The sequence below is a fragment of the Tachyglossus aculeatus genome, chromosome 8 (genome assembly GCF_015852505.1).
Source record: "Tachyglossus aculeatus isolate mTacAcu1 chromosome 8, mTacAcu1.pri, whole genome shotgun sequence".
Classification (NCBI taxonomy): domain Eukaryota; kingdom Metazoa; phylum Chordata; class Mammalia; order Monotremata; family Tachyglossidae; genus Tachyglossus; species Tachyglossus aculeatus.
Window position 1 is genome coordinate 6,884,719 of NC_052073.1, and position 126,149 is coordinate 7,010,867.

Below are 126,149 nucleotides of genomic sequence, written 5' to 3' on the forward strand. Positions count from 1 at the left end.
TAGTTGATATGATCCCTGCCCTTAAGAAACTTACGATCCAGCAGGGGAAGCATACACAAAATATATCCCAGCTAGGAGGAATAATTGTGGTATTGGTTAAGCACTTAACATGGTGTCAATCCCTGTTCTAAATGCTGGAGAAGAAGAAACACACTCAGGTCAGACACTGTCCCTGGCCCACATGGGGCTCAAAAATAAATAGGAGGGAGGACAGATATTTAATCCCCAATTTACAGATGAGAAAACTGAGACACTTTTAGACTGTGAGCCCTTTTAGACTGTGAGCCCACTGTTGGGTAGGGACTGTCTCTATATGTTGCCAGTTTGTACTTCCCAAGCGCTTAGTACAGTGCTCTGCACATAGTAAGCACTCAATAAATATGATTGATGATGAAGTGACTTGCTCAAGGTCACGCAGCAGATAAGTGGCGGAGCCAGGATTAGAACCCAGACCCCTAGCCCCCCAGGCCTGTGCTCTTTCCAATAGGCTATGGGAATTCCTTCTCTCTGTCCCCCCTTCTGGGGATCTGGCTAATCCCTCCTGCTTGAGCTATGTGCTAAAGATGGTATTTGTTAATAATAATGTTGGCATTATTTATTTATTTATTTATTTATTTATTTATTTATTTATTTATTTATTTTATTTGTACATATCTGTTCTATTTATTTTATTTTGTTAGTATGTTTGGTTTTGTTCTCTGTCTCCCCCTTTTAGACTGTGAGCCCACGGTTGGGTAGGGACTGTCTCTATAGGTTGCCAATTTGTACTTCCCAAGCGCTTAGTCCAGGGCTCTGCACATAGTAAGCGCTCAATAAATATGATTGATGATGATGATGATGATGGTATTTGTTAAGCACTTACTATGTACCAAGCACTGCTCTAAGCGGTGGGGCAGATACAAGGTCATCAGGTTGTCCCACGTGGGGCTCACAGTCTTCATCCCCATTTTACAAATAAGGTAACTGAGGCTCAGAGAAGTGAAATGACTTGCCCAAGGTCACCCAGCTGGCAAGTGGCGGAGCCGGGATTAGAACCCACAACCTCTGGCTCCCCAGCCCGTGCTCTTCCCACTGAGCCATGCTGCTTCCCTGTTAAGCGCTTACTATGTGCCAGGCACCATACTAAGCGCTAGGGTGGTTACAAGCAAATCGTATGGGACACAGTTCCTGTCCCATGTTCCCATGTGGGTCTTGCAGTCTTAACCCCCATTTTACAGATGAGGTAACTGAGGCCCAGAGAAGTGAAGTGACTAGCCCAAGGTCGCAAAGCAGAGAAATGGCAGACTCGAACTCATGACCTTCTAACGCCCAGGCCCGTGCTCTATCCACTAGGCCTTGCTGCTTCGTTTCTAGGTTTAACTCTAGGCTCTGCATGGGTTGTCCCAAATTTGAGAGAGGGGGTTTTGCCTGAATCCTTTAATAATAATAATAATAATAATAATAATGGCATTTATTAAGCGCTTACTATGTGCAGAGCACTGTTCTTAATGATAGACTCAGAAGGGGAGGGAGGTGATAATCAATCATTTGCTTTTCTTGAGCACTGTACTGAGGTTTGGGAGAGCTGCTTGACAAGCAGCTTGGCACGGCCCTGGGAGTCGTGGGTCATGGGTTCTAATCCCAGCTCGGCCTCTTGTCTGCTGTGGGACCTTGGACAAGTCGCTTCACCTCTCTGGGCCTCGGTGACCTCCTCTGGAAAATGGGGATTGAGACCGTGAGCCCCACGTGGGACGGGACTGTGTCCAACCCGATTTGCTTGTATCCACCCCAGCGCTTAGTACAGTGCCTGGCACATAGTTAAGCGCTTAACAAATACCATAATAATAATATAATACAACAGAGTTGGTAGACAAGGTTCCCTGCCCACAAGGAGCTTACGGTCTAGAAGGGGCAGGGAACCGCTCAGCTAGAGCGTCAATGGTTGTGGCTCAACACCAGCACGGGAGAGAGGTGAAGAGGAGCAGCGTGGCTCAGTGGAAAGAGCCCAGGCTTTGGAGTCAGAGGTCATGGGTTCAAATCCCGGCTCTGCCACTTGTCAGCTGTGTGACTTTGGGCAAGTCACTTCACTTCTCTGGGCCTCAGTGACCTCACCTGGAAAATGGGGATGAAGACTGTGAGCCCCAGGCGGGACAACCTGATCACCTTGTGTCCCCCAGTGCTTAGAACAGTGCTTGGCACATAGTAAGTGCTTAATAAATGCCATCATTATTAAGAGGAAAGGGAAGAGTAGGAAGAGGAGGAGGAGAGGAGGAGGAGGAGGAGGAGAAAGAGGAGGAAGACAAAGCTAGGACGCTTCAGTCAGTGCTTCTCTACTGCTCTGCCCCACTTAGCCACTAAACTGCAAGCTCACTGTGGGCAGGGAAAGCATCTGTTACAGAACAGTGCTTTGCACATAGTAAGCGCTTAATAAATGCCATTATTATTATTACTCTCTTTTACATTGTTATATCTTACTCTCCCAAGCGCTTAGTACAGTTCTCTGCACACAGTAAGTGCTCAGTAAATACAACTTTTAGACTGTGAGCCCACTGTTGGGTAGGGACTGTCTCTATGTGTTGCCAATTTGTACTTCCCAAGCGCTTAGTACAGTGCTCTGCACATAGTAAGCGCTCAATAAATACGATTGATTGATTGATTGAACTGACTGTCAGACTTGGCCTGCTTAACTGGGTCCCTGAAAAATAAGGTGTAAACAGAAAGAGTGCTAAAACAAAACAGTCTTCCTGAAGGAAATAATGTAAAACGCATTAATGCATTCCAGAGATTTTAGAAACAAAATCTACCCAAACAATATAAATATTTTTTTTTGTCTGATAAAACCACAACAAATATAGTTAACTCTATTCCCAGGCATGATCAAATAGCAATGTAAATATGTACCGATAATAAAAAATTATGCATTTAAACCATTAAATGTTAACATAAGTACTGTATACATAAAAAACAACCGTCGTCATCCCTGACAATTGCATGGAAGATGGGGTTTAATTCCCCGATGGGGCATTTTGAATTTTGGGGAGGGGGGTAGAGCAGAGAAAGGGAATAGGAGCGATAATAATAATAATGATGGCATTTGTTAAGCGCTTACTATGTGCAAAGCACTGTTCTAAGCGCTGAGGGGGATACAAGGCAATCAGGTTGTCCCATGCAGGGCTCACAGTCTTAATCCCCATTTTTCAGATGAGGTCACTGAGGCTCAGAGAAGTTAAGTGACTTGTCCAAGGTCACACAGCGGACATGTGGCGGGGCGATGGGGAGGGGAGGAGGAGCAGAGGAAAACGGGGGGCTCAGTCTGGGAAGGCCTCCTGGAGGAGGTGAGCTTTCAGGAGGGCTTTGAAGGGAAGAAGAGAGCTAGTTTGGCGGATGTGTGGAGGGAGGGCATGTGAGCCCGCTGTTGGGTAGGGACCGTCTCTATATGTTGCCAACTTGTACTTTCCAAGCGCTTAGTACAGCGCTCTGCACACAGTAAGCGCTCAATAAATACAATTGAATGAATGAATGAATTCCAGGCCAGAGGTAGGACGTGGGCCAGGGGTCGACGGAGGGACAGGCGGGAGCGAGTTGTTGGTGACTGTGAGCCTGTTGTTGGGTAGGGACCGTCTCTATGTGTTGCCAACTTGGACTTCCCAAGCGCTTAGTCCAGTGCTCTGCACACAGTAAGCGCTCAATAAATACGATTGAATGAATGGATGAATTCCAGGCCAGAGGTAGGACGTGGGCCAGGGGTCGATGGAGGGACAGGCGGGAGCGAGTTGTTGGTGACTGTGAGCCCGTTGTTGGGTAGGTACCGTCTCTATATGTTGCCAACTTGGACTTCCCAAGCGCTTAGTCCAGTGCTCTGCACACAGTAAGCGCTCAATAAATACGACTGAATGAATGACCCCAGATTAGTGTAAACGCTCAGAAAGACCACAAGCCCACAACAGTCCTCCTAGCCCCCTCGTCCCTCTCCTCCTTCTCCCCCACCGCCTAGGATAAGTCATGAAATAAATGAATACTACAAAAACTTCTGGGTTGTTGGTAGAGAAACGACCTGAGGAAACCGCCCTGGGGTTTCCAAACCGAGATGAAACATTGGTGTGTTTTTCCGGTCACTTATTGACTCGGTCATCTTGCAAGTCAGCACGCTCTCCAAGGGGGGACAGGGTGTGCTCACCTCCCCCAGGACATCCTGGAAGCGGTACAAGGAAGGCCCCAAGCCTTCTGGAACATGCCGGGAGGGAACATTCCCTGCCGGGCTGACCCATCACAAAATCGGGCCACGGAGCGGGCAGGAGGAGCCGGGTTATAAATGGGAATTACGCGGCCTAGACAGAAGATCCCTGGGGCTCGGCGGGGGGCCTGGCTTCTCATCAAATTCGACTTCTCATCTAATTAGATCATCATCATCAATCGTCTTTATTGAGCGCTTACTGTGTGCAGAGCACTGGACTAAGCGCTTGGGAAGTCCAAGTTGGCACCATCTAGAGACAGTCCCTACCCAACAGTGGGCTCACAGTCTAGAAGGGGGAGACAGAGAACAAAACCAAACGTATCAACAAAATAAAATAGAATAGATATGTACAAGTAAAATAAATAAATAGAGTTATAAATACGTACAAATGTATATCCATATATACAGGTGCTGTGGGGAAGGGAAGGAGGCAAGACGGAGGGGATGGAGAGGGGATGAGGGGGAGAGGAAGGAGGGGGCTCAGTGTGGGAAGGCCTCCTGGAGGAGGTGAGCTCTCAGCAGGGCCTTGAAGGGAGGAAATTAGATGGGAGAGAGATGAGATGAGGCCTCCACCCGCCTACTCTGTCACTTTGGGAGACTCACCTGGGCGAATCAAGCGCTTAGCATGCTCACTCAATACGATCGAATGAATCAAATGGACTTTGGGAGACTCACTTGGGCAAGTCAAGCGTTTAACCCGTAGTAAGTGCTCAGTCAATGAGCCCACTTCTGGGTAGGGACTGTCTCTATATGTTGCCAACTTGTACTTCCCAAGCGCTTAGTACAGTGCTCGGCACACAGTAAGCGCCCAATAAATACGATTGATTGATTGATTGATTGATCAATACGATTGAATGAATCGAATGGACGTTGGGAGACTCACTTGGGCAAATCAAACAGCACGCTCAATCAATATGATTGAATGAATCGAATGGACTTTGGGAGACTCACTTGGGCAAGTCAAGTGCTTAGCACACAATAAGTGCTCAATCAATATGATTGAATGAATCGAATGGACTTTGGGAGACTCACTTGGGCAAGTCAAGCGCTTAGCATATAGTAAGCGCTCAATCAATACGACTGGATGAATCGAATGGACTTTGTGAGACTCACTTGGGCAAGTCAAGCGCTTAGCACACAATAAGTGCTCAATCAATACGATCGAATGAATTGAATGGACTTTGGGAGACTCGCTTGGGCAAGTCAAGCGCTTAGCATATAGTAAGCGCTCAATCAATACGATTGAATGAATCGAATGGACTTTGGGAGACTCACTTGGGCAAGTCAAGCGCTTAACTCACAGTAAGCGCTCAACCAATACGATCGAATGAATCGAATGGACTTTGGGAGACTCACTTGGGCAAGTCAAGCACTTAGCACATAGTAAGCGCTCAATAAATACGGTTGAATGAATCGAATGGACTTTGGGAGGCTCACTTGGGCAAGTCAAGTGCTTAGCACACAGTAAGCGCTCAATCAATACGATTGAATGAATCGAATGGACTTGACCTCTCCATGCCTCAGTTCCCTCATCTGTAAAATGGGAATGAAATACCTGCTCTCCCTCGTTCTACCATAATTTGTAAAAAAAAACCAAAACCCAGTGCTTAGAACAGTGCTTGGTGCAAATTGCTTAATAAATAATTATAATAATAATAACAATGGTATTTGTTAAGCGCTTATTATCAATCAATCGTATTTATTGAGGGCTTACTGTGTGCAGAGCACTGTACTAAGCGCTTGGGAAGTACAAGTTGGCAACATATAGAGACAGTCCCTACCCAACAGTGGGCTCACAGTCTAAAAGGGGGAGACAGACAGCAAAACCAAACATATTAACAAGATAAAATAAATAGAATAAATATCATCATCATCAATCGTATTTATTGAGCGCTTACTGTGTGCAGAGCACTGGACTAAGCGCTTGGGAAGTGCAAGTTGGCAACATATAGAGACAGTCCCTACCCAACAGTGGGCTCACAGTCTAAAAGGGGGAGACAGACAGCAAAACCAAACATATTAACAAGATAAAATAAATAGAATAAATATCATCATCATCAATCGTATTTATTGAGCGCTTACTGTGTGCAGAGCACTGGACTAAGCGCTTGGGAAGTACAAGTTGGCAACATATAGAGACAGTCCCTACCCAACAGTGGGCTCGCAGTCTAAAAGGGGGAGACAGACAGCAAAACAAAACATATTAACAAGATAAAATAAATAGAATAAATATCATCATCATCAATCGTATTTATTGAGCGCTTACTGTGTGCAGAGCACTGTACTAAGCGCTTGGGAAGTGCAAGTTGGCAACATTTAGAGACAGTCCCTACCCAACAGTGGGCTCGCAGTCTAAAAGGGGGAGACAGACAGCAAAACAAAACATATTAACAAGATAAAATAAATAGAATAAATATCATCATCATCATCAATCGTATTTATTGAGCGCTTACTGTGTGCAGAGCACAGTACTAAGCGCTTCGGAAGTACAAGTTGGCAACATATAGAGACAGTCCCTACCCAACAGTGGGCTCACAGCCTAAAAGGGGGAGACAGACAGCAAAATAAAACATATTAACAAGATAAAATAAATAGAATAAATACGTACAAGTACTGTTCTAAGCCCCGGGGAGATACAAGGTAGTCAGATTGGACATAGTCCCTGTCCCACATGAGGCTCACGGTCTTTAATCCCCATTTTGCAGATGAGGTAACTGAGGCCCAGAGAAGTGAAGTGACTTGCCTAAAGTCACACAGCTGACACTTGGCGGAGCCGGGACTTGAACCCATGACCTCTGACTCCAAAGCCCGGGCTCTTTCCACTGAGCCACGCTGCTTCTTTCATTCTGACCGGACGGCCACCATCTCTCTTGCCCGGCCCCGGTGGCACCTGGCTTTCTCAGGACGTGTCCCGGTTTATGGAGGGTCATATCACCTCAGGTGCCTAGAAACGGCCCGTGCCAACAGGAACCATAAATTCCCGCTATCGTTATTTAGTATCACTAAAGGACCTGCTGTTTGTACAGCTCTTTATGATGATTTTTTATCGGTCATTTCTCGCAACAGTTCCGCAAGTTAAGCTGTCCTTGCTCTCTCTGGTTTACAAAGAGGAGACACAGAGAAATCGAATTGGGATTAGAATGCCTAACCTAGCTTCCTTGGTCTGAGTGAAACCTTTATTTTATGGTGTTTGTTAAGGGCTTACTATGTGCCGGACACTGTAATAATAATAATAATAATAATGATAGCATTTATTAAGTGCTTACTATGTGCAAAGCAGTGTTCTAAGCACTTATTACTATTTATTTATCTATTACTATATTTATTTATTTATTACTCTATTCATTTATCACTCTGTTTATTTATTTATTTACTACTACTCTATTTATTTATTTATTTATTCATCATCACTCTATTTATTTATTTATTTATTTATTACTCTATTTATTTATTATTACTCTATTTATTTATTACTCTAGTTATTTATTTATTTATTTTACTTGTACCTATCTATTCTATTTATATTATTTTGTTAGTATGTTTTGTTTTGTTCTCTGTCTCCCCCTTCTAGACTGTGAGCCCGCTGTTGGGTTGGGACTGTCTCTATATGTTGCCAGCTTGTACTTCCCAAACACTTAGTACAGTGCTCTGCACACAGTAAGCGCTCAATAAATACGATTGATTGATTGGTTATTACTCTATTTATTTATTTATTTATTTATTTATTTTACTTGTACCTATCTATTCTATTTATTTTATTTTGTTGGTATGTTTGGTTTCGTTCTCTGTCTCCCCCTTCTAGACTGTGAGCCCACTGTTGGGTAGGGACTGTCTCTATATGTTGCCAGCTTGTACTTCCCAAGCGCTTAGTACAGTGCTCTGCACACAGTAAGTGCTCAATAAATACGATTGATTGATTGATTATTACTCTATTTTACTTGTACATATCTATTCTATTTTATTTTGTTAGTATGTTTGGTTTGGTTCTCTGTCTCCCCCTTCTAGACTGTGAGCCCACTGTTGGGTAGGGACCGTCTCTATATGTTGCCAACTTGTACTTCCCAAGCGCTTAGTACAGTGCTCTGCACACAGTAAGTGCTCAATAAATATGATTGATTGATTGATTGATTGGGGAGGTTACAAGGTGATCAGGTTGTTCCACGTGGGGCTCACAGTCTTAATCCCCATTTTACAGATGAGGTAACTGAGTCCCAGAGAAGTGAAGTGACTTGCCCAAAGTCACACAGCTGAGAATGGACGGAGCTGGGATTTGAACCCATGACCTCTGACTCCAAAGCCTGTGCTCTTTCCACTGAGCCATGCTGCGTCTCTTGTACTGTACTGAATGCTGGGGGAGATGTAAACAAATGACGATGATGATGATGGCATTCATTCATTCATTCATTCATTCAATCGTATTTATTGAGCGCTTACTGTGTGCAGAGCACTGTACTAAGCGCTTGGGAAGTACAAGTTGGCAACATATAGAGACGGTTCCTACCCAACAGCGGGTTCACAGTCTAGAAGGGGGAGATAGACAACAAAACAAAACATATTAACAAAATAAATAGAATAAGTATGTATAGAATAAATTTATTAAGCACTTACTATGTGCAAAGCACTGTTCTAAAGCGCCAGGGGTTTATCAGGTTGGACACTGTCCCTGCCCCACACGGGGCTCACAGTCTTAATCCCCATTTTAGAGATGAGGGAATTGAGGCACAGGAAAGTGAAGTGACTTGCCCAAGGTCTCACAGCAGACAGGTGGAGGAGCTGGGATTAGAACTCAGGTCCTACTGACACCGGGGCCCGGGCTCTATCCACCTTAACTCACCAAAGTACCCTGCCTCACTCTACTGGATTAGAGACACCCATTAAGGGTGAGACAGAACAAGGACCCCACCCAAATCTCCAGGATAATTATAAATAATTGTGGTAATTATTAAAACACTTACAATGTGCTGGGTGCTAGAGTGAATAGTTAGGATTATTTATTAAGCGCTTATTAAGTGCCAGCCACTGTACTAAGCACTGGGGGGCATTCAAGCAAATTGGGTTGGACACAATCCCTGTCCCTCCTGGGGCTCCCAGGCTCAGTGGAGAAGAGCCCGGGCTTTGGAGTCAGAGGTCATGGGTTCAAACCCCGGCTCCGCCAATTGTCAGCTGTGTGACTTTGGGCAAGTCACTTCACTTCTCTGGGCCTCAGTTCCCTCATCTGTAAATTGGGGATGAAGACTGTGAGCCCCACGTGGGACAACCTGATCACCTTGTAACCTCCCCAGCGCTTAGAACGGTGCTTTGCACATAGTAAGCGCTCAATAAATGCCATTATTATTATTATTATTATTATTAATCCCCATTTTACAGATGAGATACCAGAGGCACAGAGAAGTGAAGTGACTTGCCCAAGGCCACGCAGCTGACAAATGGCAGTCGGGATTAGAACCCGTGACCTCTGACTCCCGGGCCCGGACTCTAGACGCTACGGCAGGCTGGTTTTATACAAGGTTGTGAGAGCGGACGCAATCTATCTTATCCCCGTTTTCCAGATGAGGAAACTGAGGCCCAGTGCATCTAATAATAATAATAATGATGATGATGATGATATTTGTTAAGTGCTTACTATGTGCAAAGCACTGTTGTAAGCGCTGGGGGGATACAAGGTGATCAGGTTGTCCCACGTGGGGCTCACAGTCTTAATCCCCATTTTCCAGATGAGGGAACTGAGGCCCAGAGAAGTGAAGTGCCTTGCCCAAAGTCACACAGCTGACAGTTGGCGGAGCCGGGATTTGAACCCATGACTTCTGACTTCCAAGCCCGGGCTCTTTCCACTGAGTCACGCTACCTCTCTAAGTGACTAGCCCAAGGTCACGCAGCAAACCGACGACAGAGCTGGCTCTAGAGGTTTACGGAGAGCAACCTCCACGATTGGATTGCCTGTGGGTTGAGTGGATTTGAACCGGGGGATGATAGGATTGACGGATTGATTGATGATTGATTCATTATTCAAGTATCTATAGCTTTGGAAAGGTTCTCGTGAGGGGGCAGATTTTTCTCTACTAAGATATTTAGGACAGGAATTTTTCCAGGCACTAAAAGAGACAGGTACACCAATAAATTACAGATGGGAGGAAGCAATAATAATAATATTGATGTGAGCCCACTGTTTTTCTAAACTGTGAGCCCACTGTTGGGTAGGGACCGTCTCTCTATGTTGCCAACTTGTACTTCCCAAGCGCTTAGTCCAGTGCTCTGCACGCAATAAGCGCTCAATAAATATGATTGATTGATTGATGGCATTTGTTAAGCGCTTACTATGTACAAAGCACTGTTCTAAGCGCTGGGGAAGATACAAAGTGATCAGGTTGTCCCACGGGGGGCTCACAGTCTTCATCCTCATTTTACATGTGAGGTAACTGAGGCCCAGAGAAGTGACTTGCCCAAAGTCCCCCAGCTGACAAGTGACGGAGCTGGGATTTGAACCCGTGACCTCTGACTCCAAAGCCGAGCCGATCCATCCTACTTCTGTTCCTGGGCGTTTGGAGAGAAAAGATAATGTTTTGTCTCCTAGACCTCAAATCGGCTCCTAGTCAACATACCAAGCGCTGGAGGCTGAAGTAGTGTTGCCTAGTGGTTAGACCCCGGTCCTGGGGCTCAGAGGACCCGGAGTTCTAACCCCGGCTCTGCCATTTATCTGCTGTGAGACCTTGGCCAAGTCACTTCACTTCTCTAGACTGTGAGCCCGTTGTTGGGTAGGGATTCTCTCTATTTGTTGCCGAATTGTACTTTCCAAGCTCTTCGTACAGTACTCTGCACACAGTAAGTACCCAATAAATACAATTGAATTAATGAACGAATTCTCTGGGCCTCAGTTTCCTCCCCTGTAAAATGGGGATTGAGACTGTGAGCCCCATGTGGGACAGGGACTGTGCCCAACCTGATTTGCTTGAATCTACCCCAGTGCTTAGTACAGTGACTGGCATATAATGAGCACTTAACAAATATCACAATATTTATCATTACAGTGCCTGACAGTAAGTGTTTAAAATATACTACAATTATTATTATTGTTATTATTCTTAGTTTAGTTTCCTCCCAATGGCTCCTGCAGGAAAGCTTATATATGTATTTGGTTTCATAACTGTCTCCTTTACTTCAAAATCCATCATGCCCAGAATTTTTAGAGAACATTTTCCTACCGAGCGTGGACAAGGATGACATATGTCTGACTCCGCAGAGGGAGGGGAAGTGTGAGTGGTTGTGTGTGGTTCTTTGGTGGGGGAGAATTCCTATCATTACATACAGAAGCAGCATGGCTCACTGGAAAGAGCCCGGGCTTTGGAGTCAGAGGTCATGGGTTCAAATCCAGCCTCCACCAATTGTCAGCTGTGTGACTTTGGGCAAGCCACTTCACTTCTCTGGGCCTCAGTTACCTCATCTGTAAAATGGGGATTAAGACTGTGAGCCCCCCGTGGGACAACCTGATCACCTTGTAACCTCCCCAGCGCTTAGAACAGTGCTTTGCACACAGTAAGTGCTTAACAAATGCCATTATATTATACCCACTCTGGTAACAATAGACCAATTATCAGGAGATTGGTGATATTAAGCTTTGTCACACTGGATCTCCACTCCACTCTTAAAATGAGTAGGGGCTCCCAAATAATAATAATAATAATGGCATTTGTTAAGTGCTTACTATGTGCAAAACACTGTTCTAAGGATACAAAGTGAGCAGGTTGTCCCACGGGGGGCTCACAGTCTTCATCCCTGTTTTACAGATGAGTGAACTGAGGTACAGAGAAGTGAAGTGACTTGCCCAAAGTCACACAGCAGACACGCGGAGGAATAGGGATTTGAACCCTTGACCTCTGACTCCGAAGTCCGTGCTCTTTCCTCTAAGTCACGCTGCACACAAGAGAGTTAAGAAGTAGCCCCATCTCCGGGGCATGAGAGAGGGAGGGAGAGAATAAAATCATTGGAAGTAGCAGGTTAGAAGCACTTTCAGTGAAATAGTAATGATAATGATAATAATAATTAACAATGGTTTTTGTTAAGCCCTTACTATGTGCCAAGCACTGGTTCTAATCCCTGGGTTAGATACAAGTTCATCGGGCTGGACACTGTCCTTGTCCCCCGTGAGGCTCACAGTCTTCACCCCCATTTTACAGATGAGGTAACTGAGGCCCAGAGAAATGAAGCAACTTACCCAAGGTTACCCAGTAGACAAGAGGAAGACCCGGGGTTAGAACTCATGTCCTTCTGACTCCCGGGCCCGAGCTCCTATCCACAAGGCCGTGCTATAATAGTATTTCAATCGATCAGTGGTATTTATCGAGACTTACTATGTGCAGAGCACTGTAAAATACCACAGAGTTGTTAGATATGATCCTTGCCTCAAAGGAGCTCCCAATTCATTTCATGGCTCTAATAGTATTTCAATCAATCAGTGGTATTTATCGAGACTTACAATGTGCAGAGCACTGTACAATGCCATAGCGTTGGTAGATATGATCCCTGCCTCAAAGAAGCTCCCAGTTCATTTCACGGCTCTAATAGTATTTCAATCAATCAGTGGTATTTATCAAGACTTACGATGTGCAGAGCACTGTAAAATACCACAGAGTTGTTAGATATGATCCTTGCCTCAAAGGAGCTCCCAATTCATTTCATGGCTCTAATAGTATTTCAATAAATCAGTGGTATTTATCGAGACTTACAATGTGCAGAGCACTGTACAATGCCACAGAGTTGGTAGATACGATCCCTGCCTCAAAGGAGCTCCCAATTCATTTCACGGCTCTAATAGTATTTCAATCAATCAGTGGTATTTATCGAGACTTACAATGTGCAGAGCACTGTACAATGCCACAGAGTTGGTAGATATGATCCCTGCCTCAAAGGAGCTCCCAATTCATTTCACGGCTCTAATAGTATTTCAATCAATCAGTGGTATTTATCGAGACTTACTAAGTGCAGAGCACTGTACAATGCCACAGAGTTGGTAGATACGATCCCTGCCTCAAAGGAGCTCCCAATTCGTTTCACGGCTCTAATAGTATTTCAATCAATCAGTGGTATTTATCGAGACTTACAATGTGCTGAGCACTGTACAATGCCACAGAGTTGGTAGATATGATCCCTGCCTCAAAGGAGCTCCCAATTCATTTCACGGCTCTAATAGTATTTCAATCAATCAGTGGTATTTATCGAGACTTACTAAGAGCAGAGCACTGTACAATGCCACGGAGTTGGTAGATACGATCCCTGCCTCAAAGAAGCTCCCAATTCATTTCACAGCTCTAATAGTATTTCAATCAATCAGTGGTATTTATCGAGACTTACTAAGTGCAGAGCACTGTACAATGCCACAGAGTTGATAGATACGATCCCTGCCTCAAAGGAGCTCCCAATTCGTTTCACGGCTCTAATAGTATTTCAATCAATCAGTGGTATTTATCGAGACTTACAATGTGCTGAGCACTGTACAATGCCACAGAGTTGGTAGATATGATCCCTGCCTCAAAGGAGCTCCCAATTCATTTCACGGCTCTAATAGTATTTCAATCAATCAGTGGTATTTATCGAGACTTACTAAGAGCAGAGCACTGTACAATGCCACGGAGTTGGTAGATACGATCCCTGCCTCAAAGAAGCTCCCAATTCATTTCACAGCTCTAATAGTATTTCAATCAGTCAGTGGTATTTATCAAGATTTACGATGTGCAGAGCACTGTACAATGCCACAGAGTTGGCAGATACGATCCCTGCCTCAAAGAAGCTCCCAATTCATTTCACGGCTCTAATAGTATTTCAATCAATCAGTGGTATTTATCGAGACTTACGATGTGCAGAGCACTGTACAACACCACAGAGTTGGTAGATACGATCCCTGCCTCAAAGGAGCTCCCAGTTCGTTTCACGGCTCTAATAGTATTTCAATCAATCAGTGGCATTTATCGAGACTTACAATGTGCAGAGCACTGTACAATACCACAGAGTTGGTAATAATAATAATGATGATGGCATTTATTAAGCGCTTATTATGTGCAAAGCACTGTTATAAGTGCTGGGGAGGTTACAAGGTGATCAGGTTGTCCCATGGGGGCTCCCAGTCTTCATCCCCAATTTACAGATGAGGGAACTGAGGCACAGAGAAGTTAAGTGACTTGTCCAAAGTCACACAGCTGACAATTGGAAGATATGATCCCTGCCTCAAAGGAGTTCCCAATTCATTTCACGGACTGCCATCTGCTCGATAATCCACGTCAGCTCTTAGTTACCCTTGACTTCGGGAAACTCTTCCTATAACCTAAATCCCGCATTCTCCCATGCTACCTCTTTCTTCTTCTTCGGCATGGAGGTGAGGACTAAATAGCCCCTCTCTTCTGGCTATATCTGCTGGAGCCATCACACCTCCGGAAGGAATAGGACTGCTATTTTCAGATAGTTGATCGATTAATCAATCAGTCCATCAATGGACTCAATGGGAAGGATAGGGGTGGGGGGGGGTGGTCTCAACAAAGCACTTAACAAATATCATAATTATTATTATTAAGCCCTCCTTTCCTCTTCTCCCACTTCCTTCTGCGTCACCCTGACTTGCTCCCTTTATTCATTCCCCATCCCAGCCCCGCAGCACTTATGTTCATATATATCAGTTATTTTTTTATATTCATGATGATGATGGCATTTATTAAGCACTTACTACATGCAAAGCACTGTTCTAAGCGCTGGGGAGGTTACAAGGTGATCAGGTTGTCCCATGAGGGGCTCACAGTCTTAATCCCCATTTTATAGATAGGGTAACTGAGGCCCAGAGAAGCTAAGTGACTTGCCCAAAGTCACTCAGCTGATGAGTGGCAGAGCTGGGATTTGAACCCATGACCTCTGACTCCAAAGCCCGGGCTCTTTCCACTGAGCTACGCTGCTTCTCATAATGATGGTCTTTGTTAAGCGCTTACTATGTGCCAAGCACTGTTTTAAGTGCTGGGGAAGGTACAAGGTCATCAGGTTGTCCCACAGTGGGCTCACAGGCTTCGTCCCCATTTTACAGATGGGGTAACTGGGGCCCAGAGAAGTTAAGTGACTTGCCCAGGTCACACAGTTGACGAGCGGTAGAGCTGGGATTAGAACCCATGACCTCTGACACCAAAGCCTGGGCTCTTTCCACTGAGCCATGCTATATTCATGTCTGCCTCCCCACCACGACTGAAAGCTCACTGTGGGCAGAGAATGTGTCTGTTTATTGTCATATTGTCCTCTTCCAAGAGCTGAGTATAGTGCTCCGCACACAGTAAGCGCTCAATAAATGCTATCGACGGACTGACTGACTGACTCAGCAAGGCCCGGCCTCCCCCGGGGCTGCCCACAACCGTCTCCATTTATGGCTGCCCGCCTGATGAGCCGGGCACCAGTTTATAGCAGCAATCAGGGCTCTGGCAGACAAGAGCCCTAAACGTAATCCTCATTTATAATTTCCAGAGCCCCATCCCCAGATAGGGAGGAAAGACTCTCAAGGCCGTTCTCCCCTATCAGAGCTGGAGCCGGGGCAGGGCCGCCCAAGGAGCGAAACGGAATCCATTTTACGTCTTCTGATCTCATCTAAGACCATCGTCTTCCCACAGCCCCTGCCTGCCCTGTGTGCTGCCCTGGAACGAACTGGAACATGGGAGCAAGGGGGTAAACAGAGTCACGCAGACCCGGTTTGCTCTTTATGGAGAGCAAGCAGTCGGTCAGACAGTCAGTTGTATTTATCGAACGCTTACTGTGTGCAGAGCGCTGTACTACACGCTTGGGGGAGTACAGTATAACAGGGATGGGGCATGGCCTAATAATAATAATAGTAAGAGTAATTATGGTATTTTTTAAGCGCTTACTACAATCCCACTCCCCTCCTTCAAAACCCTACTGAAGGCTCACCTCCTCCAGGAGGCCTTCCCAGACTAAGCCCCCCCTTTCCTCTGCTCCCCCTCCCCTCCCCATCGCCCCGACTCACTCTACCCCGCCAACAGCACCTGTGTATATTTGTATTTGTAATCCTATTTATTTATAGTAATGATGTGTACATATCTATAATTCTATTTATTTATATTGATGGTATTGATGCCTGTTTATTGGTTTTAATGCCTATCTCCCCCCTTTCTAGACTGTGAGCCCGTTATGGGCAGGGATTGCCTCTACTTGTTGTGCTTCTCAAGCACTTAGTACAGTGCTCTGCACACAGTAAGCAATCAACAAATGCGGTCAAATGAATGAATGAACAAATACTACATGCCAAGCACTGTTCTAAGCGCCGGTAGATACAAGGTAATCAGGTTGTCCCACGTGGGGCTCACAGTCTCAATCTCCATTTTACAGATGAGGGAACTGAGGCCCAGAAAAGCGAAGTGACTTGTCCAAGGTCACACAGCAGACAAGCAGCAGAGCCGGGATTGCTCTGTGGCCTTGAAGGAATTATTGCCTCTTCTCTGTGTCTCATTTTCTCATTATGTATATATGTTTGTACATATTTATTACTCTATTTATTTATTTTATTTGTACATATTTATTGTATTTATTTTATTTTGTTAATATGTTTTGTTTTGTTGTCTGTCTCCCCCTTCTAGACTGTGAGCCCGCTGTTGGGTAGGGACCGTCTTTATAGGTTGCCAACTTGTACTTCCCAAGCGCTTAGTACAGTGCTCTGCGCACAGCAAGCGCTCAATAAATACGATTGAATGATTAGAGCCCATGACTCCCAGGGCCGTGCTCTAGCCGCTCGTTATCTCCCATTGCAACCCACATCAATCAATCAATCAATCAATCAATCGTATTTATTGAGCGCTTACTGTGTGCAGAGCACTGTACTAAGTGCTTGGGAAGTACAAGCTGGCGACGTATAGAGACAGTCCCTACCCAACAGTGGGCTCACAGTCTAGAAGGGGGAGACAGAGAACAAAACCAAACACACTAACAAAATAAAATAAATAGAACAGATATGTACAAGTAAAATAAATAGAGTAATAAATATGTACAAACATATACACATATACAGGTATATATGTATGTACATATTTAGTATGTATGTATGTACATATTTAGTATGTATGTTTAGTTAGTATGTTTGGTACAAACATATACACATATATACAGGTATATATGTGTATATGTTTGTACATATATATTGAGTGTGGGTGGGGAGGGAGAAGAATCCTGGATTCCTGGGGTAGCCAGGGGGAAACCCCAAGGGGAGCTGAGAGGTAATAATAGTGGTATTTTTGAGCGCTTACTATGTGCCAGGCACCGTACTAAGAGCTGGGGTGGATACAAGGAAATCGGGTTGGACACCATCCCTGTCCCGCATGGGGCTCACAATCCTCATTTTACAGATGAGGGAACTGAGGCCCAGAGGAGTGAAGTGACTTGCCCAAGGTCACCCAGCAGGCAAGTGGCGGAGACGGGATTTGGAACCCAGGTCCTTCTGATTCCCAGGCCTGGGCTCTGTTCACTAGGCTCCGTTGGCATGCCTAAGTCACCTGCTGAATTCACTGAGACTTGGCCTTGCCAGGGCCAACGACTGGGGAAAGGGAGCAATTTGCCGGCAGAGTCGGAGCAATTTGCGGACAGGGTCGGAGCAATTGATAACTCTGGAGAGTTTACGATCTTCTGGATGGATTTATTAAGCTTATACCGGGCCTAAAATAGCTCATTGATAACTTGGAGCCGTTTTAGGCCTGGTTCCCGCCTCATTAAAACCATTTCCTAGTCGAGAGGGAGGAGCAGGATTGCTGGGGAGGGGAGGGTCGAGTGGTAGGAAGGACAACAAAGACTGAGGGTCAGCAGGATGAGCTAATGGTGAGAGCCAGCCTCTAGCCCTATCTCTGGTACTATAATATATAATGATATAATAGAATAGTATTTTTTCAGCACTCACTATATGCCGAGCATTGTACTAAGCACGTCAAGGCACATTTTCAATCCATCACTAAATCCTGTCGTCCCACCTTCACGACACTGCTAAAATCCACCTTTTCCCCTCCACCCGAACTGCTGCCATGTTAATACAGTCCTCATCTTATCCTCCAGCCTCCTTGCTGACCTCCCTGCCTCCTGTCTCTCCCCACTCCAGTCCATACTTCATTCTGCTGCCCGGATCATTTTTCTACAGAAACGTTCAGGACGCGCCACCCGCTCCTCAAAAAGCTCCAGTGATTGCCCGCCCACCTCCGCATCATGCAACAACTCCTCATCTGACAATTACTCTCCCTTCCTTCCAAGCTTTACAGAAGGCCCATCTCCTCCAAGAAGCCTTCCCAGACTAAGCCCCTCCTTTCCTCTTCTCCCACTCTCTTCTGCTTCACCTTGGCTTGCTCCCTTTCTTCATACCGATCTCCCAACCCCACACCGCTTATCCATTTCGTTCTGACGACTTGACACCTGTCTACATGTTTTATTTTGTTCTCTGTCTCCCCCTTCTAGACTGTGAGCCCGTTGTTGGGTAGGGACCGTCTCTATATGTTGCCAATTTGTACTTCCCAAACGCTTAGTACAGTGATCTGCACACTGTAAGCGCTCAATAAATATGAATGAATATATCTGTAATTTCATTTATTTGTATTGATATCTGCCCCCTCCCCGACTTTGAACTCACTTTGGGCAGGGAATGTCACATTTTATTGTTGCACTATACCTTCCCAAGTGCTTAGTACAGTGCTCTGCACACGGGAAGTGCTCAATAAATATGGCTGACTGACTGAATGAATGATTATCAAATGCCATCGAGTCGTTTCTGATTCACGGCGACTCTGTGGATATATTTTCTCCAGAAAAGCAGTGGGGTAGATACAAGATAATCAGGTCCTACCTGGGGTTCACGGTCTAAGTATTAAATCCCCATTTTTCAGGCGAGGGAACTGAGGCCCGGAAAAGTGAAGTGACTGGTCCAAGGTCACACAGCAGACAAGCGGAAGAGCTGGCATGAGAACCCAGGTCCTCTGAATCCCAGGTCCAAGCTCTCTCCACTAGGCCACACTGCTTCTCTGTGACCTTTGGACAGTTGATATGCTCCCCACCCCCAACGCAACAGCGCTTATGCACATATCTTTAAATTATATATTATAAATTCTTCATTCATATTAATGTCCGTCTTCCCCTCTAGACTGTAAGCTCGATATGGGCAGGGAATTTGTCTGCTAATTAATAATAATGGCATTTATTAAGCGCTTACTATGTGCAAAGCACTGTTCTAAGCGCTGGGGGATACAAGGTGATCAGGTTGTCCCACCTGGGGTGCACAGTCTTAATCCCATTTTACAGATGAGGGAACTGAGGCACAGAGAAGTTAAGTGGCTTGCCCAAGGCCCCACAGCTGACAAGTGGCGGAGCTGGGATTTGAACCCGTGACCTCTGACTCCAAAGCCCGTGCTCTTTCCACTGAGCCACGCTGCTTCTCTCTGTTGTATTGTAGTCTCCCAAGTGCTTAGTACAGTACTCTGCACATAATAATGGCTCAATAAGTACGATTGATTAATAGTAGAAATAATACTTATTGATAATAGTACTTATTGTTAGATACAGTCCTTGGCCCTCAGGGTATCCTAAGAATACCAGTCAGGGAGAGGGAACTGGGGATAAACACATAGGGAGGGAATACAACAATAAAACACTAAACCGACATGATCTCTTCTTATCCGTGTAACCCCGGGCAAGTCATTTCACTTCCCTTTTTTTGTAAAATGACTCTATTGTACTCTCCCAAATGCTTAGTACAGCTCTCTGCTCAATAAATACCATCGATGGATCGACTGAGTCGATGGAGCGACTGACTGTGGCCACGAATTTGTGTCTTTCACCATTGTCCTCTCAATCGAGCATTTACCGAATGCTTCCGATGTGCAGGGCACTGTACTAAGCATTAGGAGCGTACAATAATGATGATAAGCATTCATTCATCCTTTCAATCGCATTTATTGAGTGCTTACCGTGTGCAGGGCACTGTACTAAGCGCTTGGGAAGTCAAGTTGGCAACATATAGGGACGGTCCCTACCCAACAGTGGTCTCACAGTCTAGAAAGCAGAGAAGCAGCGTTGCTCAATGGAAAGAGCCCGGGCTTTGGAGTCAGAGGACATGGGCTCAAAACCCGGCTCCTCCACACGTCTGCTGTGTGACTTTGGACAAGTCACTTCACTTCTCTGGGCCTCAGTTACCTCATCTGTAAAATGGGGATGAAGACTGTGAGCCCCCCGTGGGACAACCTGATCACCTTGTAACCTCCCCAGCGCTTTGAACAGTGCTTTGCACATAGTAAGCTCTTAGACTGTGAGCCCACTGTTGGGTAGGGACTGTCTCTATATGTTGCCAACTTGTACTTCCCAAGCGCTTAGTACAGTGCTCTGCACACAGTAAGCGCTCAATAAATACGATTGATGATGATGAATAAATGCCATTATTATTATTATTATTAACTGTGATATTTGTTAAGCGCTTACTACGTGCCAGGCACTGTACTAAGCATTGGGGTGGATACAAGAAATTGGGTTGGACACAGTCCCTGTCCCGCATGATGCTCACAGTCTCAATCCCCATTTTCCAGATGAGGCAACTGAGGCACAGAGAAGTGAAGTGGCTTGCCCAAGGCCACACAGCAGACAAATAAAATAGAGTTAGTAGACACAATAATCCCTGCCCTGGAGGAGATTGCAATCTCCTCCAGGTGCTTAGTCCAGTGCTCTACACACCTAGATCTGCCCTTCTCCCCCCTAGACTGCAAACTCCTTGTGGGCAGGGATTGTGTCGGTTTATTGTTCTGTTGTAGTCTCCCAAGCGCTTAGTACAGTGCTTTGCACACAGTAAGCGCTCAATAAATATGATTGAATGAATGAACGAATGCCGTCTCCCTAGTGACCGGAGCCCACTTCTGACCCGGTCACCCTCCCAGGAGGGGGATGAGCAGCTGTCACAACCCCCCTGACCCCAGTTGACTGGAAATTTCCACATCTCTTGATTTTTCTGAAAAGTTGTTTTATTTTGTGAAATCTCCTGGCGATTCCCCAGCTCCCTGACGCCTCTGCCAGGGTTCAGCCTGTGCCCACGTGATTGCTGACAGAGTTCAGAGCTGGGGATTCACCCCAATGGCCCAGATCGCTCTTTCACACCCTCCTGGAGCTTCTTAATAATAATCATTTTGGTATTTGTTAAGCGCTTTCTATGCACAAAGCCCTGTTCTAAGCGCTGGGGAGGATACAAGGTGATCAGGCTGTCCCATGTGGGGCTCACAGTCTTCATCCCCATTTTACAGATGAGGTAACTGAAGCACAGCGAAGTGAAGTGACTTGCCCAAAGTCACCCAGCTGACAAGCGGCAGAGCCGGGATTTGAACCCATGACCTCTGACTCCCAAGTCCGGGCTCTTTCCACTGAGCCACGCTGCTTCCTTTTAGACTGTGAGCCCACTGTTGGGTAGGGACCGTTTCTATATGTTGCCAACTTGTACTTCCGAAGCGCTTAGTACAGTGCTCTGCACACAGTAAGCGTTCAATAAATACGACATTGATTGATTGATTCCCACTTGCTCCAGGGAGTGAAACCAAGAAGCAGCATGGCATAGTGGCTTGAACCCGGGCCCCAGAGTCAGGAGGTCATGGGTTCTAATCCCGGCTCTGCCACTCATCTGCTGTGTGAGCTTGGCCAAGTCACTTCACTTCTCTGGGCCTCAGTTCCCTCATCTGGAAAATGGGGGTTGAGACTCTGTCCCCCACGTAGGTCAGGGTCTGTGTCCAACTCGATTTGCCTACATCCCCCCAGTGCTTAGCACAGTGCCTGGCACACAGTAAGCACTCAACAAATACCATCGTTATTGTTATTTTCTGCTTCACCGGGGGCTGAGCAGACTATAATCAATCAATCAAGCTATGGTATTTATTGAGCACTTATGGTGTGCAAAGCACGTACTAAGCGCTTGGGAAAGAGCTAGGGCCTGGAAGTGAGAGGGCTTGGATTCTAATCCAGCTTTACCACACTTGTGCTGTGCGATCTTGGGCCTCAGCTCGCTCATCTGTAAAATGGGGATTCAAAAGCTGTCTTCCCTCCGTCGTAGACTGTGAGCCCCATGTGGGACCTGATTGTCTATTAACTACCCCAGTGCTTAGTACAGTTATCAGCTGTGTGACTTTGGGCAAGTCACTTGTTTTCTCTGTGCCTCAATTCCCTCATCTGTAAAATGGGGATTAAGACCGTGAGCCCCCCGTGGGACAACCTGATCACCTTGTAACCTCCCCAGTGCTTAGAACAGTGCTTTGCACATAGTAAGCACTTAATAAATGCAATTATTATTATTGTTGTTATTATTATTATTATTATTATTATTATTATTATTATTATTATTATTATGGTGCCTGGCATCTGAGGAAGCAGTATGGCCTAGTGGAAAGAGCCCGGGCTTGGGAGTCAAAAATCATGAGTTCTAATTCCGGCTTTGCTACTTGTCAGCTGTGTGACTTTGGGCAAGTCACTTCACTTCTCTGGACCTCAGTGACATCAGCTGTAAAATGGGGATGAAGACTGTGAGGCCCCCGTGGGACAACCTGATCACCTTGTAACCTCCCCAGCGCTTAAAACAGTGCTTTGCACATAGTAAGCACTTAATAAATGCCATTATTATTATTATTATTATTCTCTGGGCCTCAGTTCCCTCATCTGGAAAGTGGTTATTGAGACTGTGAGCCCCATGTGGGACAACCTGATGACCTTGTTTCTACCCCAGCGCTTAGAACAGTGCTTGGCACAGAGTAAGCGCTTAACAAATACCATCGTACAGTTAGTGCTTAACAAATACGACAGTGATAATAACGATTATTACCATTATCATCACTACGACACAGTTGGTAGGCACGATGAAGAAAAAAAGATCCAGCCGTTGTTTAGGAAGAGTTAGAAAACATTATCTGCATTTATTTCTTTCTTTTCCACTTTTGTTAAAACCCAGAGGGCGGTTGAGAAGGCTCTTTTTCCCATCGGAAGGCCGGTGCTGGAAGGGCAGGAGCTGGCGGAGGAGGGGAGGCTGCCGGGGTACGCTGGCTGGTCTCTGGCCTCCGGCTTTTTCTGGGCTCAGCTCTGCCCTCGTGCCAGAGGGGCGGAGCGACCGCGTTTCATTTGGAAATTAGAGACAATCATGGAGAATTACAAATCATTTAGCCAAAACGATTGGTTTCATCATCGCAATCAAGTCCCCCCATCCGGACGGTCCTTCCCTAGTGCCTCTGGGGAGTGGTGGGGGAGAGGAGGACCGAAAGGGACTGGGGTGAGGGGAGGACTGGAGGAGAGGGCAGGGGAAGAGAGCTAGAGTTGAGGGGAGAGGGGTCGGTGGGCATATGGGCCCTGAGGCCTTGAGAAGTGAAAAGTGTCCTCATTCTCCGCCGTGAGCACTCCAACTCCTAAGCTTCAACTTGGCAGTGAGATCCAACCCATCCTCCCTCCACCTGTGAAACCCTTTGCCAAGCCAAGGGACAGGAGTGGGTGCCCCCCGGCCCGGGAGGTGGGCCTGGCTCCCTTTGGGACCCTCCTTGGGTTCGGACCACTCCCAGGGCCTGCCGATTCTGGTCAAAACGTCCTTCCTGGTGTGCGCCGGGGGTAGGGGCCGGGAACAGCCCAGACAGAGCGGAGGTGGAGGTGGAGGTGGAGGTGACATCAGGAGGCCCTCTCTCGCCTCCAGCCTGCAGAGCCCAGAGGTTTCTGAGAGCCCGCGGGCACCTGATCTGGACTGTTGGCAGCTGGACTCCAGGAGCACTGCAGAGGGGCCAGGAAGAGCAACTTCACGCCCAGAGAAGGGTGAAGTTCTCTCTCTTGGACCTTTCTTCCCACCTCCAGCCCAGTTCTGGCACGGGCTCCCTTCCACACCGGCGGATGGGTAAGCTCGGGCCACACTCTTGGCCTCTGGGACCCCCACCCTGCCCTCTCCCCCAGCTTCCCACCCCTCTGATGCAGCCAGTCCACACGGCAACCGTGGGATGCCCGCTGGCTCCCTCCATCCTCCACCCTCTCGTCTCATCCCTCGCCCCGGGTTGGCCTTCAGCGACCCCCGGAGATCAATGGGGACCCCCTTTCCAGATCCGGCCTTCCCCCCAGGCCTGGAGGGAACAGCAGGTTCTCAGCCTCTGAGGAGTGGTAGGAGCAGGAAAGTGGGGAGAGAAGGGCAGGGTGGGTTGAGGGGAACCTCGCCAGGCCCGAGGGATTTGTGCGAGGGGTCACCCACCCTATTGCCCAGAGCGGGTGGAGGGGGATGATCCCCCGCTTATTGCTTCAGAGGCCCGATCCGTGCCAGCTCCTGAGTGGGCTGCACCATTCTCAGCCAATGCCAACCTCTGGCCGGGCGAGAGATCAGGGCTAGGGTGGGGAGGGAACCCAACATGACCAGGCAGAGACTCCAGCCCACGTGGCCGGTCTCCTCGGCCCCGAAGCCTCCCCGGATGAGGAGGAGGAGAGAGCAAGACTCCCAAGAGCCTCTGCCAGCTGAAGACCACCTGGATGAAGGTGATAGGGGAAGTTCCCACCACCCGCAGCCCTTGGGAGTTGGGCTTAGAGGTGAGAGTTGAAGGGGCACAGTCTGTGGGGTGGCTTCAGCATTGAGAGGATCATCCGTGGGGGCAAAGGCAGGCTGCCGGGAAACCTCAGGTCCTAGTCCACCTCCGGTGCACCCTCAATCCACCCGCCACGGGTTCCCTCCGGAGCAGGCACGTAGCGCTTTCACTCTAGTTCTCGGGTGTCCAGTTCTGGCATCCTGGAGCGGACCCCTGGACCGGCAGGGTCAAGCGTGTGTCCGTGAGAGACAGGCCCCCCGACGTTTCCGGGGTCCAGAGTCAGCCCATCGGCTCCCGGCCCTGCGGTGGTCCAGTGGGCCGAGGGCTTCCTGGGGCGGGGGGCTAGATGACCTCTTGTTTGGCAATGGCGGGCTGGGGGATGGAGCTGGGTTGCTTGGCGACCGTCGCGATGGCTCCGGGAAGCAGCTTGTAGTGGTCCGGACCTGGGCCTGCCGGCGGAGAGGGCTGAGGAGTCTCTGGAGTGGCTAGGAGAAGAAGAAGAAGAAGAATTACGGTGTGGGGAAGGTGAGGAAGGCCACTACAACCCAACCCGCACACTTTGTTCCTCTAATGCAAATCTTCCCATGGTTCCTCCATCTCATCTACCTCACCACCAACCCCTCGCCCACCTCCTGGAACTCTCTCCCTCCTCAGCTCCAACAGACGATTACTCTCCCCCTCTTTAAAGCTTTATCGAAGGCCCATCTCCTCCAAGAGGCCTTCCCAGACTAAGCCCCACTTTTCTTCATCTCTCACTCCCTTCTGCTTTGCCCTGATTTGCTCCCTTTATTCATCCCCCGTCCCAGCCCCACAGCTCTTATGTAAGTAGCTATCATTTATCGATTTCTATTAATTTCTGCCTCCCCCTCTAGGCTGTAAGCTTGTTGTGAGCAGGGAATGTGTCCACTTATTGTTATACTTTTCTCTCCCAAGTGCTTAGTATGGTGCTCTGTACACAGTAAGCATTCGATAAAGATGAGGTCTGTATATTGTTATACTGTGCTCTCCCAAGCGCTTAGTACAGTGCTCTGTACACTGTAAGCAATCAATATAGACGATTGAATGAATGAATGAATAAGGAGAGAAAAGGGGAGGAAGCAATGACTGCTGCCTTCATTCAATCGTACTTATTGAGCGCTTACTGTGTGCAGAGCACTGTACTGAGCATTTGCCTTCAAGGACGTTACAGCTTACCAGGTAGAGGAAGATCCCTTCCCCACCCAAGGATCTTACCATTTACTATTTATTGAGCACCCGCATAGCCCTGTATGGAGGGAGACCGTAAGCTCATTATGGGCAGGAGTTGCGTCAGCCAATTCTGTTGTACTGTACTCTCCCAAACGCTTAGTACAGTGCTCTGCACACAGTAACCACTTGATACATATAAATAACCACCACCAAGACTCTCTTTTCTTCAAGTGCTACCCCCTCCCCTTCCTGTCCTCACCCACGCATTCAGCATTCTTCATTCATCCCAGGGAAGTGGGAAGACCTGGTGAGGACCATCTCCATAGTAATATTGTTATTATTATAGTAATTATTACTATTATCATTATTATTTTTGCTTATCATTGCTATGTGATAAGCACTGTGGTTGATACAAGTTAATCATGTTGGACACAGTCCCTGTCTTACATGGGGCTCACACTCTTATCCCCATTTTACAGATGAGATCACTCCTCTCCCCATTTTACAGATGGGATCGCTGAGTCACCGAGAAGTACTGGTACTTTCCAAGCGCTTAGTCCAGTGCTCTGCACGTGAGCGCTCAATAAATACGACTGACTGAATGAACGAATGAACGAACGCGAAGTTAAGTGACTTCCCCAAGTTCACCCAGCAGACACGTGGCGGATCCGGGATTGGAACCCAGTTCCTTCTGACTCTCGGGCCCGGGCTCTACCCACATAGCCACGCTGCTTCTCCTTAAAACAGACCCCGGGCTCCCAAGACCCCAACCCCGAGGGCGCTTTGAGTCAGGGGAGACACGAGCCCACCCAGAAGGCTCCCTCCGACGGCCCCCAGGCCCCAAGGCGGCCCCTGAAGCCGGCCGTCGCCCTCTGCCCGGCCGTCCTCCCCGTCCCCGTTGCCCTACGGTGGCACCGGTCACTCACACATCTGTCCGTTGGCGAGGTGAGCGGGCATGGTGTTGGCGACGATCACATTGGGGCCCATGTTCTCCTGCATCAGGTGGGGGTGGAGGGGGTGGTGCGTATGGGGTCCGTCATTCGACGTGCCTGGGGAGCGACATCAGCCCGTCAGGGCACCCTTCGGGCGCTTGGTATTCACCCCACCCTCAGTCCCCCAGCACTTAGGGACCAACCCATCGTTTTCGGATTTCTATTAACACCTGTCTCCCCCTCTAGCTCATTACGGGCAGGGAGCACGTCTACCAACTCTGCTGTATTGTACTCTCCCAAGCGCTTAGTACGGTCCTCTGCACACAATAAGCGCTTGATAGATACCGCTGTTGATTGATTGGTTGGCTGATTTGGGCCCTGCAAGACCAGGGCTGGTTTACAGCCCATCAGATGCTTATAATAATAATAACCATGGTGGTTGTTAGGCACTTACTATGTGCCAAGCACTGTTCTAAGACAGGGCCGGTTTACAGCCCATCAGACACTTATAATAATAATAACTACGGTGGTTGTTAGGCACTTACTATGTGCCAAGCACTGTTCTAAGACAGGGCCGGTTTACAACTGATCAGATGCTTATAATAATAACAACTGTGGTGGTTGTTAAGCACTTACTATGTGCCAAGCACTGTTCTAAGACAGGGCCGGTTTACAGCCAATCAGATGCTTATAATATAAATAACTATGGTGGTTGTTCGGCACTTACTATGTGCCAAGCACTGTTCTAAGACAGGGCCGGTTTACAGCCCATCAGACGCTTATAATAATAATAACTACGGTGGTTGTTAAGCACTTACTATGTGCCAAGCACTGTCCTAAGACAGGGCCGGTTTACAGCCCATCAGATGCTTATAATAATCAATCAATCAGTCAATCGCATTTATTGAGCGCTTACTGTCTGCAGAGCACTGGACTAAGCGCTTGGGAAGTACAAGTTGGCAACATATAGAGACAGTCCCTACCCAACAGCGGGCTCACAGTCTAGAAGGGAGAGACAGACAACAAAACAAAACATATAAACCAAATAAAATACATAGAATAAACATGTACAAGTAAAATAAATAGAGTAATCAATCAATCAATCAATCAATCATATTTATTGAGTGCTTACTGTGTGCAGAGTACTGTACTAAGTGCTTGGGAATAATAATAATAATAATGATGGCATTTATTAAGCGCTTACTATGTGCCAAGCACTGTTCTAAGACAGGGCCGGTTTACAGCCCATCAGATGCTTATAATAATAATAACTATGGTGGTTGTTAAGCACTTACTATGTGCCAAGCACTGTTCTAAGACAGGGCCGGTTTACAGCCCATCAGACGCTTATAATAATAATGACTATGGTGGTTGTTAGGCACTTACTATGTGCCAAGCACTGCTCAAAGACAAGGCCGGTTTACAGCCCCTCAGACGCTTATAATAATAATAACTATTGTAGTTGTTAAGCACTTACTATGTACCAAGCACTGTTCTAAGCACTGGGATAGTTACAAGTCCCTGTCCCACATGGGGCTCACAGTCTTACTCCTCATTTTTCAGATGAGGGAACTGAGCCACAGAGACGTGAAGTGACTTGTCCAAGGTCACACAACAGACCCGTGGAGGAGCTGGGATTAGAACCCAGGTCCTTCTGACTAAGTTCACTGTGGGCAGGGAATGTGTCTGTTTATTGTTCTATTGTCCTCTCCCAAGCATGGTGTAGTGGATAGAGCACGGGCTCGGGAGTCAGAGGACCTGGGTTCTAATCCCAGCTCCACCACTTGTCTGTTTTATGACCTTGGGCAAGTCGCTTCACTTCTCTGGGCCTCGTTACCTCATCTGTAAAATGGGGACTGAGAGACTGTGAATCCTACATGGAACAGGGACTGTGTCCAGTGCGACTTGCTTGTATAGTGCTTTGCACATAGTAAGCGCTTAATAAATGCCATCATTATTATTATTATTGTATACCCCCCAGCGCTTAGTACAGAGCCTGGCCCGTAGTAAGGGCTTAACAAATACCACAATCATTATTATTATTATCATTAGTGCTCGGCACACGGTAAGCGCTCGATAAATACGACTGAATGAACGAACGAATGAATCCCAGGCCTGGGCCCGGCCCCCTCCCTCCTCAGAGCAGCCCAGAAGCCGGGCCCGGCATGGACCCTTTTATTTGATTTTTTTATTTATCTGTCTTGATGTCTGTCTCCCCCCCCCCACCACAACTCTAGACCGTAAGCTCCCTGTGGGCAGGGAATGCGACCGGTTATTCAAGCACTCAGGACGGTGCTGGGCACACAGTGAGCGCTCAGTAAATTCGATGGACTGACTGCACGAACGGACCTCCCAGCAGCATCTCCTGCAGCAGGTTGTCGACCTTGGCCACGCCGAAGAGCTTGACGAACTGGATCTGCTCTATCATCTGCCAAGTGATGCTCTGCAGGGCCGGCAGCAGCAGCAGCAGCTCCCCGAAACGGCCCCGGGAGTCGTGCTGCCGGTCACTGATGTAGTCCTCCAGGCTCACCTGCACCTGGTAGCGCATCCTCTTGATCTTGCTCGGGTCGCTCAGCCCCTTGGCGTCTGCGAGATGGAAGGTGGGGCGTGGGGAGGGCCGGACGGGAGATTCCGGGGGCCGGGACCACCCTGTCCGCCCCTCCTTCGGCCCAGGACCGGGGCCCGGGGCCCACGGCGAGGGGCACTGACCTCACCACCCCGATCCCGCAATGCTCTGGGGCAAGTCCCAACTTATATGTTATAACAAGTTATAACAAGTTATATGTTGCCAACTTGTACTTCCCAAGCGCTTAGTACAGTGCTCTGCACACAGTAAGCGCTCAATAAATACGACTGATTGATTGATTGAAGTCCTGCTCAGCCCCGGGATTGCAGAAGGAGAGGGGACCCTAAGCTCCTCTAGACTGTAATGCATCCGCTTACTGTTCTATTGTCCTCTCCCAACCGCAGCGTGGCTCAGTGGAAATAATAATAATAATGGTATTTGTTAAGCGCTTACTATGTGCAGAGCACTGTTCTAAGAGCTTGGGGAGGTTACAAGGTGATCAGGTTGTCCCACGGGGGGCTCCCGGTTTTAATCCCCATTTTACAGATGAGGGAACTGAGGCCCAGAGAAGTGAAGTGACTTGCCCAAAGTCACACAGCTGACAGTTGGAGGAGCTGGGATATGAACCCGTGACCTCCGACTCCAAAGCCCGGGCTCTTTCCGCTGAGCCACGTGGGCTTGGGAGTCAGAGGTCACGGATTCAAATCCCGGCTCCAAGTCAGAGGTCACGGGTTCAAATCCCGGCTCCGCCAATTGTCAGCTGTGTGACTTTGGGCAAGTCACTTTGGGCAAGCGCCTAGAACAGTGCTTTGCACGTAGGAAGTGCTTAATAAATGCCATTATTATTTATTATTATTATTACTTCACTTCTCTGTGGCTTAGTTCCCTCATTTATAAAATGGGGATGAAGACTGTGAGCCCCAAGTGGGACAACCTGATCACCTTGTATTCTCCCCAGCGCTTAGAACCGTGCTTTGCACATAGTAAGTGCTTAATAAATGCCATTATTATTTATTATTATTATTACTTCACTTCTCTGTGCCTCAGTTCCCTCATCTGTAAAACGGGGATGAAGACTGTGAGCCCCAAGTGGGACAACCTGATCACCTTGTATCATCCCCAGCCCTTAGAACAGTGCTTTACACATAGTAAGCACATAATAAATGCCATTATTATTTATTATTATTATTACTTCACTTCTCTTTGCCTCAGTTCCCTCATCTGTAAAACAGGGATGAAGACTGTGAGCCCCAAGTGGGACAACCTGATCACCTTGTATCCTCCCCAGCCCTTAGAATGGTGCTTTGCACATAGTAAGCGCTTCATAAATGCCACTACTATTTATTATTATTATTACTTCACTTCTCTGTGCCTCAGTTCCCTCATCTGTAAAATGGAAATGAAGATTGTGAGCCCCACGTGGGACAACCTGATCACCTTGTATCCTCCCCAGCGCTTAGAACAGTGCTTTGAACACAGTAAGCGATTAACAAATGCCATCATTATTATTATCACTTAGTCCAGTGCTCTGCACACAGTAAGCACTCCGTAAATATAATCGAATGAATGAACGACGCAAGCCTCGGCCTGGGCACGGGCCTTCCCCCAGGAGATCTGAGCCTTTCTGGAGGTCGGGGTCGCCTCTCCGAGATGGCGTGGGGGCTGCCTCATGGAGACCGTGATACTCCTCAATCGTCATGAAGGCCTCCCATCCTGGTCCCATCCTGTCAGGGTGTTTTCCATCCGCCCCGAATACCTGGGTCAAAGAAGATGATGGCTTTGAGGCAGGCGTATTCGTTGTCATCGATCTGCAGCTCTTGAAAGGGCAACACCAGTTCATCCAGGATGCGCATGGCCACGCGGTTCATCTCCACTAGCTCCGGGCAGTGCCGCGGGACGATGTGGTCGTTTCCTGGAGGAGGGAAGGGAGAGGGACGGAGCCGGACTTTACCGCCCTGGCCCGTCCGGGGAACTCATTCCCGGGAGACCGACAGCCATGTCACTCAGGAATGAGGTTCTGGGATGGATGGGGAGGGGGGGGGGTCCACCTGGATTCATTCATTCATTCATTCAATCGTATTTATTGAGCGCTTACTGTGTGCAGAGCACTGGACTAAACGCTTGGGAAATACAAGTCGGCAACCTATAGAGCCGGTCCCTACTCAACAACGGGCTCACAGTCTAGAAGGGGGAGACAGATGACAAAACAAAACATGTGGACAGGTGTCAAAACCGTCAGAATAAATGGAATTGTAGCTACATGCACATCATTAATGAAATAAATAGAATAGTATGTACTAGTAAAATAAATAGAGTAATAAATCTGTACAAACATATATACAGGTGCTGCGGGGAGGGGAAGGAGGAGAGAAAAAAGGGGGCTCAGTCTGGGATTCCCGGGTCCCGGCCTTTGGAGAGTTGGGGGTGAGGAACCCAGTCCAAAGTCCCATCCCTGGGATCCAGCCCCACGTAACCCAGCCCTTCCCCAGCCCCCACCCCTTCCCGCTCCCTGATTCTGGAGCGAGAAGCTGGGGGAGGGAAGGAGGTCGACCAAAATTATAGGAAGCCAGCTTATGGGAGATTGGAAGTTCTTCTCTCCATCCACCCATTTATCCCCCAGTTCCCTCCTCTCCCAGTCCAGCCCAGCCGAGCTAGGCAAAGGACCTGTTTATTGTTCTACTGTCTTCTCCCAAGCGCTTAGTACAGTGCTCTGCACACAGTACGTGCTCAATAAATATGATTGACCGACTGATTGGGTTGAGACCTCAAAACCCCTATGCCCCCGGTGCAGGCATGCTGGGCCCGGGCTTGGTTACCCCCTCCGGAGATGGCTGGAGGTTGGGCCACAGAGGTGGAATTCGAACCCAGCACTCCTGGCTCCTCCAGCCACCCGGCATCTCACCTAGGAGCAGCACGTCTTTGAAGACCATGGACCTCTTCGTGGCTCCCAACAACAGGTGTTCCCCGGCATGGGCCCGCAGCAGTGCCACCTGGGAGATGATAATAATAATAATAATAATAATAATAATAATAATAATAATTGTTGTATTTGTTAAGCACTTACTATATTCCAGGCACTATACTAAGCGCTGGGGTATATACAAGGTAATCAGGTTGGAGACAGTCCTTGTCCCATGTGGGGCTCAGAATCGTAACCCCCATTTTACAGATGAGGTCACAAAGACACAGAGCAGTGAAGTGACTTGCCCAAAGCCACACAGCAGACACGTGGCAAAGCCGGGATTAGAACCCAGGTCCTTCTGACTCCCGGGCCCGTGCTCTACCCATTATTCATTCATTCATTCATTCAATTGTATTTATTGAGCGCTTACTGTGTGCAGAGCACTGGACTAAGCGCTTGGGAAGTACAAGTTGGCAACATCTAGAGACGGTCCCTACCCAACAGTGGGCTCACAGTCTAGAAGGGGGAGACAGAGAACAAAGCAAAACATATTAACAAAATAAAATAAATAGGATAGATATGTACAAATAAAATAAATAAATAGAGTAATAAATCCGTACAAACATATATACATATATACAGGTGCTGTGGGGAGGGGAAGGAGGGAAGGCAGAGGGATGGGGAGGGGGATGCTGTGGGGGATGCATTAGACCATGCTGTGACAGAAAGGCGCTTGTGAGAGGGGGTGAGATGGATGGTCTGACCCCGTCAGGTTGCCCCTTGGGGAAGAATCTGAACCCACAACCCTGGGAGCCCCTGAAGTCTCCGGCTCAAGCATCCCTGGATGAGAAGCAAGCGTGGCCCAGTGAAAAGACCACGAATCTGAGAGCCGGACAACCTGAGTTCTAATCCCCATTCCGCCACCTGCCTGAGTGACCTCGGGTGAACCATTTGGTGTCTTTGAGCCTCAGTTTCCTTATCTGTAAAATGGGATTCGTTATCTGTTCTGTTTCCACCTGGAAGCCCCACGTGGGACAGGGACTGAGTCTGAGCTGATTGCTTCGCATCGAACTCAATGCTTAACAGGATTCATTCATTCGTTCACTCAATCATATTTATTGAGTGCTTACTGTGTGCAGAGCACTGGACTAAGCGCTTAGGAAGTACAAGTCGGCAACATATAGAGACGGTCCCTACCCAACAACGGGATCACAGCCGCTTGGCCTAGTGGAAAGAGCATGGGCCTGGGGGTTTCTAATCCCACGGGAGAGAGATGGCACAGGATGGCAGTCACCTCCTCTCTTATCCGAGCGCCCCTCTTTTAGTGGAACTCGGTGCTCGAAAATCACCGGGGAAGGGGAAGAGGCGGGGGACGTTGAGGCACGAGGGTTGAGGCTGAGGCACTGAAATTCCCGAGCAGGGTACAGTCCTTGCTCCTTTGAGGCAGCTGCCATTTTGGATCTGAGGAAGAGATCCATCTCTCCTCCCCTCCCTCCCACGGGCAGTTAATCATTGCCCCGATCTATCTGCCACCCGTCACTGCTCCTCGAGAATGCTCAGATCCTTCTGAGCCTCTTCTGTTAGCAATTTCAAGGTTTGGGTGGAAAGGGGAGGTTAACAATTGGACAATCTGGGGTGTCCTGATTCCCGTCTTAGGCCCCGGGAGAGGAAAACAGCGATTAAACATTAATGTGGGACTTCTGAGGAGGAAGGGTGTCTGGGGAAAGGGGCTGCTGACCTGGGCCCTGCAGGGCAGGGGCTTGGGGAGCAACTGAATGGGTGCCTGGATGTGCCAACTCTTCACCCTCTCCCCAGGGACCTGCCAATGGGCGCTGGGGAAAGGGGGCTTCTGGAAATACAACTGAGACCTAACAGAGCTCAGGCGGGCTGCCATTTGGCTTCCGAAAGCCAGAACTTGCCATCCTCAAGGCACTGTTCCTTCCTGATTATCGTTACTATTCATAATTTATTATTGTGATTATTAATGGCCTCGATTAAGCGCTTTGTGCCAAGCACCGGGCAAAGCACTGCGGGAGATGCACGATTGGATCGGACATAGTTCCTGTCCCCCACTTATCGGTCCAAGGGGGTGGGGGGAACCGGCATTTTAATCCTGACTTTTCCAGCGGAGGAAACCGAGGCACAGTGAAGTGAAGTGATGGCCCAAAGTCCCAGAGCCGACTTCAGGTAGCGGAGTCGGGATGAGAATTCAGTTCTCCCAACTCCCAGACCTGTGTCCTCCTCACTGCCTCAAAGTGGCCTTTGGTGTATTGCCAGTGGCCGACCGGCCTTCTCAATTGATCGGCCGATCAATCTATCAATTGCGTTCATCGAGCGTTCAGTGGGGAGATAGATAAGATGGAGGTACAGCCAGAAGGTTGGCATTACAGGAGCAAAATGTGCAGGCTGGATAGTAATAATAATGACGGCATTTATTAAGCGCTTACTATGTGCAAAGCACTGTTCTAAACGCTGGGAAGGTTACAAGGTGATCAGGTTGTCCCACGGGGGGCTCACAGTCTTAATCCCCATTTTACAAGTGAGGGAACTGAGGCGCAGAGAAGTGAAGTGACTTGTCCAAAGTCACCCAGCTGACAAGTGGCGGAGCCGGGATTTGAACCCATGGCCTCTGACTCCAAAGCCGGGGCTCTTTCCACTGAGTCGCGCTGCTTCTCGTATGATGGAGGAGAGCAAGCGGAGGCAGTGGAATTGGCTTGCGGGTTTCCGGCCCACCCTCCTCTAATGAGCTTGGGTTTCTGTGATCATCATCAATCGTATTTATTGAGCGCTTACTATGTGCAGAGCACTGTACTAAGCACTTGGGAAGTACAAATGGGCAACATATAGAGACGGTCCCTGTGATGTGCCTAGTAGTAGGAAAGTAGCACGGTGAGGTAGGAGGGGGCAAGGTGTACCCTCCTAAGTGTTTAGTACAGTGCCTAATTTGTGCAGAGCGCTATACTAAGCGCTTGGGAGAGTAGAACGCAACAGAATCATCTGACACATTCCCTGCCCACAACGAGCTTGTGGTCTAGTAGGAGCTTAAAGTCCAGAAGGGGGAATGCAAAGAATAGAAGACGGCCCCGAGAATGGGGACTGTGGGGAAGACAGCAAACGCTTAGAACAGTGCTTGACTTATAGTAAATGCTTAACAAATACCATTATTATTATTATTTCCCCAGGACTTGGAACAGTGCTGGAAACATAGTAAGAGCTTAACAAATATAATAATTATTATTCTCACCCCAGCACCTAGAACAGTGCTTGACACATAGCAAGCGCTTAACAAATACCATTATTATTATTATTATTATTACTATTATTATTATTATTATTGTTGATGAACACCAAAGCCTGGGGGGACCAAATCTGTAATAGGATGTTCTTGGGATGGGCCTTGAGAGCCCCCTGAGAAAGGCAGGTCTCCCTCAACCCAGGTGGTCCCCAACTCCTACTTTTCATTCATCATCATCATCAATCATCAATCACATTTATTGAGTGCTTACTGTGTGCAGAGCACTGTACTAAGCGCTTGGGAAGTACAAATTGGCAACATATAGAGACAGTCCCTACCCAACAGTGGGCTCACTCATTCATTCATTCATTCATTCAATCCTATTAATTGAGCACTTACTGTGTGAAAAGAACTGTACTAAGCACCTGGGAGAGCACAATACAACATCAAACACAACAGTCAATAAGGGAAAACTGACATTAATATCCAGAAATAAATAGATAACTTAATGGCAGGTATATACATCTGTGTCAGGGGGATGGGAGGGAGGGTGAATGAAGGGAGCAAGTAAGAGTGATGCAGAAGGGAGTGGGAGAAGAGGAGAGGAGGGCTTAGTGATGATGATGATGATGGAATTTATTAAGTGCTTACTATGTGCAAAGCACTGTTCTAAGTGCTGGGGAGGTTACAAGATGATCAGGTTGTCCCATGGGGGGGCTCACAGTCTTAATCCCCATTTTACAGATGAGGTCACTGAGGCCCAGAGAAGCGAAGTGACTTGCCCAAAGTCACACAGCTGACAGTTGGTGGAGCTGGGATTTGAACTCCTAACCTCTGACTCCAAAGCCTGGGCTCTTTCCACTGAGCCACGCTGCTAATAATAATAATAATAATAATAATTGTGTATTTGATAAGCACTTACTATGTGCCAGGGACTATACTAAGGGAAGGCTTCTTGGAGGAAATCATCAATCGTATTTATTGAGCACTTACTATGTGCAGAGCACTGTACTAAGCGCTTGGGAAGTACAAACTGGCAACATATAGAGACAGTCCCTACCCAACAGTGGGCTCACAGGGGCCTTTAAGCGTGGTTCAGTGGAAAAAGCCCAGGCTTTGGAGTCAGAGGTCATGGGTTCAAATCCCAACTCCGCCAATTGTCAGCTGTGTGACTTTGGGCAAGTCACTTCACTTCTCTGCACCTCAATTCCCTCATCTGTAAAATGGGGATGAAGACCGTGAGCCCCCCGTGGCACAATCTGATCACCTGGTAACCTCCCCAGCGCTTAGAACAGTGCTTTGCACATAGTAAGCGCTTAATAAATGCCATTATTATTATTATTATTGTTAAGGCTGGGAGAGTCATGGTCAGATATGAGGAGGGAGGGCGTTCCAGGCCAGAGGCAGGATGTGGGCGAGAGGTCGGCGGTGAGATAGGCGAGATGGAGGGTCGGGGAGAAGGTTGGCGTGAGAGGAGCGAAACGTGGGGGCCGGGTTGGAGGAGGAGAGGAGTGAGGTGAGGTGAGAGGGGGTGAGGAGGAGGATTTCCCACACACCTGATCGTCTAGGGGCAGCTCGCAGAAGGCCGGGATGAATTTGGCCCACTCCACCAGGACTAACAGCTGCTGCTTCATGGACTCGCACACGTCCGCGATGCTGGCGATCTTCTTGGCCCTGATGTCTCCGCTCAGGCCCGGGACGGGAGACGTGATCTGCCAGGAAGGAAGACGTTGGCCCTCAGGGGCGGCTGAGGCCAAGGGCTCGGTGGGGGGAGCGGGGTGACCGGACCCTGGGGTGTTGGGTGGACGGGGTCAGCTTATTGTGGGCAGGGAATAATCATCAGCATGATTATTATAGAGAAGCAGCGTGGCACAGTGGAAAGAGCCAGGGCTTGGGGGTCAGAGGTTACGGGTTCTAATTCCTGCTCCACTGCTTGTCAGCTGTGTGACTTTGGGCAAGTCACTTTACTTCTCATTTCCCTCATCTGTAAAATGGGGACGAAGACTGTGAGCCCCTCGGGGAACAACCTGATCACCTTGTATCCCCCCAGTGCTTAGAACAGTGCTTTGCACATAGTAAGCGCTTCTAGACTGTGAGCCCGCTGTTGGGTAGGGACCGTCTCTATATGTTGCCAACTTGTACTTCCCAAGAGCTTAGTCCAGTGCTCTGCACACAGTAAGCGCTCAATAAATACGATTGAATGAATGAATGAATGAAATACCATTATTATCATCATCAGAGTATTCATTCATTCATCCAATTGTATTTATTGAGCACTTACTGTGTGCAGAGCACTGGACTAAGTGCTTGGAAGAGGACAATAGAACAATAAACAGACTCATTTCCTGCCCTCAACAAGCAACCTGATCACCTTGTATCCCCCCCCCAGTGCTTAGAACAGTGCTTTGCACATAGTAAGTGCTTAACAAATACCATCATTATTATTATTATTATTATTATTACAGTGTAGAGGGGGAGACCGACATGAATAGAAAGAAATAAATGAGAGATATGGACATAAGAGCTGTGGGGCTGGGAGGGGGGATGAATAAAGGGAGCAAGTCGGGGTGAAGCAGAAGGGAGTGGGAGATGAGGAAAAGTGGGGCTCAGTCAGGGGAGGCCTCTTGGAGGAAATGGGCCTTCACAGTGCTCTGCACATAGTAAGTGCTCAATAAATACGATTGAATGAATGAATGAATAAGGCTTTGAAGGAGCGAGAGCAAGTGGGGAGATTGGCAAGATCCAGGTACAGCCGGAAGGTGGGCATTAAGCGCTTAGTACAGTGCTCTGCACACAGTAAGTGCTCAATAAATACGATTGAATGAATTAGAGGAGCAAAGTGTACAGGCTGAGTTGTAGTGGGACAGTAGCACCGTGAGGTGGGAGAGGGCAAAATGTACCCCCTCTGCACACAGTAAGTGCTCAATAAATAGAATTGACTGACAACCAATAGCATTCTCCCCCTCTAGACTGGAAGCTCGTCGTGGGAAGGGAATGTGTCTGTTCTACTGTTATATTGAGAAGCAGCGTGGCTCAGTGGAAAGAGCCCGGGCTTTGGAGTCAGAGGTCACGGGTTCAAATCCTGGCTCCGCCAGTTGTAAGCTGTGTGACTTTGAGCAAGTCACTTCTCTTCTCTGAGCCTCAGTTCCCTCATCTGTAAAATGGGGATTAAGACCGTGAGCCCCCCGTGGGACAATCTGATCACCTTGTAAACTCCCCAGTGCTTAGAACAGTGCTTTGCTTAAAAAAATACATAAAGCAAAGAAATAAATAAATACGATTGAATGAATTAGAGGAGCAAAGTGTACAGGCTGGGTTGTAGTGGTGCAGTAGCACGGTGAGGTAGGAGAGGGCAAAATGTACATATTTGTACATATTTATTCTACTTATTTTATTTTGTTAATATGTTTTGTTTTGTTCTCTGTCTCCCCCTTCTAGACTGTGAGCCCACTGTTGGGTAGGGACCGTCTCTATATGTTGCCAACTTGTACTTCCCAAGAACGTAGTACAGTGCTCTGCACACAGTAAGCACTCAATAAATACGATTGAATGAATGAATGAAAATGTACCCTCTCTGCACACAGTTAGTGCTCAATAAATAGAACTGACTGACAAACAATAGCATTCTCCCCCTCTAGACTGGAAGCTCGTCGTGGGAAGGGAATATGTCTGTTCTACTGTTATATTGAGCCCACCCAAGCGTTTAGTACAGTGCCCTGTGCACTGTAAGCTCTCAATAATGATTGTATTGTATTGGACTGTTATATTGTAGCACTCTCCCAAGTGCTTAGTATGGTTCTTTGCACACAGTAAGTGCTCAATAAGTACGATTGGATTGGATTGGAGTGAACAAAAGGCCATTATCATCATCAGTCGTATTTATTGAGAGCTTACTGTGTGCAGAGCACTGTACTAAGCGCTTGGGAAGTACAAACTGGCAACATATTGGCCAGCCCTCTTGGTTCCCAGAGGTGCCTCAGTCTCCCCTCCTTGCCTCAGGTCCGTGGGCCGTTACCTGCTGGGAGAGGGCCTCCGCCTGGAGGAGGGCGGTGATGGAAGGCAGGCTGCTGTCTTCATAGCTGGATCTGCGCGTGCTGATCCTGTCGCGTTCATTCTGCACGGCTGCGAGAGAACCTCGACGGCTCAGCACCGAGCCCGGGGAGCCCCGGGGACCCCGGCTCAGCCCCTCGCCACGAGGGCCGCCCCCTCCCTCACACCGGGTGACCCACCAGGGCTCCGAGGTGGGCAGGATGCCCGCCTTTTCCTCCGGCCCGCCTGCCCTTGCTGCCCCGGGAGAGCGCGCCAATGCCCGAGAGTGGATTTTCCCAGCAGCCTCCAGGAGGATGGAGGAATGGTGGTGACTGGGGCCTGGCTTTGGAAATAACAATTATAGTAATAGTAGTAATGGTAATCATGGTATTTGGTAATCATGGTATTTTAGACTGTGAGCCCACTGTTGGGTAGGGACTGTCTCTATATGTTGCCAATTTGTACTCCCCAAGCGCTTAGTACAGTGCTCTGCACATAGTAAGCGCTCAATAAATACGATTGATGATGATGATTTGGTAAGCGCTTACTATGTGCCAGGCACTGTCCTAAGCTCTGGGGTGGACACAAGTAGATTGGGTTAGACCGGGTCTCCGTCCCACGGGGGACTCACAGTCTCAATCCCCGTTTTAATAATAATACTACTAATAATAACGTTGGTATTTGTTAAGCACTTACTATGTGCAAAGCACTGTTCTAAGTGCTGGGGGGAATACAAGGTGATCTGGTTGTCCCACGGGGGGCCTCACAGTCTTAATCCCCATTTTACGGATGAGGGAACTGAGGGTCAGAGAAGCGAAGTGACTGGCCCAAAGTCACACAGTTGACAAGTAGCGGAGCCGGGATTGGAACCCATGACCTCTGACTCCAAAGCCTGGGTTCCTTCCACTGAGCCATTAGAGATTTAGAGATTCATTCATTCATTCATTCAATCGTATTTATTAAGGGCTTACTGTGGGCAGAGCACTGGACTAAGAGCTTGGGAAGTACATGCTGGCAACATCTAGAGACGGTCCCTACCCAACAGCGGGCTCACCGTCTAGAAGGTAATGAGGAGATGAGGTAATGAGGTAATGAGTCCCAGAGAAGTGAAATGACTTGCCCAAGGTCATTCAGCTGTTAAGGGGGGGAGCTGGGATTAGAACCCAGGTCCTTCCAATTCCCAGGCCTGGGCTCTAACCACTAGGCCATGCTACTCCTCTTGGAAGGGGTGTCTTGCAGCGTGGCTCAATGGAAAGAGCCTGGGCTTTGGAGTCAGAGGTCATAGGTTCAAATCCCGGATCCACCACTTGTCAGTTGTGTGACTTTGGGCAAGTCACTTCACTTCTCTGGGCCTCAGTGACCTCATCTGTAAAATGGGGATTAAGACTGTGAGCCCCATGGGGGACAACCTGATCACTTTGTAACCTCCCCAGCACGTAGAACAGTGCTTTGCACATAGTAAGTGCTTAATAAATGCCATTATTATTATTATTATTATTATTACTATTATTGTATTGGGTCCTGGTTCTCGGTCTATCAAACCCACCCCCTTGGTAGACCTAAGGGAATCTTCTTGGCTGGAGGGTTGTCCCGTGAGATCCCAGAACCTGAGAAGACTGCTGATCCCGAGGCTATTTTGGAGCCAGATGACAGGGAATAATAGTAATAACAATAATAATAATAATTTTGGTATTTGTTAAGTGCTTACTATGTGCCAAGCACTATACTAAGCACTGGTGTATATACAAGATAATCAGGTTGGACACAGTCCCTGTCCCACACGGGGCTCATAGTCTAAGGAGGAGGGCAGCGTGGCTCAGTGGAAAGAGCCCAGGCTTGGGAGTTTGAGGTCATGGGTTCGAATCCCGGCTCAGCCACTTGTCTGCTGTGTGACTTTGGGCAAGCCACTTAACTTCTCTGTGCCTCAGTGACCTCATCTGTAAATGGGGATTAAGACTGTGAGCCTCACGTGGGACAACCTGATCACCTTGTAACCTCCCCAGCGCTTAGAACAGAGCTTTGCACATAGTAAGCAGCGTGGCTCAGTGGAAAGAACCCGGGCTTTAGAGTCAGAGGTCGTGGGTTCAAACCCCAGCTCTGCCACTTGTCAGCTGTGTGACTTTGGGCAAGTTGCTTCACTTCTCTGGGCCTCAGTTCCCTCACCTGTAAAATGGGGATTAAGACTGTGAGCCCCATGTGGGACAACCTGATCACCTTGTAACCTCCCCAGCACTTAGAACAGTGCTTTGCACATAGTAAGCACTTAATAAATGCCATTATTATTATTATTATTATTTTAGTAAGCGGTGAACAAATGCCATCATTATTATTATTAGGATTAATCCCCATTTTACAGATGAGGAAGCTGAGGCACAGAGATGTGAGGTGACTTGCCCAAGGTCCCACAGCAGACACGTGGCAGAGCTAGGATTAGAACCCAGGTCTTCTGACTCCCAAGCTGGTTTTCTTTCTACTAGGCCACACTGCTTCTCTAGAGAAGATTAGTGTCCGTCAATCAATCAATGGTATTGAATGAGCACTTCCTGTGTGCAGAGCACTGTACTAAGCACTCGGGAGAGTTCATTAGAATTGGGTCCAGCTAACCGGTTATTCTAAGGTGATGCACTGATTTTCACCCTTTGGACCTTGGTTTTAATAATAATAATAATAATAATGGCATTTATTAAGCGCTTATTATGTGCAAAGCACTGTTCTAAGCGCTGGGGAGGTTACAAGGTGATCAGGTTGTCCCACGGGGGGCTCAGAATCTTAATCCCCATTTTACAGATGAGGTCACTGAGGTACAGAGAAGTGAAGTGACTTGCCCAAAGTCACACAGCCGACAACTGGTTTTAAACCCAAAGGGTTCCAGTGAAGAGCGGCGGCATCTTGGCATCTTGAGAAGCAGCGTGATCTAACGGATAGAGTGTGGGCCTGGGAGCCGGATGGACCTGGGTTCTAATCTCAGTTCCACCACTTGCCTGCTGTGTGATCTTGGGCCAGTCACTTCACTTTTCTGCGCTTCAATTCCCTCATCCGTATAACGGGGATGAAGACTTTGAGCCCCAGGAGGAACACGGACTGTGCCCTACCTGATTACCTTGTATCTACCCCAGCGCTTAGTACAGGACCTGGCATATAGTATTCAATCGTATTTATTGAGCGCTGGCTGTGTTCAGAGCACTGTACTAAGCGCTTGGGAGGTACAAATCAGCAACATATAGAGACGGCCCCTACCCAACAACGGGCTCACAGTCTAGAAGCAGTGCAGCTCAGTGGAAAGAGCCCGGGCTTTGGAGTCAGAGGTCATGGGTTCAAATCCCAGCTCCGCCAATTGTCAGCTGTGTGACTTTGGGCAAGTCACTTAACTTCTCTGGGCCTCAGTGACCTCGTCTGTAAAATGGGGATGAAGACTGTGAGCCCCCCATGGGACAACCTGATCACCTTGTAACCTCCCCAGCGCTTAGAACAGTGCTTTGCACATAGTAAGCGCTTAACAAATGCCATCATTGTTTATTATTATTTATTTAGAAGGGGGAGACAGACAACAAAGCAAAACAAGGAGGCGGGTGTCACTACCATCAGAGTGCTCTGCACACAGTAAGTGCTCAATAAATACGATTGATTGATTGATTGATCAGAGTAAACACTTTACAAATACCATTTTGAAAACCAACCAACTAAAACTCTGTTGTACTGTCCCAAGCGCTTAACACCACGCTCCACAGGCCATAAATGATTAATTGATAATAATAATAGTAATAATGGCATTTATTAAGCCCTTACTATCAATCAATCAATCAATTGTATTTATTGAGCGCTTACTGTGTGCAGAGCACTGTACTAAGCGCTTGGGAAGTACAAGTCGGCAACACACAGAGACAGTCCCTACCCAACAGCGGGCTCACAGTCTACTTACTACGTGCAAAGCACTGTTCTAAGCGCTGGGGATTACAAGGTGATCAGGTTGTCCCGCGGGGGGCTCACCGTCTTCACCCCCATTTCACAGATGAGGCCACTGAGGCCCAGAGAAGTGAAGCGACTCGCCCAAAGTCACACAGCTAAGCGGCGGAGCTGGGATGAGGTCGGGAAGCTGCCAGTTTCGATTTTACTACGCTGACTGGGAAGTTGTAAATCCTGTCAGATAACTGGGATGGGCAAGGTCAGGAAGGGAGTTCAAATCTGGGGGCGGGGGGGGCTTGCCTCTTTGGCAGTGGGCGACTGCGGCTAGTGACTCTCTCCCCACCCGCCCTACACCCTGGCTACGGAAGCGGACAATCGGGGCGGTAGGAGAGGGTGGATTAACCACGGTCAGCTATGGAGGGTGTTGACCTGCGGGAGGGAAGCCTATTCCCAACAACCTCAGCATCGAATCGCTGGTTGTCCGGATTGATTCCCGAGCGGCCTAATTCAGGCTGATAAAAACCAGTGACTAAGCTGGGCTGGAACCAAAGGGTTGCAAGTCAGCAGCTGTAAATAGGCCCTCTCAAGGCTAGCCTCCTCTGTTATCAGCGCGGCCGCTCCGGTTCAGTCACGGAATGATGTTTTCCAAATGTTTGCTCAGTATTAGCCCGTCCTGGACCTAATGTAACTTCTATTGAATATTAACAGACACCAACAGAGATCTGCATAGGATGAGCCCCTCGGCTACACCGAGTTTCTGCCTGCCCTTCAGGAAGCGGTTTGTGGCTTTTTTAAAAATGGTATTTGTGAAGCCTACTGGGTGCCAGGCACTCTATTAAGCGCCGGGATATGGGGTTGGACCGCGTACCTGTCCCGCGGAAGGATAGTGGTTTTCATCCCTATGCCTGGTGGAGAGGAAAGAGCCCGGGCTTGGGAGAGAGAGGTCGTGGGTTCTAATCCCAGCTCTGCCACTTGTCAGCTGGGTGACTTTGAGCAAGTCACTTCACTTCTCCGGGCCTCAGTTCCCTCATCTGGAAAATGGGGATTAAGACTGCGAGCCCCACGCGGGACAACCTGATTACCTTGTATCCCCCCAGCACTTAGAACAGCGCTTGGCACATAGTAAACGCTTAACAAATGCCATCATTATTATTATTGTACAGATGAGGTCACTGAGGCACAGAAATGACTCGACTGGAGAAGCAGCGTGGCTCAGCGGCAAGAGCCCGGGCTTGGGAGTCAGAGGTCATGGGTTCTAATCCCGGCTCAGCCACTTGTTAGCTGTGTAACTTTAGGCAAGTCACTTCACTTCTCTGGGCCTCCGTTCCCTCAACTGTAAAATGGAGATTGAGACTGTGAGCCCCATACGATGATGATGGCATTTGTTAAGCGCTTACTATGTGCCAAGCACTGTTCTAAGGGCTGGGAGAGATACAAGGTGATCAGGTGGTCCCACGTGGGGCTCACAGTCTTCATCCCCATTTGACAGATGAGTTAACTGAGGCACGGAGAAGTTATAGGGACTGTGTCCAACCTGATTTACTTGTGTCCACCCCAGAGCTTAGTACCGTGCCAGACACATAATAAGCGCTTAACAAACACCACAATTGTTATTATTAATAATAATAATAATGGATTTTGTTAAGCACTTACTATGTGCCAAGCACTGTTCTAAGCGCTGGGAGAGATACAAGGTGATCAGGTTGTCCCACGTGAGGCTCACAGTCTTCATCCCCATTTGACAGACGAGTTAACTGAGGCACAGAGAAATTATAGGGACTGTGTCCAACCTGATTTACTTGTGTCCACCCCAGAGCTTAATACTGTGCCAGGCACATAGTAAGCGCTTAACAAACACCACAATTGTTATTAATAATAATAATAATAATGATAATGGATTTTGTTAAGCATTTACCATGTGCCAAACACTGTTCTAAGCGCTGGGGGGACACACACAAGATAATCAGGTTGCTCCACATGAGGCTCACAGTCTTCCAGATGAGGTAACTGAGGCCCAGAGAAGTGAAGCGACTTGCCCAAAGTCACCCAGCTGACAAGTGGCAGAGCCGGGATTAGAACCCACGACCTCGGGCTCCCAAGCCCGGGCTTTTTCCACTGAGCCACGCTGCTAGTCTAAATATGATTGAAGGAATGAACAAGTGCCGTAATTATTATTCTTATTACAGTGCTCCGCCTACAGTAAGCGCTCAGTAAATAGGATCGACTGAGTGGGTTCTGCTTAAAGAAGCCACCAGCCAGTCTGTCCCATCTTTGGCTCCCGCTTTCCCTGAGCGGGCCAGTGATCGGCAGGGGATGTCGGATACACGGGGAATCTCACTCGCCTTCCTTCTTCATCCCCGCTCGGAAGCACTTCTTCAGACGGCAGTAACGGCACTGGTTCCTCTTGTCCTTGTCCACGACGCACTGCCTGTTGAACCTGGGGAGGACAGCCTGGGTGAGGGAAAGAAGCAGCGTGGCCTAGTGGCTAGAGCCCGGGCCTGGGATTCAGAAGGAGCCGGGTTCTAATCCTACCCCAGCTGCTTATCTGCTGGGTCACCGGGGCAAATCACTTCACTTCTCATCTGTAAAATGGGGATTAAGACCGAGAGTCCCACGTGGGACATGGACTATGTGCAACCTGACAAGCTCGTATCTTCCCCAGCGCTTAGAACAGTGCCTGGCACATAGTAAGCGCTTAATAAATACCATAAAAAAGAGAGGGGGACCATGGAAATCCTGGTAGAGGGGGTGGAAGGGACCAGACCAGATTACTAGACTGTAAACTCGTGGGCGGAGAACACGTCCAACATCTCTGTTTCTGTTTCTAGACTGTGAGCCCACTGTTGGGTAGGGACTGTCTCTATATGTTGCCAACTTGTACTTCCCAAGCGCTTAGTAATAATGATAGCATTTATTAAGCGCTTACTATGTGCAAAGCACTGTTCTAAGCGCCGGGGAGGTTACAAGGTGATCAGGTGGTCCCACGGGGGGCTCACAGTCTTAATCCCCATTTTACAGATGAGGTAACTGAGGCCCGGAGAAGTTAAGTGACTTGCCCAAAGTCACACAGCTGGCTATTGGCAGAGCTGGGATTTGAACCCACGACCTCTGACTCCAAAGCCCGGGCTCTTTCCACTGAGCCACGCTGCTTCTCTGTACAGTGCTCTGCACACAGTAAGCGCTCAATAAATACGATTGATGGATTGATTGATCTCTGTTGAATTTTATTCTCCCAAGCATTTAGCACAGTGCTCTGCACACAGCAAGCGCTCAATAAATCTCAACAAATACTGTCGATTGAGGCCTCAGTTACCTCATCTGTAAATTGGGGATTAAGACTATGCGCTCCACATGGGACAGGGACTGTGTCCAACCCAATTTGCTTGTATCTACCCCATCGCTTAGCACAGTGCCTGGCACATAGTAAGTAGTTAATAAATTCATTCATTCATTCAATCGTATTTATTGAGCGCTTACTGTGTGCAGAGCACTGTACTAAGCGCTTGGGAAGTACAAGTCGGCAACATATAGAGACGGTCCCTACCCGTATTGTTATTTGATACCTGTTTACTTGTTTTGATGCCTGTCTCTTCCCTTCTAGACTGTGAGCCCCTTGTGGGCAGGGATTGTCTCTCTTTATTGCTGAATTGTACTTTCCAAGCGCTTGGTACAGTGCTCTGCACATAGTAAGTGCTCAGTAAATATGATTGAATGAATGATTGAATGAATAAGGGTTTAGTACAGTGCATTGCACACGGTAAGTGCTCAATATATACGATTGAAATACGATTGAATGAGGGTTAAGGGGGCAGGGGAAGGAGGGGAGTATGGACTCTTAGACTTGGTGCTCTCTGCCTCAGTTTCCCAGCTGAGAAGAGCTTTTCCAATCAGGAATGAATTGTTCTTTCAGGGATTTTGGAAGGAGGAGGATAATTCTTACTGTCCGCCTCATCACTGCTGGGGGACTCCCTCTTCCCCTTGGGGGAACAGACGGCTAAGGGGTGGGGCAGTGGCTGGAATAAATATGATTGAATGAATGACTGAATGAGGAACCTCAGCACTTCAGAAATCACATTTACAGCCACAAGGTTATTTATGGACTTCAAAGCTGCTAAGTCTCACCCAATTTATGGCTCTCAGTTGAACTCTGTATCAGACTCGGTGAGGAACGGGGATTTTACATTTGTTTATTCATTTGTTAAGTAGTAATAATAGCAATAATAATAACGATGGTATTTGTTAAGCGCTTACTATGTGCCAAGCACTGTTCTAAGCAGTGGGGTAGATACAAGGTCATCAGGTTGTCCCACGTGAGGCTCACAGTCTTCATCCCCATTTTCCACATGAGGTAACTGAGACCCAAAGAAGTGAAGTGACTTGCCCAAAGTCACACGGTGGTTAGTGGTGATTAGTGATTAGTGATTAGTGATTAGTGGTGGAGCCGGGATCGAGTGCTTAGTCCAGTGCTCTGCACACAGTAAGCGCTCAATAAATACGATTGAATGAATTAGAACCCACAACCTCTGACTCTCGAGCCTTGGCTCTGTCCATTAAGCCATGCTGCTTCTTGAGCGTAGACTGTGGGCAAAGCTGTTTGCTGAGTGTTGGGAGAAAATACCCTGATGAGGATTAGACCCAGACCCTGGATCCAAACAGGCTTTAAATTTAATAATGAGGGTCTAGACAATTACTTTCCCTTACTTCAAAGCCTTATTGAAGGCCCATCTCCTCCAAGAAGCCTTCCCTGACTGCGCCCTCCTTTCTTCTTCTCCCTCTCCCTTCTGCGTCACCCTGACTTGCTCCTTTTATTCATCCCCCCTCCCAACCCCACAGCACGTATGCCCATACCTGTCGTTGATTTATTTATATTCACATCTGAATGTTATATACATTCAGTTACCTCATCTGTAAAAAATGGGGACTAAAAGTGTGTGCCCAATATGGGACAGGAACTATACCCAACCTGATTAACTTGTGCTTAGAACAGTGTTTGACCCACAGTAAGTGTTTAAACAAGTACCATTATTATTGTATGTCTTTCCCCCCCTCTAGACTGCAAACTTGTTGTGGGCAGGAAATGTGGCTGTGTGTTGTTATATTGTCCTCTTCCAGCGCTTAGTAGTGCTCGGCACCCAGTAAGCGCTCAATAGATACGATTGATTGACTGGAGGAGGTTGGTGATGAGCGTTTCTTCTTCCGTGTTTCTCTGGTTGAATGGTTTTCTTTGGTTAGCGAGTGGTGGGATCCAAGGCCTACAGGAGGGAGGGGGGAGGGAGGCTACCACAGGCCAGTAAGCGCTCAATAAATACGATTGATGATGATGAAGTTGGCAACATCCAGAGACGGTCCCTACCATGTATATAAGTTTGTACATATTTATTACTCTATTTTACTTGTACATATTCTATTTATTTTGTTAATATGTTTTGTTTTTTTGTCTGCCTCCCCCTTCTAGACTTTGAGCCCGTTGTTGGGTAGGGACCGTCTCTATATGTTGCCAACATGTACTTCCCAAGCGCTTAGTACAGTGCTCTGCACACAGTAAGCGCTCAATAAATACGATGGAATGAATGAATGATGATGATGATGACCCCAGGAAGTGGCTATCTCTGAATCTGGGGGTTCCTGGGCTACTCCTCTGCTTCCAAAATGCATCGGGCTTGGGAGTCAGAGGTCTTGGGTTCTAATCCCGGCTCCGCCCCTTGTCATATGTGTGATTTGGGGCAAGTCACTTCACTTCTCTGTGCCTCAGTACCCTCATCTGTAAAATGGGGATTAAGACTGTGAGCCCCACGTGGGACCATCTGATCACCTTGTATCCCCCAGTGCTTAGAACAGTGCTTGGCACATAGTAAGCGCTTCACCAATGCCATCATTATTATTATTATCGGGAAACTCACCATCTCTTCTCCCAGTGTCACATCAGCCTCCAGGGTCAGGGCGGATTATGGTGGTCCCCGCTCACCCCGCCTTGACCTCCCTCAGTCAATCAACTAATGGCATTTATGCCCTTCCGTTGCACACAGCACTGTGCTAAACGCTTGGGAGTCTATAATCAAGTTAGTAGACACAATCCCTGCCCTCGGAGAGCTTGAAATCTAGTGGGGAAGATGGACACTAAAATAAATTACAGCCAGGGGAAGAAATAGAGGGTAGTCTTCTAGACTGTGAGCCCATTGTTGGGTAGGGACCATCTCTATATGTTGCCAACTTGTACTTTCCAAGTGCTTAGTACAGTGCTCTGCACACAGTAAACGCTCAATAAATACGATTGAATGAATAAAGATCCTTAGGAAAAGTGCAGTGCGGGTGATGAGGATGAGTGCTACCGGAGGGGCTATGAGAGATAAATCAGGGAAGGTCTCCTGGAGGAGTTGGGCTTTTGAAGGGCTTTGAAGACAGGGAGAGTCTGGGGCCTGCGGGATATTCATTCATTCATTCTTTCATTCATTCAATCGTATTTATTGAGCGCTTACTGTGTGCAGAGCACTGTACTTGGGAAGTCCAAGCGGCAACATATAGAGACGGTCCCTACCCACCAATGGGCTCACAGTCTAGAAGGGGGAGGCAGACTACAAAACAAAACATGTAGACAGGTGTCAAAATCATCAGAATAAATAGAATTATGGCTATATGCACATCATTAACAAAAGAAATATAGTAAATACATACAAGTAAAATCAATAAAGTAATAAATCTGTACAAGTATTTATACAGGTGCTGTGGGGAGGGGAAGGAGGTAGGGCAGGGGGGTGGGGAGGAGGAGAGGAAAAAAGGGGCTCAGCCTGGGAAGGCCTCCTGGAGGAGGTGAGCTTTGGGGCTTTGAATTGAAGGGAGGAAGAGAGCTAGCTTGGTGAATGTGTGGAGGGCTGCCACATAATACTGTTGGTATTTGTTAAGTGCTTACTATGTGAAAAGCACTGTTCTAAGCGCTGGGGTAGATACAAGGTAATCAGGTTGTCCCACGTGGGGCTCACAGTGACCTTGGGCAAGTCACTTAACCTCTCTGAGCCTCAGTTCCCTCACCTGTAAAATGGGGATTAGGACTGTGAACCCCACGTGGGACAACCTGATCACTTTGTATCCCTCCCAGCGCTTAGAACAGTGCTTTGCACATAGTAAGCGCTTAACAAATGCCAACATTATTATTATTATTATTAATCTAGGCTAGGGGAAGGACGTGGGCAGGGGGACGACGGCTGGACAGGCGAGAACGAGGCCCAGTGAGGAGGTTAGCGGTGGCAGAGGAGCGGAGGGTGCGGGCTGGGCTGGAGCCCACTGTTGGGTAGGGACTGTCTCTATATGTTGCCAACTTGTACTTCCCAAGCGCTTAGTACAGTGCTCTGCACACAGTAAGCGCTCAATAAATATGATTGATGATGAGAAGGAGAGAAGGGATATGAAGGGGGAGGGAGTTCCAGGAGGAAGGGAAGGAAGATGAGAACGAAGCCCGGGTTGGCCGGAGAGGAGCAAAGCATGAGGGCTGGGATGAGGCGGGAGAGGAGCGAGGATAAGGAGCGGTGAGGGAGCCGATGAAGTGTCTGAGGGGCCTTCGGGGAGTCCTCTAGCCGGGCTCTGTGGGACAGAACAGGATACACTGGGTGCCTGGTGCCACCTGGGCATCAGTGATAGGTAGAACGACCCGCTTCCTGTGCATTGCGTTCCCTCCATGATGGGGTACGATTTGTATACGAGGCATTTGGGATGTGCCTTCCTGGGGTCTGAGCTACAGTGGGGGAGCAGGGAATGGTCTGACCCCGGGACTTCAGGCACAGCCTAGTGTCAAAGAGCACGGGCTTGGGAGTCAGAAGACGTGGTTTCTAATCCTGGTTCCTCCATTTATCTGCTGGGTGATCTTGGGCAATAATAATAATAATGATGGCATTTATTAAGCGCTTACTATGTGCAAAGCACTGTTCTAAGCGCTGGGGAGGTTACAAGGTGATCAGATTGTCCCGGGGGGGCTGGGACAATCTTAATCCCCATTTTCCAGATGAGGTAACTGAGGCCCAGAGAAGTGAAGTGACTTGCCCAAAGTCACACAGCTGACAATTGGCACAGCCGGGATTTGAACCCATGACCTCTGACTCCAAATCCCGTGCTCTTTCCACTGAGCCATGCTGCTTCTCAATTGTATTTATTGAGCTCTTACTGTGTGCAGAGCACTGTACTAAGTGCTTGGAAAGTACAAGTCGGCAACATATAGAGACAGTCCCTACCCAACAACATGGGCGCAAGTCACTTAACATCTCTGGGCCTCAGTTACCTCATCTGTAAAAGGAGGATTAACAGTGTGAGCTCCCATGTGGGACAACCTGATTACCCTGTATCTACCCCACTGCTTAGAACAGTGCTTGGCACATAGTAAATGCTTAACCAATACTATAATTATTATTAGTAGTATATATGTACATATTTATTATTCTATTTATTTTATTTATGATGTGTATATTTATTTATTTATTCCATTGATGCTATTGATGCCTATTTATTTGTTTTGATGTCTGTCTCCCCCCTTCTAGACTGTGAGCCTGTTGTTGGGCAGGAATTGTCTGTATTTGCTACTGAATGGTACTTTTCAAGCGCTTAGTGCAGTGCCCTGCGCACAGTAAGCACTCAACAAATACAATCGAATGAATGAAGGAATTCACTTCTCCGGGCCTCAGTTCCCTCAGCTGCAAAATGGGGAGTAAGCCTGTGAGCCCCATGTGGGACAGGGACTGTGTCCAACCTGATTACCTTGCCTCCACCCCACTGCTTAGAACAGGGCTTGACACATAGTAAGCACTTAACGAATACTATCATTATGATGATTATGATTATTAACAATCCTGGGTGGGGAGAGGGTGTGAGCCCGGCTTCTGGACCTTGAACCCGTTGTTGGGTAGGGATTGTCTCTATCTGTCGCCGAGTGGTAGTTTCCAAGCGCTTAGTCCAGCGCTCTGCACGCAGTAAGCGCTCAATAAATATGACTGACTGACTGAATGAATCCTACCTCCCCGTTCCTCGGCTCTTTTGGTGTTTTCCAGCCGGTGAGGAAGATGCAGAAGCCTTCTTCCCTCCAGCCACCCCCTCTGCCCACCCCAGGGAGCGGTTCGCCCGGCCCCCTCACCCTCTCTGCCATCCCCCTCCCTTCTCACCTGCAGGAGTACATGTGATTTTTTCTCACGCTCCTCCGGAAGAATCCCTTGCAACCGTCGCAGCTGGAGGCCCCATAATGCTTGCCCGTGGCCCGGTCTCCGCAGATGGCACACAGAGCGCCGATGCCCAGGCTGTTGGGGGCACTGAGGTTGACTCCCTCGGACGGGGAGACGTCTGGGGCGGAAAGAGCCGGGGAGGGAAGAGGAGGAGGTGGAGGGGAGTGCATCAGTACATCGTCATCATCATCATCAATCGTATTTATTGAGCGCTTACTGTGTGCAGAGCACTGTACTAAGCACTTGGGAAGTACAAATTGGCAACATATAGAGACAGTCCCTACCCAACAGTGGGCTCACAGTCTAAAAGGGGGAGACAGAGGACAAAACCAAGCATTCTAACAAAATAAAATAAATAGAATAGATATGTACGCCCCAGAAGATGCCTCTTTTATGAGATTTGTTACAATAATGATGGTATTTGTTAAGGGCTTACTATGTGCCAAGCACCGTTCGAAGCACACTATGTACCAGGGACCGTACTAAGCGCTAGAGTAGATACAAGGGAATCAAATTGGACACAGTCCATGTTCCACATGGAGCCCACGGTCTTACACTCCAGTTTACAGATGAGCTAACTGAAGTCCGGAGAAGTGAAGTGATTTGCCCAAAGTCACCCAGCAGACAAGTGGTGGAGCCGGGATTAGAACCCAAGTCCTTCTGGCTCCCCAGGCCCGGGCTCTAGCCACCAGTCTATGCTGTTTTTCGTGTCACCCCTCCTGGTCAGAGATCTAGCCTAATATGGAGAGGGGGTGAAGCTTTAGGGTTTCCACTCCATTGAACCTAAGCATAATAATGGTATTTGTTAAGCGCTTACTATGTACCAAGCCCTGTGCTAGACACAAGGCCATCAGATTGGACACGGTCCCTATCGCCCACGGGCTCACAGCCATTATTCCCGTTTTACAGACAAGGCAACTCAGGCACAGAGAAGTGAAGCAACTTGTCCAGGGTCACAAAACGGGCAAGTGGCAGAGCCAGGATTAGAACCCAGGTCTCCTGACGTCTGGGCCCAGGCTCGTCCATCAAGCCACACTGCTTCCCTAGTTTCTGTATTTCATTTTTTTTTAATAGCATGCCCTAATGGTTAGAACATTGGCCCAGGAGTCACAAGCCTCCATGTTCTAGTCCCGGCTCTGCCACCCGTCTGCTGTATGACCTTGGGTTAGTCCCTTCACTTCTCCTTGCCTCAGTTGCTTCATCTGTGACTGTGAGCCCCATGTGGGACATGTGTCCAACCCGATTACTTCGCATCTACCCCAACGCTTAGAACAGTGCCTGACACCCTGACACATAAGTACCATTTTTAAAAAAGAAAAAAAAAAAAGAAAAGCATTCCTTAATACTGTCACTGCTAAAATGGATGTACGTCCATTTTACAAATTGCCCTCAGTTGGCCTTGGTTGAAGAGGTGGTTGAGCGCACTTGTTGATAAAAGTTGGAATGTGTCAAAAGTTCCTCGTTTCTGGAAAAATAGAGTGTACATGCCTTGGGGCAGGGAACAGGTGATTCACTCCTGTGGTACTTTCCCAAGTGATTAGTTTGGTATTTAGCCCTCAGAGAGTGCCCAATAAATGCCATTATCATGCCCAGGCCACCCTCTGGAAAGAGATTGGGGTTTCCTCAGCTCACGGTAGATCATTAATATAAAGCCATGGTGATATCTGAAATTTCAAACCCAGTTTTATCCCAATTTTTAAAACACACAACAATGAAGATGATAGACCAAAATCAATGGCAAAACAAGAGGAAACTCCAGGCCTCAGGCTACTCGACGATGAGGACTTGGCTCAGACAAGAGCTGAATCAAGCAAATCAGAGAATCACCCAGAGGGGTGAAGGTGGTCAGAGAATTGAGAATCTGCTGAGGACCACAGAAGAGCCTCTTTAAGCTTTCCTTGCGAGCATCGATTATGTCTACCTACCTTACTGAACCCTACTCTCCCAAGCACTTAGTACAGTGCTCTGCACACAATAAGTACTCAATAAATATCATCAATTGGTTGACTAGAGGAAGACACCGAGACAATCTACACTTTCAGGCTGGACTTCTCAGTAATCAATCCATCAATCCATCAATGGATTTGTTGAACCCCTCCTCTGTGCAGAGCACTGTACTAAGCGTTTGGGAAAGCACAGACAAGTTAATCAACAAAAACCCTATCCCGGAGGAGCTGATTCTAGCAGAGTGTGACCCTGGTGAGACAGAGAGGGAAGTTCACAGATTGGAACTATGGGCAGGGTTGGCGAGAGTCTACAATAATAATAATAATAATGGCATTTGTTAAGCGCTTACTATGTGCAAAGCACTGTTCTAAGCGCTGGAGAGGATACAAGGTGATCAGGTTGTCCCAAGTGGGGCTCACATTCTTCATCCCCATTTTACAGATGAGGGAACTGAGGCTCAGAGAAGTTAAGTGACTTGCCCAAGGTCACACAGCTGACATGTGGCAGAGCCGGGATTAGAACCCATGACCTCTGACTCCCAAGTCTAAGCCACGCTGCAGTCATTTATGAGCCAGAAGCTACCAACTCTGTTATATCGTACTCTCCCAAGCGCTTAGGATAGTGCTCTGCACACAGTAAGCACTCGATAAATACCATTGATTGAGCAGATTGTGATCCATAGAAATCAAAACTAACATCATACCGCCACGTTTTAAAACTGGCAATCGGTTGTGCCTGAATTTTCAAAACCACCCATAAAACCAGGTAATTTACTCCGATATTTTGTTGTTGCTTTTAAACCTTGAGTCGGAGGCGTTTCCCACGAGGTGGTTCCAGGCTGGAGAATTCCAGGTCAGGGAAGCCACTGGGAGAAACCAAGGAGCGGGAAGGCTAGCGGCAGCAGGGAGAGGGAAAAAGAAGCAGACTTGCTTCTCTTTGTATTATTAATTATTATTATCATTATGGTGTTTGTTAAGCACTTATTATGTGTCCAGAACTATTCTAAGTGCTGGGATAGGTAGAGGCAATCGGAGCTTTTCTCGGAGCCTGGATCTCTGCAGAGATCTCTCCAGCCCATGCGACTCCATGGGTTTTATAGCGAGAACTGGTTTGGAGTTGAAGTCAAGCGAGCAGAACCTCCGAAGGGCCAAAACTATCCCTCCTGAAGGACACCAGGCTAAGGGGTTGGGGAAGCCCAGACAGCCCCAGAAAAGCTGAGAAGAAAGACACACATCATTTATTCATTCAATTGTACGTATTGAGCACTTACTGTGTGCAAAGCACTATACTAAGCCCTTGGAAGAGTACAATATAACAACAAACAGACACATTCCCTGCCCACAGCGAGATCATAATCTAGACATCAGGTCTCCATCCCCACCAAGGGAGCTAGAAGTTTGCTCCTTGTAATCAGTGGTATTTATTGAGCGCTTACTATGTGGAGAACACTGTGCTAAACACTTGAGAGATTACAATAGAACAGAATCCGTAGACATGTTCCCTGCCTGTAATGAGCTTACAGTGTACATTCCCCTTGGGGACAGGGACCATGTCCACCAACTCTCTTTTAGTGTACTCTCCCAAGCGCTTAATATAGTGCTCTGAACACAGTAAGTCCTCAGTACAGCAGTTCTTCCTTGCTCCAATGTCAGCTGTTCCTGGCCGAGGATTGGAGGCAAGCTCTGCGGTGGCTTTAATAAAAATCAATCAACAATCACTCAATCAAAGGTATTCATCGAGCCCTTACCGTCTGCAGAGCGCTGTATTAAAGCGCTTGGAAATGTACCATAAAATCAAATTGTTAGACGCCAACAGTCGTATTTATCAAGCGCTTTCTGTGTGCCAAGTTATGTCCTAAAGTCAAGGGCAATCGCGATCTGACATGAATAATCAAGAGAGGTGGCAGAATCTCTGAATGGAGGAAAGGGACTAAGCTGACGGTCTGCGAAATTCACACTTCTTTCAGCTCCAGAATGGTGTCTAGCTTGTCTTTTCTCCCTCTTGATAATGATGGTATTTTTTAAATGCTTACTATGGGCCAGGCATCATGCTAAGCAATGGGATTCAAGATAACCAGATTTGATGCAATCTTTGAACCATGTGAGTGTCACAGTCTAAAGGGAGAGAAAACAGGTATTTGACTCCCATTTTTACAGATGAGGAAACTAGGGCCCAGAGAGGGTACTCATTCATTCCTTCTTTCAATCATATTTATTGAACACTTACTGTGTGCAGAGCACTGTACTAAGCGCTTGGGAGAGTTCAATACAACAATAAACAGACACATTCCATGTGCACCATGAGCTTAAAGTCTAGAGTGGGGGAGACGGACATTAATATAAATAAATAAATGGCTGGGAAGGGGGATTAAAAAAGGTAGCAAAGCAGAAGGGAGTGGGAGAAGAGGAAAGGGGGGCTTAGTCAGGGAAGGCCTCTTGGAGGAAATGGGCCTTCACTTAGGCTTTGAAGCCAGGGAGAGTAATTCTTTGCTGGCTTTGAGGAAGGAGGGTGCTCCAGGCTAGAGGAAGGATGTGGGCGAGGGGTCATCTGTGAGATGGATGAGATTGGGGCACAGTGAGAAGGTTAGCACCGGGGGAATGAAGTGTGTGGGCTGGGTTGTAATAAGAGAGGAGCGAGGTGAGATAGGAGGAACAAAGGTGATTGAATGCTTTAAAGCCAATAGTGAAGAGTTTTTGTTTGATTCGGAAGTGGATGGGCAACGACTGGAGTTTCTTGAGGTGTGGGGGAACACGTCCCGAGCGTTTCCGTAGAAGAATGATCCGGGCAACAGAGTGAAGTACGGACTGGAGTGGGGAGAGACAGGAGGCTGGGAGGTCAGCGAGGAGGCTGATTCAGTAATCCAGGTGGGATACGATGAGTGATTGTATTAATGTAGTAGCACTTGGATGTGAAGGAAAGGGCAGATTATAGAAATGTTGTGAAGGTGGGACTGACAAGATTTAGTGACGGATTGAATATGTGGGTTGAATGAGAGAAAGAAGTCAAGCATAACGCCAAGGTTATGAGCTTGTGAGATAGGAAGGATGGTGGTGCTGGCTACAGGGATGGGAAAGTCAGGGAAAGGATACGGTTTGGGTGGGAAGATAAGGAGCTCTCGTATGTCTTTGAACGTGTTATGTTTGAGGTGTCAGGAGGACATCCAAGTAGATGTGTCTTTTAGGGAGGAGGAAATGCAAGGCTGTAGAGAGGGAGGGAGATCGGGGCTGGAGATGGAGATTTGGGAATCAACTGCCTAGAGGTGGTAGTTGAAGCCATGGGAGTGAACTAGTTCTCCAGGTGAGTGGTTGTAGATGGAAAATAGAAGGGGACCACAAACTGAACCCTCAGGAACTCCCTCAGGGGGTGGGAGGGAGAGGGGGAGTCCATGAAGGCAACTGAGACTCATCTAACTTCTCTCAGCTTCCGTTTCACCATTTGTAAAATGGGGATTAAGATTGTGAGCCCCATGTGGGACGTGGACTGGATCCAACCTGATTAGCTTGTATCTTCCCCAATGCTTTGTACAGTGTCTGGCCCTTAGTAAGCACTTAACAAATACCATTAAAAAAGAAAGGGTGGAGGAGACCTATTTGACTCCAGTCACTTCCCTGCACCTTCCAGGGTCTCCCAACACCAGTGGAAACTTGTTGCCACGCAAACCCCATTTTGTCTTCTGTGTGACTTTGGGCAAGTCATTTCACTTCTCTGTGCCTCAGTTGCCTCATCTGTAAAGTGGGGATGAAGACTATGAGTCCCAAGTGTGATAGGGACTGTGTCCAAAGCGATTTGCTTGTAGTCACCTCAGCGCTTAGAACAGTGCCTGGCACAAAGTAAGCGCTTAACAAAGACCATGATTATTATTATCTTGGCAGTTCTGAGGGAAGCAGCATTGCTTAATGGTTAGAGCCCGGGCCTGAGAGTCAGAAGGACCTGGGTTCTAATCCCGGTTCTGCCACATGTCTGCTGTGTGACCTTGGATAAGTCACTTCATTTCTCTGGGCCTCAGTTACCTCATCTGTGAAATGGGTATTAAGAGTGTGCGCCCCATGTGGGACAGGGACTGGTACCCAACCTGATTACCCTGTATCTACCCCAGCACTTGGGACAGTGCTCAACACAGAGTAAGCGCTTAACAAGTACCATTATTATTATCAGTGTTATTATTATTAATAATTATATTAATAATAATGGAAATCTCATTTTGACCAAGTGAAGACCGGGGTCCTCTGCTCATCCTCCAGACTATAAGCTCGTGTGGGCAGGGAATGTGTCTGTTTATTGTTGTACTGTACTCTCATCATCATCATCATCAATCGTATTTATTGAGCGTTTACTGTGTGCAGAGCACTGTATTAAGCTCTTGGGAAGTACAAGTTGGCAACATATAGAGACAGTCCCTACCCAATAGTGGGCTCACAGTCTAAAAGGGGGAGACAGAGAACAAAACCAAACATACTAACAAAATAAAATAAATAGAATAGATGTGTACAAGTAAAATAAATAAATAAATAACTCCCGAACACTTAGTACAGTGCTCTGCACACAGCAAGAGCTCAATAAATGGGATTGAATAAATGAATCTCTCCCTTCAAAGGGTCAAGCGTGAGCTCAAAGTCAGGGGTCCAGCAGTCCTGACTTCAGGCCCCCATAGTCTGTGAATTATTTGCTGAGAGAGGGGTAATTGTTAAGCTCTTGCCTCTCCCCTCCCGCTCTCCCCCATCTCAACAAGCCTCCCGCCCTCCAGGCCCCAAAGCGAAGCAATCGTCAACCCCGGGCAGCTCAGAGCCAGGTACCGGGAGCTGGGCAAACACCTTGGGCTGGGCGGGAGACATTACCCTGGCAGGAGGATCTCCGGAATCCCGAAATCCAGGGAGCTTGAGGAAGGAGAGAGAGTCGACCCCACACAATTTTCCCCTAGAACAGAAAATTCCTCAGGCCTCCAAGGTTGGCACAGGGCAAACACAGCTTTGGCTGAAAATCCCCGGCCCTCTCGCGGCCCCGAAGTAGGGATGAGACAGAGTGCAGTGATAGGAGAAGCCCGGAGAGCCAGCCACTCTCCCCGAGTCCCCAGACTCTTTGAGGGGCTATTCTTGTCCCTCCCATCGGAGAGTACACTCAAACACCTGAACCCGTCTCCCTGTGCCAGGGCCCAGCTCAGCCTGAGGCAGCCCTTACTTGGCTCAGCAGCCAAGAGAGGCAGCTGAAGAGCGAGTTTCAAATCCTTTCGCTTCGGAAAAATCAACGTTCTGATCGCTTCCCCATCCCCAACTCCCCAGGATTCCCCCCGCTTCCTTCACCAGCCCCTCTTTGGCCGGCCAAAATCACCTACTGAGCATCCGCTAACCGCAAGAGCACTGTACTAGATGATGGCAGGAGTTCCGGGGAGGGGAAGATGTTGAAGCGCTTATACTATGAAGGAGGAAGCGGGACAGTCCTCGGGGTCCAAGCAAGCCAATGAACAGGACACGGAAGATTCAGAAGAGTACAACCCATCCATCGTCAATCAATGATATCTGCTGAGTGCTTACTTTGGGCAGAACACTGTACTAATTACTTGGAAGAGGAGAATGGGGCATTTTTTTATGGTATTTGTTAAGCACTTACGATGTATTAAGCACCGTTCTAAGCACTGGGGTAGATACAACTTTATCAGCCTGGACTCAGGCCCTGTCCCATGTGGGGCTCATGGTCTAAGTGGGCGAATAGGTATTAAATCCACATTTTACAGTTGAGGAAACTGAGGCACAGAGAAGTGAGGCCTCAGAGAACTGAGTCCTGGAAGTCAGTGTGCCTGAACTCTAATCCCAACTCTACTGCTTGGCTACTAAGTGACCTTGGGTAAGTCACTGGGCCTCAGCTACCACATCTGTAAAATGAGGGGGGGAACACCTGTTCTCTCTCCCTCTTAGACTGTGAGCGCCCTGTGGGACAGCGACTGTGTCTGAGCTGATTCATCTGTATCACCACAGGGCTTAGGACAGTTCCTGGCAAATAGTAAGTGCTGAAAAGAATAGCACAGTTAGTATATTATTATTACTGTTATCCGTAATCCTTCCCCCGCCTCCCAGAACCCCAAGGTCGGATCAGGCTTTTGGGCTGTGTATCCGGGTCACATCCACCTACTGTGGCAATTGCCCACACGGCTCTTCAGTGAATTCACCTCTAATCATATCAATAGCATTTCCTGAGCACAACTGGCCACAGAGCACTGTACCCCTGAGCACTTGGAGAGAACAAGACAGTTGGCAATAATAATAATAATGATAATAATAATAATAATGATAACAAATAATAATCGCTTTGTTAAGCGATAACTATGTGCAAAGCACTGTTCTAAGCGCTGGGGGGATACAAAGTGATCAGGTTGTCCCACGTGAGGCTCACAGTCTTAATCCCCATTTTACAGATGAGGTAATGATGGCATTTATTAAGCATTTACTATGTGGAAAGCACTGTTCTAAGCACTGGGGTGGTTACAAGGTGATCAGGTTGTCCCCCGTGAGGCTCACAGTCTTAATCCCCATTTTACAGATGAGGGAATGACGGCATTTATTAAGCATTTACTATGTGGAAAGCACTGTTCTAAGCACTGGGGAGGTTACAAGGTGATCAGGTTGTCCCACGTGAGGCTCACAGTCTTAATCCCCATTTTACAGATGAGGGAATGACGGCATTTATTAAGCATTTACTATGTGGAAAGCACTGTTCTAAGCACTGGGGAGGTTACAAGGTGATCAGGTTGTCCCACGGGGGGCTCACAGTCCTCATCCCCATTTTACAGATGAGGTAACTGAGGCCCAGAGAAGTGACTTGCCCAAAGTCACACAGCTGACAATTGGCGGAGCCGGGGTTTGAACCCATGACCTCTGACTCCAAAGCCCGGGCTCTGTCCACTGAGCCACGACACGATCCCTGTCTTCAAAGAGCTTAGAGTCCGGCGGAGAAGACAGGCCCAAAAATAGATTACAAGAGGAGGAAGAAGGGAGAGGGGTTATAGACTTCGGGTTGGGATTAAGAGATGGCGAAAGCTATGTAGGAGGTTGAGAGTGGTCCGGAGGGCCCAACTGGCCACTGGGGAGGCAGGACGGGAGGGACACATGAGCTTCTAGGAGATCGGACGGTTGCCCCCTTCCACTCAGCTGACCCGGACCCCGCCGGAGGCCCTTGTTTTGCGTTGATGATGCACTGAGGGTCTCCACTGTTTGGCAGCAGGGCTGGTGTTTCCTAGAAGCCTCCCAGCGCCTCAGTGTCTACCCCATGCCCGGGACCCTCACCCTAAGATCAAACCCCGGGAAGGGTGCCCAGTTTCTCTATGGGAAAAATCAGTGCCTCCGGAAAGCCCAGAGGATACATTTGTGAGAGTCTGGAAGTGTGAGTGTGAGTGTGTGTACAGGCATAGAGACCCAGAATGGCAGAATTCAGAAAAAAATTCAGCACTACAGACACACCCCAAAACCCAGGATAGGAAGACAGAGCAGAACTACAGCGTGGCTCAGTGGAAAGAGCCCAGGCTTGGGAGTCAGAGGTTATGGGTTCAAATCCAGGCTCCGCCACTTGTCAGCTGTGGGACTTTGGGCAAGTCACTTCAGTTCTCTGGGCCTCAGTTCCCTCATCTGGAAAATGGGGATGAAGACTGTGAGCCCCACGTGGGCAACCTGATCACCTTGTACCCTCCCCGGCGCTTAGAACAGTGCTTTGCACATAGTGAGCGCTTAACAAACGTCATCATCATTATTATTAACTACAGCCAACACGTACCGAGACAGTCACAAAAATCACTGACATTAACTGAATGCTTGCAGCGTGCAGAGCACTGTACTGAGCACTTGGGTGAGTCCAGTGGCGTTCATCAATACGATCCCTGCCCTCTAGGAACTCCTACACAAACACACACATACGTACAGACGCACACGCCTCCCACCCGCTTCGGAAGGATTTGACACTAGAGTCAGGTTTCAGAGGCCCGCTTTCCACCCAGTTGAGATTGAAACGTCACAGGGTTAACAGACCACCAAACCCTCCGCCAGCGTCGTCCTGGGCAGAAGCAGCGTGGCTCAGTGGAAAGAGCCTGGGCTTTGGAGTCAGGGGTCATGGGTTCGAATCCCGGCTCTGCCAATTGTCAGCTGTGTGACTTTGGGCAAGTCACTTCACTTCTCTGGGCTTCATGGGGATTAAAACTGTTCCTCCCTTCAAGGCCCTACTGAGAGCTCACCTCCTCCAGGAGGCCTTCCCAGACTGAGCCCCTTCCTTCCTCTCCCCCTCATCCCCATCTCCATCCCCCCATCTTACCTCCTTCCCTTCCCCACAGCACATGTATATATGTTTGTACATATTTGTTACTCTATTTATTTATTTATTTATTTTACTTGTACAGATCTATTCTATTTATTTTATTTTGTTAGTATGTTTGGTTTTATTCTCTGTCTCCCCCTTTTAGACTGTGAGCCCACTGTTGGGTAGGGACTGTCTCTAGATGTTGCCAACTTGTCCTTCCCAAGCGCTTAGTGCAGTGCTCTGCACACAGTAAGTGCTCAATAAATACGATTGATGATGATGATTAAGACTGTTATCCCCCTGTGGGACAACCTGATCTCCTTGTAACCTCCCCAGTGCTTAGAACAGTGCTTTGCACATAGTAAGTGCTTAATAAATGCCATTATTATTATTATTATTACCCCAAAAAGTATCTCACGCCTGCTCAGAACCCCAGCCCGCTCCGACGCCGAAGGCCCGAGGAGGAGGCCCCGTTACCGCCGGAGACTCTGGCTCCGGACCTCATCCGGTTCACCTGAACCAAAGTTTGCCGCCGTGAGGTTAGCCGGCCCTCTCCCGACTCACCACTGCCCATCGCCAACACCTGCATGTTCTCAAACTCCAGAGTGGTGTAGGCCGGATCCAGAGCAGCGCTGTAGTCGGCCAGCTCCATGTCCACCAGCGCCTTGGAAAGACGCATTCTCATCCACAAACGGGGCCGGGACACCTCTCTAGGAGAACCTCCCTCTGCCTCCCCCCCTCCCACCACCCACCGCTGGCTACGTCCCCTATCTGTCGTCTTGAATTGCAAACATTTCTCTGAGAGGATTTGCTGAGGATTCGGGCCTAGCCTTGCTGGGGGTGGAGGCAAGAGGAAGAGGGTTAATCTTTAATCGCATCATCGGCGGTGGTTGCCGACAACAGGGAAGCTGGGGATTGGGGATTGGAGGGGGTTTGTTCTGACCGTCTAGGGCTGAGCCCCTCATGACCCTTGGGACCCCGATCGGACGCGGCCCAACACCCCATCCAGCTCTTCTTCTCCCGTGATGATCGGACGGCGGGGTCTGTTGATTCCTGCAGCTCTGCCTCTGGACCCCGCCTCTTCCCTGAGACCCTCTGGGTGACTCTTTGACGCCTTCCGCTTTGCCCTGGACCCCACGATGGGGGCCACCTTGATGAAGCCAGGTTTGCCGGGGTAGGGGTGAAATTCACCTTCTCATTCAGTCGATCATATTCCCTGAGTGCTTACAGCATGCAGAACACTGTACTAAGCGTTTGGGAGGGTACAATGGAAAAATAAATTGACACATTCCCTGCCCACAAAGAGCTTACAGTCTGGGGTGTGTGTGTGTGTGTGTGTGACGGACATCAATAGAAAGAAATAAATGACAGGTAAGGACATAAGTGCTGTGGGGCTGGTGAGGGAGATGGACTCATTCATTCAATCGTATTTATTGAGCGCTTACTGTGTGCACAGCACTGTACTAAGCGTTTGGGAGGGTACAATGGAACAATAAATTGACACGCTCCCTGCCCACAATGAGCTTACAGTCTAGAGGGGAGAGACGGACGTTAATAGAAAGAAATAAATGACAGATAAGGACATAAGTGCTGTGGGGCTGGTGAGGGAGATGGACTCATTCATTCAATCGTACTTATTGAGCGCTTACTGTGAGCAGAGCACTGTACTAAGCACTTGGATAAAGGGAGCAAGTCAGCGAGATGCAGAAGGGAGTTAAACAAGAGGAAAAGAGGCTTAATCAGGGAAGGTTTCTTGGAGGAGATGTGCCTTCAATAAGGCTTTGGAGGGGAAGGACAGTAATTAACTAGACTGTGAGCCCACTGTTGGGTAGGGACTGTCTCTATATGTTGCCAACTTGTACTTCCCAAGCGCTTAGTACAGTGCTCTGCACACAGTAAGCGCTCAATAAATACGATTGAATGAATGAATGAATGAACTGTTGGGTAGGAGGGAGGGAAGCCCCTGCGGCCCACAGATTTGGCTTCTGCTGATCCCCGGAGAAAGCTTCTGTCCTCCTGTTCTTCCTCACCCCATTCCAGGCCCCCAAAACAGAAGCAGCTGGAGGGCAGGCAGCTGCAGAGAACTTTTCAACCAATCAATCAATCAATCAATCAGTGGTATTTATTGAGCACGTACTATGTACAGAACACTCTACTGAGCACTTGGGAGAGTCCATTACGACAGTGTTGATAGACACGTCCCCTGCGAGTTCCCCATCCCAACCTCAGCCTGCCTAGGGAGGTGTGTCTCAATCAATCAATCAATGGTATTTATTGAGCGCTTACTGTGGGCAGAGCACTTCACGAAGCTCTTGGGGAAGTACAAAAGAACAGAATCGGTACATACGTTCCCCGTCCACAACGAGTTTATTCATTCATTCGTATTTATTGAGTGCTTACCGTGCGCAGAGCACTGTACTAAGCGCTTGGGAGAGGACAAGGCAACAACAAACAGACACTTTCCCTGCCCACAGTGAGCTCCCAGTCTAGAGGATGGTTTAAGAGTTGTGGGAGCCAGGTGGAGGAAAGGGAAGGGTGGGGTGTGTGGGCAGCCCAAAACACTAGGCTGATTCTGGGTCACCAATGGTCCCCTGACCCCTTAACAGGGATTCCCCTCGCCCCCAAACTGGAGAGCAGAGGGGTTAAAAGGCCACTCGGTGACCCTTTCGATACTGATAATGAAAGTCTCCCCGACCTCTCAGCCTCAGCTCGGGGTTGCGGTTCAACGCAACGAACTTCTGGCCCAGAGCCCAGGTTCCTCCGGTCTCACCTGCCCATCCAGGAGGAATAGGGAGCCACACAGGTGCAGGGAGCCCGAGGGACTCTGGAAAGGCCTCGGGGGTCGGAGAGGGAAGGTGGAAGCTCTACCCTCACCCCGCAACAAGGGAGAAAGTGAGGATCCTCGGGGAGCAGGGAGTCATCATCATCATCATCATCATCAATCGTATTTATTGAGCGCTTACTATGTGCAGAGCACTGTACTAAGCGCTTGGGAAGTACAAATTGGCAACATATAGAGACAGTCCCTACCCAACAGTGGGCTCACCAGAACTGGAATTTCAGGAACTTTCCTGGCCGGAATAGGAGTTCATTCATTCAATCATATTAATTGAGCACTTCCTGTGCGTAGAGCACTGTACTAATCAATCATCAATCAATCAATCAATCGTATTTATTGAGCGCTTACTGTGTGCAGAGCACTGTACTAAGCGCTTGGGAGGTACAAGTTGGCAGCATATAGAGACGGTCCCTACCCAACAGTGGGATCACAGTCTAGAAGGGGGAGACAGAGAAAAATACAAAACATATTAACAAAATAAAATAAATAGAATAGATATGTACAAGTAAAATAAATGAATATATAGAGTAATAAATCCGTACAAACACATATACATATATACAGGTGCTGTAAGGAAGGGAAGGAGGTAAGAAGGGGGGGATGGAGGGGGGAGGAGGGGGAGAGGAAGGAGGGGGCTCAGTCTGGGAAGCCCTCCTGGAGGAGGTGAGCTCTCTCAGCACTTGGGAAAGCACAATACAGCAATAAAAAGGGACAATCCCTGCCCACAAGGAGCTCACATTCTAGAGGGAGTTGGGGGGAGGTGGAATTTATTGAGTCCTGATTGAAGGCAAGAACTCCAAACTGAGGTCTTTTTTAATGGCATTTATTAAGCGCTTACTATGTGCAAAGCACTGTTCTAAGCACTGAACAATAATAATGATGGCATTTGTTAAGTGCTTACAATGTGCAAAGCACTGTTCTAAGCTCTGGGGAGGATACAAGGTGATCAGGTTGTCTCACATGGGGCTCACAGTCTTAATCTCCATTTTCCAGATGAGGTAACTGAGGCATAAGAAGTTAAGTGACTTGCCCAAAGTCACACAGCTGACAATTGGCGGAGCCGGGATTTGAACCCATGACCTCCGACTCCCAAGCCCTTGCTCTTTCCACTGAGCCACACTGCTTCTCTGAAGTACAATGGAATTAGTAGACACGCTCCCTTTACAGGCTGATGGGAGAGACAGACTAGAAAATTTCATGCTCAATCAAATCTACATGTATACACAAGGGCCCTGGGCGGCAAATATAAATACAACAAGACAAGAGGAGAAAGGCCTGGAGGGTGATAAGATCCTGAGGGCTGATAATTAGTTGGGACAGGCAGGCTTGGTGGAGGAGGCGGGGATTTTCAGAGGGCTTTGAAGGTGGGGAGGTTGAAGTCTGGGAAATTGAGAAGGGGAAGGAATTTCCAGGCAGGGTAGCGTAGCCTGGTAGAAAGAGCACAGGCCTGGAATCAATCAATCAATCAATCAATCAATCGTATTTATTGAGCACTTACTGTGTGCAGAGCACTGTACTAAGCGCTTGGGAAGTACAAGTTGAACTAAGGGGGTCTCCGTTCTAATGCCGCCTCTGCCACTTGCCTGCAGGATGATCTTGGGAAAGTCACTTTACCCTGTGCCTCAGTTACCTCACCTGTAAAATGGGGTTTCAATACCTGTTCTCCCTCCCTCTTAGACTTAGAGCCTCACGTGGGACAGGGACGTGTCCGGCATGATGATATTGTATCTTCCCCTGCGTTTGGTACGGTGCTTGGCACAGAGTAGGCGCTTGACAAATAACACAACTATTAATTATCATTAATGATAGAGAAGCAGCGTGGCTCAATGGAAAGAGCCCGGGCTTTGGAGTCAGAGGTCAGGGGTTCAAATCCCGGCTCCGCCAATTGTCAGCTGTGTGACTTTGGGCAAGTCACTTCACTTCTCTGGGCCTCAGTTCCCTCATTTGTAAAATGGGGATTAAGACTGTGAGCCCCACGTGGGACAATCTGATCACCTTGTATCTCCCCAGAGCTTAGAACAGTGCTTTGCACATAATAAGCGCTTAACAAATACCATCATTATTATTATTATTACTATAATCTGGCAGACTGAATGCTAACGTATGGGTTTCTAAGAAGGCCTCCTCACAGTTGCTAACCTACCCTTAGAGAGAGCTACTCCCTTTCAGAGCCCTGGATGCTCACTGGAGTTTTGTTTGTTGGGAAGAGACTGTGTGAAGGAGAGAGAGAGAGAGAGAAAAGAGAGAGAGAGAGAAGGTGGGGTGGGGGAAAAGAGTTTTCTTTTCGTGCTGTCTCTCTCAGACCCTTGCCCCTCCCAGCCTCAGCCAAAATGACCCCAGTGATTAGATAAGAGCCTTAGACATGAAGCCAAACATGATCAGTCTTGAGAATGGTAGCTAGTGAAAATGCCCTAAACCCTCACGTGTTCTGCTCCCCATAGCCTCACTAATCTTGGGGACCCCAGGGGGCTCCGGCTGAGCCCAGGCCTCGTAGGAAGGGACAAGGGTCAGGACAGAGATGGAAAGGACCGGAAGACTTTGAAAGCCAAGAATTGAGTGGAAAGGCAATTAAATTCAGGACTCCTTGAGGAAGCTGGAGTGAGATAATAATAATAACTAGGGTATTTATAAAGCCCCCTCTCAGGATCGCACCTGGAGAGTTTCCAGTACACTACCAGTCTCGGCTACTGGAGAGAGAGTCAAGCAGAGGCCTACCCCTTCCATTCCCAGCTTGGGCAGTGGCTAGCGAGTGGAAGGCCATCTGCTACAAGTCAAAACCCCCCTGTGAAGGGCAGCAGTGGCATGGAAGAGAGTCGAGGGGGGAGACTCAAGTTTACTGTGCGGAAGAAGGCGATGATAAACCACTTCCGCATTTTACCAAGAAAACGCTTTGGATCCACGACCAGAACGATTGCAGATGGAGGTGGGGCGTTCCGGGAGAGCTGTGTCTGTGGAGTTGCTATGGGTCGGAGACGACTCCACAGCATAAGACAAGCCGATCTGTAAGCGCTTACTATGTGCCAAGCTCTGTACTAAGCGCTGGGATAATCAGGTCAGACACGGTCCCTGTCCCCCACTGACTGAGTGGGAGGGAGAACAGATATGTACCCTCATTTTTCAGATCAGTCAATCAATGGTATTTATGGAGCACATGGTACTCAGAACTTGTGAGAATACAATTCGAGTTCATTCATTCATTCATTCAATCATATTTATTGAGCGCTTACTGTGTGCAGAACACTGTACTAAGCGCTTGGAAAATACTGCAATTCAGCAACAGAGACAATCCCTGCCCACAATGGGCTGACAGTCTAGAAGAGTTGGTAGATAGGTTCCCTGACCACAATGAGCTTACAGTCTCGAGATGAGCTTTACAATCTAAAATTACCTCTCCAGTTTCCTCTACAGATGAGGCAACAGAGGCACAGTGGCGTCACTTCTCTGGGCCTCAGTTCCCTCATCTATAAAATGGAGATTAAGATGGTGAGCCCCTATGTGGGACAGGGACTGTGTCTAACCCGATTTGCTTGTATCCGCCCCAGTGCTTAGTACAGTGCCTGGCACATAGTAAGTGCTTAGTAAATACCATTTAAAAAAATACCACTATCCTTATCAATCAATCAATCAATCGTATTTATTGAGCGCTTACTGTGTGCAGAGCACTGTACTAAGTGCTTGAGAAGTACAAGTTGGCAACATAGAGAGACGGTCCCTACCCAACAGCGGGCTCATAGTCTAGAAGGGGGAGACAGACAACAAAACAAAACATATTAACAAAATAAAATAAATAGAATAAATATGTACAAATAAAATAAATAAATAAATGGAGTAATAAATACGTACAAACATATATACATATATACAGGTGCTGTGGGGAGGGGAAGCAGGTAAGGCGGGGGGGGATGGGGAGGGGGAGGAGGGGGAGAGGAAGGAGGGGGCTCAGTCTGGGAAGGCCTCCAGACTTCCCCTTGGGAAAGGCAGGAGAGACTGGATCAAGCAGAGGATCCCGGGCCTCCCAGCCCATCGGGCCCTAGAAAGGTCATTGGTCCTCCCCGAGTCTCGCCACCCCAGCGAGGGAAGCCCAGAGCTATTGAGACAAAGAACAAAAGTCGTGGGGGAAAGAAGCCAACAGCCATCTCCACACTCAGGGATAGGTCCCTTCTGCCTTCTCCCCTTTGAAATTTCAAATTCCAGTTTGTGGACAAAGTCCTGCCTCTCTCATAATATAGATCTCCGACCACTGACCAAACTCCATTCCAAGCCGGTCCCTCTCCACGGCTCTCCCAGCCTCTCTGCTCTCTCTCTCTGCTCCCCAGCAGAGCAGGGCTCATCCAGGCCCCAAGCCCCGAGGAGTGATCTGCTTGCCTCCTTCGGAAGCCTCCCGCCTCTCCCCTTCCCGGACGCCCCTGAGACCAGGTAGGACGAGGCCCAGATTCCTCGACCCCCTTCCTGCTGCGCAAGGAGAAAAGGGGTCGGAGTTGGGGCCGGTGTTGGGAGACTTTTCCTGGACTCGCAAATGGAGAAGAGTTTTCGAGGGGCAGCGTCCCAAGAGAACGGGTTGGAAGCCAAGGCTCTTCCCGAGGTGGTTAACTGATAACTCCACCGATAGCCCCCTGCTCCCCATTCCTCGGGCGGCTTCCCCGGATGAAGGCGAACTCATCCACCTGCTAATCATTGTCGGCCTGTTGATTTTGCATTAAAAAATTAACAGGGAATTAGTTTACTGCATGGCTTACACCCTAACCCTGAAAAGTAGCAGGACAGCGCTCCAGGGTTATGCAAGTGTCTTCCCTGTTGGCTCGGTGAGGTTCTGCTTTTCTTTACAGGGCAGACCTGGCTCTAAGGTAAATAGAGTCCTTTTCCCCCTTTGTGTCCTAAGCAAATTTGCTCTCTGGTTGTTTCCAAATGGAGATGAAGGTGCTCAGTGAATCCTTTACAAACAGGATGCGTGGACTGACAGAGTGGGACACCCTCTCTCTCCCCCCCGCCCCCCACAACGGGGGACGAGGAGCGTGTCTTAAGGGAAACGGCTTGGGCCCGAGAATCAGGGGACCTGAGTTCTCACCCCACTTCTGCCCCTCGCCCACCGTGTGACCTTGGGCAAGTCACTTCGCTTCTCTGGGTCTCCGTTTCCACCTCTGGAAAATGGGGAATTGAATACCGGTGCTCTCTCCCCATTAGACGGTGGGTCCCGTGTGGGACAGGGACCTTGCTGACCTGATCATGTTGTACCTAGCCCGGGTTTAGCACGGTACTTGACACATAGCAAGCGCTGAACAAATACCATAATAATTACTGTGTAGGGCTCAGGAGGGGGCCTGATGTTAATGAATCAGCAACCCTCAGGAATTCAGCTGGGTGCCTGGGTTCCCGCTCCCTGATTCCCCCAAAGAGCCTGCTGACAAGACATTTCAGGACGGTCCCTGGGCCCCCAGGGAGGGCAGAGGTGGAGCAGACACAGAGAACCCTCTTGACTGCCTAGTCAGCAAAGCGTGTACATCCCCTCCCTCCCCTGCCCTGTTTTTAGGGCATTCATGGCACCCCTGGCCACGGACGGGAAGTGGCAAGTAGTAGACCAGCCAGCCAGTCGCCCAGCCAGCCGCCCAGGTGGGGTGGAAGGAGGAAGCAGGCCTAGGAGAAGTGCCAAGGAAGGTCAAACCGAACCCACTGCTTCAACCCCAGAAGCTTGCTGGGAGACCCTTGGCTCGACACTTCCGGGCCTCGATTTCCTTTCGGGAGAGCGCGACTTCGACCTGCCCCTTCTGGGAGTCAGGGGCTAAGAAATAAAAGGGTCTGTTAAATGCTGTGAAAAACAAGAAGGGCCGGGGAAATGCTAAGCCATCAGAATCATTCACTAACTTGGAGCCACCCCAGGGCTTAGCACATCATAAGCTCTCCACAGATCTGACAATTGAGATTATTCTTCAACCAATTTTCAATCATCCAGGAGTGGGATGATCCAATCTGTGGATTATCTGGGCCTTTTCTTGCTCCCATTCCTCTCTCTCCTATTCCTCCTCCTCCCAACTTCCTGCTCTTTGGTTCCTTCTCGGCGGAAGAAGGAAAACTCAGTTCAGCGATGACAGCAGTTCCCATGAAAGGTTGGATTGACAGGGAGACCGGCATTATCGACTCAAAGGAGGCTTTGAGATTGTCTGGGGGATTTGTTGTCAGCCTTCCCGTGACAGCGGGTCACCGGGGGAGTGGCTGAAAGAATACTGTACTAGCGCTTAGGACAGGTAGGGAGGCTTCATCCCGCTCAGCCTGAAGATGCAGGGAAACAGCATCTGCTGGGCGGCAGGGAGCCTGGGAAGGATAAAATTGGGAATCGGTGGTTGGGGAGTGGTGGCTCCCTCCTTCCTGGCTCCCAGGATTGTTTCCCGGCCAGCATGTGACCCAGCGGTTGTTTTGCTCCGTGTTTACGCGCTCTGAATTATCTGCAGACTCGACCTTGGCAGCTGGATCGGAGGCCTCTGCGGTCACGGGGTGACGGAGCTGAGCGGATGCTAGCCCAAAGATGGGCCGGGACGACCCCAGCCCCACAGGTGGCTGGAGAAACCTGGTCTGTGGCCACGGGCTCGACCACGGGCCCAGAGAGAAAGGCTCCTGTGTGGAAATGCCTTGGGAAAAGGTGCTCGGGCCCATCAGCCCCACCCGCGGGGCCCGGAAGTCTCCTCTAGCCTGTCCTGCTCTCCGGGAAGAAGAAAGGAGGTGGAATGTCTTCTAAAGTGACGGATCCTTTGCTGATCTCCCTGATGGGGACCAGAACTGGGCAGCAGACCAGGACCCAGAACCAGACTGGTTCTGGTTTTCCAGGCAGAATGCAGTTGTCTCCGACGGATGTGATTTTCTGCGATCCTTCCAGACCCCTAGGCCGCCTCCTCCACAGGAGCTGGGAGGGCAGCCAATGAGGCCAGCAATAAAGCCCACGGCACCCTTTCCCCATTAGCCTGTCAGACATCAGGCCTCACATGCTTGGGCTACACAATCCTCCGCTGGCCTCACCCCAGTGGTCCATGCCAGCCCCATCCCAAGAGTCCGAACTGACCCCAGAGCCTCCCTCCTGCCCCCGGGGGTGGGGGAATTGGGGGCACTGAGGCCGAAGAGAACTCAAGAACTGCCAAGATCAACAAGAAGGGAACAGGCCCTCTTGCCCAAGAGGAATCCTGCCAATCACCACATGCAGTTTTGCCCCCTGTGCCAGCTCTCCCCTTCGCAAGGCTTCATGGGGGAAGGGAGAAGAGACAGTCCCAAATCACAGGGCCAAGCGGCTTGAAAATTCAGCCAGCCAGAAGGTAAGGCAGGTCTGGGCCTCAGACCGACCGAGTAAGTCTCACCTACTTCACAGTGAGCTGGGGACAGGGGAATGGCTGGACAGGCCAATCCCAAGGGTAGAGAGTCAAGAGGGAAGGGAGGGAAGAGGGAAAGGAGAGAGAAGAAAAGAAGGGAGGGAGGGAAGAGAGGAGGGAGACAGGGAGAGAGGGAGGGAATGAGGGAGGGAGAAAAGAAGAGAATGAGGGAGGGAGGGAGGAAGGGACAGATGGAGGGAGGGAAGGAAGTAGAGAAGGAGGCAAGAGGAGGTAAGAAGAGAGAGAGGAAGAGATGGAAGGAAGGAGAGAAGGGAAGAAGAAAGAAAGGAAGGAGGGAAAGAAGGGAGATACAGAGGGAGAGGAAGAGGGAAATAGGGAGAGGAAGAGGGAGGGAAAAGGGACTAGGAGAATCTATTCAAACTCCAACTTTTTTTAGGCCCCCAACCTCTTAAATAATAATAATAATAATAATAATAATAATAATAATAATAATAATAGCATTTATTAAGCGCTTACTACATGCAGAGGACTGTTCTAAGTGCTGGGGAGGTCACAAGGTGATCAGGTTGTCCCACGGGGGGCTCACAGTCTCAATCCCCATTTTACAGATGAGGTCACTGAGGCCCAGAGAAGCTAAGTGACTTGCCCAAAGTCACACAGCTGACAATTGGCGGAGCCAGGATTTGAACCCATGACCTCTGATTCCAAAGCCCATGCTCTTTTCCACTGAGCCACGCTGCTTCTCTTTCCTCAGTCATTGTTTCCAGCCAGCCATCTCACGGCTCTGTCTGCCTTTACCTTAGCCCAGAGGGCCTTTCGGCATTTCCCAGGAGGAAAAGCTGCTGTTCAGGGAGGGAATCCTGGACCAGTCCCAGATCGGCAGGCCCAGCCCAGACCTGTGCCTGGCTAGGCTCGAGTGGATACAGATCCCAGACCAGGCTGGGATGAGAATTCAACCTTGGAAAGTTGGGCGTGAAATTACCGAGCCTCCGCAGAATCGGGCCTGGACAGAAGCACATCTCCCTCCTCCTCCTCTGGGGCTGTCACAGCTGGAGGGCGGGGCTTGGGTGGGAATGGGGGGCCTTGTGGTGGGATCAGGCAGGGTCCAGGCGTATCTGGAGTCAGGAACCAAAGCGAGGGAAGCAGTGTGGCCTAGTGGAAAGAGCTGGGGCTTGGGAGTCGCAGGACCTGGGTTCTAATCCCTGCTCTTCCACTTGCCTGCTCGGTGACCTTGTGCAAGTCACTTCACTTCTGTGGGCCTCGATTTCCTCAACTGTAAATTCGAGATTAAATACCTGTTCTCTCTCCCTCTTAGACTGTAAATCCTGTGTGAGACGGGGACAATCCAATCGGATTGTCTTGTATTTACCCCAGCAGTTAGTATAGTGCTTGGCACAAAATAAGTGCTAAACAAGTACCACTTAAAAAAGCAATAAATAACTAGTGGAAAGAGTTTGGGCTTGGAAGTCAGAGAACCTGGGTTCTAATTCTGGTTCTGCCACTTGCCTGCTGGAGTGACCTTGGGCAAGTCACCTCATTTCTCAGTGCCTCGGTTTCTTGATCTGTAAAATGGGGATTTAACACCTGTTCTCCCTCCCCCTTAGTCTGTGAACCCCCTAAGGGACAGGTACTGCGTCTGACCTGATGATCTTGCATTTATCCCAGCACTCAGTGCTGTCCTTGGCACGTAGTAAGTGCTTAACTGATACCACAGTAATTATTATGATTACCAGACCTCAAGGAGTCGGGAATGAGCTGACTCTGCAGGGAAGAAGCCGATTCAGGATGCAGGTGGATGGACAAGATCCTGCGAATCTTTCCCTTTATTTTGGACCCAAGTCCCCCTTATCCCCTTCCCCATCAACAACCACAGGGGATAGGTTAGTTTTATTCATTCATTCGATCGCATTTATTGAGCGCTTACTGTGTGCAGAGCACTGTACTAAGCGCTTGGGAAGTTCAAATCGGCAACATCGGCAACATTTATCAGTGTTTTATCAGCACAGCCCCTCTTCTGGGGAAGGATCCCCAGGGATTAATTTGCACAGGGGCATCCTAGAGGTCAGCCTCAGTCCCTATGGCCAGGCCCCTGACCCTTATGGACAGAAACCCAGCCGTTATGGATGGAGCCTGGGAGCCCCAGAACCCCTAGTTAGAGAACTGGCCCCTTGGAACCAATTAATGCCAGGCCCCAGCTTCCAGTTTCTTCTGGCTTTTCAGTATTCCCAAGCCTGAGGGGACAACTGGGGAGAAACCCGGAACCTTCCAGAAGCAAATTAGGCATTATGGGAGGAGATTACTTCTTCAGCGCCTCACGAGGGCTGTGAGACAGCCGGCCGAGGGCTCGGCGTTGAGTTGACGAGCCGGAATGGCTTCCCTGGCTTCCTCTCCATCACGGTTCCACCAGCCAGGAACTGGGGTTGGCTCCTGGAGTCCCCAAAGGGCTCCAAGCTCGTCCCCTCGGGACTTCTTCGTGTTCAGTGGAAAGAGCACGGGCTTTGCTGTCAAAGGTCATGGGCTCGTAACCCGGCTCTGCCCATTGTCAGCTGTGTGACTTTGGACAAGTCACTTAACTTCTCTGTGCCTCAGTTACCTCATCTGTAAAATGGGGTTTAAGACTGTGAGCCCCACGTGGGACAACCTGATCACCTTGTAACCTCCCCAGCGTTTAGAACAGTGTTTTGCACATAGTAATAAATGCCATCATTATTATTATTATTATTTACCTGATCAGCTGGAGCCCATTCTCCAAGGGCAGCAGGGCCCAGTCTTGCCGATGGACTTGGGGATGGGCTGCCCGGAACCTTGACCGAGGGTGAGGACGTTTGCAGGGAGGAGGAAATGGGTGGAGGGAATTGGTTGGCTCGAGGGCTCAGAAAGGTGTGATCAGGTGGACATTAGGTCGGTGGGAGGCTGTTAATAATAATAATAATAATAATAATGGCATTTATTAAGCACTTACTATGTGCAAAGCACTGTTCTAAGTGTGGGGAGCACAAGGTGATCAGGTTGTTCCATGGGGGGGGGGGGGGGGGGGGGCCTCACAGTCTTAATCCCCATTTTACAGATGAGGGAACTGAGGCCCAGTGAAGTGAAATGACTTGCCCAAAGTCACACAGCTGACAACTGGTGGAGCCAGGATTTGAACCCCTGACCTCTGACTCCAAAGCCCGGTCTCTTCCCTCTGAGCCACGCTACTTCTGCTCCTGCTTCACTCTTTTCAGCTCCAGGGGCCCCTCGGGAAGCCTGGACGGTCTGTTGGCAACCAACAGCAGACTCTGACAGACAGCCCCGGTGTCAGAAAATGTCCTGAAGGAAACGTTCTGTTCTGAAGAAAACTCCAGTCAGTCAGTCAGTCAATTGTATTTATTGAGCGCAACTGGGAGACCCAATATCCCCACCTCCTCTCCTGTCTCTCGGGAAACAAAGCAGTTCACGGGACTAAGGCATGTGACATCTCCTTTCCCACTAGACCCTCGATTTCCAGGGCAATGGAGAAGCAGCATGACCTAGAGGATAGAGCCCAGCCTGGGAGTCAAAAGGATCTGGGTTCTAATCCCAGCTTCATCACTTGTCTGCTGTGTGACCTTGAACAGGCCACTTCACTTCTCTGTGCCTCGATAACCTCAGCTGTAAAATGGAGATTAAGATTGTGAGCCCCCTGAGGGGCACGAACTCCGTCCAGTCTGATTTGCTTGTATCCACCCCAGCGCTTAATACAGTGCCTGACACATAGTAAACACTTAACAAATACTCCTATTATTATTATTATTGGTATTATTCACCCACACAACCACATACCCACAATTCCAGAGAAGCGGTGTGTCCTAGTGGATAGACAGCAGACCTAGAAGTCAGAAGGACTTGGGTTCTAATGCTGACTCCACCGCTTGTCTGCTGTGTGACCTTGGATATGTCACCTCACTTCTCTGTAACTTGGGGATTAAGACTGTGAGCCCCATGTGGGACATGGACTGTATCTGACCCGATAAGCTTGTATAATAATAATAATGATAATGATGGTAATTGTTAAGCACTTACTATGTGCAAAGCACTGTTCTAAGTGCTGGGGGGATACACGGTGATCAGGTTGTCCCACATGGGGCTCACAGTCTTAATCCCCATTGTACAGATGAGGGAACTGAGGCACAGAGAAGTGAAGTGACTTGCCCAAAGTCACACAGCTGACAATTGGCAGAGCCGGGGTTTGAACCCATGACCTCTGACTCCAAAGCCCATGCTCTTTCCACTGAGCCACGCTGCTTCTCTACCCCAGCAATCAGTACAATGCCTGGCACATAGTAAGCGCCTAACAGACAGCAATAAAAGAACACACACACACACACACCCAGAGGTGATAGTGCTGCTGGCTTCCCATTGCCCCCCCTCTCACCCCAGCCTGGGAAACTGAGGCCACACTTTGGTGCCCAGCTGGTAGTTCCTCTCTTCACCCCCCTGCACTACCTTAGATCACAAAAACATTTTGTCCCCAGGATCATAAAGTGGCCGTTCCCAGCCCTACAGAAATCCTTGGAGAGGTGATAAAGACCAATGATTAACTTGGAAAACTCCCTGCCCGGCACCCCCAAACAGGGCACCGGCGGGGGTGAGATGGGAGGGGGCCCTTCCTTTTCTGCAGAATGACTCCAGCACCTGTGATCTGTTCCCTGACAACACCCTGCTCCCCCAGGAGCCCCCGCCCCCCAGCCCCAAGCCCCCAGCAGGACAAGGGCTTGACCCAATAATCAATCAATCAACAACATTTAGTGAGCACTTACTGTGCGCAGAGCACTGTCCTAAGCACTTGGGAGAGTCCAATAGAACAATAAAACAGACGCATTCTTTGCCCACAACGAGGCCACAGAGTAGTCGGGGAAGAGGCTCCTTGCTTTCAAAATTACCAGGTTCCTCCCACTCCCTGTCCGGAAATCTGTGCCTTTTCCTCTGTCTTCCCAGAACCGGGATTGGCAGCGGCTGAATTCCGTCCAATTTGAGGACTGAGTGTAAAGTTGGGGCATTGGCCCTTCGTGTGGTCCCTGGTCACCGTGTCAGGCCACTGGGAACAATTCAGCCCAGCTACAGAGAGATAGCCAAGGCCTGGAATCCCCTCCACCAGCTCACTGTGGGCAGGGAATATGTTTATTTATTGTTCCAGTGTACTCTCCTACGCGATTTAGTACGTGCTCTGCACACAGTACTGAGGCCTCCTCCAAGAGGGCTTCCCTAAGCCTCCCTTTCCTCTTCTTCCACTCCCTTCTGCGTCACCCTGACTCGCTCCCTTTATTCATCCCTCGTCCCAGCCCCACATCACTTATTCATTCATTCAATCATATGTATTGAGCGCTTACTGTGTGCAGAGCACTGTACTAAGAGCTTGGAAAGTACAAGTCAGCAACAGAGACAATCCCTACCCGACAATGGGCTCGCAGTCTAGAAGCAGCGCGGCTCAGTGGAAAGAGCCCGGGCTTTGGAGTCAGAGGTCATGGATTCAAATCCCGGCTCAGCCACTTGTCAGCTGTGTGACTTTGGGCAAGTCACTTAACTTCCCTGTGCCTCAGTTACCTCATCTGGAAAATGGGGATTAAGACTGTGAGCCCCACATGGGACAACCTGATCACCTTGTAACTTTCCCAGCGCTTAGAACAGGGCTTTGCACATAGTAAGCACTTAATAAATGCCACCATCATCATTATCATCAATCGTATTTATTGAGTGCTTACTATGTGCAGAGCACTGTACTAAGCGCTTGGGAAGTACAAATTGGCAACATATAGAGACAGTCCCTACCCAACAGTGGGCTCACAGTCTAAAATCATTATTAGAAACAGGCTCACAGTCCTACCTGTAATTTATTTATTTCTATTAATGCCCGTCTCCCCCCTCTAGATTGTAAGCTCATTGTAGGCAGGGAGTGAGTCTATTTATTGTTCTATTGTACCCTCCTAAGGGCTTAGTATAGTGCTCTGCACACAGTAAGCGCTCGTTGTTGGGTAGGGACCATCTTTATATGTTGCCAACTTGTACTTCCCAAGCGCTTAGTACAGTGCTCTGCAAACAGTAAGAGCTCAGTAAATACGATTGAATGAATGAATGAATAAATATGATTGAGTGAATGAATGAATAAATATGATTGAGTGAATGAATGAATGAATAAAAGAACACTGTAAGTAAGCGCTCAGTAAATTCAGTTGACTGACGGGCTAGTGGCATAGAAATTCCCAAGTTGTGGAAAACTGCACTTCTGATTTCCAATCCAACAGCAGAGGGAGCCCACAGACCTCAGCGATATCCCTGGTCCAATCCCAGGAGAAGATTCCCGTTCTCACAGTTGGAAAAACCCTGGACCCTTGGATTCTCAAGGCCTATTTTCCAGCCCCAGATCTCCCAGGCTCCTAGCTGGCTAGAAGAGGCAGCAGGGTCGAGTTATTTCAATCATTCAATGACTCTCCCCACTTTCAAAGCCTTATTGAAGGCCCACCTCCTCCAAGAGGCCTTCCCAGACTAAGCCCCACTTTTCCTCATCTCCCACTCCCCTCTACATCATCCTGACATGCTCCCTTTTCTCTTCCCCCTGCTCCAAGCACCACAGCACTTACGGTTAGATCTGTAATTTTATCCATTTGCACTGATATCTGTTTATTTATATTGATGTCCCCCTGCTCTGGACTGTGAGCTCATTTGTGGGCGGGGAATGCCACTGTTCATTGTTGTCCAGCGCTTAGAACAGTGCTCTGCACATAGTAAGCGCTTAATAAATGCCATCATTATTATTATTATTGTACTGCATTTTCGCCAGCGCTTAGTACAGTGCTCTGCACACAGTAAGCACTTAATAAATCTGACTGAATGAATGCATGTATTTATTGAGCGCTTACTGTGTGCAGAGCTCTATACTAAGCGGTTGGGAAAGGACAATACAACAATAAACAAAAGCAACGACATTCCCTGCCCACAACCAGCCTACAATTCGGGGAAGCTTACAGTCCAGTGAGAAGCTGCACGGCCTAGTGGATAGAGATCGGGCTGGGGGTCAGAAGGACCTGGGCCCAGCTACGGATGGGGGAAGTGAGCTGCCGAACTGAAGCAAGCACTGGAGTGGCGCGTGGGAAGTCGATCAGTCAGTCAGTTGTATTTATCGAGCGCTTACTGTGTGCAGAGCACTGTACTAAGCGCTGGGGAGAGGACAATATAGCAATAAACAAACATTCCCTGCCCACGGAGAGCGTGCAGTCTAGAGTCTACGGTCTAGTCAGATACCTCTGTACCAAGGAAAAACTCCTCACTATTGGCTTCAAAGCTGTCCATCCCCTCGCCCCCTCCTACCTCACCTCCCTTCTCTCCTTCTCCAGCCCAGCCCGCACCCTCCGCTCCTCTGCCGCCGCTTACCTCACTGGGCCTCCTTCTCGCCCTTCCCGCCATCAACCCCTGGCCCACATCCTGTCTCTGGCCTGGAATGCCCTCCCTTCTCAAATCCACCAAACAATCACACTTCCCCCCTTAAAAGCCGTACTGAAGGGGGAGGCCTCCTCCAGGGGGCCTTCCCAGACTAAGCCCCCATTTTCCTCAGTTTCCCCTCTGCCAACCTCGACCCGACTCTCTCCCTTCGCTCTACCCTCCCTCCCCACCCAACAGTACTTGTGTATATATGTACATATCTATAATTCTATTTATTTATATTAATGCCTGGTTTACTTGTTCTGATGCATATATACATATATATCTAATTCCGTTTATTTCTATTAATGCTATCGATGCCTGTTTCCTTGTTTTGATGTCTGTCTCCCTCCTTCTAGACTGTGAGCCTGTTGTGGGCAGAGATTGTCTCTGTTGATGAACTGTACTTTCCAAGCTATTAGGGCAGTGTTCTGCAAACAGTAAGAGCTCAATAAATATGATCAAATACGAATAATAGGGCCTGGAATGCCCTCCCTCTGCCCATCCGCCATGCTAGCTCTCTTCCTCCCTTCAAGGCCCTACTGAGAGCTCACCTCCTCCAGGAGGCCTTCCCAGACTGAGCCCCTTCCTTCCTCTCCCCCTCATCCCCCTCTCCATCGCCCCATCTTACCTCCTTCCCTTCCCCACAGCACCTGTATATATGTATATATGTTTGTACATATTTATTACTCTATTCTTTATTTATTTATTTTACTTGTACATATCTATTCTATTTTATTTTGTTATTATGTTTGGTTTTGTTCTCTGTCTCCCCCTTTTAGACTGTGAGCCCATTGTTGGGTAGGGACTGTCTCTATATGTTGCCAACTTGTCCTTCCCAAGCGCTTAGTACAGTGCTCTGCACACAGTAAGCGCTCAATAAATATGATTGATTGATTGATTGATTGATCGAATGAATGAATGAATGCATAGAGGATACATCACTGCCCCTGACAAGTCTGAGGTCTCCTGGTCGGACACCAAGGAGCAGGGTGGAAGGAGAAAGGGGAGAGCGATGTCAGTCTGTCAATCGTATTTATTAAGAGCCTACTGTGTGCAGAGCACTCTACTAAGCGCTTGGGAGGGCCCAATACAACAATATAACTGATACAGTCCCTGCCCAAAACAAGGTTAGTCTGAGCAGGGAGAGTCTGAGTGGGGAGAGTGTGAGGATGAGGACATTGTGTGAAGAACCAAACGAACCGCCTGTTTCCGGACCAAACCAGCTCCCGCCGGCCCTCACAGCCCTGCCCGCCAGCAGTCTGCCTCAGAAGATTTCAGGGCTCTCCCCACCCTGACCCCAGGAAGCAGGGGTCTCTGAGCTGTAGGAACACCCTGGAGGGGGGCCGTTGGCAAAACCGCTGCTTAACTTCCTGGTCCAAAGGGTCCTGGACCACCCCCCAAGTCCCTCTCCCCTCCTTAAAGATGGATCCCTGGTTATTCTCCCAACTCTCCCAACCGAACGTCCGGGGATGAGAAAGCTGGTACCTGGCGGGCCGGGGGATGAGCCTCTGTTGAACATCTTCCCGACGTGGCCTGATGGGCGGCCTTCAGCCTGTGCCCCACGGGCCCCCGGAGCAGAGCGGGACGTCCTGAGGGGGCCCGGCTAGCTGCTGCCCGTGGTTGGGAAAACCTAATCCCTTAATGCTGGTCACACTGAGATTTCAGGGGAGGCAGGGGCCGGCCGGCTTCCAACACTCTGGGTTTCCTCTGGGTTAAAAGGCTCCGGAGATGTCAAAGGAATAATAATAATGATGATGGCATTTGTTAAGCACTTACTATGTGTGAAGCACCGTTCTAAGCGCTGGGGGGATACAAGGTGATCAGGTTGTCCCACGTGGAGCTCACAGTCTTCATCCCCATTTTACAGATGAGGGAACTGAGGCTCAGAGAAGTTAAGTGACTTGCCCAAGGTCACACAGCGGACAAGTGGCATAGCCGGGATTAGAACCCATGACCTCTGACTCCCAAGCCCGTGCTCTTTCCACTGAGCCACGCTGCTTCTCTAAATAATGATGGTATTTGTTAAGCACTTACTGTGTGCAAAGCACTGTTCTAAGCGCTGGGGGGGATATAAGGTGATCAGGTTGTCCCACGTGGGGCTCACCGTCTTCATCCCCATTTTACAAATGAGGTAACTGAGTCCCAGAGAAGTTAAGTGGCTTGCCCAAGGTCATACAGCTGACAAGTGGAGGAACCTAGATTCGAACCCATGACCTCTGACTCCAAAGCCCGTGCTCTTTCTACCGAGCCACGCTGCTTGAGTAGCTCAAGGAAATTAGCCTCAGGTCCTGAGCAGGTTCTCAGTCCTCGGCCACTCCTTGGGCTTCAACCCTGCCCCTCTGCTTCTCTGGATCCAGGGGACCACGGAGCAGTCTGTTCTGGAAACCAGGATGCCTGGGTTCTAATCCCACCCCCCCCTCTGCTGGAAACCTGCAGGATGGTAGATGAGTGGCTCCTCCCGTCCTGGGCCTCAGTTTCCCTCTGTAGCCCCAGGAGAAGAGCGCATGCCGTCTTCACCTGAAAGGTTTGGACTGAAAAGCCTTGAGTACTTCCAGGAGAAGGGGGACCACCTCACGTCACCCAAACGTACACAGGCTGAGTGCTGGCTAGTGACCCGGCCTGTCTGGGCTACTATAGTCTCTTAGAAGCCCAACGAGCCCAAGCCACAGCCTGGATGAACTGTAGACTGGAAGCTCATTGTGGACAGGGAATGTGTCCGTTGCATTATTATATCGTACTCTCCCAAGCGCTTAATACAGTGCTCTGCACACAATCAGCCCTCAATAAAGATGAATGACCCACAGATAGAGCTGGCCCTGTGACTTGGGCAAGCAAAGAGGAGAAGGGGAGCTTTCATTCATTCATTCACTCAATCATATTGATTGAACACTTACCATGTGCCAAGCACTGTATTAAACTCTTGGGACAGGACAATAAAACAATAAACAGACACATTCCCTGCCCGCAACTAGCTTGCAGTCTAGAGATGACTTAGTCTAGAGCTGCCCAGAGGTCTCTGAATTCAGAGGGAGGAGCCGTCTGGAAGTGGAGAAGGGGGTTTCGATGAAGGGGGAGCCCCTCTCATCATCATCATCATCATCAATCGTATTTATTGAGCGCTTACTGTGTGCAGAGCACTGTACTAAGCACTTGGGAAGTACAGATTGGCAACATATACAGTCCCTACCCAACAGTGGGCTCACAGTCTAAAAGGGGGAGACAGAGAACAAAACCAAGCATACTAACAAAATAAAATAAATAGAATAGAATAGATATGTACAAGTAAAATAAATAAATAAATAAATAGAGTAACAAATATGTACAAACACACACAGGTGTGTCTCCCACAGGTGGTCGTTCTCTGGGCGTAAAGAAGATGTGTAAATTGTATTTTCTGCTGCCCTCCAGACTGCCTGCTTATTTCAGATACTTTCCTTTCCCAGGTTTCCAGTCTTCTCCTAGTGGTCTGTGTGGCCAGCTCTTCGCCCAGCTTTTGGGAGCAACCGTGGTGGGATTCCAGAAGAGAATTCTTCCAACATTCATCCATTCAAACATGTTTATTGAGTGCTTACTGTGTGCGAAGCACTATGCAAAGCTCTTGGAAGAGCTCATTGAAGCAGCGTGGCTCAGTGGAAAGAGCATGGGCTTTGAAGTCAGAGGTCATGGGTTCAAATCCTGGCTCTGCCAGTTGCCAGTTGTGTGACTTTGGGCAAGTCACTTCCTTTCTCTGTGTCTGGAAAATGGGGATTAAGACTGTGAGCCCCCTGTGGGACAACCTGATCCCCGTGTAACCTCTCCAGCACTTAGAACAGTGCTTTGCACATAGTAAGCGCTTAATAAATGCCATCATTATTATTATTTGAGTACAGTACAACAACAGACAGACACATTCCCTGCCCACAACGAGCTCACAGTCTAGAGAGAAGCAGCATGGCCTTGTGGATAGAGCGCCGGCCTGGGAGTTGGAAGGACCTGGGTTCTAATCCTTGGCTCTGCCACGTGTCCACCGTGTGATCTTAGGCAAGTCATTTCACTTCTCTGTGCCTCAGTTACCTCATCTGAAAACTGGGGATTAAATCCTATTCCCTCCTACGTAGACTGAGGGTCCCATGTGGGACAAGGACTGAGTCCAACCCAATTATCTTATATCTATCTCAGAGCAGGCCCAAACCCTGGAAACCCCCGCCACCCCAATCCTTAGACCCCCCTCTCCAAGCCAGATCCAACCAAATCCCCAATTAAGTGTCTCTTGCTCACTCCAGGAACCAGATGCCCCAGAGAAAGCAGAGAGACTTCCAAGCCACCACAGAGAAGTTTCTACACCCAGAGGGGAGGACCGGACCGGAACGGCTGCAACAAGGGAATCTGTGTGGATAGACCCCGGACCTGAGAGTCAGAAGGACCCGGGTTCTAATCCTGCCTCTTCAACTTGTCTGCTGTGTGATCTGGGGCCAGTCACTTCACTTCTCTGGGCCTCAGTTACCTCTTCTGTAAAACGAGGATTAAGACCGTGAGCCCCATGTGAGACAGGGACCGTGTCCAATCTCATTTGCCTGTATCTCCCCCAGCACTTAGCACAGTGCCTGGTGCATAATAAGCACCGAACAAATACAGCAATTGCTATTATTATTATTATTATTATTATTAACTGGGAAAGGACAGGCTAGATGCCCAGGATGCTTGAACTAATGCTCTGTTTCCACAATGTCCTGAACAAGTCACTTAATTTCTCTGTGCCTCAGTTCCCTCATCTGTCAAATGGGAATTAAGACTCCGAGCCCCATGTGGTACAGGGACTGTATCCAACCTGCTTGTATCTATCCCAGTGCTTAGGACGGTGCCTGGCACATAGTAAGCACTTGACAAATATTTAAAAAAAAAAGTCAGGCTGCTCCCAAGTTTGTCGGAGAAGGTGTATGACTCTAAGATGGAACAAGGATTTTCAGTTGGCTTTGGCATCTTCCTGCAGATTTCTTGTAGACATTGGCCACGACCTTAGGTCTCTGCTGCCTGGCTAGAGTCTGAATCCCCACTCTTGCCACTCATTATATTCAGGCTACAGTTTGCGGGGAGCTGTAGTTTGCGGATCCAGCTGAGCTGAGCCTGGAGAGCATGGGACCTGCTCCTAGCCTGAACCCTGCAGTTCCTTTGGTCAACCCAGTCTGGTTCCAGACGGATTCCACCACCGGCGACTCTTTCTACATCTGGCTCTGCCATTAGAGTGGAAGCTCCTTGCAGACAGGAGGTGTATCTTGTGCTCCCGTTGGTCTCCTCACATGGTTAGTTCAGTGCCCTGCATCCAGTGGGTGCTCAGTAAATGTCGTTAGTCTTCCCATGTGTGCCTGAGGTTTGTGTGTGCCAGCTTGCCCAAACATGGGATGCTTTGGCATGGGAGGCGGGATGGCATCGGCCTGTTTGCCGGGGACACGAGGAGGTCACACTCGAGGCGACTTCAGTGCCCGGCCCGAGTCCAGGACACCTGCCCTTTGCGAGTCCTGGGCCTAAATAGAGCCTTAGCGCAGATATTTTATGGTAGAAAAGCAGAGACCCACCCATCCCCTCCTTGCTGCCCACACCTTCCTAGCCTGTGAGCCCCACAAGGGACAGGAACCATTTCTAGTCCTCACCTATGTATTGTCTCTCAGTGCTAAGTACAATAATAATAATAATAATGGCATTTATTAAGTGCTTACTATGTGCAAAACACTGTTCTAAGTGCTGGGGAGGTTACAAGGTGATCAGGATGTCCAACGGGTGCTATGCTCTGCACATGGTAACTAATTAATAAATACTATTACTACTACTACTGTGAGAACCAGAAATTTCTCAGCCCATGACTGTCGGCCCTCGACACTGACAATAATTGTGGTATTTAGCATACAGTTGCCTAGACTGTAAGCGCACTGTGGGCCATGAACATGCCTGTTTATTTGTTATGTTGCACTCTGCCAAGCACTTGGTACAGTGCTCTGCACACAGTAAGTGCTCAATAAATATGATTGATTGTTTGGTATTTGTTAAGAGAGTACCGTGGACTGTGTCCAATCCAATTTGCTTATATCCACCCTAGCGCTTAGTAGAGTTCCTGACATGGAGTCAGCACTTAACAAATGCCATTATTATTATTATTATTACTATTATTATTATTAATGCATGCCAAGCACAGTACTAAACACTGGATTAGACACCAGTTAATCAGACAGGCACAGTTCCACATGGAACTCACAGTTTAGAGAAGCAGCGTGGCTTATTGGAAAGAGCCTGGGCTTGGGAGTCGGAGGTCATGGGTTCTAATTCCAGCTCCGCCACTTGTCAGCTGTGTGACTCTGGGCAAGTCACTTAACTTCTCTATGCCTCAGTTATCTCATCTGTAAAATGGGGATTAAGACTGTGAGCCCCACCTGGGGCAACCTGATTACCTCGTATCTCCCTCAGCGCTTAGAACAGTGTTTGGCCTAGCCCATTTTTGGGTAGGGATTGTCTCTATCTGTTGCCGAATTGTACTTTTCAAGTGCTTAGTACAGTGCTCTGCAAACAGTAAGTGCTCAATAAATACAATTGAATGAATGAATGAATAGTAAGCACTTAACAATAGCAGCATCATAATCATTTAAGTCAGAGGGAGAAGAGGGGTTTCATTCACATTTTACAGATGAGAAAATTGAGGCACTAGGAAGTGACTTGCCCAAGGTGACCCAGCAGACAAGTGGAGGAACTGGGATTAAAATCCAGTTGCTCTGACTCTCCCAGACCTGAGCTCTTTTCTCTAGGCCAAGCTCTTTCTCAGTAGAGGAAATAGTATAGGACTGGGAACCGGGAAGCCTGGGTTGCAGTATCAGCTCTGTCACTGGTTCACTGTGTGACCTTGGACAAGTCACTAAACCTCTCTGGGCCCCAGTTTCCTCGTCTACAAAATGGAGATAAACTAGATTCATTCTTTCATTCATTCAATCAATCGTATTTATTGAGTGCTTACTGAGTGCAGAGCACTGTACTAAGCGATTGGGAGATGACAGTATAACAATAAACAGACATTTTCCCTGCCCACAGTGAGCTTACAGTCTAGATTGTGAACGCCATCAGGAGCAGGAACTGGGTCCCATCTGATAACTTTGTATCTACCCAAGTATTTAGAACAGAGCAAGTGGTGAATCATTGCCATTATGAATTGTCCTGGCTCTCCTTCAAATTAATTAATTAATAATGGCATTTGTTAAGCACTTACTCTGTGCAAAGCACTGCTCTAAATGCTGGGAAGAATACAAGGTGATCAGGTTGCCCACGTGGGGCTCACAGTCTTCATCCCCATTTGACAGATGAGGTAACTGAGGCACAGAGAAGTGAAGTCACTTGCCCAAAGTCACCCAGCTGACAATTGGCGGAGTCAGGATTTGAACCCATGACCTCTGACTCCCAAGCCTGGGCTCTATCCATTGAGCCACGCTGCTTGGCTTCCCAGGGACCAGTTCAGTCCATCCTTTAGCCCCTGAACAAGGCAGAGGAGGGATCTGGCTCCTCTTTGACCCGTCAGACAGAGCACAGGCCATTCCAGCCTGGAGGGAGAGGAGGAGGATGGAGTTGCTGTTTGGATAACTTTTTTTGCCCACCCGACTCTTGCTCCCGTCCTGCCGTTATTTTGTCTTTAGTCTGGTAAGCCAGACTCGACTGGCCTCCGCTACAGACAGGCCGTCAAACAGTGCCTGTCTGTGCACGGGGAGGATGCCAGTGTTTACCCAGCAGAGGGAAAAGAGGAGAAGAAGGACGAGGAAGAGAGGAGAGGAGAGGAGGAGGAGGAGGCGGTCCATGTGATCAGGGCAGCCCAGCATCTGGGAAGCTGTTGCTGCTTCTCAGGTTTGGCAGTCATGTTCCACCCCTCCTCCTCCTCCCCTTCCTCTCCTCTTCTCCCATCTGCCCCTCCTTTTCCATTTGCTCCTCCTCTCCTCAACCCCTCTTCCCTATTCCATTCTCCATCCACCCTTCCTCCACTCCTCTTCTTCCTCCTCCTTGCCCTCCTCTTCCGTTCTTCCATCCACCCCACTTCCTCCATCTGCTCCTCCTCCTTTGCTTTTCCATTCTCCACCTGCTCTTCCTCTGCTCCTCCTTTCTTCTTCCATCCACCCCCTCCTCCTTCCTCCTCTCCCCACCCTTCCTTCCCTCTTCCATTCTCCATCCACCCTTCCTCCACTCCTCTTCTTCCTTCTCCTTGCCCTCCTCCTCCTCTTCTGTTCTTCCATCCAACCCTCTTCCTCCATCTGCTCCCCCTCCTTCCTCCTCTCCTTCCTTCCCTTTTCCGTTCTCCACCTGCCCTGCCTCTACTCCTCCTCTTCCCCTTCCTTCTTTTTTCTTCTTCCATCCACCCCCTCCACCTTCATCCTCTCCCCCACCCCTCCTTCTCCCTTCCATACTCCACAGGCCCTGCCTCCACTCCTCCTCCTCCTCTTGTCTGCTTCCATCACCTTTCCTCCTCTTCTCCACCCCAGCCCATTCTCCCTCAGCCTTCCCTTTGCTCCTCCTCTTCCTCCACCCATCCCTCCTCCTCCCACAGCCCAGAGAACTTGCCCTGCCCATGTTCTACCTCGGGCCTGGACTGTCCATGTCTCTGGACCTTGATTTTCTTGTCCAGTAACATCCTTCCTCCAAGAAACTAGCTTGTCCACTTCTCTGCTTCCAAGAGAGGAAGGTGCCCACGATCAGTTATTTCTATTAATGTCTGTCTCCCCCTATAATGGTAGTTTTTAAGTGCTTTCTGTGTGCCAGGCATTGTACTTATCGCTGGGGTGAATATGAGGTAATCGGGTTGGACACAGTCCCTGTCCCATGTGGGCTCACAGTTTTCATCCCCATTTTACAGATGAGGCAACTGAGGCCCAGAGAAGTGAAGTGACTAGCCCAAGGTCATACAGCAGACAAGTGGCGGAGCTGGGATTAGAACCCATGACCTTCTGATTCCCAGGCTCGGGCTCTATCCGCTATGCCATGCTGCTTCTCAAGACTGTAAGCTCATCGTGTGGCTTTTAGTGGAAAGAGCTCAGGCTTGGGAGTCAGAGGTCATGGGTGACTGTGAGCCCCGTGTGGGACAGGGACTGCAACCAACCCGATTATCTTGTATCTGCTCCAGTGCTTAGAACAGTGCCTGGCACGTTGTAAGCACTTCAAAATAGCATAAAAATATATATAAAACCACCCCCCATTTACTCTAAGACCAGGCCTCGCCCTTTCTGTTTCTCTTCTCTTGACCCGTAGCCTTGGTTCTGCCTTCTGCCTGCACAGGGTAGGTCGAAGCAGGGGAAACGCAGCAAATGGACGCTCAATCTGGAGAGTGTTCTGACCTCCCCAGGGCTCGGGAGGGAAAAGAGAGGAACCTCAGTCTCCCTGTCTCGGGGGCCGGGACCAGGGCAGTGAGATGCAGATGGTACCTGTGTGAGTTTGGGGCCTGGATTCTTCCCTGGAGCCAGGGCCACAGAGGCGGCAAGGATCAGTGCTGCGAGCCTACTCCGCCTCAGAAGCTCACCCGAGCCCCAAATGGAGGCGATCAGTCAATCAGTGCTATTTATGACTCCTATAAATAACTCCTATTTATTTATAGGAGGCCTTCCCAGACTGAGCCCCTTCCTTCCTCTCCCCCTCGTCCCCCTCTCCATCCCCTCCATTTTACCTCCTTCCCTTTCCCACAGCACCTGTATATATGTATATATGTTTGTACATATTTATTACTCTATTTATTTATTTATTTATTTATTTTACTTGTACATATCTATTCTATTTATTTTATTTTGTTAGTATGTTTGGTTTTGTTCTCTGTCTCCCCCTTTTAGACTGTGAGCCCTCTGTTGAGTAGGGACTGTCTCTATATGTTGCCAATTTGTACTTCCCAAGCGCTTAGTACAGTGCTCTGCACATAGTAAGCGCTCAATAAATGCAATTGATGATGATGATGATTTATGGAGCACTTCCTGGGTGCAGAGCACTGTACTAAACGCTTGGGACTGTACAGTATAACAATATAGCAGACACATTCCCTGCCCACAACAAGCTTACCGTCTAGAGGCGGAGACGGACATGAATATAAATAAAGAAATGACAGATAGGTATGTAATTGGTGAGGGGCTGGAGGGGGGATGAATAAAGGGAGCAAGTCGGGGGATGCAGAAAGGAGTGGGAGAAGGGGACAGGAGGGCTGTCAGGGAAGGCCTCCGGGAGGAAATGGCCTTCAGTAAGGTTTTGAAGGAGGAGGAGAGTAATAATCTGTCAGATATAAAAAGGGAGGGCATTCTAGGCCAGATGGCCGACAGGGCCACGGTAAGCAGCTGCACCGGGCTAAGCGGAAAGGTAGCCAGGGATACCGCCTCTAGCCATTCAGACTGCCCAGAAAATCCAGGTGTGGTAGTGTGGCCTAGTGGGTAGACCAGTTGAGTCAGTTGCTTCACTTGCCACTGGCGCCGCCTCCTTGGGTGGACCTTTGCCAAACCCCTCTCACTCTCAGTTTCCCCCTACGCTGCCATGTCTGGCCCTCTCCCTGCCTCCCAGGGGTGGGATGAGGTTGGGGAGATCATCCGTGACAGCGTTGGAGGCCCTGGGAAGGAAGACACTGTGGGATGAGGCGGGGATAAGGCCGGAAGGGTGTGGAGTGAAAGGGAAGAGAATAATCATAATAAATGTGATTTTAATTAAGCACTTACTCTGTGCCAAGCACTGTCCTAAACCCTAGGGTAGGAAAAAGATATCAGGTCAGATGATGTGTGTGTATCTATAATTCTATTTAGTTATATTGATGCAATTGATGCTATTGATGCCTGTCCACATGTTTTGCTTTGTGTCTGTCTCCCCCCGTCTAGACTGTAAGCCCATTGTGGGCAGAGATTGTCTCTATTGTTGAATTGTACTTTTCAAGCACTTAGTTCAGTGCTCTGCTCACAGTAAGCGCTTAATAAATACGATTGATTGAATGAATGAATACATTGGGAATTCAATATCTGTTAATAATAATATTAATAATAATGGTATTTGTTAAACACTTACTATGTGCCAAGCACTGTTCTAAGTTCTCCTCACGTGGAACATGGACTGTGTCCAACCTGGTAAACTTGTATCTACTCCAGCGCTTAGAACAGTGCTTGGCACATAGTAAACACTTAACAAATGCCACAATTATTATTTTACAGTTTCTGTCCTACCGCACGAGGCTCACCGTCCAAAAAAGGAGGAGGACAGGTACTGGATCTCCATTTTACAGATGAGGAAACGGAGGCCCAGAGAAGTATAATGACAAGCCCAAGGTCACACAGCAGGTAAGTGGAGGACTGAGGATTAGAACCACAGTCCTCCAACACCCAGGCCTGACTTCTTTCCACTAGGCCGCTCTGTGTCTTTGCAGAATGATTTCTCCAGTCTGAGGTCTCGTGGGGCACAGGGAAGAAGTACAGAGGGATGGAAAGACCACCAGGCTGACAAGGAGGAGAACTGGTTTCAAGTCCTGGCTCGGCTACCAACTTTCCTGTGACTTTTGACCCAATCTCCTCCCTCTCCAAGCTCCCAGTTTCCTCATCCGTGTGAGGGGGCGAGGAATTTCCCTCCCATCCTCTCCTTGAGTGGGAATGGAGAAGACACCACCAGACAAACCCTGAAACTAACTCTAAGACAGAGTTACCATGCATGGTGGCTAGAGCTGGGAGTCAGAAGGATGCGGGTTCTAATCCTGGCTCCGCCACTTGTCTGCTGCGTGACCTTGGACAAGTCACTTCACTTCTCTGTGCCTCAGTGACCTCATCTGCAAAATGGGGATTGAGACAGTGAGCCCCACTTGGGGCAGGGGCTGTGTCCAACCCGATTTGCATAGTATTGGGCACAGAGTAAGCTCTTAACAAATACCATGATTATTATTATTATCATATTATTGTTGTTATTATTATTATTATTACTGTGGCGCAACCGGCTCCTGAAAACAAGGAAATCACTTAACTTGGCCAGTCCCCGCTTCCCACATGCACACACACTCAGTCCTTTATCCAGCATACTTTTATTTTTTCATGGTATCTGAGAAGCAGCGTGGTTCATTGGAAAGAGCCCGAGCTTTGGAGTCGGTGGTCATGGGTTCAAATCCTGGCTCCTCCACTTGTCAGCTGTGTGACTTTCGGCAAGTCACTTAACTTCTCTGTGCCTCGGTTCCCTCATCTGTAAAATGGGGATGAAGGATGTGAGCCCCCCGTGGGACAACCTGATCACCTTGTAACCTCCCCAGAGTTTAGAACAGTGCTTTGCACATAGTAAGCGCTTAATAAATGCCATCATCATTATTATTATTATTATTAAGCACTTAATGTGTGCTGGGCACTAAGCTCTAAGCTCTGTAGAACATACAAGCTAATCAGGTTGGACATGATCCCCGTCCCACGGAGGGCTCAGAGTTTTAATCTCCAGTTTACAGATGAGATTATGAGTCAGTCAGTCAATTGCATTTATTCAGCTCCTACTGTGTGCAGAGCACTGTAGTAAGCACTGGGAGACTACAATATAACAGACACATTCCCTGTCCATATTGAGTTTACCATCTAGAGGAGACAGACATTGATATGAATACATACATTACAGATGATGATGATGGTGGCATTTGTTAAGCTCTTACTATGTGCCAAGCACTGTTCTAAGCGCTGGGATAGATACAAGGTAATCAGGTTGTCCCACGAAGGGCTCGCAGTTTTAATCCCCATTTTATAGATGAGGTAACTGAGGCCCAGAGAAGTGAAAGGACTTGCCCAAAGCAACACAGCTGACAAGTGGTGGACCCGGGATTCGAACCTATGACCTCTGACTCCCAAGCCCGGGCTCTTTCCACTGAGCCACGCTGCTCCACCAGCGGCACAGAGGAGTGAAGTGAGTTGCCCAGAGAAGCAGCGTGGCTTAGTGGCGGGAGCAATGGCTCGGGAGTCAGAGGGTGTGGGTTCTAATCCCGGTTCCGCCACTTGTCTGCTGTGTGACATTAATAATAATAATAATAACGGCATTTATTAAGTGCTTACTATGTGCAAAGCACTGTTCTAAGCGCTGGGGGGGATACAAGGTGATCAAGGTTGTCCCACGGGGGGCTCACTGTCTTAATCCCCATTTTACAGATGAGGGAACGGAGGCCCAGAGAAATGAAGTGCCTTGCCCAAAGTCACGCAGCTGACAAGTGGCAGAGCTGGGATTCGAACGCATGACCTCTGACTCCCAAGCCGGTGCTCTTTCCACGGAGCCACGCCATGTCACTGCTCAGTGCCTCGGTTACCTCATCTGTAAAATGGGGATTAAAACTGTGAGCCCCACGTGGGAAAAACCTGATTACCATGTATCTACCCCCGTTCTTAGAACAGTTCTTGGCACATAGTAAGTGTTTAACAAATACCATTATTATTATTATTATTATTATTATTATGTTACACAGCAGACTAGTGGCAGAGTTGGGATTAAAACCCACTTCCTTCTGAGTCCCGGGATGGGGCTCTACCCATTAGGCCACCCTGCTTCTCACCTGCAGCAGAACATCGCTCCCTTCAGCTTCCTCCACACCTCCCACGGGGACGTGGCCTCAGCACCTTTTCAAATTGTCCCCTCTTGTACCTGTCTGATTAGAGGAAGTTCAGCTTCTACCACCTCTGTCACTCACACTGCCCCTCACCAACAGTAACAACCTTCAGAAGACCTGGGTTCTAATCCCACCTCCGCCGCTTGCCTGATGACCTTGGGCGAATCGCTTCACTCCTTGGCGGCCCATTTTCCTCAACAGTGAAACGGGGATTCGATACCTGTTCTCCCTCCCCGCTGGACTGTGAAGCCAAGTGGGACAGGGACTGGGTCTGACCCATTACTGTGCATAGAAGCAGCGTGGCTCAGTGGAAAGAGCCCGGGCTTGGGAGTCAGAGGTCATGGGTTCTAATCCCGACTCCGCTACTTGTCAGCTGTGTGACTTTGGGCAAGTCACTTCACTTCTCTGTGCCTCAGTTCCCTCATCTGTAAAATGGGGATTAAGACTGTGAGCCCCCCGTGGGACAACCTTGATTACCTTGTATCTCCCCCAGCACTTAGAACAGTGCTTGGCACATAGTAAGCGCTTAACAAATACCAACATTATTATTTATTATCTACCCTAGGCCTCGGTTCAGTGCCTGCCGCCCTGCAGACTAGTAAACTCGTTTTGGACAGGGAATGTGTCTGCTAATTCTGTTGTACTCTCCCAGGCATTTAGTACAGTGTTCTGCACTGGGAACATGTCTGCTAATTCTGTCATATTGTACTCTCCCAGATAGTACAGTGCTCTGCACATGGAAACACGTCTGCTAATTCTGTCATATTGTGCTCTCCCAAATACTCACTACAGTGTTCTGCACATAGTAAGTGCTCAATAAATACGATCGATTGATTGATAGTAAGCACTCATTAAATCCCGGCTCTGCCACTTGTCTGCTGGGTGACCTTGGCCAAGTCATTTCACTTCTCTGTGCCTCAGTTACCCCACCTTTAAAATGGGGATTGAGACTGTATCCAACCTGATTTGCTTGTAACTACCCCAGCAGTTAGTTCAGTGCCTGCCACATAGTAAGTGCTTAACCAGTATCGTATTAATAATCCCCCTTCTAGACTGTGAGCCCATTGTTGGGCAGGGACCGTCTCTATATGTTGCCGACTTGGACTCCCCAAGTGCTTAGTAAAGTGCTCTGCACACAGTAAGCGCTCAATAAATATGATCGAATGAATTAAAAACCACTGACTGAGCAGACGTAGCGCTTTACAGATACCACACTTATTCATTATTTCCTGAGGCAGAAACAGAAAAGCCCAGTCTTTCAGGCCTTCAGACCAAATTGGCACCTTCTCTGGAAATAATTATTTTCCCTACCTCAACTAGAGGAAAAAGTGGACTGCTGGTCAACCCTCCAGCCAACCCCAAAATGAGTCTAGCTTGGGTTTCCCGGGCCTGGGAGCCAAGGAACCTGGATTCTATTCCCGCCACCACCACCACCTGGTTACTGCGGACCTGGGGCAAGTCACTTCAGTTCTCTGAGCCTCAGTTCCCTCATCTGTAAAATCTGTAAAATGCGCGCACTATATGGGACGGAGGCTGTGCCCAACCCAATCATCTTGAATTTGTCCCGGTGCTGGAGTCGGTGTCTGGCTTATAGAAGTGCTTAAAAAGTACCATCAAAAACAGCAACAACAGAACAAAATCTGGCCCGCTTCCTCCTCCTCCTCCTCCTCTCCGTCCCATCAGCCGTCCCCTCTAGGACCCCCACGCTCAGCTGGGACCCCGGCCGACCAGCCCTGGGTTTCCCGTTCGGTAGGCACCTTTCAGTTTCCAAACCTCGACTCCTCCCCGTCGCACCCACCCTTCTCCCTCCACTGCGCACATTTTTGCGGCCCAAGTCCCCCAAGAAATGAGCGGCCCAAAACGCCGCAGCGGGGACCCGACGTCCCGTCCCTCCCGCAAGGTCCAAACAGATCGGAAGAAAGGAAGATGGTAGCGCTACTTACCATATGGTTGATCCATGTTGGTCCCTAGTGGCATGTTGACATTGACCATTTCCCCCTCGGCTCAGGTTGGAGAACCCCCAACCCGAGGTGGGGAAAAAGGAGAAAGTGCGAAGGGAACAAAGCCCTGAGAAGAGGAGGTATGGCTAAGAGGGAAGGCCCACAACTCGCCTTCCTGTTATCTTATTGATTCACTTAATCAGGGCTAATGTGGGTGGAGATGTTAAATAGTAACCAGGTCTGATGGAGACCAAACTACAGGGGACTTGGGGCTGTAGCTATAGTAACCGCTGGAAAGCCACCCGGCCCGAGAGGGCTATTTTTTACGGCGGGGTTTCACGAGTGCTTGTTTACTTCTTGATGCGGGTTTTCTTCAGGGCCGCACGCTCCCAGGAAAAGAGGGTTGGCAGCCAGTGTGCCAGGGAGGAAGAGGGTGTGAGGGGTGAGAGTCCAACAGCCCAGCCTGGGAGACACTGCTTTTATTACCATTCCCCAAACAATGGATATGTGTGGGGACCCGAGTCCGGCCTTAGATGATGGGAGAGGTATGTGGGTGTGGGTGTTTTCGGGGAGGCGGATGGATCGAGAGTCAGGTTTGAACGGAGAGACGGCCTCTCCGGTTTGAGCTGGGGTTGACCGGGCTACCCCGGCCATCCCTTCTGCCTCTTAGTAGCGGTAATAGTATTTATTAAGCGTGTAGAGCGTTGGGAGAGAATACACAGAAGAAAATTCAACATGGCCCCTGGTCCATCCTTCCCTTACTTTTCTGTCTTTTAGCATCTGCCTCCCCTGCTAGATTGGAAGCCCCTTGATGGCGGGGCGCTCGCTTACCCGTTCTCTAGTGGTGAGAACACAGGCTTGGGAATCAGAGGTCGTAGGTTTTAATCCCAACTCCATCACTTGTCTGCTGTGTGAGCTAGGGCAAGTCACTTCACTTCGCTGGGCCTCGGTTCCCTCATCTGTAAAATGGGGATTAAGACTGGGACAACCTAATTACCTTGTATCTACCCCAGTGCTGTTTGGTACGTAGTAAGTGCTTAACAAAAACCAACATTATTATTATTATTGGACTGTACCCTCCCAAGCGCTTAGAACAGTGTTCTGCACAAAGAAGCGCTCAATAAATACCATTGAGGAATTGATTCAAATCACTTCTCCTTCATGAGGGGCAGCCCTGCCCCTACTCCTCCACCTCCCCCAACATTTTACCAACCCCTGAGAAGAAGTGAGAAAGTAGAGTCTGGGACTCCCGGTCTTTTTGCAAGGCTATTTATTGTGGGGTTCAGAAGGCAGTCCTGGTGGGGGGCTGGGGGGGGTGCCCAAGTGAGTCCCAGTTTTCTCAGAGCAAGTGGGTGTCAAAGAGTGGAGCAGGGAGCCTCCTCTCAGTTCTTTGGGATTGCGCCGACTGGCTTTCCTGTCATGAAGAGGGATCACCACCCCACCAATTGAATGAATGAGTGAATTCCTTCAATTGTATTTATTAAGCCCTTACTGGGTGCAGAGCACTGTACTAAGCACTTGGGAAAGTACAGTCTCACCTGCCCTTTTACCCCAGAAGGCCCTGCAGGCAGGCTGTAGACCGTACTCCTCTGGACTGTAGGCTCCATGTGGGCAGGGAATGTATCTGTTATATTGTACTCTCCCGAGGACTTAATGCAATGCTCTGCACACAGTAAGCGCTCAGTAAATACCACCGACTGACTGACATATCAACGGGGCAGTCAGAGGACTGGGGGGATTTTCCCTTCATGGCAAATGGGCAGGGTAGGAGGTTAACCCAGTTGGAAGCAGGGCACTTTCTTCAACCCCCCCACCCTGCCCCATCTGTAAAAAGAGGATTTTACTCATCTGTAAAATGGGGATTAAATCCTATTCCCACCCACTTAGATTTTGAGCGCCACATAGTAAGCGCTCAATAAATACGATTGATTGACTGCCCCATCACCACCCTTCTCCCACTCCACGATCCTACAGGAAGAGTCAGTCAGTCAACCGTATTTACTGAGCACTTACTGCACTCCAAGCACTGTACTAAGACCTTGGGAGAGTACAATAGAACAACAAACAGACATTCCCCGCCCATGATCTTAGAGTCTAGAGGGGAAGAGAAAGAGGCAGCTACTAGGAGCTGACTACAGCAGAGTTGGGGGAGTGAAGATGGGGGCATCAATTCACCCATCAGTGGTATTAACTGAGCGCTTACCGAGCGCAGACTACTGTACTAAGCGCTTAGGACAGTACTATAATCATGGTCGACATGATCCATGCTGCTTAGTACAGTGCAAGCGCTTAGTACAGTGCTCTGCACACAGTAAGTGCTCAATAAATGCTATTGAATGAATGAACAAGGAGCTTAGAATCTAGTGAAGGAGTTTACGATCCAGTGAGGAAGCATTCGTTCATTCATTCAATCATATTTACTGAGCACTTACTGTGTACAGAGCACTATACTAAGCACTTGGAAAGTACAATTTAGCAATAAAGAGAAACAATCCCTGCCCACACCAGGCTTACTGTCTAGAAGAATAATGCAGTATTTGTTAAGCGTTTACTATGCACCAAGTACTGTTCTAAGTGCTGGAGGAGATCCAAGGTCATCAGGTTGTCCCATGTAGGGCTCACAGTCTTAATCCTCATTTTACAGATGAGGTGATTGGGCACAGAGAAGTTACGTGACTTGCCCAAAGTAACACAGTGGAGCCGGGATTATGCCACTTCTATTGTACTCTCTCAGCTGCTCAATATAGCGCTGTGCACACAGTAAATGCTGAATAAATACCGCTGATTAGACCCTAACCTCGTCGTGGGCAGGGAATGTGGCTCAGTGGAAAAGAGCACGGGCTTTGGAGTCAGAGGTCATGGGTTCAAATCCCGGCTCCGCCAATTGCCAGCTGTGTGACTTTGGGCAAGTCACTTAACTGCTCTGTGCCTCAGTTCCCTCATCTGTAAAATGGGGATGAAGACTGTGAGCCCCCCGTGGGACAACCTGATCACCTTGTGACCTCCCCAGCGCTTTGAACAGTGCTTTGTAATAGTAAGCGCTTACTAAATGCCATCGTTATTATTATTATTACCAACTCTGTTATAGTGTACTCTCCCAAGCGCTTAGTACAGTGCGCTGCACACAATAAGTGCTCAATAAATACTACTGATTGATTGAGGGACTGTAGCGCTTACTAAATGCCATCGTTATTATTATTATTGCCAACTCTGTTATAGTGTACTCTCCCAAGCGCTTAGTACAGTGCGCTGCACACAATAAGTGCTCAGTAAATACTACTGATTGATTGAGGGAGTGTAGCGCTTACTAAATGCCATTGTTATTATTATTATTGCCAACTCTGTTGTAGTGTACTCTCCGAAGCGCTTAGTACAGTGCGCTTCACACAATAAGTGCTCAATAAGTACTAATGATTGATTGAGGGACTGTAGGCTCATGGGGGGCTTGGAATGTGTCTGTTTATTGTATTGTAACCTACCAAGTGCTTAGTACAGTGCTCTGCACACGGTAAGCGCTCAGAAATCCGATTGACTGACTGATTAAAGCTACCTAAGCGGAACCACCAGTGAATGCTAACTCTCTTGTACTGTGCTCTCTCCCAAGTGCTTAGTACAGTGCTCAGCCCGTGGTAACTGCTCAATAAATTCCCCTGATTGATTGATGCTAAGGAGAGGCCACTGCGACTTGTACTTCCCAAGAGCTTGGTACAGTGCTCCGCACACAGTAAGCGCTCAGTAAATACGATTGATTGATTGAGTGGCCCTCTTCGTTATAAATAATTCCTTCCTTGGGCTAAGGCCCGTGGGGCCATTTTCTCCACCTTGGCTGGATTGCGCAGGGCCAGTCGGTGGTCAGACTCCCCCGGGGCTCGGGAGAATTTAGAACCAGGTGAGTCTGTTGGATTTGAGGTCGGCGGAGCACATGTTACTCTTACAGCTGCCTCCGTATTTGGAGGGGCAGGCAGAACAGGGTCTCCCCACTTTGTACGGGGCCTCGCCGATCCAGTTGCCCCTGGAAGAGAGAAGGAAGCAGAGAGGGAGATAGGAGTCACTCGGCTCTCAGAGCTACGGCGGACGGGACCCCGAGCTTCCTCTTCAGTCCGCAGTGTGGAGGATGGGGAGAGGGAGATATGTTCACATCTTTCATTTAGACAATCGAAGTTACCACCTTCTATTAATTCCTGTCTCCCCCTCTAAACTGTAATCTGTAAAGAAGCACCGTGGCTTGGTGGAAAGAGCCCGAGCTTGGGAGTCAGAGGTCGTGGGGTCTAATCCCAGCTCTGCCACTTGTCTGCTGTGTGACCTTGGGCAGGTCACTTCACTTCTCTGGGCCTCAGTTCCCTCATCTGGAAAATGGGGATGAATAGTAAGCACTTAACAAATGCCATTATTGTTATTATTGTTCTCTGTGCCTCAGTTCGCTCATCTGGAAAATGGGGATGAAGAGTGTGAGCCCCCCGTGGGACAACCTGATCACCTTGTATCCTCCCCAGCACTTAGAACAGTGCTTGGCACATAGTAAGCGCTTAACAAATGCCATTATTGTTATTATTATTCTCTGTGCCTCAGTTCCCTCATCTGGAAAATGGGGATGAAGACTGTGAGCCCCCCGTGGGACAACCTGATCACCTTGTATCCTCCCCAGAGCTTAGAACAGTGCTTTGCACATAGTAAGCACTTAACAAATGCCATTATTATTATTCTCTGTGCCTCAGTTCCCTCATCTGGAAAATGGGGATTAAGTCTGTAAGCCCCACGTGAGACAACCTGATTACCTTGTATCTACCCCAGTGATTAGAACAGTGCTTGGCACATAGTAAGCACTTAAAAATGCCGTTATCATTATTATTATTATTCTCTGTGCCTCAGTTCCCTCATCTGTAAAATGGGGATTATGTCTGTGAGCCCCAAGTGGGACAAACTGATTACCTTGTATCTACCCCAGTGCTTAGAACAGTGCTTGGCACATAGTAAGCGCTTAACAAATACCATAATTGTTATTATTACTAATATCTCATTAGGGGCAGGGAACGTATCCGCTAATTCTGTTGTATTGTAGTCTCCCAAACACTTAGAACAGCGCTCTGCACATAGCGAGTGCTCGATAAATACCACTGATTGAGACAGACAAGGACAAACTCTGGCCAAAGTTTGCTAGCTCCTGTCCACCTGTCTACTTACTGAGGGTCAGGGGAGTCTTGGGGGGGGGGGAGTTTTCTCATTGGGGGCCTCAGTTTCCCTGTACTTTCCCCCTGAGGGAAAGGAAAAAAGATGGGCTCTCCCACCAGAACTGCCCAATGATGCCCAAAAAGCAGCTGGGCATGTCTCAGGTTGGGGGTCACGGTCAGGACATTTCAGACCTGGTCTTTTCAGCTCTCTACCCCAACCCAAGCGCTTAGTACAGTGCTCTGCACACAGTAAGCGCTCAATAAATACGACTGAATGAATGAACCCCAAAAGCAGTGTGGCCTAGTGGAAAGAGCACAGGAAAGAGTCAGGAGACCTGGGTTATAATGCCAGCTCTGCCCCTACCCTGTTCTGTCACTTAAATAAGTCTCAACTTCCATCTGCCTCGGTTTTCTCATCTGCAGAATGGCAACTCGATTCCTGGTCTCTCTCCTGCTTAGACTTTGTGCTCCCATGTTGGGCAGGGGGCTCTGATGGATCTGATGATATTGTATAATAATAATAATAATGGTATTTGTTAAACACTTACTATGTGCCTTTTAGACTTTTAGTCTTTTAGACTGTGAGCCCACTGTTGGGTAGGGACTGTCTCTATATGTTGCCAATTTGTACTTCCCAAGCGCTTAGTACAGTGCTCTGCACATAGTAAGCGCTCAATAAATACGATTGATGATGATGATGTGCCAAGCACTGTCTAAACACTGGGGTAGATACAGGTAATCAGGTTATCCCACGTGGGGCTCACAGTTTTAATCCCCATTTTGCAGATGAGGGAACTGAGGCACAGAGAAGTTAAGTGACTTGCTTAAAGTCACACAGCTGGCAAGTGACAGTGCCGGGATTAGAACCCACAACCTCTGACTCCCAAGCCCGGGCTCGTTCCACTAAGCCACATATCTACCTCAGCACTTGGTACAGTGCTTGGCACCTAGTAAGCTCTTACATAAATGCCACAGTTATTATTATCATCACTTTTAAATGATATTTGTTAAGTACTCAGTTCCAGGCATTGTTCTCAGTGCTGGGACACAGTCTCTGTCCCACATGGGGACCATGTTCTTAATCCCCATTTTACAGAGAAGTGAAGTGACTTGGTCAAGGTCACACAGCGGGCAAGTGGGGGAGCGAGGATTAGAGACTGTGAGTCCCATGTGGGACTACCTAATTACCTTGTATCCCCTCCAGCGCTTAGAACAGTGCTTGGAACATAGTAAACGCTTAACAAATGCTGCTATTATTAGAACCCAGGTCCTTCTGACTCCCAAGCCTCTATACACTAGGCCACACTGAGGTGTAAAATGAGCCCAGGGAAGGCTTTTATCGGAAGAGGTAGATTCAAATTTAAAAAGGGGAAGAGCATCTTCTTGGGGCCAGGAATCTCCATCCTCTGAGGTTGTCCCTCACTCCTAGAGGACCCCGGATCCCGGACCCCGACCCGAGACCGGACACTTACTTGATGGCGTAGTTGCACACCAGATACACGGCCTGCCGCCAGTTGCTTCCCCAGATATTGATGCTGGTGCAAGTGTGGAGGGCGCAGCCCAGCCTGTTGGATGATGCCCACACCATCTGTGCCCGAGACAGGGAGAATCCGCAATGAGAGCTCCACGGCTCGACCCCTGACCCCCGACCCATTCCTGCCCACCACGATCTTACAGTCCAACGGACTAGGCAGGCAAAACTGGTAATTATTTTCAAAGCGTCAGAGCAGGAAGTAGCTGCACGGAAGGATTAAAACAAGAAGGAGCTCAAACGAATCAGGGTGATAATAGCAGAAGTACTAAGAATGATGTTTAGTTGATGTGCCCGAGAGGTTGAGATTCAGCAGGGGAGGCTTCCCGGAGGAGGTGAGATTTTAGAAGGGCTCGGAAGACGGGGGGAGCTGAGGTCTGGTGGATTTGGGAGTCATGTGGCAGGCCCGGGAGTCATGAGGTCACGTGTTCCAATCCCGGCTCCGGGAGTATGTAGGTGTTGATTCTGTTGGATTCTCCGGAATCCTTCGTATAGTGCCTCATCCTCTAGAAATCCCACCAGCAGTGGTGACGATGATTGCTTCTATCAGCCAGCTGGATTTATTGAGCGCTTACTGTGCGCAGAGCACTGTACTAAGTGCTTGGGAGAAGACCATATACCAATAAACAACACAGTCCCTGCCCACAACGAGCTTACAGCCTAGAGAAGCAGCATGGCGTAGTGGATAAAGCACGGGCCTGAGAGTCAGAAGGACCTGAGTTCTAATCCCCTCTCTGCCACTTGTCCACTGTGTGACTTTGGGCATGTTACTTCTCTGAGCCTCATCTGTAAAATGGGGATGAAGACCGTGAGCCCCGTGTAGGACAGAGACTGTGTCCAACCCCCTTACTTAGAACAGTGCCTGAGACATAGTAAGTGCTTAAAATACCACTTACTATGGGTAAGTGGGAGAAATAGAAATAAATACTATTTTATTTTGTGAGCTGCTGCTCAGGTTTACCTAGCTCCAGCAGATCCTTTCCCTCTGGACACCCCCAACCTGCTTGGCGATCACCTTGTTGTACTCTACTGTCTCCCAAGCCCTCAGTACAGTGCTCTGCACACAGTAAGCGCTCCATACATAGCACTGAATGAACGAAGGTCCCGCCTTCCCGGACCATACCTGGGTGTAGTGAGTGCAAACGTGGCCAGTGCAATTAGAGGGACAGCTGGGCTTGCAATCCCTTGACGATGGGAACGTGTAGTGTTTCTTCTCATCCAACCAAGGCTTCACCAAATCCACCACGGAGCGGAATCTGAGGAATAGCCAGAGCAAACAGGAGAGGAAAAGCGGGACTCGCTCTCCCTTCTGTGTCATCTATGCACTTATACCTGTGACGTTCGGGAACTTGATATTTGCCCCAACTCCGCAGCAGTTGTGTATAGATCTTTATTAATAATAATAATTACGGTATTTTTTAAGTGCTTGCTGTGTGCCAGGCAGTGTACTATAAGCACTGGGGTGTATACAAGCAAACTGGGTTGGACACGGTCCCCGCCCCATGTGGGGCTCACAGATTCAATCCCCATTTTACAGATGAGGGAACTGAGGCCCAGAGAAGTGAAGTGACTTGCCCAAGGTCCCACAGCAGACAAATAGCAGAGCCGGGATTAGAACCCACGTCCTTCTGAGTCCTAGCCCCATGCTCTATCCATTAGGCCATGCTGCTTCTCATAATTATAAATATTGAAATTATATATTATAAATTACTTATTTGTATTAGTGGCTGTCTTCCTCTCTAGAATGTAAGCATGTCTGGGGCAGGGGACAGGTCTATCAAGAGCATGGGCCTGGGATTCAGAGGACCTGGGTTCTAATCACGGCTCTGCCCATTGCTTGCTGTGTGACCCAGGGCAAGTCACTTGGTTTCTTTGTGCCTCAGTCCTCCTCTTTGACCTCCCACTTAGATTGTGAGCCTCTTTGTGGGATGCGAACTGTGTCCAACTTAATTGGTTTGTATCTACCCCAGCGATTAGAACACATGGTAAGCACTTAACAAATACCATAAAAAACTCTGTTGTAATGTACTCTCCCAAATGCTTAGTACAATGCTCCGCACATAATAAATGCTCACTAAATATAACTGATTGATTAAAAAAGGAGGAGGTAGAGGAGCTGGAAGAGCCCAGAGCTGATGATAATAATTATAGGGGTATTTGTTAAGCATGACACACATTCTTCTAAGTGGTGGGGTACATACAAGATCAAGCACTTAATACAGTGCCCAGAAAGGGCTCAATAAATATGACTGAATGAATCATCATGTCAGATACAGTCCCTGACCCATACGAGGCTCAGAGTCTAATGGTGAGGGACAACAGGTATTTAAGTCCCACTTTACAGATGAGGAAAATGAAGAACAGAAAAGTGAAGTGACTTGCCCAAAGTCACGCAGCAAGCAAGTGGTGGAGGATTCAGGTCTTCTGACTCCCAGCCCATGCCCTTTCCATGATGATGATAATAATAATAATAATAGTATTTGTTAAGCGCTTACTATGTACCAAGCACTGCTCTAAGCGCTGGGGAGATACAAGGTAATCAGGTTGTCCATATGGGTTCATGGTCTTAATCCCCATTTCACAGCTGAGGTAACTGAGGCACAGAGAAGTGAAGTGACTTGCCCAAAGTCAGACAGCTGATAAGTGGTGGAGCCGGGATTAAAACCCATGACCTTAAACCCCGGGATTAAAACCCAGTACAGTGCTCTGCACACAGTAAGCGCTCAATAAATACGATTGATTGATGACCTCTGACTCCCAAGCTCAGGCTTTTTCCACTAAGCCATGCTGCTCCACTGATTTGGCCTGCGGGCCACCAAAATGGGGAGGCGGTTAAAGGGATAGGGAAAGGGGCATTTAGAGTCACACTGAACTAAGATCCTGCTGCCACCTGAAGACTTTAGCGGTGGGAACAGGGTCAGTAGGAAGGGCAGAGCCAACGGGGGCAGGAAGGAATAGTGGCGTCTTCAGGGTAGGGTGTTAGATGTCCAACATGACACAACCCAGAGACAGCTGGGGGGCAAAGGGGAAGGGGGGGGGACACTTACCGGCCGGAGTGGACAGAGAGGTTCTGGCCCACGTGTCTCATCAGCTGAGGGGGCCCGTGGTCCCAGATGCACTGGGTAGCCCAGGCCTTGGCCACCTTGGCCAGCTGTTCATCCCACACCTGGTGGGAGAAAAATCCACGCCCTCCATTAAAGTGGAAGCTTCTTGCGGGGGGGGGGGGGGGGCAGAGAATGAGTCCCTTGCTTGTTTTGTACTTCATTAGTGCTTAGGGCAGTACATTGCACCCAGTGGGAACTCATTAAATAATAATCATCATGATTTGTTAAGCGCTATGTGCCAGGCACTATACTAAGCTCTGGGGTGAATACAAGCAAATCGGGTTGGACACGGTCCTTTTCCCATGCGGGAGGATCACAGTCTCCCAACACCATTACCTACCAGGCACCATTATCCAGCTGCCCTTGGGACAGTCTCCCAGAAGCCCCCCACCTTTCTGGGAGAGCTGAGCCGAGAGCAATATTAATAATGGCATTTATTAAGTGCTTACTACGTGCAAAGCACTGTTCTAAGCGCTGGGGGGGTACAGGTGATCAGGTTGTCCCACGTGGGGCTCACAGTCTTCATCCCCATTTTACAGATGAGGTAACCGAGACCCCGAGAAGTCAAGTGCCTTGCCCAAAGTCACACAGCTGACAAGTGGCGGAGCCGGGATTTGAACCCATGACCTCTGACTCCAAAGCCCGGGCTCTTTCCACTGAGTCACACTGCATGAATAGTGGAGCAGGGGTGTCCTCAAGCCCGGTGGTGTGGTAGGGTGCCAGTTCACGCCACGTGGCCTCCCAGCCTCCACTCACCATGTACTCCATGTTGGAAGCCGGTGGGAAGACCTGCGCGCGGACGCGGTTGTGGAAATTGAGCAGGGCAATCACGTCCCGAGTGACGATGTGGCGCTTTTGGCGCTGTCTTGGGATGCCAGGGCCCAGCAAGGAGCCCTCCGGACTGCCCCCGGGGCCCGAGGTCAGCCCTGAAGGGGCGTCGGGCAGTGCCGACGAGCAGGATTTCGGGGCCATCCCCCAAAGCAGCCCTGCCAGGTACAGAGCTGCCCACAGCAGGCGCATGGTCTGATGCCAGCTGGCTCTCCCAGGGGTGAGCGTCCTCCGGGACACGGAGCTGGGGATCTCGAGAGGGGAGGGAAAACAGGGAATATTTTCATTTCTGCATTTCCAACAGCAAGAGCCTGAGTTAATAACAATAGTGGTATTCGTTAAGCACTTGCTAAGTGCCAGGCGCTGTACTAAGTGCTGGGGTGGATACAAGCAAATCCCTGTCCCATGAGGGGCTCACAGTCTCAGCCTCCCTTTTACAGATGAGGGAACTGAGGCCCAGAGAAGTGAAGTGACTCACCCAGAGTCACACGGCAGACAAGCGGCAGAGCCGGGATTAGAACCTGTGACCTTCTGGCTCTCAGGCCTGTGCTCTATCCACTATGCCATTCTGCTTCTCTAAGCCCAGCTCCACAACTTTTCTGCTGGGTGACCTTGGGCGAGTCGCTCGGCTTCTCGGTGCCTCGGTTCTCTCATCTGTAAAATGGGGATTAAGACCGTCAGCCCCATGTGGGACGTGGACTATGCACAACTTGATTAGCTTGTGTCTACCGCAGCGCTTAGTACAGCGCTTAGTATAAACAACAGGCTAGGTCCAAGAAAATCTGTCTTCCTCAGGCGCTAAAGAACAATACTAATGAGGTTGATTCTGGTCACTGTTAAGCACTTACAATATCCCAAGCACTGTGCTAAGAGCAGGGTAGATATGATACCGTGAGAAACTTCCTAGGGGAAAGGAGGTCAAAAGCAGTCCCTCCACCCCTAAAGCCGAGGAGAAGGGTGAACAAAACCTCAGATCCCATCTCTGCCAGCCGGAGCAGATCCCATGAGGAGAGGAAGAGAGGGAAGGAAAGAGGGGCAGAGAGGGAAGCCCGCCACTGACGCTCTTTTCGAGGGAGAAATTTTCCAGGCTCCTTCAGCGTGTGCAGAGAGCCAGATGGCGGCTAATTCAGCCCAGGTGCTGGAGGCTCCTGTCAAGGCACAATTCCCGCTCTGTCTCCCAGGCCGGGGAGTGATTCCGATCCTCTCTGGTCCAACCCCAGGCCCGGACCACCTCTCTGGGTGGTTGGGAGGGGACAGTGGTCAAGGCCTCCCACAAAGCTGTTCCCCAGTCCAAAAAAAAAGTCCTTTCCCCTCAAAAAAAAAGCACATACACACATACACAAATTCCCACCGCTAGCTACACCTTCCCAGCTCGGAGAAGGAGCTGAGGGGCCCAGACTGCATACCGAGGAGAAGAAGCCAAGAATAGCAGAGAGCGTCCTGGCGGGGATGGCTGTGAAGGCCACCGCCGCTACTGAGGTTAGAGAGGTGACAGTGGAGGCTCGCAGTTCTCCGCGCTCTCCTGGCGTCGTGGGGGGTGAGGGGAGATTTCAACCCGGCCAAGTCCTTAGAGCTCCTGATGCTATCTGACGTGTCTTCAGTCTTCCCCCAACAGAAGGGCTCTCAGAGTTTGGAAAGCGCTTTCCCAGCCAGCTAACTTATAGGCTCTCACCCTCCTCCCTCTCTCTCCCGCCCCCTCCCTCCACACTCCTTCCCTCCCATCTTCTGTCAGCAAAGTCTACCAACTCTATTATACTATCACCTTCTAAGTGCTTAGTCCAGTCCTCTGCACGTGGAAAGTGCCAATAAATGCCATTGATCAATCAATTAAAACCCATCCAGACCCCGGCTCTTTCCACTAGGTCATGCTGAGAGGACATGGATTGTTCGTTCATTCAATCATATTTATTGAGCGCTTACTATGTGCAGAGCACTGGACTAAGCGCTTGGAAAGTACAATTCGGCAACATTCATTCATTCATTCATTCAATCGTATTTATTGAGCGCTTACTGTGTGCAGAACACTGTACCAAGCGCTTGGGAAGTACAAGCAGAGACAATTCCTACCCAACAAAGGGCTCAGCTTGCCCAATAATAATGATGATAATAATAATGGTATTTGTTAAGCACTTACTATGTACCAGGCATCAAACTAAGTGCTGGGGTGGTGGATACAAGCAAATCGGGTTGGACATAGTCCCCGACCCACGTGGGGCTCACGGTCTTAATCCCCATTTTACAGATGAGGGAACTGAGTCCCAGAGGAGTGGAGTGTCTTGCCCAAGATCGCCTGGCAGACAAGTGGATGAGCGGGGATTAGAACCCAGTTCCTTCTAACTCCCAGGACCGGGCTCTATCCATTAGGCCACCCTGCTTCATCAGACCCCTGGCATTTAAAAAATCCCCTCCAGGTGGATTGGGGGGGGTTCCGCCTGCCTGGAAAGCACTGTGAACCCCCAGATAAGGGTGATAAACAGGGAGCCGGCATTTACTGTCTTTGCAAAGGCTCCCGACGGCCCACCCTCTTGATTTGCTATGACTTTTTGATTGGCTAAAATACTTTCCTACCACTCTGGTTTGGATCGTGCTTGCCCTTGGACAGATGCGCTCTTTACTCGAGCACTTGGGATTGTTCCCAGACTGTTATCCTGTGGGTTCTTGCCGGTGTATTTCTCGGACGAAACAGCCTTAGGATATTCAGCGCCGTTGGCTGTATCTTCGATGAAGCGAATGTTCCGTGCCATATTGGGTTAGAAGCTCAACTTTGTGAGTATGCAAAAGAACTTCCACCACGCAGTCCAACCGAAGTGAAATATATATGCTATCACCGGCTCACTATGACAGGGAACGTTTTTTAAAAAAATATTTATGGTATTTGTTAAGCATTTACTATGTGCCAGGCACTATTCTAAGCGCTGGGGTAGATACAAGATAATCAGCTTGGACACAGTCCCTGGCCCACATGGGGCCCACAGTCTTAATCCCCATTTTACAGATGATGTAACTGAGGCACAGAGAAGTTAAGTGATTTGTTCAAGGTTGAACAGCAGACCTGCAGAGCCTTGACTAGAACCCAGGTTCTTCTGACTCCCAAGCTCGTGCTCTGTCCACTAGGCCACACTGCTCCTAATTCTGTCGAATTGTATTGTCCTCTGCCAAGCACTTAGTATCCTCTGCCAAGCACTTAGTACAGTGCTCCGCACATAATGAATGCTCAATAAATACCATTGATTGATTACTACTGCAAGAGGGTAAACTGCTTTCAAATGGATTAGTACAGTCTAGACTGTGAGCCCGTTGTTGGGTAGGGACCGTCTCTATATGTTGCCAACTTGTACTTCCCAAGGGCTTAGTACAGTGCTCTGCACACAGTAGGTGCTCAATAAATATGATTGAATGAATGACTATGCAATGTAATGTAGATATGTGGAAATGTTCCAAGGGATTCTTTATTCAATAGGTACTTGACATCTTTATTATCCCAGCTATTCAAGGGTGCAAACTCCCAACAGGCCTAAGCTAAGAGGTTTTACACTCTAGGGTCATCCACGCTGCCCCAATTAATTACGGTGTTTGTTAAAAGCTTAATATGTTCCAATCCCACATGGGGCTCCATCGTCATCCCCATTTGACAGATGAGGGAACTGAAGCATAGGGAAGTGAAGCGACTTGCCCAAGGCCATAGAGCAGACAAGTGGTAGAGCCAGGATTAGAATCCATGACCTTCTGACTCCCAGGAGCCGGCTCTATCCACACCACCATACCTGTTGTTGGGTAGGGATTGTCTCTGTTGTTGAATTATACTTTCCAAATAGTAAGCGCTTAACAAATACCACTATAGTTACCATTAGAGAAGCGGCGTGGCTCAGTGGAAAGAGCCCGGGCTTGGGAGGTTGTGGGTTCTAATCCCTGCTCTGCCACTTCTCAGCTGTGTGGCTTTGGGCAAGTCACTTCACTTCTCTGGGCCTCCGTTACCTCAGCTGTAAAATGGGGATGAAGTCTGTGAGCCCCACGAGGGACAACCTGATCGCCTTGTATCCCCCCCCAGTGCTTAGAATCAATCAATCAATCAATCGTATTTATTGAGCGCTTACTGTGTGCAGAGCACTGTACTAAGCGCTTGGGAAGTACAAGTTGGCAGTGTTTGGCACATAGTAAGCACTTAACAAATGCCATCATCATCATTATAGTTTATTGTCGGGTGAGTGGGAGGAAAGGTGGGGGGCTCCCGCCCGGTCCGGACAGCCCTTAGGGCCCGCTTCTCGCAGGGAGGGGGTCTGCCACCACCGCCCCGGCCTAGAGATCAATCAATCAATCAATCAATCAATCGTATTTATTGAGCGCTCACATCCCTCTACTTGAGCCCGCTGTTGGGTAGGGACAGTCTCTAGATGTTGCCCACTTGGACTTCCCCAGCGCTTAGTACAGTGCTCTGCACACAGTAAGCACTCAATAAATACGATTGAATGAACCAGGGGGGCTTCTCCCCTCCCACCCGCAACAGGGCTCCAGCAGTAGACCCAGACCTATCCACCCTCAGTGGACGGCAGCGGGGGCCTTTGGTGCCAATGACTTCCAGGGCCAGAGTGGAACAGCCGGCAGAGAGAGAGGAGAGGAGAGGAGCTCACCAGACCGTGAAGCATTCCAAAAACCCGCCTGCCACCCAGCCAGCCCGCTCAGAAAATACACGGCCAGCCAGAGCCGCCGACCGCCCTTCTGCTCTCACACCTGCAGACACAATACCCTCCCTGCCTGCCACCCCCAAACACACAGGGTTCGAGGATATTTTCGCTGACAGTGAGATTCCACCCTGGAGACGATGATTATTATTGTATTTGGTAAGCACTTACTACGTGTCAAGTACCATCCTGAGCGCCGGAGTAGATAGGAGACAGTTGAGTCGGTTGCAGTCCTTGTCCCAGTCTAATAATAATAATAATGATGATGGCATTTGTTAAGCACTTACTATGTGCAAAGCACTGTTCTAAGCTCTGGGATAGATACAGGGTTAGCAGGTTGTCCCACGTGGGGCTCACAGTCTTAGTCCCCATTTTACAGATGAGGTAACTGAGGCAGAGAGAAGTTAAGTGACTTGCCCAAAGTCACCCAGCTGACACGTGATGGAGTCTGGATTCGAACCCATGACCTCTGACTCCAAAGCCCATGTTCTTTCCACTCAGCTACGCTGCTTCTCTAAGAAGAACTGACATTGAATCCGCATTTTACAGATGAAGAAACGGAGGCACAGAGAAGCCAGGCTCTGCCACTTGTCTGCTGGGTGACCTTGGGCGAGTCACTTCACTGGGCCTCAGACAGGGAACCTCGCATGGACAGGGACTACATCCGAGCTGATTTGCTTGTATCCACCTCAGCGCTTAGTACGGTGCCTGGCACATAGTAAGTGCTTAACAAACACTGCAATTATTATTATCTCATCTGTAAATTGGGGATTGAGACTGTGAGGACCACATGGAACAGTGCCTTGTCTCCACCATCATCATCATCATCATCATCAATCGTATTTATTGAGCGCTTCCTGTGTGCAGAGCACTGTACTAAGCGCTTGGGAAGTACAAGTTGGCAACATATAGAGACAGTCCCTACCCAATAGTGGGCTCACAGGCTAGAAGGGGGAGACAGAGAACAAAACCAAACATACTAACAAAATAAAATAAATAGAATAGATATGGACACCATTCATTCATTCATTCATTCAATCATATTTATTGAGTGCTTACTGCATGCAGAGCACTGTACTAAGCGCTTGGGAAGTACAAGATGGCAACATATAGAGATGGTCCCTACCCAACAGCGGGCTCACAGTCTAGAAGGGGGAGACAGACAACAAAACAAAACATGTGGACAGGTGTCCAGTCATCAGAACAAATAGAATTAAAGCTAAATGCACATCATTAACATGATTGTCTAGTATCTATTCTAGCCCTTATTACAGTGCCTAGCACATAGTAAGCAGCGTGGCTCAGTGGAAAGAGCCCGGGCTTTGGAGTCAGAGGTCATGGGTTCAAATCCCAGCTCTGCCAACTGTCAGCTGTGTGACTTTGGGCAAGTCACTTAACTTCTCTGTGCCTCAGTTACCTCATCTGTAAAATGAGGATTAAAACTGTGAGCCCCCCGTAAGGCAACCTGATCACCTTGTAACCTCCCCAGCACTTAAAACAGTGCCTTGCACATAGTAAGCGCTTAACAAATACCATTATTAATTTTATTATTATTAAATACAATGAAAACACAAAAAATAGACATCAGAACCAGCTGCTCATGCAGGACTTCAGTTTAGAATGGGGGAAAAGGGATGAAATATCCAGGGAGATTTCTGCTGAATTTGATTTTTCAGTAGTGAGGGTGATTTGTGGGCAGCAGGGAACATGTCCACCAACTCTGTTATACTGTACTCTCCCAATCAATCAATCAATCAATCGCATTTATTGAGCGCTTACTGTGTGCAGAGCACTGTACTAAGCGCTTGGGAAGTACAAGTTGGCAAAATATAGAGACAGTCCCTACCCAACAGTGGGCTCACAGTCTAAAAGGGGGAGACAGAGAACAAAACCAAACATACTACAAAATAAAATAAATAGAATAGATATGTACAAGTAAAATAAATAAATAAATAAATAGAGTAATAAATATGTACAAACATATATACATATATACAGTACTAACCAAGCACTTAGTTCAGTGCTCCGCACACAGTACACACTCAATAAACATAAATGATTGAACCATCACTCTCTCTGGCCCATTTTCCCCGGAACCAAGCTCACTTCTTGTGAGATGAGAGGATGAGATGAGATGAGATGAGTGGAGGAGAATATCTCTGGGAGATCTCAGCAGCAGTCACTGCCATGCCTTCCCACAGCTCATAAAACTGTGAGTCCGGCTGTTGGGTAGGGACCGTCTCTATATGTTGCCAACTTGTACTTCCCAAGCGCTTAGTACAGTGCTGTGCACACTGTAAGCACTCAATAAATACGATTGAATGAATAAAACCACAGTGGAGCCCTGGTGGCCTGTGGTAAGGGCTTGACTTCCTTTCCACTTCATTCAGAAAAACAAGAAAGAGAAATAAAATTCCCTTAGCAAGCCACAGTGCACAAGGGTATTTTTTATTGACTAATTTGTTTTAAGAAAATAAAACTCCTTTGCCCTCTCCCCTCAAGAAACCAGCCATTTGAAGAAGTCTCTCTTCCTCCCTATCCCACCCACATGCTTTCCCAAATACACCTTCCATACACAGATTATACATAACATAGACTGTGAGCCCATTGTTGGGTAGGGACGGTATATGTTGCCAACTTGTACTTCCCAAGTGCTTAGTACAGTGCTCTGCACACAGTAAGCGCTCAATAAATACGATTGAATGAATGAATGAATAACCCCCACCCTACCTCCTTCCCCTCCCCATAGCACTTATATATATATATATATATATATATATATATATATTTGTACAGATTTATTACTCTATTTTACTTGTACATATTTACTATTCTATTTATTTTGTTAATGATGTGCATAGAGCTTTAATTCTATTTGTTCTGACAACTCTGACACCTGTCTACATGTTTTGTTTTGTGGTCTATCTCCCCCTCCTAGACTGTGAGCCCATTGTTGGGTAGGGACCATCTCTATATGTTGTCAACTTGTACTTCCCAAGCGCTTTGTACAGTGCTCTGCACACAATAAGTGTTCAATACATATGATTGAATGAAATGAATGAATCTCCAAACACACATACTTACCTGAAGTAGCTAAAGCAATATTAACCATAATCAATACACTCCCTTCCCCTTCCGTACCCCTGAAGCACACTCACGGAATCAGTTTTAAAGGTCATTATCATCAGCAGCAGTGCTAAATAATAATAATAATAATGTTGGTATTTGTTAAGTGCTTACTATGTGCAAAGCACTGTTCTATGCGCTGGGGGATACAAGGTGATCAGGTTGTCCCACGTGGGGCTCACAATCTTAATCCCCATTTTACAGATGAGGTAACTGAGGCACAGAGAACTTAAGTGACTTGTCCAAAGTCACACAGCTGACAAGTGGTGGTGTAGGGATTAGAACCCATGACCTCTGACTCCCAAACCCAAGCTCTTTCCACTGAGCCACGCCAAAGAGCTGCCTCTATGTGCAGAGCACTCAACCAGGTACTTGCTAGTATGAAATACCAACCTTACTCACAAGGAAATTTAATCAATCTTTATTCATTCATTCAATCATATTTATTGAGAGCTTACTGTGTGCAGAGCACTGTACTAAGCGCTTGGGAGAGTACAACATAAAACAGAGTTGGTAGACGTAAAAACAACAGGACATAAATGGATAAAACAGGAGCTAAAAGAGCAACATCCTCGGGGCAGGGAACGTGGCTACTAACTCTGTTGTATTGTCCTCTCCCCAGCGCTTAGTACAGTGCTCTGCACACCCTAAGCGCTCAATAAACAAGTACCACTGAGTGAGGGCATGCAGATAAAATTCACCAGTGACCAAGGAGCAGCCTCAGATGTTCACCAAAACAGAAAATTATAAGCAATAAGATATACTGGTTGAGACCAATAGCTGACATATGCCAGGACATTAACTATGTGCCAAACACTGTGTACAGATGAGGAAATTGAGGCCCAGGGTCTTGCAGCAAAGTAATGAAGCCTGAATTAGCAGTGTGGCTTAGTGGAAAGAGCACGAGCTTGGGAGTCAGCGGTCCTGGGTTCTAATCCCAGCTCTGCCAGTTATCGGCTGTGTGACTTTGGGCAAGTCACTTCACTGCCCTGTGCCTCAGTTCCCTCATCTGTAAAATGGGGATGAAGACTGTGAGCCTCAAGGGGGTCAGCCTGATCACCTTGTATCTACCCCAGCACTTAGAACAGTGCTTGGCACACAGTAAGCGCTTAACAAATGCCATTATTATTATTACTATGGTGCTTTGTACATAGTAAGGGCTTGACAAATACTATAAATGGAGAAGCAGCGTGGCTCAGTGGAAAGAGCCCGAGCTTGGGAGTCAGAGGTCATGGGTTCAAATCCTGGCTCTGCCACTTAGTTGGGTGACTATGAGCAAGTCACTTCACTTCTCTGGGCCTCAGTTTCCTCATCTGTAAAATGGGGATTCAGACTGTGAGCCCCACGTGGGACAACCTGATCACCTTGTATCCTCCCCAGCGCTTAGAACAGTGCTTGGCACATAGTAAGCTTAACAAATGCCATAATAATAATAATAATTATTATTATTATTATTACTATCTCAGATTCCTTGACTTTTTCAGGCCTGTGCTCTTTCCACTAAGGCAGGTAGTTCTTAAGAGAAGCAGCCTGGTCTAGCGGATAGAGCCCAGCCCTGGGAGTCAGAAGGACTTGGGTTCTAATTCCGGCTCCAACACTTAGCTGTGTGACTTTGGGCAAGTCACTTAACTTCTCGGTGCCTCGGTTACCTCATCTGTAAAATGGGGATTAAGACTGTGAGCCCCACATGGGACAACCTGATTACCTCGTGCAGTGCTTAGAATGGTGCTTGGCACATAGTAAGCACATAAGAAATACCACAGTTATTAATTATTCTTCTTCTTCTCTGTGCCTCAGTGACCGTGTCTGTAAAATAGGGATTAAGGCTGTGAGCCCCATCTGGGACAGGGATTGGGTCCAACCTGATTAGCTTGGATCTACCCCAGACCTTGGCAAATAGTAAACGTTCAACAAGTACCATGATTATTATTTTTCTTGTGGTAGCCCCCTACCCTGTGTGTGCCCTGGGGAGAAGATGGATGGAAGAGATGGGAGATGCCCTTGGCCCTCGGAGTAGCTCAGACCCCCTTCAACGTCTACAACTGCCCTGCTAGTATCCTCTGCAGGTGCTGAATTGTCCTCTCCCAAGTGCATAGTACAGTGCATTGCACACAGTAGGCACTCAATAAATATGATTGAATGAATGAATGAATGAATGATTGGGGGTGAGGGGCAATGCTACAGTGAAAATCCTGCTAGGAAGCCCTCTCCTCCCTTTGGGCCCAGCTCTTCCTCCCAAACCCCAAGCACCTTCTCACTGTGCCTCCATTCGTTCAGTTCATTCAATCATATTTATTAAGTGCTTACTGTGTGTAGAGCACTGTACTAAGCGCTTGGGAAAGTAGAGAAGCAGCGTGGCTAGAGAAGCAGCGTGGAGCAGTGGAAAGAGCCCGGGCTTGGGAGTCTGAGGTCGTGGGTTCTAATCCCAGCTCCGCCACTTGTCAGCTGGGTGACTTCGGGCAAGTCACTTCACTTCTCTGGGCCTCAGTGACCTCATCTGTAAAATGGGGACGAAGACTGTGAGCCCCACGTGGGACAACCTGATTACCTTGTATCTACCCCAGCACTTAGAACAGTGTTTGGCACTATAGTAAGTGCTTAACAAATGCCATTATTATTGTTATTGTTATTACAATACAACAATAAATGGTGACATTCTCTAGCCACAAGCTCACAGTCCATCTCACCTGCCTCGCCGCCAACCCCTGGCCCCCGTCCTGCCTCTGGCCTGGACCAGCCTCCCTCCTCTAATCCAACAGACAATGACTCCCACCCCCTTCAAAGCTTTATCTGAAGGCCCATCTCCTCCAAGAGGCCTTCCCTGACTGAGCCCCGCTTTTCCTCATCTTCCTCTCCCTTCTGCATTGCCCTGATTTGCTCCCTTTGCTCTTCCCCCGTCTCAGCCCCACACCACTTATGTCCAGATCTCTCATTTTACTTATATGTACTGATGTCCGTCTCTCCCACTCTAGACTGTGAGCTCGCTGTGGGAAGGGATTGTCACTGTTTATTGTTGTACCGTACTTTCCCAAGCACTTAGGACAGTGCTCTGTACCCAAGAAGCACTCAATAAATACGGTTGAATAAATGAATGAATGAGTGGTGCCCGCCCTGCCGGTGGGCAGTGAGGCCAGTCTGCCCACACCCATCACTGCCCAATCCCTGCCTGTCTCTGCCCATCTCTCCCTGGCTCTGTCCATCTCTGCCTATCTCTGCCCTGCCTGTCTCTGCCCTTCCCATCTCTGCCCTGCCCATCTCTCCCCACCTCTGCCCTGTCTTGCCCATCTCTGCTCATCTCTGCCCATCTCTTCCCTGGCCTGCCCTTCTCCTCCTGTCTCTGCCAATCTCTGTTCATCTCTGCCTATCTCAGCCCTGCCTCTCTGCCCTGTTTTGCTCATCTCTGCTCATCTCTGCCCATCTCTGCCCTTCTCTGACCATCTCTGCCAATCTCTGCTCGTCTCAGCCTGTCTCAGCCCTGCCCATCTCTTTCCATCTCTGCCCACCTCTGCTCTGCCCTGCCTGTCTCTGCCCATCTCCCCCCATTTCTGCCCGTCTCTGCACTGCCCTGCCTGTCTCTGCCCTTCCCATCTCTGCCCTGCCCATCTCTCCCCACCTCTGCCCTGTCTTGCCCATCTCTGCTCATCTCTGCCCATCTCTTCCCTGGCCTGCCCTTCTCCGCCTGTCTCTGCCAATCTCTGTTCATCTCTGCCTATCTCAGCCCTGCCTCTCTGCCCTGTTTTGCTCATCTCTGCTCATCTCTGCCCATCTCTGCCCTTCTCTGACCATCTCTGCCAATCTCTGCTCGTCTCAGCCTGTCTCAGCCCTGCCCATCTCTTTCCATCTCTGCCCACCTCTGCTCTGCCCTGCCTGTCTCTGCCCATCTCCCCCCATTTCTGCCCGTCTCTGCACTGCCCTGCCCATCTCTGCCCATCTCTGCTGTGCCCGTCTCGGGCCTGTGGGGACCCACCCTGGGCTGACTCAGGGACTGCAAATATTTGCTCAGTTTTTCGGTCTCGGCTCTTTGGCTGGGAAGTCCAATCCTGCAGTCGTGAAATCCCGCAGTGGGAACAGGATAAAGAAGGGAAGCCTGGGCAGGGAACACTCTATACTGGGTGAGGGAGCGCTGTGGAAGGGGCAGCAGGTGGGTGGCTGCAGATGGATGAGGCAGGTGGGCAGCCTCTCTCCGTCAGCGGGGACCCCCGCCCCTTCCTGCCGCCCAGCAGCCCCGGGCCCTAATAGACCCCAGAATCTGCCACGCCACCAAGCCCTCGCCCACGTCCTGTCTCTGTCTGGGAACACCCTCCCTCCTCAAATCCTCTTTGATGACTCAATGACTCTTCCCACCTTCAGAGCCCTATTGAAGGCCCATCTCCTCCACGAGGCCTTCCCTGACTAGGCCCTCCTTTCCTCTTCTCCCGCTCCCTTCTGCATCACCCTGACTTGCTCCCTCTATTCATCCCCTCTAGACTTTGAGTTCGTTGTGGGCAGGAATGTGTCTGTTTGTTGTTCTGTTGCCCTCTCCCAACTGCTTAGTACAGTGCTTTGCACACAGTAAGTGTCCAGTAAATACAAACGAATGAATCCCCCCTCCCAGCCCCACGTCAATTATGTCCATATCTGTCATTTATTTCTTTCTATTCAGGCCTGTCTCCCCCTCTAGACTGTCAACTCATTGCGGATGGGGAATGTGTCTGTTTATTGCTGTAGTGTACTCTCCCAAGTTCTCAGTTCAGTGCTCTGCACACAGTAAGCGTTCAATAAATAGGACTGAGTGAATAAAATGAATGAGTCCACGTATCCAGGCAACAGATCCACAGCTCAGTTCCCCTGGGCACCCCACCCCGGCCTGGCCAGCCTCCAGGTAGACCCCCGGGCCCCAGACACCCCCACACTGTTCTAAGCACTGGGATAGATACAAGGTAATCAGGTTGGACACAGTCTCTGTCCCACCTGGGGCCCACAGTCGTAATCCCCATTTTCCAGATGAGGCAACTGAGGAATTAAGTGACTCGTCCAAGGTCACACAGCAGACAAGTGGCAGAGCCAGGACTAGAACCCAGGTCCTTCTGACTCCCAGGAACGCGGTCTGTCCACTAGGCCATGCTGCTCTTAATTGTGTTGAATTGTAATGTCTTCTGCCAAACAACACTTAATTTGGTGCTCTGCACATAGTAAGTACTCAATAAGGGATCAGCAGAGGGGTCGTCAGCAGGTCCATCAGCAGGTTCAATACCGGTCTCCTGGAGACGCCCTCTCCCTTCCCCATTCCACCCCACCTGCCCCTCCGTTTCTCCTTCCTAATCTGGGCAGACTCGGGCCGGTCTCCGGCTTCTGGCCTCCCTTCGGCCTCCGGCAGACAGCCGATACATTGGTTCAGCTGCCTCGCCTTAGAGACAGGCCAGTGAGGCCCTGGGGAGCATGAAAAGAAGAGGGGAGAGGAAGAGAAGGAAGGGAAGAGGAGGAAGGTGAGGAGGAGGAGGACAAGGAGGATGAGGGGGAGGGAGAGAAGGATGAAGTGGAAGTGAGAAGGAGGATCATCATCATCATCATCAATTGTATTTATTGAGCGCTTACTATGTGCACAGCACTGTACTAAGCGCTTGGGAAGTACAAGTTGGCAACATATAGAGACAGTCCCTACCCAACAGTGGGCTCACAGTCTAAAAGGGGGAGACAGAGAACAGAACAGCATCATCATCATCAATCGTATTTATTGAGCACCCACTATGTGCAGAGCACTGCACTAAGCACTTGGGATGATGAGGAGGAGGGGAGGAGGAGGAGGAGAAGAGGGAGGAGGGGGAAGACGATAAAAAGGAGGAGGAGGAGAGGGAAGAGGAGGAGGGGGAGGACGATGAAGAGAAGGAGGAGGAGGGGGAAGAGGAGGAGGAGAAGGTGAAGGAGGAGGGCAATGACGAGGAGGAGGAAGAGGAGAAGAGGGAGGAGGAGGAAGAGGATGAGGGGGAGGAGGAGGATGAAAAGAAGAGGGAGGAGGAGAAGGAGGAGGAGAATGAGGAGAGGAGGAAGAGGAGAAGAGGGAGGAGGAGGAAGAGGAGGAGGGGGAGGAGGAGGATGAAAAGAAGAGGGAGGAGGGGGAAGAGGAGGAGGAGAAGGTGAAGGAGAATGAGGAGGAGGAGGAGGAGGAGGAGGAGAAGAAGAGGGAGGAGGAGGAACAGGATGAAGGGGAGGAGGAGGAGGAGAAGGGGAGGAGGAAGAGGAGGAGGGAGAGGAAGGGGAGGGGAGAAGGGGATGGGGAGGAAAGGGAGGGGGAGGAGGGGGAAGGAGAAGAGGAGGAGGACAATGACGACAAAGAGGAGAAGGAGGAGGAGGTTGGGGAGAAAGGGGAGAAGGGTGAGGAGGAGGAGGAGGAGGAGGAGGAGGAAGTGGCAAACAGCCAAGTGGCATGTGCACTTGATTGGACTGGGATTCCTGCCATTGGCTTGAGTCACCCGAGGCCTGCATTCCTTCTGGACCAGTTTTCCCATCAAATGCTGGAAGGGGCTGGAGAACAATCAAAGGTGGAAATTTACCAGTCTATGAAACTACAGCTCACTCCCACCTGCCCGAGAGCTAGTGTGGCTAACAGAAGGGGCACAAGACTGGGCGGCATTCATTCATTTGATTGTATTTATTGAGCCCTTACTGCGTGCAAAGCACTGTACTAAGAGCTTCGGAGAGTACCCTATAACAACAGAGACACATTCTTGCCCACAGCGAGCTCCCAGTCTAGAGGGGTCCACTGCTACTCTTTTACCGGGCTACCAAGTGGGCAAGTCGCAACTTCCCTTTGACTTGGTTTCCTCAGCTGTAAAATGGGATTAAATTCTTGTTCTTCATCCCACTTAAACTGTGAGTCCCAAGTGGGACAGAGACTGTGCTCGACCTGGTTTTCTTGTATCTAACCCAGCGCTTAGAACAGGAATTGGCAAATAGTAAGCATTTAACAAATAACAAAATTATTATTGTTATTCTCGACCTGGTTTTCTTGTATCTAACCCAACACTTAGAACAGGAATTGACAAATAGTAAGCATTTAACAAATAACAGAATTAATATTGTTATTATTATTATAGTAAGTTCTTAATAAATACTATTATTAAATCATCTGCTCATGGCTCAGTGGAAAGAGTATGGGCTTTGGAGTCAGAAGTCATGGGTTCAAATCCCAACTCCGCCACTTGCCAGCTGTGTGACTTTGGGCAAGTCACTTCACTTCTCTGTGCCTCAGTTACCTTATCTATAAAATGGGGTTGTACCACTTGGGACAACCTGATCACCTTGTAACCTCCCCAGCACTTAGAACGGTGCTTTGCACATAGTAAGCACTTAATAAATGCCATTATTATTATTATTATTATTATTATTGTTATTCATTCCATTGTATTTATGGAGTGCTTACTTTGTGCAAAGCACTGCACTAACAGTCCCAAGGGTGAATTAATTATTTCACTTCAGCCCTGCTGTCATCCTCACACTTGGGAGTAACGCCAATTCTATTTATTTTGATGCTATTGATGCCTGTCTGCTTTTTTTGTTATTGTCTGTCTCCCCACTTCTAGACTGTGAGCCCATTGTTGGGTAGGGATTGTCTCTCTCTCTTACCGAATTGTACTTTCCAAGCACTTAGTACAACAGTAAGCGCTTAATAAATAGGGTTGACCGACTGAATGAATGAACTTGGGTACTCATCTTCCTCCCTTTCCACCTCCCAACCATCCCTGAGGCATTTATGACTATCATCATCATCATCATCATCAATCGTATTTATTGAGCACTTACTGTGTGCAGAGCACTGTACTAAGCGCTTGGGAAGTACAAGGTGGCAACATATAGAGACAGTCCCTACTCAACAGTGGGCTCACAGTCTAAAAGGGGGAGACAGAGAACAAAACCAAACATACTAACAAAGTAAAATAAATATAATAGATACGTACAAGTAAGATAAATAAATAGAGTAACAAATATGTACAAACATATATACTACCTACAATCCTTATGAATCAATTGATTGTATTCATTGGGCATTTACTGTGGCAGAGCAGTATACTAAGCACTTGGAAGAATATAATGAAACAGAGTCGGCAGATATGTGCCCTGTCCACAGCAAAACTTACAGTACGGAGGGGAAGAAAGACATTCATATAAATAAATAAATTATGGATATGGACACAAGTGCTATGGGGGTCAGAAGGGGTGAATAAAGGAGGCAAATCCAAGTGCAAAGGTGATGCAGAAGGGAGTGGAAGAAGAGGAAACGAGGGCTTAGCCGGGGAAGGCCTCTTGGAGGGGACGGGCTTTTAATAAGGCTTTGAAAGTGAGGAGAGTGATGTCTGTTGGATATGAGGAGGGAGGACGTTCCAGGCCAGAGGCAGGACGTGGGCAAGAGGTTGGCGGCAAGATAGATAAGATGAACACCCTCTCTCTTCATATCCAACAGACAATGACTCCCCCCGGCTTCAAAGCCTTACTGAAGGCCTATCTCCTCCCAGAGGCCTTCCCTGATCAATCCCTCCTTTCCTCTTCTCCCTCTTCCTTCTGCGTCACCCTTTCTCCATCCCCCTCCCAGCCCCGCGGCACTTATGTCCATATCTCTCATTTATTTCTTTCTATTTGCGTCTGTTTCCCCATCTAGAATGTGAGCTTGTTGTGGGCAGGGAATGTGTCTGTTATTATATTGTCCTCTTCCAAGCACTTAGAACAGTGCTCTGCACACAGTAAGCGTTCAAAAAGTTGGACTTACTGAGTAGGTTGGCATGAGAGGGGTGAGATGTGCGAGCTGGCTTGTAGTAGGAAATCAGGGAGGTAAGTTAGGAGGAGGGGGCAAGGTGAATGACTGCTTTAAGGGCCCTGGTAAGGAGTTTCTGTTTGATGCGGGACTGGATGGGCAACCACCCGAGGTTCTTGAGGAGAAGGGAAACATGGACTGGACGTTTTTGTAGGAAAACGATCCAGGCTGCACAGAGAAGTGATGACTTTTAGACTGTGAGCCCGCTGTTGGGTAGGGACTGTCTCTATATGTTGCCAACTTGTACTTCCCAAGCGCTTAGTACAGTGCTCTGCACACAGTAAGTGCTCAATAAATACGATTGATTGATTGACTGGATGCTAGTAATCAACTGCATCGCGTAGAAAATTCAGAGCTGCCTCAATAGTCTGTTACGTAGACCGTCTCCCAAACTGGTGCGGTGCTCTGCACACAGTGAGCGCTCAGTAGATATGATTGAATGAATGAATGAATGAATGAATGAATGAATGAGGCCTTCCCAGACTGAGCCCCCTCCTTCCTCTCCCCCTCCCTACCCTCCCCCGCCCTACCTCCTTCCCCTCCCCATGGCACCTGTATATATGTTTGGACAGATTTATTACTCTATCTATTTTACTTGTACATATTTACTATTCTATTTATTTTATTTTGTTACTATGTTTTGTTTTGTTGTCCGTCTCCCCCTTCTAGACTGTGAGCCCGCTGTTGGGTAGGGACCGTCTCTAGATGTTGCCAACTTGGACTTCCCAAGCACTTAGTCCAGTGCTCTGCACACTGTAAGCGCTCAATAAATACGATTGAATGAATGAATGGAATTCAGACCTAACGATACTTCACTTTGATTGCAGGGCAGGAAGATTTGGGGGAAGCAGCATGGTGTAGTGGATATAGAGCAAGGGCCTAGGAGTCAGAAGGTCATGGGTTCTAATTCCGACACTCCCACTTGTCTGCTGTGTGACCTTGGGCAAGTCACTTCACTTCTCTGGGGCTCAGTTCCCTCATCTGGAAAATGAGGATTAAGACTGTGAGCCCCGTGCGGGACAACCTGATTACCTCGTACCTACCCCAGCGCTTAGAACAGTGCCTGGCACATAGTAAGCGCTTAACAAACACCATTATTATTATTATTATTATTATTATTATTATTAAGTATGGCCTGGAGTGCGGACAGACGGGAGGCTGGGAATCTGTAACTTATTTTACTAAGTTCCCCTTGAGATGGTTAAATCCTTCTGGGCAGGGATCATGCCTACTAATCTAGGGGTCAGGACAGTGTTCTGCACACAGCGAGGATTTGATAAATATGATTGATTGATTGATTGATACGGGAATGTACAGAATACGAGCAGAAGGGTGGCCGGCTCTGCCAGCTCTAGTTTCTGGTTTCCACCTAGTTTCTGGTTAGTTTCTGGTTTCTAGTTTCCACCTGGTGGAAGTCACAGGAGAAACGAACTTCCCAAAGTCAGCTGTTGGTTTCATCTGTCCCTTCTTCACCCTGTTAATAATATTCATTCATTAGATCGTATTTATTCAATCAATCAATCGTATTTATTCAGCGCTTACTGCGTGCGGAGCACTGGACTAAGAGCTTGGAAAGTACAATTCGGCAACAGATAGGGACAATCCCTACCCAACAATGGGCTCACTGTCTAGAAGGGATAATGATTCATCCAGTCATATTTATTGAGCACACTGGACTAAGAACTTGGAAAGTTCAATTTGACAACAGGTAGAGACAATCCCTACCCGACAATGGGCTCACAGTCTAGAAATAATAGTAATAATAATAACAATGATGGCATTTATTAAGCATGTCCTATGTGCAAAGCACTGTTCGAAGCGCTGGGGAGGTTACAAGGTGATCAGGTTGCCCCACAGGGGGCTCACAGTATAATCCCCATTTTCCAGATAAGGTAACTGAGGCATGGAGAAGTGAAGTGACTTGCCCAAAGTCACACAGCTGACAATTGGCGGAACCGGGATTCAAACCCACGACCTCTGACTCCAAAGCCCGGGCTCTTTCCACTGAGCCATGCAGCTTTAATAATAATAATAATAATAATAATAATAATAATAATAAAGATAAATGTGGTATTTGTTAAGCACTTACTACGTGCCAGGGACTATACTAAATGCTGGGGTGGATACAAGCAAATCGTGTTGAACACAGCCCCGGTCCACCGTGGGGCTCACAATCTTCATCCCCATTTTGCAGATGAGGGAACTGAGGCCCAGAGAAGTGAAGCGACTTGCCCAAGGTCACACAGCATATTTACTATTCTATTTATTTTATTTTGTTACCATGTTTTGTTTTGTTGTCTGTCTCCCCCTTCTAGACTGTGAGCCCGCTGTTGGTTAGGGACCGTCTCTATCTGTTGCCGACTTGTGCTTCCCAAGCGCTTAGTCCAGTGCTCTGCACACAGTAAGCGCTCAATAAATACGATTGAATGAACGAATGAATGAATGAAGAGCAGACTGTGTCCAACCTGAATAGCGTTTATCAATCCCAGCGTATAGCAGGGCACATAGTAAGCGTTCAACAAATAGCATTTTTTAAAAAGCGCTTAGGACAGCGCCGGGCACACAGTAAGAGCTTGAGAGACCCCCCGTGGAAAACGAAGAGAGGCCAGCAGGGGGCGCGGGGCGGCAGAGCGGGCCAGGCCGGCACTGCAGGCGGCGGCCGGGAGGGGGCGAGCGCGGGACGGTTAGGGCGGCCGGCGGCCGGCGGCCGGGAGGGGGCGTGCGCGGGCTGCGGCGGAGGAAAAAGGGGCGGAGCTATAAGGGCGGACGGTGGCCGGGAGGGGGCGTGCGCGGGACGGTCCGGGCACTAGGGGGCGGAGCTATAAGGGCGGCCGGCGGCCGCCGGGAGGGGGCGTGCGCGGGGCTGAGCGGGGGCGGAGGTAAGGGCGGCCGGCGGCCGG

The 126,149-nt window shown here is 48.7% G+C and overlaps 2 protein-coding genes, 2 long non-coding RNA genes and 1 other non-coding gene across 5 annotated transcripts; 3 read left to right on the forward strand and 2 right to left on the reverse strand.

Annotated features, from left to right (window-relative positions):
• Window positions 1-23,140: 23,140 nt before the first annotated feature.
• HNF4A (hepatocyte nuclear factor 4 alpha) lies at window positions 23,141-63,626 on the reverse strand. Its single transcript, XM_038750559.1, has 10 exons — window positions 63,506-63,626; window positions 52,664-52,838; window positions 45,866-45,960; window positions 39,607-39,713; window positions 37,148-37,303; window positions 32,357-32,444; window positions 31,211-31,366; window positions 29,238-29,474; window positions 26,883-27,005; window positions 23,141-25,253 (listed from the first exon to the last, which is right to left on the reverse strand). The coding sequence occupies exons 1-10, from the start codon at window positions 63,624-63,626 to the stop codon at window positions 25,111-25,113; spliced, it is 1,401 nt and encodes a 466-aa protein (XP_038606487.1). The 3' UTR covers window positions 23,141-25,110.
• Window positions 63,627-68,414: 4,788 nt separating this feature from the next.
• Window positions 68,415-68,552, forward strand: LOC119931976. Its single transcript, XR_005452267.1, has one exon. It is a non-coding gene; the product is annotated as a small nucleolar RNA SNORA7 (small nucleolar RNA).
• Window positions 68,553-70,068: 1,516 nt separating this feature from the next.
• Window positions 70,069-84,972, forward strand: LOC119931690. Its single transcript, XR_005452146.1, has 3 exons — window positions 70,069-70,196; window positions 72,224-73,075; window positions 84,790-84,972. It is a non-coding gene; the product is annotated as an uncharacterized LOC119931690 (long non-coding RNA).
• Window positions 84,973-85,341: 369 nt separating this feature from the next.
• Window positions 85,342-92,237, forward strand: LOC119931646. The gene is made up of 3 exons (XR_005452142.1): window positions 85,342-85,806; window positions 91,690-91,815; window positions 91,902-92,237. It is a non-coding gene; the product is annotated as an uncharacterized LOC119931646 (long non-coding RNA).
• Window positions 92,238-99,907: 7,670 nt separating this feature from the next.
• Window positions 99,908-109,403, reverse strand: R3HDML (R3H domain containing like). The gene is made up of 7 exons (XM_038750701.1): window positions 109,322-109,403; window positions 108,066-108,181; window positions 106,588-106,911; window positions 105,775-105,893; window positions 103,851-103,983; window positions 102,669-102,784; window positions 99,908-100,040 (listed from the first exon to the last, which is right to left on the reverse strand). The coding sequence occupies exons 1-7, from the start codon at window positions 109,401-109,403 to the stop codon at window positions 99,908-99,910; spliced, it is 1,023 nt and encodes a 340-aa protein (XP_038606629.1).
• Window positions 109,404-126,149: the final 16,746 nt, after the last annotated feature.

What these genes read in the sequence shown, in the direction of transcription:
- HNF4A (XM_038750559.1), bottom strand. Translation starts at nt 63,626, where the DNA reads ATGAGAATGCGTCTTTCCAAGGCGCTGGTGGACATGGAGCTGGCCGAC. An exon ending in CGGAGGCCCTCTCCCAGCAG is followed by an intron (nt 37,304 to 39,606) that starts GTAACGGCCCAC and finishes CCTTCCTGGCAG; the next exon opens with ATCACGTCTCCCGTCCCGGG. An exon ending in AGCTGCCCCTAGACGATCAG is followed by an intron (nt 32,445 to 37,147) that starts GTGTGTGGGAAA and finishes ATCATCTCCCAG; the next exon opens with GTGGCACTGCTGCGGGCCCA.
- R3HDML (XM_038750701.1), bottom strand. Translation starts at nt 109,403, where the DNA reads ATGGCACGGAACATTCGCTTCATCGAAGATACAGCCAACGGCGCTGAA. An exon ending in TTCGTCCGAGAAATACACCG is followed by an intron (nt 108,182 to 109,321) that starts GCAAGAACCCAC and finishes CCACGACGCCAG; the next exon opens with GAGAGCGCGGAGAACTGCGA. An exon ending in TTCTTGGCTTCTTCTCCTCG is followed by an intron (nt 106,912 to 108,065) that starts GTATGCAGTCTG and finishes TCCCCTCTCGAG; the next exon opens with ATCCCCAGCTCCGTGTCCCG.